This window comes from Fusarium tjaetaba, assembly GCF_013396195.1.
Source record: "Fusarium tjaetaba strain NRRL 66243 chromosome Unknown NRRL66243_c0000124, whole genome shotgun sequence".
Lineage (NCBI taxonomy): Eukaryota > Fungi > Ascomycota > Sordariomycetes > Hypocreales > Nectriaceae > Fusarium > Fusarium tjaetaba.
Window position 1 is genome coordinate 1 of NW_023501320.1, and position 103,187 is coordinate 103,187.

Below are 103,187 nucleotides of genomic sequence, written 5' to 3' on the forward strand. Positions count from 1 at the left end.
AAAAAAAAAAAAGAAAAAAAAAAAGACAAAGAAAGAAAAAGAAAAAGAAAAAGGGACATGTCAAATTTGGGAGACAAAACCCCCCCCCCCCCAGGCACTTTTTTCTCTCTCGTTCTATTTGCTTTTGTCTCACTCTCTGTCTCTACTAATCAACGCCAAGAGAAAAAGTCGCCCAACCCTGGATTTGAGGCTCATGCAGGTCTTTTCACCGGTGACGCATCCCTGCCTCCCTTGGCCAACATGTCCCCACTCATGAGGCCCTTCTCGGACGCCGGTTTGAAAATATAGGCTACGAGAGGGCAGCGCCTACAAGGGATTTGAAATCGGCCGGGGTCAGGACCAGGACCAGAACATGGTCTAGGGTGGTGTGACTCGCAAGGACGCGAGATTCTGATATCTGACAGACACAACAGTCTAACGTGAGAAAAATCAATACGACTCTTGGTTTACGAGTCAGTCATTTCTATCAGTTTAACGAAAAATGATGTGATGTGATTTTGGTTTAGACTTAGAAAAATCAGAACCAAGCAAGATATAAATGGAGAGTAAAAAATGTTGATATCAAAAGACATTGACCACTGATTAAATCTAGATGCCTCCCTTTTGCATATGCATTTCCATTCTGTCTCTTCCGTCTATATTCATGCATATTCAACACACACCGTAGACATCCAACCAGCTGCACTCTTTCTTCCCAAGGTACTCATAGTCTCATACCCTCCAGATAGCATCAGCCATCTTGGCCACCATGCCCATCTCCTGCGTGTCGTGTACCCTCACTATGTCCGCACCGCCCTGAACCGCCGCTGCCACCGTCGCCGCCGTGCCCCAAGTCCGTTGCTTCGGCTCCGTGACGCCCGTGATCTTGCCGACAAAAGTCTTCCGGCTCGATCCAACGAGCCACGGCAGGCCCTGAAGCCCCGGCCAGTATCGCAGCTCCTCCAGCCGTCGAAGAATCTCGAGGTTCTGCTCTCCCGTCTTGGCGAAGCCGATACCCGGGTCCAGAATCATGCGCCACCGCCGGATACCCGCTGCCTCGGCCGCTGCTACGCGCTCGAGAAGCTCTGATGCTATTTTGGGAATAAGTCCGTCTGGATACGAGGTCAACTTTGTCATGGTCTGCGGCGTCCCGCGCATATGCATCAGACATATCGTTTTCTCAAGACGGCCGACGGTAGAAAGCATATCTGGGTCCAGCAGACCAGCAGAAACATCGTTGATGATATCTGCTCCGCTAGCAATAGCTTCCTCGGCAACGGATGCACGATACGTGTCAATGCTGATAGCCACATCACGAGCTTCAGGAATCGATCGAATCAGCTGAACAGCAGGCACAACGCGGGATGCTTCCTCCTCGGCTGATACTTCTGTTCGGCCAGGGGCAGTTGACTGGCCGCCAACATCAATAATCGAAGTCCCGTTGTTGACCATATTCATAATAGTCTGAGCGAGGTTATCTCGATCGTGAAAGCCACCATCTGAAAACGAATCCGGCGTCAAGTTGAGAATGCCCATGACATGGGTCTTGCGCTTTGCAGCAAGAGGCGTCAAAGATCCTGCCGTCGAAGAAAGCGGTGTCATGGAAGACAGTGGCTCGCCAAGGGGCAGCTCATTTAGATTATCCTGGATGAGCTTCCATGGTTTCGTCGGATCCAATGATTTTGCGGGAATGAGTCTGCAACTTGCCGTTAGAATACCTCGATTGTTTTTTTCTGTGCAACGTACTCGGCCAGGGGTCTGAGAACAAACTCTCGCTCCAATATGCCGATATGGGGAACCTTGAGCCGCTCGTGGTCAACCTTTTCGTCGCCGTACAAAAGTATGTCCAAATCAATGTTACGCGGACCCTTGTCGATAACCTTCTTTCGCCCCATGTCATTCTCAATGGCTTGCAGTTGATCTAGAAGAGCTATGGGGTCAAGTTCTGTCTCGACCTAGTAGATTCGTCAGCGCGGGAACGAGAGAGGACGTTTTTGATATACATACCTCACAAGCGCCGTTGACGAAGCGATCCTGGTCGGTAACATACATGGGCTCTGTCTCCCAGAGGCTACTGGTCCTCTTGACTTTGATTCCTCGGCGGTCCATCTCGTTGCATGCCCGCTCAATCTCAGCAACTCTGTCTCCCATATTACTTCCAAGAGCGATATATGCCGTCTTCTTTTGCGGTCCGCTGCTCCCACAGCCACCTCCACTTGCACAAGCACATCCACAGGCATTGAGCTTAAGATTAGGCATGCTGCACCTTACAAGAGGACGGAGGCGCGCATGGTGGACATAAGATCGCTGGTGAGGCCTTGTTGACGTCAACGAACATCGCAATACCGGGGCGAAAGCCAGGACAGAGCTGGGAGAAGCATGGTGACAATTGCTTCTGAGGCTCTGAGCGAGCAACCGCGATGGGAGAAGAGGTTGTCTCATGGTGAGCGGTGCTGCTTCAGCTACATCACTGACGATTCAGAGCATGTTGTTGAGTGAGTTCGGAGGATTGAAGCCGAGAAAATTTGCGTTAACGAGACACTAGGGGTGGGGATAGTGCCTTTCAACGGTGCTAACAGCTCTTGAATTCTGAAAGGCTGACGCTGAGGCTGTAGCGGATGTTGCGATACTTTTGGCGGAGAAAATAAGCTGACGAGAGCGGCATAGGGCTACGCGGTAGAGCTCTTGCATTTCCGAGCTGACTGTACGGGGAATGCGATGCATGTGAGGTGGTCGTTACGATTCATGTCACGGGGTCTTTTGAGTCTGGTCTTTGCTGACTGTTTCCGCCGTTAGCACTGAGCACATGTCAGAGACGTTGAACATGGGGGATTACTAAGTCTGCCATTTTGGGTAGGTTCGATTCTTTGAGAACGAAAAGAACAGCACAATCATTTTAGCAGGTGCTTCGGGTATACCGAGTTCCGTCGCCAACAGTAACAGTCGAATCAGGCCATTCTCACTCCATTTTCGAAAATTGTTAACAGCTTCTCCTCTTTCGTCCCGAGGCATCTTCCCCGGATTCAAAGTGACACTATCCCCAAAGCGGGAACTGTTCCTACTCCACACTCTTCCTGCTCAGGCTGAGACGACACTCTAGACCTCGGCATGTGGTCTTCCTAGGTAGTTCCTGCCATCGCGAACCGTGCTTCTAACCTCTTTCCCTGCCTGCGAAACCCCCTCTCTATCTGCTGATTCTTTTTATACCCCGGATTTCTTCTCCATCTCTCGATTCCTCCGTTTCTTTATCAATCAATTTTGTTCCTGATCCCACCACCAGAAACAACAAGTTAGACGCGACACGATAGCATCATCTAGACAACCAGACAACATGGCCTCACCACGTACGTCATCAGCGCAATCGCCAGATCCCTCAGCGATCGCTAACATGCTCCCTCACAGAGAAGCTCCGAACCCCTATCACCGATCTTTTCAAGATCCAACACCCCGTCCTCCTCGCGGGCATGAACGTTGCCGCCGGCCCTAAGCTCGCTGCCGCTGTCTCCAACGCTGGCGGTCTCGGTGTCATTGGTGGTGTCGGATACACTCCTGACATGCTGCGCGAGCAGATCGCTGAGCTCAAGAGCTACCTCAACGACAAGAACGCCCCCTTTGGTGTTGATCTGCTCCTCCCCCAGGTCGGCGGCAGCGCTCGCAAGACCAAGTAAGTCCGGACGCCCCAAATTCGTGGCCCTCGGCCTTGAGATTTTGCGATCACATGCAGATCTCACTAGTGACGAACAAAGCGCTGACATATGACACTTCGCAGCTACGATTACACCAAGGGTAAGCTCAACGAGCTCGTCGACATTATCATCGAGGAGGGCGCCAAGCTCTTCGTCTCTGCCGTCGGTGTCCCTCCCAAGGCTGTCGTCGACAAGCTCCACGCCAATGGCATTGTTTACATGAACATGATCGGTCACGTCAAGCACGTCCAGAAGTGTCTTGACCTTGGCGTCGATATCATTTGCGCTCAGGGTGGTGAGGGTGGTGGCCACACTGGCGATATCCCCACAACCGTCCTCATCCCCGCTGTTGTCGACATCTGCAAGAAGCACAAGTCTCCTCTCACCGGCGGCCCCGTCCAGGTCATCGCTGCTGGTGGTATTCACAACGGTCAGCTCCTCGCTGCTGCGCTCATGATGGGCGCTGGCGCTGTCTGGGTCGGAACCCGATTCATCCTCACTGATGAGGCTGGTGCCCCCAAGGCTCACAAGGAGGCCGTCCGCACAGCTGGCCACGACGACAACATCCGCACCATCATCTGGACTGGCCGTCCCATGCGTGTCCGTAACAACGACTACATCAACGACTGGGAGGTCAACCGTCAGGCCGAGATTAAGGAGCTTGTCGCCAAGGGAGTTATCCCCTACGAGGCTGACCTCGACAAGCTCGCCGAGGCTGCTAGTGATAACGATAGCGACGACGATGAGGATCTGTTGGACAAGTACCGACCTTACCTCATGGGCAAGTGCGCTGCTGTTGTCAACGAGCAGAAGCCTGCCAAGGCTGTCGTGGATGAATTTGTAGACGACGCTGTTGCCTGGTTGCAAAGGGGCAACAAGATGATTGCCAAGCTGTAAAGAACCTATAAGATACCATGTCTTGTCATTTATCCTTGATCTTTTTTAGTATATTTGTAGACTACGAGCATAGTTTGCTTGGATTTACCATTAACAGCCTCAATTGAATTGGAGTAGCATTCCTCATCACGTCGCCTAGAATAGATATCTATCTGTCCTTGCGAAGGTCCTTCTACTCTCATCGGTGTATGAAATACCACAATGAACCAAAATGATACGTTTTTGATTTCGTAAACTAGGAAAACATCAAATCTATTTCATACTTCGAGTAACCAAGCAGTCAACTTTGACTTCACATGTACGCCAGCTCCAAAAAGCATCCCGACCCCAGATTCATGCCAAAGAGCATCTTCTCCGCGCGCCGATTCTCGCTCGATAGTGATAATCGAACAGGCGTACGCCTCTTTTGGTTGTTCCTTTCATCTGCTGCCTTTTCACCAACAGGACGCCCCTCAGCTTGAGAAACAGTCACGCACACCTAAACCTAAACCTCGAACCAATGGGGGGCAAAGTTCGTCTAGTTCCCGAGGTATGATCGAATGGCTCCCTGGAGTCGTGAAGACACTTCGCCGGCCATTTGTGTGAGGTTCTCGAGATCGTCACCAGCTGTGATACCAAACTTGCGCACAAAGTCCTTGGCGGCAGACTCGAGGTCGCCGTATTCCTCCTCGGGCTCATCCTCTGGTCGGCCGAAGTAGGCGTTTGATGAAATGGCGGTTGCGCCCTCGAAGCCTTGGAGTCGGGTCTTGGCCTCGGCCTGAGAGTTGGGGTCATAGGCACCCTTACCGAAGAATTCGTCAGATGAGATACCCTTCTGCGTACCGAACTTGTCGCGAGCATATCGCTCCGAGTCATCTACCATCGAATTAGTATCGTTTTACGTCCTTGTATTCTTTCTAAAACTTACCAACAGCAGCGGCCTTGACAGGTCCAACGGAACCAAAGCCTCCGGCGTTCTTCTTGGGGGCAGCAGCAGCCTTGGGACCACCAATCTGTCCGAATCCGAGTCGGCCCATGCCCATGCCCAATCGCTCAACTTCAGCGTCAGACTTCTGGCGAGTATGCGATGAACTTGTGCCGCGGCTGGGGCTCACGGGCGTGGGAGAGATGATGGCGGCACCAGATCCAGAGGCATTCTTGGTCGCGGGATCTTCTTCAGCATCAGGATCGTAACCGAGCTTCGCAATTCGGTCAGCCTCTTCCTTGGCTTTGCGCTCCGCCTCGTCAAAGTCAATCACGTCGCTAGTGACCTTCTTTGCGCCTAGCTTGGTAGTCTTCTTAGCACCGAGAACGTTGGCTTTTCGGGGACCGGTGGAAGTGGTCGTCTTGCGCAGAGCGGCGGAAGTGGTGATTCGGCTTGCAGGCTTGTTATCCCCAGTGGAAGATCGGGACAGAGGCGAAGCTGTGCGAGCAATATCCTTGCCGTTACCCGTGTTTAGGAAGGGAGAGGGAGTGCGGCCGACGACAGGGGGGGTTCCGGTGCGAGAGACAGGAGGAGTAGGTCGCTTGATAGCAGGCTTGTCCCAGGAAGAGAAGAAGTCGTCGTCGGGCTCGCCAGCAGGGGTAGCGGCGCCGTCGTCGGTAGCATCAGTAATAACAACCTCGTTGGGGTATCTAGACACATGTCAGCTGAAGACAGGGGTACTATTTGCGACGTAGAAACATACTCCTGGGCATCTCGCGCAGCGCGGCGCTTCAGCTCATCCTTGTACTTGGTGGCGGCGTTGGACTGGTATTTCGTCTTAGGATCCTTACTGTTGAGCGCCGCGGTACCTCCATTCTGCTGGAAGAACTTGGTGGCAGACTCGTTACCGCCAACCTTCATAACTCGGAGCTGGTCCCATTGCCACTCTGTTCCAACTCGTCAGCACTGTTTTTGTGAGAAAGTGAATATGCTAGAGTTTACGTACGATCGAGATTCGTTGATCGCACAAATGAGATATGGACACCGAGGTTTCGGTGGTTGGAGGAGCAGTCAAGGCAGAGGTAGATGCCAAAAGGGACGGATGTCCATGTCGGGTTCTTTTGGCCGCAGTCGAAGCAGATCTGATAGTAGGCGCATTGGTCAGCTAACGTTTCTCCTGAATGCGCAGAAATAACTAATAGGTACATGCCTTGTTCGCAGGCTTAGTCTTTAACTTCTCAAAGATCTTGAGCGACTGCTGCTTCGAAGCAAGGGCGCTCATCTTGACTATTAGGCCGTAATAAGGCGGGAGTATAGAGGTGACACAGAAAGGCAAGCAACAGAAGAGGTGTCGTCACCGCGAAAAAGGGGAGTTATATCCTAGCGTATTTGCGACGTGTCAAAGAGAGGACAGAATTGGATTGAGGGGGGTATTTCGTATTGCTAAGACCAGACAGGACAAGACAAGAGTCGAGAATTAAGGAGAAGTGTAGTCAAGGGCAGTTGTCGATAAGGTGGCATATCGACGGACGCTAGTCCTGTTTTGGCCACGACTGGCAACCCCACCTCGAATTCTGCCCGGCGGTGGAGCCGCAACAACGATGCCTGCAACTTGAGCTTCTAATTGAGCTTGTTAAACAGCTCGATCACCCAGTTTAGCTGACTCGCAATCGACCAATTAATCAAGGCAATTGCCTCTGTACAATGGCTATTGTCGAATCGCCAGGATGAAACCGACTACCACAAATCTCATCGCGACCGGATCAATAGCCTTCCGGGGCATCCCATCAACGCTTCGACCTTTCCATGTCTCGAGATACTATGCGACACAACAAGGCTTAGGAGCAGCGCCTCAAAGCTCCAAATCGAAGCGAAGAGCAGTTACGCCGTTCAATGATAATGGATATGTGCCTTGGACAGAGCTTTCGGTGGGAGAGAAGGCGGCGAGAGCGACGCAACAGAGCTTCAACTTTGGCATGATCCTCGTTGGCCTCGTCCTCACTGTAAGTGGCTTTTGCATCAGCACATTCAAGTGGCATTGACGAACACTGTACTTCTTTAGGGTGGTGTAGCGTATTTCCTCTGGACGGACGTCTTTTCCCCCGATAGCAAGATCTCCAACTTCAACCGCGCAGTCGACAAGATCAAACGTGACCCTCGTATAATCGAACTCATGGGCGACTCCAAGAAGATTACAGCACATGGAGACGAGACATTCAACAAATGGAGGAGGGCGCGTCCTGTTGCGTGAGCTTAATTGTCATTTGTAAACAGGTCAAATTGCTGACCGGGCTAGATCTACGGAAACGACAGATGCTCGTGGAGACCAACATATAATGATGCATTTCTATGTACGTCAAATACGGTTGTCTATGGACCAGAGACATTAACAGCTTTAGGTTGATGGACCCAAGAATAACGGTATTGCACGGCTCCATATGGTCAAATATCGCGGCCATAGTGACTTTGAGTACAAATATCTCTTTGTCGACATCAAAGGTCACGAGAGAATTTACCTCGAACAAGAGGATACGACATCTTCCAAGGGTGGCAAGAAACTTAGCTTCTTTGGAGTGAAGTGGTAATTGTTATATCTTGGATGTTCAACGACTTACGAAGTCTGAGCTCTTATTACCCTGCAACCATTCTGGACTGGGTTGGGGTGCAAAGGAACTCTGAGTTCTTGTATCATATCCTGGAAGCCGGCTTGGCTAGGCGACCTTTGTAATTATAGTCGGTTCTAAGCTTTGTGTGTTGCTATGTACATTCATCGCGGAGCCGTTGACGGGCAAGCCTGTATATGTTGATGCTCGTTTTATGATAACAGTTCTTTGTATACATTCAACAATGACCAACAATGGAAAGAAGGAATAGTCATTACGCCTTATTCTGCTCGTTTAAGCTTGCCATTTACTTCCACGAACTAAGTCCGCCATGCCATCTTCAAGACCCAAAGGCATCTGAGCTCACTCTCAGTCTTGTAGCCTACACTGGACTCACAATCGATACCTCAAACTGCCAGTTGCATCGACATCGTAACTCCAGGTGGATATTCTTATTATTTAAAAACTGGCCCTGATGAGCAAAAGAGTCTCTCCATTGAAACTACCTGTCCAGTCCTGGATATTAAGCACCAACGTCTTCACACTCGTGGGGTCTTTTTAAGGGATATCATTCCATCTTCATACATACTCTGCTCTGCTCTGTCTCGTATACTAACGGGTGAAGGACATCCGAGGTGTAAATAGGTCTGGCATGTATTTCTGTCTGTCTCAGTTGCCTTGGCCTCAGCCCAAACAATTGATATCTGGTGGCCGATCTCGCTGCAATCTTCGCAATTTAGGAGACTCTTGATATGGATAAATTGCACGCTAGACTCACTACAATTCATCTGTTCATAGATCGTGTGCTGTGGCGATACCACGAGAACACATGGGCTTCCCACAACCTCATCCCTTAGGCCCAAGGGGTTGAAGGATGCTATATATATATATGTATGTATGTATCCGCCCAGAGTGCGCATCCTGACCCAGAAAATAGATACCAAACTGCTTAGAACTGTTCCTCATATCACAGACTAACATTCTTGCCCTGTTACAGTCTTTGGGGGGGAGTTGACAACATAACCATAAGCGAGAGACCTACGATAACCTCTGAAGACTCGACTATGAATCACAAAAATGTTCCAAGTCGAGCCAGTCAGTCAGTGGTATAATCAAGATTATCCCTCCTGGCTATAAGACAAAACCTATGTAGTCTATCGCTGAAGGGATCATGCAACGGCGCTGATATGAAGGCTCCATTTCGCCGTGGCAAGACCGTGAGACACTCAAAAGGATTGAGCTGAAGCGCAACACTTTGGCCGCAATTCTTTTATTTTATGAATGCTTCACTTCAATTGATCACAGTTCAACACAAGCTACGACTCTGACCCTACAAACTAGACGGTTCCTGGCGACTTCATAAGGCCCAGTCTCACTTGAGACATGAGTTGACAAGAGTCTAGAATGGAAGGACTCGTACTCTAGAACCAGCATCGTAGTACTCAAATTCTTTTGTACGTTTTACGTACACTCTTGACGGCCCCCGACTTCTGGTCGTTGAATGTTTATGTTGAGGCAAGTTGCAGTGTCATGTCTGGCATCTAACTCTTCTCTACATTGCCATGGCTTCACACAACACGGTCTGTTGACAATCAAGATGAATCAGAAGTATTCTTCCGTCACTAAAGAGTGAATAGTGAGCCAGTGACCGCACAGGTCATACTCAACCATTCTAAACTATGCGTATCCATTCTTCTCGTGGGTGAGAAACTGGTTTGATGAGATATTCGCCAGTACTCGTCCATATGAATCGCGGTAGAGGCTACGAGCACACCAAAAAGCCAGCTGAGATTGTTTCAATTACTGTCATAAACAACTACACCCATCTGATACGCTAGGTCAATCTCACAATACCTAGCCAAGCTCTTATCATCCTGAGCATCACGGAACATGTGACTGACGACCAATGCATGTGAGAAACTATCAAAAGATCCAAAGGAGTAGCATTAGAACTTGTTGACGTATGAAATTCAAGTCTGAAAAGTTTATTCCTGACGTCCAGATTTCCTTGATTACCAAGTATGTAAGAATGACACATGAATTCCAGGTACAGTCATATGAACTGGGTTCTTGACTAGAGCAGATTTTCTTAGCTGATCGGAAACGACCTCAGTTTTCGGAACTTCCTCTTGGAGCAAAGTTCTTTTTTTCAGTGTGAGTGGTTCTCTGGTGAAGCCATCGTCATGGCTACCAAGGGTCCCTTTGCTTTGCTTTACATCCACACCGTCACGCATTGATCAGCCCTTTCTGGGGAACATCGACAGGGCGTGTGTCGAAATCCGGGGAAGCAAAATTATATCAGTCACCGAGATCGGGATCTGCGAGCCTGGCCTCTAGGAGCAAGAAAACACGAGACCTAGCTTTAGGGTGATGAAATAAACTCTACAAAAGGTATCCTAAACTCACCCTAAATTTATACTAAGTTACCTAAGTCTTTTTATCAGTTAGGTTTAAGGTCCCAAGTTTTATTTCCTCCCCTAGCCTGGTACCTTTCTCGCCTCACCTTTGGAATGCCGTCATATAGTACCTCGGCCTACACCCAGGGTTACTTCAGGAGCGCCCGTGCAAGGCGTCAAAGCAAAACAAGAGCAAACCCGCAAACCGCAAAGCTATGCCGGTAGTTGCTATCCTCGGTCCAGCGGCTTTGGCGCTCAATCTAATCTCCACGCCCCCCCCTAAGTTAGAACCTTGACTGACGGTTTTCTAGGCGCCATGAAAAGAAGCTGTTTCGTTATCATGTGGAGCTCACTAGGTTGCTCTAAAGGCTTGGTCTCAACACGATTTCTTCCGAGGGCTTTGCTCGGCATATCCGTGTTGCCCCGAACAAAGATTTTTCCCATCTAAACCCTGGAAATTGAGCTCTTTATGGGAATCCCTGTCGTAAACGTGCTTTTCCTTCACTGGTGAATCCTTTTAGTCTCCAGAGCTCTTGTTAGTCTTGGAGTTTGGACCCTGGGCTGAGAGTCAGCCTGCTCCTCATCACATCCGGCTTACTTTTTTTTAGTTGTTTTTCATAGTCCAGGAACTTATCCGAAACCAGAGAGTGCAAGGTACTGTGAGATCGGATTCACATGCTCTCTGAAGAAAATTAGTTGGCTACCCACCTATGCGAAGTCTGCTGGTGGTTGCATTCTCACCGTCGTATCAATAATATTGTACAGTATCAACTTAGAGGTTGGTCTAAGAATGAGGCTCTCAAGATTCGTCCGGGTTTAACAAGCTCCTGTCGACTGCAGCTGCGACGGCCGAACATTCCGGTCTCTGCGTGTGTGGCGTGGTATTCATGTTTGGTGGTGTGCAAGGCCTAGGCAAGCCTTCGGATAGGCAGAAAAGTGCCGGTGGTTTATTGAGATCAGTCAGCCACTCTTGATCCATTCAGGGCCTTCATCTCTGAAATACGTCGACAATTGAAAGTCTTGGTAGCACCTTGAAGCATCATCACATGCCAGAAGACGATAGTTTGACGACGGCCACTATCCTCACGTACCATCCAGCTTGATAAGTTCGAGGCAATCACCCGGTATTGTTCTCTCACATGCCCTTATCTGGACACTCGGCATCGTCACTTTGAGCTCACTGCCCTGCAATGAAAGGCCCGACTTGTCAGGCTCAGGTACAGTAACAGTAAAGGAATCGTCCTGAGCGGCCGTAGAAACGATCCCACGAGTCGTTTGGCTGTTCAACGGCACGCGTCATTTCCTTGCTATACGTGTCGAATGCCCTGAGCCTTGCTACCATAATCCCCACAATCATCAGGGATTCGAAAGCATGTTGACCTTGTCTAAGCCAACCATGCTACAACGCTGCTGATAAGCTTGGCCATGGCGGGTTCTTCAGCTCACGATAGTATTCGAGAAGTTGCTGATAGCTTCAAGCAAGCCAGCTCCTTCGGTCCATTGAATACGTAGGGGTGCGAATCGAAGCCATGCGTCTTATCACGTTCTATCCAACCCAACACGCATCGACTCTCACGTAGACTGGGATGCCTGTGGAATCAGTAATTGGGTCTTTAGAGCCAGAAGATAAATAGGGTTTCACTGTTGGGTTGGTTGATAACTAGCTTAGGTCTTGATAGGCGCGTCTCTAGTTATATGGAGGATTACTGCATCACCACTTGAACATGGCAAGGCCTATGAACGGATGAGACACAAGCTAGGCGTCTAGAATCCAGTCGCTCGAGCAGTGACAGGCAGTTGTTTAGCCTCACCTTTGGCTAACAATCGAGGTCAAGCTATTAAACATGATGTGTTCCGTCATAGCCTGCCCCATCTCCATGGTTGCCTTCCCACACTTGTAAGATCAGCATCAACGAGGTAGGGGATATGTTGCAATTGTTGGTTCGTCAGTCGGGTCGGGACGAAAACATTCTTGAATCACGGAACAAAGGACTAGGCGAGCCAAGCTAGTGGGTGCCCGTCGTTATTGGAATGATGAGCCGGCCGTATAATCTGGAGTTGACTTCCAGTCATTATTAGTATTGAGTATTTGAACGACTGTCTGGTCTGCTCTTCAAAGGAGCTTTGCATGATCACTGATAGTGCAATTCCACAAGCATTCGTAAAATCTGTAAGATTGCCCTACAAGCCCGTGTGATGCGAATAAACCTGGTAGTTAGCGCTCATCATGGGCTAAACCCCCATGTGATTGTTCACACCCCTCTGGCGGCGCGGCCCTGACAAGGGTTACTTTGTAAGGAGCTCTTCCCCATGCAGACCCATGCTTCTCTGACATATCGCGGGGCGTGAGCGTGGGGGAGAGCATCCACTGTGAGAGCTTGGTTGATGCTTGGCTGTGCTGCATCAGGAACAAGACAACTCAACACAAGAGCCAATGCTGGCCAAGAAAAAGTCCAGACTTTCAGTTGATCTTCTCACGAGGGTTCTTCCGTCATCTCAGGGTCCGCTTGTGACCTCTGCTCTTAGGGCCAAGGTGCCAGTTCAGCCAGGAGCTGTGACAGCCCTCGGTCTCGTCAGAGTAGCCTCAAAAGGCCTCATTTCCCTGGCCTCGTCTTGTCTCAGCCTTTGAAAAACATGCCGTATGTATCCGGTGCAGAGCGCCCGTCGCTGGAAGTGTCAGCGGAACTATACGCTGGATACATCGTATATCACTGGGGTGCTTCTTTGTCGAAGGCGTTTTTGCGTTCAACTGGCTGATCGACGTTGTTTGCCAGGCTAAATTTCAGGGACGATGCTCTCTAAGTTCCCCGGAGATTCCTTGTCGGGTTGCTTTTCTGGAAGCATCATGGGCTGGGGTTTGTTACTGACAGCAAGTTCCTGTCTGTACTCTGTATCAAAGGGTAATGGAACGTTGTCTGTGGTTGACATAAATAGACAGGTCCACTGACGTATGTGCAGACAGGCCAGGGGTTTCTCTTCTCCATATTAACTGCATCATCACCAACTGATATTCAAAGAATGCGAGTCAGGCTCAAAGTCGATCAAGAATTGCTCGAACAATGAAGATATTAAACTAGAAGATCGACAACATGATGCGGGTACTAGGAAGCCTATGTCGACGTCAGTTCTTGCCATTTCAATGAATGAAATCGTCCAAGTGGGCGTAGGTATCGGATAATAAACTACAATGCTGGGAAGGTGGACTGTCCTTGCAAACAGCCACTCCTTTCTGATGAACTTGTCACTTGCCTGGTAGGTGTCTGGAAGCTCCTTCCTTTCAGATAAGTGTTCCGGGGTTGGAAGGTATGACTGGGTATCCAGGTCTCCTCTGCTTGCGCGTCAATGAATACACTCTCCTTAAACATCATCTCGATCCAGACGCAAGGAGGTTACATAATAAATGAACTTGACACATGGAGTACATGGACATTCCACAACGTCCGAGTGAGCCAGGTAAACAATCCCATTGTGATTGATGGCTTAATAGTAAGCATTGCTCCCTAGGGGGGGAGGAAAGAAAACACAGAACCTCGATCCTTGATAGCAAAAAGACTTAGGTAATATAGTCTAAGCTTAGGATAGCTTTTAATAAGTTTATTTTGGCACCCCATATTAAGGTTCGCTGTTTTCTTAATCCCCGAGGGTTCCCTTTCGCGCGCAGCACAAGGGACGATCCTGATGCAATTCAGAATCTTCAGAATCAACTCCACCCACAAATCAGGCAATAGGTCTCTGATCAGCCAGCCATTTTACGAGCACAACGCAAAGAACCCTTCGGAAGAAATGGCCAAAATTCCTGGTTTGAGTTTAGGAGGGTTAGCTCAAATTCAGGAACTTCAGCGCCATACCCGCGATAGTCCATGCTAGCTTTGAAAGAAGCAATTATGCGTTACACGACCATCCCACGCAAACTCCGGCCCGGGACGAGCTCTACCGCTCCAATGACCTGGACATGACTGAACGATCCTGCGATTCAGAATTGAGATCACGTTGTTCAAATCACGACGCCATCCGTTCCAAGTTACAACTGACCACATGCATTGCCCAGCTGATATTAAGCCCCTAGCTGTGGACGGTGAACTGGCTGGGCACTGGCACCACTACTTTCATGTTGGAGCGTGGGACAAGTCCAACAGAAGCTCTGCTACCTGTCCTGTTCAAGTGGGCTTCTGCTACCTAGACTTGATGACCAGCAGATTCAATATGAGAATCAGAAACCCCTGAGTCAAGATTCTGACTGAGACTGATCTTCTGGTCTTGCCCTGATCTGGGCCCGTTTTCCCGGGGCCCCAGAAAGTTGTTGTTTCCCAAGATAAGACACCATCGTCGCTTGATAACGGCCCGCAATCGCGATCGCCGGCGCATGTGTGTGTGCCTTGCGCCTCCCAGCCACCTGGAGCGATAACAGGAGTCATGTTTAAGCAGAAGTGAAAAATGATCACCAGTTGCTTGACGTCGTCGACGTGAGGTTGGCATCGCCTATCGGCCAGCCAAAAGCGTCCATGCCAACCCCAGTTTTCACTGGACGTGGTCAGGCTGCCTGACCCCGCGAATACCACCCTCCAAGAAGCAAAAACGGTACACTGAAAACAAGCCCAGAGCTAAAGTTGGCACACACCTGCATCTCGAAAGTTTGGGGGAGAAGCGCACACACCACCTATCCCCGGATTTCAACTGGCAATTCGCCCTTGGACTCCAGCCCAGATTCGGAAAACTTGTCAAAATTGGTGTTTCTTCTTGGTTCGCACACTTTCTGCTACACACCATTTCACGCTTGCATCCGATTCCTGGCACAGCTCTCATTCGTTCTTGGTTTGTAGCGGTGAAGTTGCCTAACATTTCTGTGCCGGACTTGTGTTGCCGTGAGTCGACTGCTCTAATCAAACCGACTGTTTCCCTCAGCTTGGTGCTTATCGTGGCCAGGGGTTGTTGAACCACTCAGCCCACGAAAGACGGCCACATTTGAGAAAATCCCCCACTTGCCAGACACTTCACTGGTGTGCATCTGCCATTCAAGGCCATTGTAGGTGTGGTACATGGCGCGTATCGCCCCGGTGCAATACCCCTTCACCGACCATCCCGGCCCGAGACAGCTGGGCCAGCCAGCAAATGGCTGTTTTTGAACTTCACATGTTGAATTTTAATCTTCCCAACAATTACACGGGGATTACCGTGAACAAGGGGATGCTTTGTTCAGAGCATTATTAGGCTTGATTAGAGACAGTTTCGCCATAATTACTTTGTACACCGACAGTATGCGGGCAAGAAATCATCAGACATCCAATGATACTTTGTCACTTTGCTGTACCAAATCAAAATAGCTGCACCCCTGAGTTTGGCCGGGCTGAGCAAAGACAAAGTCTTGGTATCTGGAGGACGCGTATCCTAAGCCCGTTGTCCTACCTCTCAGAAACAGTCTCAGGACCACGTATGACTTATCAGTGTGAGCCAGTCACCAGTGTACCCGTATCTATCAGGGGAAACCCTAAGAGGTTGCCTGGAAGGCTTGAACTCTCATGGGCTGACGTGATGCGCTGGGTGAATTGATGCAAAGTTGAGGCGTGCCACCCGGAAGATTGACTGAATTGCAATTTCTTGCTGGCGCAATGATGGACGAGGTTGAAATGTTCTGTCCTCTCCCCTTTTTGCTTTTTGGTGTCACCACCTACACACGCACACCCCACGGGGGAGGTCAAGAAGCCCCCATTCACTCGTTGAGGACCTTATACATGGCCTTATCAACAAAGACTGGCCGAGGGCATTTGTGGCTTCAATCTTTCCGATAGATTCTCAGCCCAGCGGTCCTGCACCCGGAAACTGAAAGGTCTCCTCACCTGGCGCGGCCGCTGAGGGGCACTTGTTGCGCCCTGAAAAGTTGAATAGCCGGGAGGGAGGCTCATATCATAAGCCGAAAAGGTTTATTCTCTGGTGGATGTGCATGGGTAGATAACAAAAGCGAAAAGAGACAACAATAAGAGTGAGTGCGTCTACCAATACCGGTACAGCATTATATCACCTGGGAGTTTTGCTTGTTTCCCATGTAATGACCACCACCATCTGAGAATTTCACCATCGGGGCGCTGACACACAGGCGCTTGGTTGGGGTTGGATACCCAGGTTTGGATGGGGTGTGGTGTGATGGTGCATATCCATGGTGGGGGAATGCGGCAGATCAGATTGTGGCAGTTCTGCCCGTCAGCCATTTTGATCGAATGTGCATAGATCCAGAGGATGTGTCGGAAAGAAACAAAGAAAACGGGGAAGTAGTAGAACATCTACGATGCTGTATCTGAGCATTCCTCTTCCGAATCTCTGGACAGATAAACTCTTCCAGGTATGCCTACCCCGTCAGCAGCTGCTGTCGTCAAACTCCCCGTCATATGACGGCATTCTTAGATCTGTCTGATCTGGTTTATCTATCTAAAAAAAGGGGTACCAACGCCGAGCTGGGCTTGGCCCCCAAGACAAGCCAAATTCTAAAGCAAAGCTTGCCCTGCTTAGTAAATAGCTCCCCCCTCGGACAGAGAGAGGGATAGAGGTGGAAAATAGGTACTATTGACCCTTCCGATTCTGCGGTTGCGCTCTGGGAGACTTGTTTCTGTCTCTAACTAGATCACCCTCCTCGATCGTGGTCGAACCTTCTGCAACGGAGATAGCGTCATCCAAGGATGTCTCGACGTAAGGTATTCAGCATTGAACCTTTGAATTCCCTAATAGATAGCCACCCCTCCATGAATTGAAATGGCCATCAGTTACACACGATGATCCTGACATCAGCCATCCGGCCAGCAGGTTTATGACACGATGAGTTCATCGCCGGCATTCCAGACCAGCCAGGCAGGTTACTTCGTTTTTCAAGTGGTGGGTAATAAGCTCTGTGAGCATTGCAACCGTAGGCTTTTGTGGAATAACATCGCTGCATTTTCGGTCTAGGTATCTATCTATCGCCGTGAATCATACAAGTATTAGTTTCATAGTCTTCCAAGGAGCCACTGGCAACCCAGTCCCGTTAGCCTCCAGCGCAGGCTTGACAAAGCTGAGCTGAGGCTTACCCGAGTGTGACAGATCCTAGTCGACCCATTACCAAGTCCCATCAAGGCCCTCTTCACAGTTGAGTGATCCCGCACATCCAAAGGGAGGAAAAAATGAGGTGACATGAACATTAAACATTTGACATGATATTTTTGATTGAAATTGTAACAGGAGTGAAGTTTCTTTCATAACAAAAAGTAAAGAGAACAAGATCCGTGGATATCAAATAGAACTGCTTTTCCGACGGTGCAGTGATAGCCTCCGACGTCCCCCGAGGCAAGCCCGAGGGTAAAAAAAAATCCAAGTGCTCCGCATTTCGAGTTCTAGTTTCCGCCGCCTCCAAAACATGGGCAGTCCACCCGCCCTTTGAACAAGAAATGCTTTCTTTCATTTCACAAATGCCGCCCATATCGTCGCCGAGTGCTCAATCCTTGAGATGATGTAATTCGAATGCCATGTTGTAAACCATAAACGCCATTCCTTTCTATTCCTCTATAACCCATAGTCGTCATCAAGTCGTGCGAGTTGCGATGCCATGTCGTGTCCTACATCCGGTCCATGAGATCGCCGCCGGCCAAACTGCTGGTTCCTGAGCTCCGGCCGCTGTGGCTGAAGCCATTGTCAGAAAGTAGATCCTGGACAGCCACCTTGGGAACCTGAGGAACAGGGAGCTTTCGCTGAGATCCGTCGGGCCGGCTGATGATGTCCGTCAAAGACATCCCAGTAGGGCGAGGCTGGGTAGTGGGGGCAGATCCCTGCTGGAACTGATTCTGCTCGAGATGAGGCTCCATAGGGGCCAGAGCAGGCGTCGTATTGTGCTGGAGAGACAAATTTCGGAGACTTGGCAGCTCATAACCAGTAGTGAAAGGTCGCAGACGAGGAGAGTGAGCAGGAGTAGCGATAGGGGTGTGGTCGGGAGTGGGTGACAGAGAGTCGTGGGAAAATGTTGGTGAAGAGGGAGCTGTAGAGTTGGGGGAGTTGGGCCTTGATCGCTTAGCATGTCGCATAGCGCCAGAGTAGTGGTCATCGCTGGGGTCCTCGTTTGAGTGAGAGCGGCCCATGTGGTAGGAAGAAAGCGTAGGCAGATGGCCTCGAGAGCTATGCATTCCGTGACCAAAGTAAGGGTGATGACGGTGGCTATTGCTGTGGTGAGGAGGAGCAGTCAGAGTCTCACGCTCAACCTGAGTAGCAGCCTTGGCCAGCATGGAAATGTCACCGCCGCGGTTGTAGTGAACCGCAGAAACAGGCAGAGCAAAGGTAGAGTAGGAGTGAGGAGGAGACACATTAGGTGAAGCCAGTGCAGAGCCAGGGGCGGAGCGGATGGTCTTGGGCGCGGGAGGCGGCGCCATCATTCCATCGGGAATCATATGAGGCGGAAGGCCCTGCTGCTGATGCATTTGGTGCTGCTGCTGCTGGTGTGCTTGGGCCGCCTTGTTACCTCGCCTTGAGTTGGGGTTGTTGTGAATGCGAGAATGGCGTGTGAGCTCATCAGATCGAGAGAACTTCTTGCTGCAGCCAGGGAACTGGCAGGCGTGAGGCTTTTCTCCAGTGTGAGTGCGGATGTGTCGAGTCTGATGCTCGAGGCGGTGGAAGGCCTTATCGCAGAGAGGGCACTTGTAAGGTCGGGGCAACTCATTCGAGTTCTCCGAGTTCTGGACACCCGGAAGGGGGCCATTGGGTTTGATGACGGTAACTGCTGCCGTAGCCATCTCGACGTCGCCCTGATGGGGTTTCTCGGATTCCTTATCAGCCGGGACTGTGGGGTTAAGTAGATTGGAAAAATCCACGGCCGACTGTGCTCGTTGCATGTGATAGACGTCTGGAAGACCCAACTCTCAACAAAGTAACTGTTATTGAGGTTGGCTGAGGTGGTGGAATTGCTCCAGTGTCGTCGAGATAATAATGGTGTATCGTTGTGTGTGAACGAGTATATCGTTCAGGTTGTGATGGTTGCTGTGGATGTTGTTCGGACTGGTACTGAGTGAAAGTATCCTTCGATTAAGATCTCGGAAGTTGATACGAGTTGGTGGAGGAATCAAGTTCCGGGGAAGCTGGAAGATCGAATGCAGATATCTGGAAAGGACGAAAATCTTGAGGATGGAGGGGATGGGGGGATTGGAAGGTTATAAAAGATGCCGGGCTCGGCACTAGAAGCACGCACTGCACTGCGACGTCGACGAGCAGAGAGGGAGGCGCGAATGGAGCGAGGGTGGAGGGGAAAGAGAGGGAACGAGGGACGGGAAGGGCCAGCGAGGACACCCCCTTCCACATCACACACCCTGTTCACCCCACGTCCGAGGGCACCACGGTGGCTTGTATGTGCCTGCTGAGGATACCTGCTGAGAAAATCTGAGCCCGCAAGGCCAGGCAGCGGTAGAAACAGAAGGGGGAGCGCCTACAGAGGAAAGTCACTAGAGGGTCCGGTCTACCGCTACAGGGGACAAGTCCACTGATTTTAGTTGGAGGGCCCCGTGGGCGGCCCCATTGTGGACTCCGCAGTTTAGATTTTTTCTTTCTTTTTTTTTTCGTGCTCGCTTTTGGCGTGCTTGGCTTGGGCTTGGGGTGTCTATCCACTACTTCCAAGGGGGTGCATTCAATCTCAAGGATCAGAGGCAGTACGGGGCGTGGGGCGTAGGTATTGCGGGTTTGCGTTCTTGTGCCTGCCCCTCCACCTTTTTCTTCTCTTACCCCAGCGGGAGAAGCAGGAGGCTCCAATGGAAGGTGTAACTGGGGGGGCTCTGGAACATGAGCCCCGTTCTTCGGGCCTTATCCTTGGGGGGCATTAACGGGGCGAGCAAGATGAAGAGTCACAGTGAGAGAGTGAGAGAGAGAGAGAAAAAAAAGACAGCTCAGCTAAGCATAGCACAGCACAGCATACATGTTTCTGCATGAGGAAGGCCAACTGTCTCTGCCAATGCGACCTAGGTTGAGCGACTGTATTCCTCACAAAGTGGCCTATCTGTTCATCTCTCCATGTTCTTATTATACCTGGCTCTGTATCCGCAGTGCGACGATAAGAGTGATCTCCCGCTATCGTTATCCGACCCCAGAAGGGAAGAAAGGCAAAATAGAGCGAGTCATACCTTGTCGGCGCGACACGGGCCTGGGGGAGGCAGACGGGTAAACTGGGGAACTCTAACGTCACTCCTACAGTAATGTAGGTTTTTGGCCAAGATACTTTCGCACTCCACTCCCCTTGGCCGAGCATGCCCCGAATCTCTCCTCTGTTCTGTTTTTGATCACCTCGGCTTTTACGTCCCGACCGCCGATTGCTTTTTTTTCACCTTGACTCTTTTTCTGTTGTGATTGTGGGGACTCTCCTTCCCCGGTCTCATTGGCCCGCTTGAATAGTCCCAATCCTTTCTGGCTCTTTTGGCCGCCAATGCCCGAAGAAGCTCGACGGTGAGAGTTTTCAAACGCTCCACTTCACCGTGACTTTCTCCGTCGGCTCTCTCACATTCTCACGCTTTTGCCGGCCCGGAGCGTGGGGCATCAGGCCTTTCTCCCTATGTCGTGCTCAACTGATTGGCTTTCATTCCATCGAGCGGCTCCGACTGTGTCTTCTATTGTTATTGTTGTTGTTGTCTTATTATCTGATTTTTTTAGTGTATTCTACGACAAGACATGATATGTATTGACTCGTGGGTCGTCTACCAAGCATCGTCAACCTCGGGTTACTTATATCAGCATCCGTAGACACATCCACTATTTGGGATTATCGTGAGTGAGGCTCGACAAGAGACAAAATTGCATGTCGATCCCCATCAGTAGTATCCTTCTGTCATTTTGTCATGCTCTTTCGCTCAGTAATCAGTAACCAATGTCGTGATAGCCACCAATTGTACGTAATCGTCCGTTTGTAACGTCGGACCTGTACTTCCAGGGCCATGTCTTCATCATGCCATACCGCAGCATAACTTACCAATTGCAACACCTACCTATAACCCAGATAACGCTGCGGCATCCTCCCCAGTTTCTCCTTTACTCCGTTCTGTCAGGCTAGGAAATCATGCTACGATAGCTAGCCCTGAGCTATAGTGGAACCTTCCAGGGACGCAGTCGACAGTACACCCACCTATCTCTCATGGGTCCTGACCTGATATGGAGCTCACGATGCTTCACAGGTGCCACTCCACTGGCTGTTGACCCTCATGGGCATCCATTGGTTTCTCATTCAGTTGAGATTGAATTTTCATCTCGGCACTATCGTTTGCGCTCCACGAGGGTCACGCTTTCGTGTAAGTCTTGACTAGCATCAAATCTATTACCCCAGAAGTCCACTCACACTTTTCTCCCCAGATTTGAGGTAATGATCCTCGTGCTATCTATCAATGTCAAAGCCGCCATGGCCGCCAACACCTATCAGAGACTGTTCTGGGCCCAAAATGTAGGATCCGAGCAGTAAAATGCGCCAAAACACCCGCGGCTTGGTTTGCGATATCGCTCGGCTATTTGTCCGCATAGCCTTGGTGTTTGAAAGCCTAGTCTTTGTGGGGTTGGCCTTCTCCCGGCTAATCACTCTCCCAGCTGATCATGATAAGCACGCAACCGAAAGAATACTGGACCAGAATGATGAAAGCTCATCTTGGAAGTCTTGACGAGGAAACTCATCAGTTGAATCAATGACTGACCCCCATATCAGTTGCAGCAATGTTTGTTCCGTGATGACGAAACATTGCCAGCTGTTGGAATTACATAGGTACATACGCAACGTATCAGTCGGTAGCCGGTAAATGCAACGGCAGTCAGTTATCCATCATCCGAGCTTATCAGTCCCAAGAACCCCTTCCGCATATTACTGTACATAGATAGACCTGGACTCTGGGATCTTCTGGGCGCACACGAGACCAGTTCATTCACCAACGGCTGCGCTTCAAGTGGTGTTATCTTCATATTGCGCCCCAGTATAATCGTGCCATTCACCGCGACAAGCGCGCTCCCCAGAGTCAGTCTCCTCCGTCTCAAGCCGTCGTCTGGGGGTGCGTGATTGCTCCTTGGCACTTGTCCAGGTTCTTATCGTCAGTTGTTCATGGTCTTCGGCGGCATTGTACATACGGTGTTTCGGTACCCTTGGGGCTAGACCATTTGATGGGCAAAGATAAACCCATAAGCGGACACCTCACGAGTCGCGGCTCTAAGACATTCATAAGTTAATACTTGACCGTCCATGGCAAACATATTAGTTTACCCCAGTTGCTCATCTGGTTAATTCAAAATTCGCCTCCCCCATACGCCATTATCCCCATCCCCGGATAATCTCTTGTTTGCTGACGCTCCTGATTTGCCGGTCCAAGGTCTAGATAGAGCCGCCCCCATACAAATCTCCGCAATCAACCTCATCACGAGATAAAGTCGAGATCCATTCTAAACTCCAAACTTGACGTAAAATAGCAATATTCCCCTGTTTTCCTAGTTAGTCTATAGCTCCAGGCTCCAGATAGCGGCTGTCCAAATCTAGGCATTCTTTTTTTCTGGCTGCAGCTGCGGCTCGGCGGATCGATGGCAACATGTTCCCCAGATTCCACGTCTGATCAGAGTTTTGGCCTAGTCGCCGACACTGCTGATACTCAGGGGTGTCCAAACTCTCAGAGTTCCAATCACAGGCCGTGATAAGCAAAACTTGACTGATATGATCCCCTAACCCCAGCCCAGATTGTCGTTTTTGGCAAACCGTACGCATCCTGAGCCCCCAGGGGCTTCAATGCCCGCTTAGAAACTCTGAGCATGCCCTTTTGAAAACGCCGTGCCGCCTCTGCACATGTTTTGCTCTTTGCTTCCCGGCTTCCGCCCACTGCGACGGCATGTTGGTCTGTCAGTGACCCTGGTACGCCACCTCGTCGTTTGACCTCCCGAGCGACCACTCAATCCCGTTCGTGTGAGCAGATAAGGCAATCCGACCCCCAAACCGGCACCCCAGTTCCCAGGTAGGCACTGGGAGGCTCTGTGCCCCATCTTTCTCCAGCTTCCCCTTGTGCGATGGCGCCCCGGAATCGAATGCCTGATGCTGGGTGATAATCCCAGGCGGACTAGCCTAATTGCGGCAATTCCGGGGGATTGATCTAAGATCTTATCCTGGCCCTCGGTGATTCGGAACGGCGAACACCGCCTGCATGGAAGCATATGTATCCTCGACTTCGGCCCGGAGTTCAGATGCCTTCCAGATTCGCCATGGCCTGATGCATCTGCATACCGTTGTAGTCTTGAGCGGCTGAAGGTCTTCTTTGGCTCGCTGAGTATTGTTGCATTGGATGCCAGCAACTGGTGCGGTCAAGAACACATGGAGATACCCGTAACAAAGGCCATTGCAGCTCCTGAGGCACTAGAGTGTTTCCAAAAGGGCCAGTGGATTCATGAGCCAAAATGTCGTGATAACGAGGCGGAATTGCCCAGCTTGTCGCAGACCCTTACCGGGTCCGCAAACCCTACTCCTACGCCCTAGACTCGGCGGCATCACAAGATCTCCGATTTAATCAATGCTTGCGGCTATTTCCCCAACTCATATCGCAGCTTCAATCTTGCTCATTGGATGCGCATATTGATTTGGCCGATAACAGCTAACTACCTAATGCGTTTACATCCATGCGAGATGCGGCAACCCATGGCTTGCCGCTGAGGCCAATGCGCCCGCCCTGAATCCAAGTAACCGGTTAAGATTCACAGCCGCAGCGCCGAGAAGCTGATATGTTTGATGAGCACCAAACATCACCTCTTGAGTAACGCTTTGGTCACGACCTTGAAGCTTTCGAGGTGCAGCGGGCCAAGGCTAGGGCAGGCAAGAAAACGAAAAGCTTGCGGCATAGGTTACAAAGAGATTTGGTTAGGTTCAATATAGACTTATTGTAGATTTAGTGGATCTTGGACTCGGTGTTTCTGGCAGCTTGCCTCAACTCAGAAGTTTTCTTCCTTCCTCCCAGAGGCAAGGCTACTGTCTGATAGGTACTCACAGTGGATTGCATGTTCAGTGCTGCCAGTTCAGTCTGGGCTTTGCTTTGACTCGAGGCCCTGAGTTGAATAGCCGAGCCAGCGAAAGGCCCGAAAACAAGAAGGGGTAGTCATCTCGGTTCGGATCTGAGCAGGCCTGACTGAGTCGACAGCACTCAGTCAAGGTCTTGCCCCACGTGGTGCAGCAATTGGTGTGTTGTCCCTGCGTTAGTCAGTCAGTCAAGATGAAAGCCATCCAGGTACGGAGTACAGACTCAATCGTTGGTTCTTTGTTAGCAAGTTGCTGGTGGCTTGGCTTTTGAGAGGCGGCTCCTCTTCAAGCATTCAGGGGCCTAGATCTCTGGCCAACAACAGGCAGGCTCTCTGCGGGGCTCCAGCTTTTTGCATGCACAAAGACACTGGCGTCCCTTGCAGAAAGCCTGCGGCTCATTGAGAGCTGGACTAGACCCAAACAAGGAGGTTGACAGTCCCTTATCGCCGTACCTATCACCAATGGCATCCAGGCGGGTAATTGAGCAAGACGATGGAATTCTTGCACAACTCAGAGCCAAGGGCCTAATAAAATTGTGGTTAAGAAATCTTCATCCCAAACTGGACCCTCACTTGAACGTTGCATCGTGGGGGTATGACACAGCCTGACAGCACAGCTTGTTTGAGCCTGTCGTTTGCTCTTAATTACCGTTATTCCCGTTCATGAACCCGATATTGACCGAGCCGTACGTGCACTGTCCCATTTGGTGTATGAGATAGCTCTGCGCACAGTAGTGTACTCGGCCTTTTACTCAACACCATCCTACTTTAACATCGTCGGAGGGGCTTTCGGTGAGATGGTTGATACTTGATAGCGCCGAAATCACATGTTCCCCGCACCCGTTGTCAGAAAGATTGGCCTGTTCGAATTGTACATATGGCCCTCGCACTACCAAGGTAGTATGGCCCCTCAGCAAAGCTCGAGCGACCAGGCAGGCACTCTGGCCTTTCACATGCCTCTCTCCATAGGTAATCCCCAAGGGTCTACAAGAAACCCCCATGGATAGTGTTCCACGACTTCCAGGGCATGGTACCTTGCAGCTCTATTGGGACCCGCCGTATCTAGCCGTGTGAGACAATTTGGCCATGACACGACTCTTGATGTCCCCAGTGCACGACCACCCTTATAAGCCTCGTTGTGACGAAATTGACTAATGGTAAACCCACAGATAAACTCTTTCAAAAGCTCGGAAATGGCGGCGCTAAGTCGGAGGCCGTGTTGCAGCTTAATCAATGTGGAGCGGTAAGGGTTATAAACAAGTGAACTTGAAGTTCAGATAGCAGTGGCGATCCAAAGGTCAAGACTTGTCACTGTTTGCGCGTCAGGTTAACTCTGCCCCATCGCCGAAATGCTCGTACTCGTAGAAGATGCAAGTACCGGGGACAGGCATGGTGTCGATGCAATGCGAGCTCCGCCACCAATGAGCAAGACCTCCCAAGCATGGTATCGGAAGATTCAAGAATACCACGCGCATCATACTCCATTTCGTTTGCTTGCATTTCTTCAACGGCGATACGGCTCGGTTTCCTGATCTCGGGGCCTCAACGGCACTCTCCTATCGTGGCCTAAGACTGTAAACCTTGGGACTCGAAATTTTCGCTTCTCGTCTGGGGTCGTGAGGATGGGGTAGCGTCAATTTCCCCACAGGATCCTCCCGCGGACAGCCATGATCTAGGCGGGAGTGAGAGATTTGTGGCATGACCGTTTCTGGTATGTGAGGATCGGCTGCTCGAGTCAAGGTGATCTGCCAAGGCATGGTAGATCATGCCGCGCTATCTTGTGTCTGGCTCCTGCATCGGAGATGTTATGGTAACCCGCACCCGTACATTTAGCAGCATTGGCCTTCTGTGCACACTGCGGACGACGGGAAAGCATGCCGATGGCATGTAGTCAGTCCTCTTTTATCCCATGTCCAGTCATATACCTTCTTAGACGTCTACCAAATCTTATCACATATGTTCCTAACGACAAACTGATGAAGTAAGTTTGTGACAACTCACTTCTTACAATGACAGTCGCCGCTTTACAGCAACTAAAATGCTTGTAGCCGACGGCTAAATGCTTTAGGCGAGGTCCATACAATGATCAAGCATTTTGTCGCATTCCCAGAATGCAACTGTTGCAACATATAGCTGGTGTGATAGAGTAAGAGTATGAACATAGCGTGTTGATTCGTGGTGATCTGATGTTGTTCAGCTAAGTAACTCGCTTGCAACAACCACAGTATTTTATTCAGGAAACGTATTACCGACGGGAGAGCTTCGAAAACCAGGAGCAAATTTCACATAACATGGAAGGTTAAATTGTCAGTACAATGGAAGGCATCATTGATTTACAATCACCTACTATGTTGGAGGAAGGTGTAATAGTGGCTCATCATGTGACTCTTGGCCAATCATGCGCAAGACTTCAGAGTGAAAAGGAGGATCCACTTGAAGATGCCTAGCAAGGCAGATCTACCAAACATTATATCGCAATGAGCATGAGTACTCGCTGAAGATGGATTACCATTCAATTCACGGCTATGATAGAGCAAGCTTTAATGCACCCGGCACGCGTCCGTTTTGTCACTATTTCCTGCTATGTCAAGTCTAAGCTTACCTTGCAACAGACCGACTTCCAACAGTATCAGCTTCACAGGCTCTTGACGAGCTTGATAACGACGCGTCAACTCATGTTTCCACTGGGATTGAGGATTTGGATCGTTCTCTTATTTCCAATATAATCGCTGACTCTCAAGATACTACCAAAGGTGGTGTTCAGCGCGGCCAGGTCACGGAGATCTGGGGTCCCCCTGGTGCTGGCAAGACAGCATTGGGGTGAGTTGGCTGTTGCCCGGTACGGTCATAGAGCTGACTTGTGGGATAGGCTGCAGCTTACAGCAAATGCATTGTGTGATGGCGATGCTGTTGTCTGGGTAGGTCTGTTGATTCCGATCCAACATTCTCATCCCTTCCAAAGAGCCAAGCTTACCCTTGCCTCGTAGATTGTTTTCAAGTTTTGCAGCATGACAGACTTCGGGCAGTGACCAGTGCAACAAAAGCTCGTCGCAACAGTGAAACAAATCCAGCGCTTGATGCCTCAGAGTCTCAAGAAGGAGACTCGAGTCGATTCTATCATTACTCATGCTTCACTCTCCCCCATTTGGTTGCTCTCGTGTCACGGCCTACCGCCAAGCTGATTCCAAGCAACTGCTCTTTAATGGTCATCAGTTCGCTATCAGCATTGGTCAACTCCGCCTTGCCAAAGTCCCACGATGGCAAAGCTACATCTAAGAGCAACAAGGGTAAGTAAATACGTTCTCTCCGTTCCAGAGTCTAATTAACGTTTACACAGGTCCAAATCCATCTGCAAAGCGAACACAAGCATTAATTTCGATCGTGAATGCTCTTCACAAGCTTGCTGCAACTAGAAATTGTGCAGTTGTGGTTCTGTCTCAGTGTGCAACAAAAATGCATTCAGAAAGGGGTGCAACGCTGACAGCTGCGGTCAATGCCAGTGTATGGGAACAAGGGATTTCGACTCGACTTGTCATGTTTCGAGACTGGGCCTGGCAAGAGAACAATCTTACAAGCGTCTTCCTGGCAGGTCTGCAAAAACTAGACGGAAAGGCATGCCAGGAGGTCGTGGAGAATGTCGTCGCATTTAAAGTGGAGTTGGTACGTTCTGTCAGGCACCGAATCCTCGAGCCAGCAAATAGGGACTTACATGATGTTTACAGGACGGGGTCAGCCAGGTTCCCTACGAAGCATTACAAACCTTTGAGTTAGCCCGACATAAGCGAAAGCTTGGACAAACAGAACTCGAGGTTCCTGATAGTGAGGATGACGAGGATTATGGATGGGCAGATGAAGATGAAGCGGCCATGCCGGCGCCTCCGCCTCAGTGGCAAGGCAGTGAAGACCTCATTTTGGGCCAAGACATCGGTCAAAGCGAAGACGAAAACAGCGAACAAGAAGAGCCTGTCACTGATGATGAATCGATCATGAAATGAGGCTCTGGACGGAGTCTGTGTGGAGTCTGGGGATTGTTGGGGGATAGTCTCGGCGCCGGTGAAGCACCGAGCATTCCAGACTGTAAAGCAATCTCGCCAGGCATGGGCAGACTACGCAGAGCCTCACAGCGGGACGGAGAAGTCAAGATATCCCCACGGAGCGAAATGAAGGAAAACTCGAGCCCCTTTATCAAATAGCCATGGCGGCTCCGCCTTGAGCAAGAAAACAGCGCAAACTGGGATTGCTGGGAGCCACAATAAAGCCGCGCATCATGCTTGCTGGGCCATGATCGGGCTGCCAAGAAGCTTCGGACAACTCCGGCCGTAGTCTGATGAGGTAAAGCATCGTAATTCGTGGTGGGAGGTATTTCGTCATGCTTCGTGGCTAGCATGGTCCCCGGACGAAGACATGCTTCTCGAAGGTTAAGAATTTTCTACGAACACACAACCCCAGGACCTAGGTTCCCCAAACAAGCATAGCTTTACTTGGCGTTTCTCCATACAGGTCACCCAAGAATGAACAACGGTTGGGCGGCTGGCGGAGGTTTTACTCTCCTAACGTGGCGCTTGGAGGTGCGTGCTCCACCGGGCCGGTCACTCTCTGAAGGGGATCTTGAAGTACCTACGGGGAAAAGATACTTGTGTGCTTTGTTTCTGCCCCCGGGTTTTGTACACACACACCACCCTTCCGACCTGGTTGTTGAAGGCTCCTGATACGTTCATCCCAGGGATTTTCTTTACGACCCTTATTTCTGTGTCATTGATGGTGGCGATTTTGCTGAAGAAAACGTGGACACTCAACCTCTTGGACTGAAAAGCCAGGTGCTTGGAGAAAAGAAGCTCGGGAGAAGATGCATAGAAGCATAGCTGACTTGACGAATGACGCAGCAGTTTGGGCCCAGCATGGATGGCGCTATCAACGTCTGTCTTATGCACATGTACAGCGCCCATCTTCCGCAACTTTCATTAAGCATCAATGGCTCTTTACTTGAAATGGTTTGCCATGCATATCTCGACCAGCGATACCACACTACGGCGCATGCAATGCATGCAACAGTATATGCGCAATGCAAACCCGTGTTTCGCTTTCTTGTTATGGATACAATGCGCAGTCTTGAAACCCAGTGCCCTCTGTTGTGGGGATAAATCAATCCCCAGCCTCCAATAACGACGGTCTGCGTGGTGCTTTAGAATATACCAGATGAGTCCCATCCGGGCTAAGTGCGATATTTGTGGCCGAGAGGATTCAATGTTGCGTGTTCATCTACTCGACAAATCAATCACCAACATTTATGGCGGCTGTCTGGAGGTGAAGTCAAGGAAAAAATTTTGAACCCATGCCAGGCACCAGGGGTCTTGGAGATTTCACGGGTTTGCGGACGTTTGACCACACACCGCCGTCGTGGCTTTTTCTTGTTGAATCGCATCTGCATTCTCACCAATGACTTGGCTTTCTTCGCTGCACAGAATACGGGATGTGCACTAGCATGACTTCAGGCCCACGACAGATCTCACGATCTAGGATTCACGCAAGTTGGGCCGAGATTCCATTGGATTGGGTGCTGCTCTAGAAGCCCACTAGCCTCTGCCTCACAATGCTATGGGACTACGGTTTGCAGTCGTGCCGAGACATGCCCGCCATATGGGAATTTGTTGGCCTTTGCTCTAATATTTGTCGCACTCGAGATACTTCAGATACGACACAGATCAATTGGCGACCCATTCTCCCCCATACATGTTGAACAACTTCCATTTTGGAAGGTTGTGGATAGCTACAGGGTCAGCGGTGTAGAATTCAGCAGCCTCATGTAGGCTTCGACAGGCAATTGCTCACGGCAGCGAGCGGCTTAAGGTGCATTGAACTTTTTACTGCTGTGCTATACGGATACCACGACTCAACTTCTTGTCATTGATTTGATTTCCCACAGCAATGCCTGGGTCAAGTCATTTCCATGGGCAGGCATGCATCATTCAGTTGTGTGTGAAAAGAGTATCCATTCAAGACCAGGGTACGTCTATAAGGCACTCAGACGATTATCCATCAGCATGGGCCGATGGTAGCGAATAACTTCTCGGAGATCCCCAACCACTGCCACAGCGACCTTTCTGTGCCAGAGAACTTGGATCGTGTCGTCGCTTGTTGAGGGTTTCAAAGCTCAGTGGATTGACAGGTCAATTTGCTCATCCAATTGAGGACTATCGGTGAAATGCCTTGAAGCTGTCGCAAGGCGAACCCCGCGAGATGTGGAATGTTGAAGCATGCGCCTTGACCAGCTTCTGGCCTGATCTTTCGAGTGCCCCGGAAGTTCGAGCTCTTGATACTTCCAATCACAGTTGTTGGTTCCTTGCTTTCCGTACAAGTAGACCTCCAACTTGGATGCCTTATCGGCATATGCACGGCAGATGGCCGATGATCTTGCTACATTGACCCCACGGGAAATGCACCGCATTCTTCCACTTGCTTTTCTCCTTCCTTTGTTTTGCTTTTTCCCCGGTGTCTATCTGTGTGTAAATATGGATACCGGTGCTACATTGAGGTCTGGGGAACTTGACTACGGCAGGGCATCATGAAGACTGCGGACAATATCGCGTGATGTGGAACACGGGCTTTGGCGGCGAACTGTGCGATCGTATCATCCGGAACACCTTCCTCGGCACTCCCCAACGGATGGAATCAACTACGGCCCCATTACCGGGCACCCGGACTCTGGTGGTTTAAATAACGCGTGACGGATATTCTATATTAGTAGTCCGGTTCAACATTTGGTTTGCCACGTATGTATGCGCATCAATCAGTCAGCAGCTTTGTCCACAGACTCCCCGTGAATAGATAGCAGGCTTGCAGTATAATTCTGGGGATGAGAAACCATGGGGTCCCCACGGAAACAGACTCTCTAGTATACCCCCAGGAGCGAGCTTATGCATCCACCTGGATACGTGTACTGACAGTTATCCTTGTTTCCTCAGGCCGCCGAGATATGTGGTTAGGTGGTTCGGGCTGCATTGTGTTACAGCTCACAGATTGTCGTAAGCTCTTTTGCGGATCCTAATGGGTCGCATGTTTGGAGAGCGTTCCAGGTCTGTAGTTGACTGGCTCGATGATTATTCTGTTGCCACATGGATCTCTCTCTGTACTGGCGATCATGTTGAGATTGAGTACTGCATGAATATTGACCATGCCATTTCTCCATTCGGGTTGATACACCAACCCAACTGCATTGATGTTATCCATGAACTTGGATAGAAGCTTCGAGCTTTAGCCAGCCGCGAGGGGACTTGCATGAAACATACGGATGTGCCTGGCAAGTCTGCTGGCTGCCTTGTTTGAGCATCTTCCAGAACCATGTCCACTGCTACCTATACTCAATATGGCACATAATAAAAGAAACAAGTAACAACTCCCCGAAACTTCTGATATCAGCAAGCATTGCCATTATAAGATATTCTTCGCTGGCATGTGTTCGGTATCTATTTTGAACTTGCCGTGAAGCTCACAGTATTCCGAGACCTGCATCAGCATCGTACGACAGAACCCCGTTACTTACTTTGACCTTCATACACGGGTGTAGTGGAGAGTATCAGTAGGCTTGGAGTTTCCAGTAACTGTTTTACGTGAAAATGAGTGGCCTCGGTTAACCCGGAGTGGTTGTGCAAAGGTGATGTTAAGAGCGTAATCTGATATTGTTTGAGCATTGCGTGCTGTCAAGGAAGACAACAGTCAATGAACAAATTCATATTAGAACGCATGACGCAATTATCCTTTACTTGGTATCAGTGATAGTCAACATAAGTCTCAATAGCAGCATATTTCATAACATACACTCAAAGTTGACCGTTTTCTACTGAGTCTTGGTCAAGAATTGGATGTGAAAAGAATAAATAGATATAGGGTAACTACCTAACTATCCTTGACCGAGGTCAGCCGGGAACGGACAATCTGCAGGCCGATCCCTCTTTGTAGTCGTCCCGTGATCTTATTGGCCAACAATCTCATCGCGACTTCTCTCTTAGCTTCACATTCACTTGAACCAGGGCAGAAGTGAATATCAAGTTCAACTCATCATTTGCCGTCCTTCTTCATCAATCGACATCAAATTCTAGAGATATCTTATATCGAAAGACCTGCAGATGTGTTTCAATTGACACAAGGCTCCAAGAGACAGCGAAACGAGCGGTGGATGAGAACAAAGAAGACTTGAGTAAGATGGCCTCCCTATTTCACTGCATCAAACTCTTTCTCAAAATTGTGCGATTCTTGGCGAGGCTGAGACTCCAATTTCATATTCAATCGAAACAGGAGTTTATTTGGGGTTGTTCTGTACACAATTACTTCACCTTCCTGACACTGCCATCGTGCCACTGTTCGGTTGTCCGTGAATAAGGTTCTAGGCTTACCACTGATTCAGATTTGCTCAGTCACTCGACCCAACTCAAGACCTCGATAGTATACTCCCACACCCAAATCCTTTGTGGGATATCGTTTTCGCATATCACCTCGACATCATGCCCGAACCTCAAACCGGAGAGGTTCGTGCCTCAGTTCCCACGGAGACCAAGGTTGAAGATGTCAAGATCGAGAAGAAGCCATTCTCCTGGCTGTACGTTTATCAATACCGTCCTATGAACACATATTGACATCAAGTAGCGAACCACATCCCACGTTCGTCATCATCCTCGTTGGTCCTGATGAGACTCCTTTCGGCATACAGAAAGATCTCCTCTCCTCTCGATCCGAATTCTACGAAAAGCACTTTTCAGGAACCACACCTGATGACAAGATCGAGCACATAGTCAAGCTTCCTGAGACCACAAAGGAAATATTTGGACTGGCTCAACACTTCCTGTACATGGACAAGGTGATTGCGGACGAGGCGAATCCCCCATCGTACGAGGCTCTTGTTGGACTCTGGAAGCTTGGTCATAAACTCAATATCAAGGGACTCTGTGACAAAGCTCTTAACGCGATGATTGACTGTCGTCGAATCACGGAATCAATCCCAGCTACACCTCTTCTCATCCAGGTCTGGAAGGATACACCTGAAGGCTCATCGATTCGAAAGCTACTGCTGTCATGGACCGCCGAGTACATGCGCTTTTCGGACGCGCGAGCAGAATTTGCCAAGTCGCTACCGCAGGAAGTGCTCAGCGAGCTTGTCATTGCCATGAGTTCCTTCGACACGGTTCCCGCCCCCGAAGCATCAGCCACCAGTGCTGCTCCTTCTGCGACACCCCGAAAGAACGTTCATTATCTGGAGGACGAGCCTGAGAACGATGCCAAGAAGAGCCGACGAGCGAGCGGTGGACCAGTTAGTGCTCCAGCATCAGTAGATCGATCGATCAAAGCTCGCGGCTCTTTGCCTAAGCCCGCGCCTCGACGCAAGACTGGCGCTGGCTATGCCGAAGGTCGAGACTTCACCACATCACAAAAGTTGGATTTCTGCTCGGACCTGCTGACAAGAATGCTGTCCGGACCTGGCAAGTTCACCTCTGACGCTTCTGAAGCCGAATATAATCACTAATTTGAAGATAGGATTCTGGACCAGACTCGTCGGCCCTTTCAGAGACGCTGTTGAACCCGTCGAGGATGGCGTGCCTGACTACTTCGATAAGGTCAAGCGACCAATGGACCTTACCACGATCAAGGCCAAGATGGATCGCAAGGAGTACACCAGCGACGAGGAATTCGTTGCAGACGTACGTCAGATTTTCGACAACTGCTTCACGTACTGGAAGAAGGGAGACCCAATGTGGCTTGCGGGGGAGAAGCTCCAGAAGACATTTGAAGACAAGTTCTCTCACATGAACAAATGGATTGCTAAAATGGGTGGTGATGAAGCCGACTAGATGGGAGCTTCATCGCGAAGATCGACTACGGCTGAAGGAGAATCTCCATCCTCGGCGGCCGGAATCCATGGCGATGTTTGAAACGCCTGTATTATATATCTATATATGAGGTGCGCCCCAAGCTATCTTGTACTAGACAGCGGTTAGGAGACTATAGGATGGGGATACGTGCTTGTGCAAGTACGTAAGGTAATGTGTTTTGTTCGGGCGTCTCTGAGAGGTCTGGTAAAAGGAGAGTCGGATCTTTTTGTCCGCTCACAGTACAACAGTTAGAGTAATTGATTTATTAACCCTGATCAAGGTGGTCGATCGCTGCGTTAGCTGACGATCCTAAGAACTGGCCAAATTAAGTTGAACTAGATCGAGTCACCAAGTGCTCCGGACAACGCCATCTCGCGTCAATAGATATCGGGATGAAGACCAATCTACAGGACATTAACTAGAGCTAAGAAGCATTGACAAGCGCGGGTCTTTTGCTAGTGAACGCTATGGAAGAGGCTGCTTTCTTTGAAGCCGAGAGTGATGGGAAGATAGATGATGTGGTGTTATGAGTCACTGGTCTTTATGGGTAGTTGCATGTCGATTATGCCAGCTCATCCACTGGGAGCTGACCTACGTGATCCTTGGGCTTGTGCTGTCCAGGTGCGTTGTTGATGTAACCGTCGAAGCGTCTGCGGGAAGCCGACGATGAGTTGTCAGTGGATTTATACGAAGACAGCACAGCAGCCATGATATTCTCATCGTGACATCAGTATGAAAGTTTATTTCAGCCGCCGCCAAAAGATTGATGGCACCACGATATCGTACTCATGTACAGAGTACAACAGAGCCATAGAGTCTAGGTAAGGAGTACGGAGGCTAGCAAAGTGATCGAGTCGCGCAAAAAGGTCAATCAATAGACGCTCAGGCTGGCTTAGTTAGTCTGGGGAACAGACTCGCATTGAAATTAAGATTGCCACTGACGTTACTGGGTCCAGGCCTTGAACCCCTGCCAATTGGTTGCTCTGTGGGTTCAGTGGTTGAGTTAATGGCGCATGACCTTGTCGTTTAAATAACCTGAAACCAAGGCCAAGCCCACTGAGCGAAAAAGAGAGACGAGGGTTGGTTGTCAGTCTGTGTGAGAGAGAGCCAATAGAATTGTGTGGATGAGAAAGTGTATCATTACTTAGACAATCCGTTGTCTAAGAGAACAATGGATATTATCCGATACGTACCTTACTCAATCAAAAGACGCCAAGTCTTTGTTCCTGTTCCTGCGTCAGGCGGTCTCTTAGCGCAACGGGCCTCGGGTAGTACCTGCAGCCTCCCACTGGACCCCTGGAGTTACACGACTTACAGTGAGGTGCTCAGACCAGCCACTCACAGGCTACGATGAGTGACATGCCCCAGTATTCAGTCTCAGGTACCTGCCGTAAAAGGCAACACGACCATGCGCTGTCTCTTCCTTTCTCCCCTCACAGAGACAATAGCCGGGACCTGAGAGGTCAGCAAAGAGGCTGATCGCTATTGAAGGAATATCACCCTTTGACGTCAAAAGGGACTTGGCATTTTTCGGTAAACTATATGCAAGATTGACTCTTGAGTTCGGGCGAGAGACCAACACATCCATTCTCCAAGATTGCGCTCTATTGCACTATGGCCCAGTAGGGCTTGGCTTGGCCTGATGTTGTTGTAAGTGGGCGGCTAATTAACCTGGGCTCTCAAATCTATCAACTCAACTCGTTAGTTTGTCTCTACTAGCAGCTGTCATTTGCCCAAGCTGGCGATCATTTCAAAGGAGAGCAAAAGAAACAAGTCGCACCACAAAACCATGTGGTATCGTCTTGTTTTACCTTTTCGCTCCAAGGTTGCATCTACTATTTATCCTCGATAGCTGTTTCAACACAAAACCCTATATCCATGCCTTTCAAACATCTTGTTCCTGTCACAAAACGCTCAAACCATCAAGCAACCTCCGTATCAAGTCCCGTTGCCACCCCGGTCCATCCATATTGGGTATGGTGTTTTTCTTGTCGTCCGCGGATTGGTGGTGATTGAAGCAAACCACGATGGACATTTTAAATTAAAAAATATTAGAAGCATTAGGGGGGCCCCTGTCCTTGTTACCCCCAGGAACAGAACCACTGCAGGGCCAGACTGCTTCTGCATGATGCTCCGTTTGGACCAGCCTATCACGGCCATGAATCCCGTCCCCATTTGCCAGGGAAGGAAAGGAAGGGTCGAGTTTTTGAAGGTTCCATCCATTGCTGCTGCTTCCCGAGAGACGAGAGAGACAGAGCCCTTCCTTCCTTGGGCTTGGTGTGGCCCAGTCTCTCGCTGCCTCTACTAGTACTTACATGAATGTGCCCCCATCTCGACGACTTCATCGTTTGATCTTCCCTCACACACCTCTTCGTTCGTCCTTGTTGTCGTCCCTGCTATCCTAGAGAATCGTCTTTTTATCGATACTCGTTCCGTTCTTTAACAACAACAACAGTCGTTTATACTCTGATCCTAGTTTTATCTAGTATTCACTCACTCGCTTACCGCTCAACGCAAAACCGCCTTCTCCACCATCATCGGTATACCCTGTTTGTGGCTCTCCTCCCTGTCTGCCAGATCGGACTCGTATAAGCCAACCAAGCTCAACTTCAACTTCATTCGAATTTCAGCCTTTTTGCTCGTCTGACAAGATGCTTTTCCGAACCATCGCCTCCATCGCTTTCCTGGCTTGTGCCAGCAACGTTGCTGCCGAGCCCCAGCCTTACAAGCTGGTCAAGGCACCCGTTGAGGGTCTCAGCCTCGCTCGCCGTTCTACTCCCGGATACCAGCCTGATCAGTCAGTCTGTGGTGGCGGCGGTGACACTTGCGCTGAGGCTTGTGGTGCTGGTTACGAGTCTTGCCCTTCTGAGGATGACTCTACCCACTGTTTCAACCCTACCGTTAAGCAGTCTTGCTGCTTTGACGGCACTGGAAGTATGTACCCCCAGACTCATTCGTCTATGAGTCTTTTTCATAGAATAAACCGAATGCTAACTATCTCTTGAGACTCTTGCGATGCAGGTTACTACTGCTCTCATGACACCAAGGCTCAGACCTGGTGTTGCCCTGAATCTATGGATCTTGCTCAGTGTGCCAAGGCGTACGGCGTTAAGGACGGCCTCAAGACCGAGAAGCTCATGACCTCCACCGCTGCTCCCACCGTTGCTACCACCACTGCTGCTCCTACCACCACCTCCGCCCTAGAGACTACTTCGACAACCGTCTACATCACCAGCACCTCTCTTGCCAGCACTGAGCCTGCCACCACCACCAAGTCTGTTGTCGCTAAGACCACGACCAAGGCTGCTAAGACCACCATTGTTGCCCCTAGCTCTGGCTACAGCACGGCTTGGAGTGGTTCCAACAGCACCATCGCCACTGCCGCGCCTACTCAGCCATCTGAGTCTGCTCCCGGCTCTCCTGAGCCTTCCACCATTAGCAGTGGTGCTTCCCTCACCGGCGTGAGCGCCATGCTCCTCGCTGCTGCTGGCTTCTTCGCCCTTCTCTAAGTTACACACTTCCCGTGGAAACACTGGTTTTCGCGAGATACCACCCAAAATGACGCTCATGCGTCGTCGCGAATAATGACTCAATGATGAAGAAAGCAACGAAAGGCTTTATGCGTGGAACACGCCAAACAAGAGGTGGATTGAAAACAAAACACGTGGTGCAATGTCGAGCTGCATTAATCTTCTGATGAAATACCCCCTTTTTCCATATCCCCCGTTCTGTTTACGTCTTCAACCGGAGTTGATCGGCTTGGTGTTTTTGGTTGGCTAGGAAAAGAGCATGAGGAGGACGAGTTGAAACGAAATGAGAAACGCTCAGCGCTTGGAACATACATTCTTACGATCGGTATTCGGTTTTCGTATACCTTATTACACCTAAAACTTATTTACTATTCGTCACGTTGCGAGAGCTTAGTCTCCGCCTCGTATACTTGACATTAATAATTGCCCTGGTAGACAATTTTACTCGACATTGCACACAATTCAACCTAAACATTCTACACAATGATGAGGAACAGTGACGCCTATTTGCGAAATCGTCGTAACAAATGTGAGTCGTTGAGAACAGCAAATATACAAGTCTTATATATCCACTCTTCTTGATGCGCCATGCGCGAATGAGCTGCAGCGAACTTGATAGATCCTGGACTGTGGTGCTATTGTTTTGTGTTAGGGGCTGGATGATTTGTTGACGGTCTAGCATAGTTCAATAGTAGCTCATAACCATGTCCTAGGTTGTATTGATTTACGCACATCACATCTGTAGATCTATCTCGACAGACCATCAGTAAGATACTGCAAAACCTTGTGCAATGACATTTGAGGCGGAAGGCCAAGGTCGAATTGGGACTCTAGGTAACGAAGTTGTACATTCTCCTACAAGACTCTCAAGTCCTGCGACGCCGCAATGTCATGCATGGGTTGAGGAGTATTACGTGATAATGCACCACCAAGTTTGGGAATCACCGTCAGCTGTGAGTGATGTCACATGTGGCCGGGAGCGAAATCCCATGACATGTTGCCCACCAAGGAACACATAACACACAAGATCGTAGTCCTGGTACGATGCGAGTACTGCTGTGGAAATCTGGACGGCATCAATGGCGCAAAACGAAAGGGTATGATTTATCTCGACAGCTAAATACGATGCGTGTTATAGGCAGCGTAAAAGGAAACCGCGAAAGGGCTTCTTCCATCTGATCTGACTCCAATATTGTATGGTCTCATATGCGTTTAGATATTCCTGCTCTTGAGTTGTTCTGTCGTAGAGGCTTGTCTATTCGAAGTGGTGATTTGGACGCTTAGTTGCCAACGGCCTCGGGGACCTTGTTGGCATCGTAGCCGCATTTCTCCTTGAGCTCCTCAACCAGCTCAACGTACTTGGCCTGAGCGGCATCGGGGGTGAGCTTCTCCTCCTCGGCAGCCTTCTTCCAGGCGTTGTACTTGGCCTTGCCCTGAAAGCGGTGTTAGTTCGTCGTAGGCAAGGAATACAGGCTTCTCAACTTGCCTTGAGGTCGAACATGCCGGGGGCGGTAGCAGCGGAGAAGTCCTCACCGTTGGCGACCTTGTAGAGTCCTGAGAACGTTAGCTGAGAGGTCGAAGATAGGGATCACGGAGATTCTACCGTAGAGCCTGAGAAGATCGTCGGTGTTGGGCTTAGAGGTAAGCTTCTTGGAGTCCTCGGCGGCCTTCTGGAAAGATTCAGACATGATGGGCGTGGATATGAGAAAGTTGTTGAAGTTATTGGAGGAATCAAGTTTGGAGAAGAGAGTAAATAAGAAAGAGAAGAGCTGTTGGGGTGTTTGTTGAGGAACTTAACTTGGCTTCTCCCGTCGTGCGGGTTATAGCGGGGTCATGGGATTCGATGGAGGGGCTTAGGGGCCAAGGTGCGCTGAGTGACGTCGTGATCTGCGATTGGTTACTTCGGGGACCTTCTCTACCTTCCTTAAGTGAGATGAGAAGGGGATCTGCCGAGGGAAGGAAGGAGCTGGATACAGGTTAATTGGGACTGAATTGTAAAGAGAGGCACGTGGGTCTGTAATTCTTGGAGATAGGTATATCATTTATTACCTTATGGTAGAGGTATAACGAAAGATTACAGACAATGCTTTGTTAGTATTTCCTAAGGTACACATCAAAATCGGATGCAAAGCATGAGCACAAGCAAGCTTCGAGAGCTCCCCACCTCGGAGCCTGAGACTGAACAAGAGCCCAGCATGAGCTGAACAGAATAGATAGATAGCCCACACATATAACACCAGCTGAAGCTACGATAGCCTCAAATCAGATATTGCAGTATCCGGCGAGCCTGAAACATAGGCCGTTCCGGAACATCTTTTCGTTACACAGCCTTGAACTCGTCATAGACGAGCTTAGTATTGCTCCGAGACCAGCGGGAGCGGAACAATCATGCTCGCTCGGCTTTAAACTTTCACTGCTCACATGTCTCTCCGACGTTATCTACACGTTACATGGGCTACTCAATTTTGATAAAGAGTGCCACAAACCTCCAAGAAATAACCATCAAGCTCACTTCACATCAATTGAGCAATCATGACAAAGACCGTCGTCGTATTAGGCGGTAGCCTAGGCGGTATGGCCGTCACCCACCAACTACTCAAGTACACGCGACCTCGTGAGCAAGATCTCAAAGTTATACTGGTCTCGAAGGTACTCACTCAACAGATTCTGTGCTCTTTACGCCATCGATACTGACAAGCTTACAGAGTAGCCATTTTTACTGGAACCTAGCTTCTGTTCGCGCCATTGTCCCTGGCGTTATAAAAGACGATGAGATTTTTGCGCCCATCAAGCCAGGCCTGGACCAGTATCCTGCCGGCAGCGTTGAGTTCATTGTCGGCACTGCTTCTGGCGTTGATCATACGGCTCGTACCGTGACAGTCGATACGGATGCTGGTGCTGACCAGAAGACCGTGCTCAAATATGATCATCTTGTCATTGCTACCGGTGCCGAAACCGTTGATCCCTCACTCCCTTGGAAAGCATCCAGCTCGCACGAAGAGCTCGTGGAAAGCCTTCACAGCACCGCTGAAAAGGTTGAAAAGGCTACGCATATTGTTGTCGCCGGTGCCGGAGCTACAGGCGTTGAACTCGCGGGCGAGATTCAGTATGCTTATCCCTCGACTACCGTTCTACTCATCTCAGCTGAGGACAAAGTCGTCGCAGGCGACCAGATTGCTGGCAGTGTTGAGTCTGAGCTGAAGCGCCTTGGCGTTGAGATCCGTGCTGGTGTACGATCCGAGGACACGACGGAACTACCGGACGGCAAGACGTTGGTGAAGCTATCCAATGGAGAGGACTTGGTGACAGATTTATTCCTCGCGACGATGGGATTGAAGCCAAATTCTGGGCTCCTGCCCAAGGAGTGGCTCACCAAGCAGGGCTACGTCGACGTGGACGATGAGATGCGCGTCAAGAATGCAGAGGGCGTATGGGCAGTTGGAGACGTCGTATCCAAGCCTCGCGCTGCATTCTTGATCACGGAGGCTCAAGCTGCCGGCGTCTTCAAGAACATTGACCTCGTACTCAAAGGCAGGGAACCACAGCCTGTGAGCGGTCCACGAGTAGATGCTTTTCTATGCGCCACAGGTCGAAGTCGCGGAGCTGGACGCCTAGGCAAAATCCCGGTGCCATCGCTTGCTGTATGGGCCGTCAAGGGTCGTACATTAGGTCTCGAACGTACCAAGAAGTACGTCAACGGAAGTATGTGGTGATTGAGAATGTGTGTAGTGCAATGCCTTATATCCTATTCAAGAAAGCGCCATGATATTACAAAGAAAAAGCAACATACCCACACCCATAATCTAATTAGTTCGCCTATGCTCTCTTCTCATCTTCAATCTCCCGCCTGATCTGCTCAAGAACTTGCTCTCGTGTTCTCAAGTGGTTCTCTAGACCCTCAACCTGCTCCCGGACTGTCTGGAGATCTTCCTGTATGCTCTTGAGACTTCCTCCAGCCGCGCTCTTACCAGTTCCCTCTTCCAATTCCCGAAGTTCTCGTCGCTTGTATTCGAGCAATTGATCGAGTTCCTTCTTAACAAGTGCAGGCTTAGAATCGCGTTTGCCACCTTTCCGGCGTTCCGCGATCTCCTCCACCTTCTTTATCTTATCCTCGAGGTCCTGGAGCTTGCGCTTCAGTCGAACCTCTTCCCAGTCCTCCGTCTTTTCCGTCGAGAAATCCGTGCCCGAGCTCTTGAAGCCGCTTCGACCCAGGCGCGTTAGGTATTGATCGCCAAACTTAGCCTTGCGGCCGGTGCTCGTGGTATCGTCGGCCTTGGTGGCCCAACGCGAGTTAGCGCCTGTTCGCTGATTGTCGACTTGATAATCAATCTGGTTGCGCTCAAAGCTCGATCGAAGCGAGGCCGGAACGGTACGGGGAATTCGGAAACCCTCGTGTCGGTAGTTGAGGATATGTAGGAATGCGAGACAAGCATCTTTGTTGATAGTCGATTGCGCCGAGGGGTTGATCAGATTCCAGGCGGATCGGACATCAGTATCGGGAACGTCAAGGGACTCGTAAAGATCACTGAGCGCATGGACTATGATCGTTAGTTTTATTTTCCGAACATCGGGTTGCCATAGACATACAATCCACCTCGCCGCGCATATCTCGGTTTTCCTGGTAGATTTGCTCGTATTTGGCCTTGTCCGCAGGCTTCATGTACCACTCGAATCCGTCTTTGAGCCCCAGGTCTTCCGAGTCGTCCTCAACCTGCTCGAACTGTACTGACTTTCCGGTGATAGCTTGGCCAGCCTGCACGAGATGAGCCTTGGACTCAGGGACAAGCCAGTCGGGCAATGTTGTCGGCACATCCGCGTATTCCTAAAATTCGTAAGTTACAAAGCCAAAGAACCTTTAAGCTACCGTGCCATACTCCGTTGAGAATATCAAAGATAATGCGCATGGCAACGCAAAACTCCTCGAAATCAAGATTTCCATCATTATCCACGTCCGCAAGATCCCACACTCGTTCTAGCTGATCATCTCGGAGGCCACTGTTCTTCAGAACAGGAGCGGCTTGTTCACCTGTAAGGAACTTGCCGCCTCCTGTTCGCGTAGAGAAGATATTCCAGTACGTCTCAATTTCCTGCGCCTCGATCTTGGGAGCCATGATCACGTCTGGGGGGCTATGGGGAGCCGCGTGGAGTTATTGTTCGAAGTCGAGGAAAAAGCAAGCAAAAGGGCGCTCTGATTAAACCGAATTAGGGAAAGATAGAGGCAATCGTTTCGGCGGCGACCGCAGAGGATAATGAATTAGCGGAATGGCAAAGATGAAGGTTCTATGGTCAAGGTTAGAGTGAGCTGGAGGTTGAATGACGAAGCCAGCTCTCCAGCCACGCTTGGACAGGCCTGCATTTCCCCTGATGCATCTGCGGCCCCCGCTTAGCCAATATCCAAATTAGCGCATAATCTTACTGGTAAGAAAGAAAGCTTAGGTTGCTGATCAGTGAGAGAGGATAGAGCATGTAAGTCATTGGCATCACTTATTCAGTTTACTCTTGTTCCAGCAAGACTTGACGATATGCCACTCTTGACAGTGCAATGCTACAAGATGTATCTGAGCCACTCATGAGTTTATGGACAGGATCCATTAGCATCACCACTCTCCAAGCCCAGCCTGTCATAGAAGCTGTAGTTTGCTAAGGTCATGTACTGTCCAAGTTACTGCTGATCGTGAATATGGCAGTTCATCAGGAACTCGCGCCTTATAGCAAGAGGAGGATAATTTGCATGTTTAGTTAGTAGCTAATAGTTGAGTCCTTGAACCATCATCTCGTAGGCATACGCTAAAACAAGAAGAGGTTCACCGAGAGTCACTAGCCAACAGCCACAGTCCAGGCTTTGAGTGGTTGAGCCCCACTGCCAAATAAGGAAGGGACCTGGAGAGAACCCCCATAAACTCAGCTCTCAATGGCTGATTCACAAGGTTGTGGGCCTGCAGTAGCGGGTAGAGGGGTACGGGTGCCACCCCTGATAACTTTTTGGAGGGGCAAATGGCAAGGAAGGCGCGAAACCAATGACCCTTTAAATTAATCCTTTCTTCAGACCGCTTGACCCTGTTCCTTATATATGTATAGCCTCTGTCTGTTTGGAAAGCATCGCGAACTGCTTCTTCTCTATAACCCAGACTCTTCTGCCGTTTGAATCACCATGTCTACAACAACTACCACCACAACCCAGCCTATCACGGCCGAATCTATGCTCCGTCTCTTCCCGGACATCGACACCAGCTCAGAGCCTCTCTCCGGTCATGATGAGGAGCAAATCCGTCTTATGGATGAGGTCTGCATCGTCCTCGATGAGAATGACAAGCCAATCGGTACCGCCAGCAAGAAGATCTGTAAGGGAAACTGCACCCCTATCCAATACCCCCTACTAACTTGGACTACAAGGCCATCTCATGACCAACATCGATAAGGGCCTCCTCCACCGCGCCTTTTCCGTTTTCCTCTTCAACGACAAGAACGAGCTCCTCCTCCAGCAGCGTGCAACCGAAAAGATCACCTTCCCCGATATGTGGACAAACACTTGCTGCTCCCACCCTCTCCACATCCCTACCGAGACTGGCGCTACCCTTGAAGACTCTATCGCCGGTGTCAAGCGAGCTGCTCAGCGAAAGCTTGAGCACGAGTTGGGTATCAAGAAGGAGCAGGTTCCCTTTGAGGATTTCCATTTCCTCACCCGAATCCACTACAAGGCCCCCAGCGACGGCAAGTGGGGTGAGCACGAGAGTATGTACATCCAATATTATTAAATGTTACAGAATCTAATGGCCGGCGCAGTTGACTACATCCTCTTTATCAAGGCCAACGTCGACCTCGACATCAACAAGAACGAGGTCAGAGATACACAATACGTCACTCCTGAGAAGCTCAAGCAACAATTCGACGACCCCAGCCTGGTTTTCACACCTTGGTTCAAGCTCATTTGCAACTCCATGCTCTTTGAGTGGTGGCAGAACCTCGACTCTGGCTTGAATAAGTACATGAACGAGCAGGAGATTCGACGCATGTAACGACATATGGAGAACGAGTCAAGGAGAGAAAATGCCCAAAACGAAAGGAGAAGCAGTGTAAGTGCCAGACCCAGACTTGGCATACGGTGCATTGGGTTTTGCAGTCAGTCAATCAATCAGCTTAGATATCCGTTGTTAGATCTTGCTGCGTTAATGTTTACGAGCAACTGAAGCCACATTCAATTTGAGACCATTTCACTACCAAATTCACCCATCAAGATGGAGGATATCATGACCAACACGGCCAATCGGCGTTTCAAACTTACTCAGCGCGGCCGGGCCGTTGGACATGGTTATCTTCAACCGAACTCCCGTGTACTAGCCAATGACCCAGGATCATGATGCTTCGGTTCTCCGCATCATCCGGCATGACATACCGGTGGTGAGTCTTATCAAATGACACTGTACTGATAAAAGATTAGTGAGTCCTGGCGCCGTCGCAAGCCGTGGCCATCCACCAACACACAACATGCATGATGCTCTTTGGCATCGCCTACTGCGACCATTTCAGATTGGGGTCCTGCGACTGCATCCAACTGGAACATCGGGGCCAATGACGGGCTTCCCTGGTTTCTCAAATCAAGGGTTTTTAATCTCCTCCGCACTCAGCTGCCCGTGGCTTGACCCTTGACTTGGCTATGTCACTGCACCTGACATTATATCCTTGCACGGAACCCGCGACTTCTGTGCTTCAGTTCGACTGTATTCATAGAATTGAGTCCAATCTAGTCTCTAACTGCACAATTGATTGGAGTATCTCTGGACCCGGACTTCACAATCTGCTTTGCCCGTGCAACGACAGCGTCACCCCCACGGTGTCGCAGCTGATCATGTGGTCTATGATCGTCGTCCTGTAAGCAAACACTGTGCTATTATCTCGCCTCGATTCCAGACTCGCTACTCACTGTCTCAGAATGGATCCCGAAGCTAGTCAATACCCCACGATAGTAGCTGTCATGCATCATCTGGCCAATGGAGTCTTGGGTTCCCACCTAGAGGCGCTCCGTATCTATCTATGCTGCCCATCTCGAGGCCCACACTGCGTAACTAGGACTCGCCCTACTTAATACCCCGAACATTTCCTATCTCTCAGCTCCTCTTTGTTCCTCACCTGTCAACTCAGTCACCCATCTCTCTTCCACAGACACTTACTTTGCTGAAGCCCTCCATCTTGACCAGACAACAGCCGCTGGCCACTAACAGGACCCTCAGTCAGGATATCTTGCTAAGCCCTCTCCCAGAGGAGGCTGCTTTGAAGAATAGCCAACTCGGCGTCTTGCTATTGCTGCTACCACGTGCTGCTTGCTGCACTCAATTTCTTTGCACAGTTGACGGTCGTTGACTGTTGTGCTGAAACCTTTAAACACTCCCACTTGACAATACTTCTATCCATTCTCGTGAACTTTCGAAAGGCTTGGACGCTTCGTCGACGAACTTTGTTCGATACATCCCTCTTCTACTAAGCCGTGATCGCGAGCCTGGCCCGCTCAAGTACCACCTTGATGTCGGTTGAAGTTCGAACCAGCCTTAATTGTCTCCGTCATCCCTCGAGGTTTACGTCCGTTTGCAGAACTCAACTATCACGAGTTCATACGGGCGATAATTGTCAAAATATACAATGTGAGTCTGGATGCTTGGGCAACGAACTTATCATGCTTAATACGCGATGGCGCCCCTTTCATTACCAGGAAGGGGCCCTTAGGTACAGCGAATAAATCCAGTACCGGTTAGACTGCCATCATGGAGATCAGCAAGAATAGTAAAAGTGGTATCCATGGCTCTGGGACGTTGGCCAAGTGGCGGCGACGCTCCCTCATACCATCTACCTGGGAAACCTCTGTTCGTTTCGTTAATGTGAACGAGTCTGCGGCAGCTGGTAGTGCGCTGGCCCAGGCCTTTGCAACAGATGCCATGAGTCAGTATGTACTCGACGGTGACGACATGGCAGATTATTCGGATGAACAAAAGTGGAAGCTTCATGTCGACTATATGACCTATATGGTGGCAGCGCACTGCTACAAAGGAATGGTGACAACCATCGGGTCGGACTATGATGCTGTCGCTCTTTGGTACGTGAGCCACGACTATAACCGCAATCTGATTTAACAGTATTTCAGGCTTGCTCCGGGTCAGCAGATGGACGACTGGTGGACTAGCCTTCGCAGTGGTATGTGGAAGCTATACTATCAACTGTCAGCTGAAGGACGGAGACGGTACTACGATGAGATGATCCCTGTTCTGGACCAGACCAAGGAAGAGGTCATGGGCGAAAGGAACCAGGATTGCTATTATCTCGTCTACATCGGTACCAAGCCTAATGCCCAAGGCAGAGGTTATGCCGGAAAACTGATCCGCGATATGGTCGCCAAGGTACTGCAGTTGATGAGCACTTGTCCTGCCTTCCACCACTAGAAAAAGCTAACAGGAGCCAGGCCGATGCTGAACAACGTCCCATGTATCTCGAGTCCAGCACCGAACATAACAACGGCTACTACGCCAAGTTCGGTTTCGAGGTCAAACGTGACGTCGTCTTTGAGGGAGGCTCCGAGCCCATCACGATGTGGATCATGGTTCGCGAGCCTCAGAAGACTCGCCCCGCTTGTAGCTCTGTTATCGTTTCTGCCGTCAGCAGCGCAGTCAAGTTCTAGGGAGACGAGCCTCTGATCCTTCCAAATGTCGACACAGGGTCAGAGGCTGAAGTCGAAGAGGTTGAGGATATCCAGAACCTCATCCATGAGCAACAAGATTGGAATAAATGTGTTGTGATGTGAGCTCTGGGTGCGCGAGAATTTGCGTAAGTTGTACACCGAGTTCGTTGACTCTTTTCATTCTTTTGGGCATTGGTATCTTTTGATGATATGAAGAAGTTATGGTTCTGGCCATTTCGTGTTACCAATACATGTCGACAGTCTCTACCGCAATAGCTGTCTATCTCTTCTGTTTTTGCAGTGCGCCAACTAGCTCGAGTCATTCATTAGAGAGAAATAACACATATAAGATTGTCATTCCTTCATAAGCTGGTCCCTCCTGTAACCGTAAACACCGTGCACCTAGCTTTTGTAGTATTCCGTGTAAATTGCCCTTCTCGCAGCCCATCCCTCATAAACTCAATTCTGATGTTAGTATTCGAGGATTGCCCACGTCTCGTCATCAACTGTGGTGTAGATAAGACCCTGGCCAAGCAATTCGTCAGCAGCGGTGAGAGCGTCCCGCACTGACATGCCAGTAGAGTTGGTGATGACGTTGAGATGGACACCTTCATTGCCACCAGGTGTGTCGTTCATGAAGTTGAACATCTTCTTGGCAAGCCCAGTGCAGCCAGCGAGCTTAGTAGGCGCCTGGCCAGCGTTGCCGCCTCCGTTGTCATTGTAGCCACCACCATCCACGAACATGCTATCTCCGTCTCCATTGGCGCCACCTTGACCACCGAGAGGGCCCTTGGTAAAATAGAGATGAACATATGTGGCCTCGAGCATGTGATAGTTGACCTCGTTGAAATCCGCCACAGGCCTAATAACATGAGCTCCGACGTGTCGCTTGTTGTTGAAGGACTTGAGACGACCCCAGATACGAACGTGAGACTCCAGCTCGAAACCGGGATCAGCATCGTCCTGCTTGTCGACGTCGATCCACTTCTTGACCTCAATCATACCGGTTCCGTCGTCGATGTTGAGGGTGATATTTGTAGGTTGAGGCTGGATCTTGCGAATCTGTCCGACGAACGTGATCTGTGTCACGGGGGAACCGTCGATTTTGAAGTCTGCGCCAGCGTATGCCTCTTCGGCGTCGAGGATCTGCTTGATTGTGACAGGCCGCAAGGATTCATCTTGGTATGACTAGTAGATATGAGAAAGAGTGGTAAATATCGGTTGAAGAGAGTGTGATCTACCTTGCCGCCGGCGCCGCCTTGACTGCCCTGCTGTGAACCACCAGCGAAGAAGCCGCCAGAATCGTCACCCCCTTGGGCGCCATAGCTTGTTTTTGTGAATCCAGAGTAAGCAGCTTTGAAGAAGAGTCAGAATTGCAGAAAACGGGTGTCTTGTAGTGTACTTACACATGATTGTGGTTGTGTGATGTTTGAGTTGGGCTAGGCAGAGCTCACGGTTAGGACGTGAAGATCAAGAGACGCGTTAAAACGCGCCTGAGTTTAATGGGTTCCATGATGCCCCGCCTTGACTGTGTGGGGCATTGGCTTTGCCTTAGTCATCGATGATATAGGATAGCAGGCACGTGCTTGGGAATTATATACCTTAGTACTTACCTTATCCATCAACTGAACGGTAGCAGCATAAGGTACCTATGCTTTGTTCTATGATAGTAGCTTAATACAGAGTAACCCCTTGTTGATTCTCGGTTGCTGTCTCTGTCAGCCCGAGATATCCTTGGACCTCTCCCAATACGGTAGGCGATCATGCATCTGCCGACTCCCTACCAAAGAGCCATGTTCCATCTAGACACGCGGTAATGACTTGGATGGAAATCTATGGTATCGCTTAGAATATGCTACAGCTTTCCGAAGCTTCTCCGCCCGCTTTTCCTGTGTTGGCATCACATCATTTGATATATAAAAATGATCACCATGACTAGCAACGGGTATGGATAGGTTAGTACAAGTAGCTTGAACCTCGGCAGGTACTGTGGAGCTACTGCCAATTGATCCCCGGCTTCGGCGTTGGCCCCGTGTTTCTCCAGGTTTCCTTCCTTCCAAGGTACTTGCCGCAATCACACCCTACATCGTTCGGCCATCGGCCACTGTATCCGTCCGTAGTTGCTTCTGACATCAACAACTTCCTCCTCTTGTTGCTTCCATCACGGAACCAATCTTGATAATCACCTTTTTGCCCTCTTCTTTGGTTCATCGCCTTTTGCATAGCGTTTGCTTCGTGTCGTTCTAAACTTTGTATAATCAATCACCAGTGGCATCATGGCAAAGTCACAGACCGCGAATCTGCCCCTGATACCACTCGCGCGAGGCACCATCCTTCTTCCCGGCCTCGTCCAGCGAATCCCAGTATCTTCGAACCGTCCCGATATTCCTGCTCTGCTCGCCCACGTTTACGAGCAGGCTGCTACAAAGGGCCCTGATACGCGTATCGACAGTATTCCCATCGCCTGCGTCCCAATTTCGTCCCCTCTTATCAGTGGCAATGGCCAGCGACTCATTGGCGATGCTGAAGATATAGACCCCGCTGAGATCGAGAACGTCCTTCCCGGCTCCGCTAAGAAGACTGACCTGTTCACATTTGGTGTTGCCGCCAAGATCATTGGCATTGATGGGAGAGGAACAGGCGAGTTTGCGCTGCGCGTCGAAGGCACAACCCGTGTCCGAATTGACTCCTTCACCCGCGAACGCCCCTATTTTGAAGCCAAGGTGACATATTTCCACGAAGACTGTAGGCTATTCCATGTGACCGCTTGCCCATCACCTGTAGTTGACTGTTGTTCCAGGCAATGCTACCGACAAACAGACGCAAGACCTGTTTGCTCTCCTAAAAACCCGTTCTCGAGAACTCGTCACGATCCTCAGGATTTCCTCCTTGCTTCCTCGAACCCGCGATGGCCCGGTTCTTTCACCAGTCCTTACAAGGCGACTTGAAATGCTAATCATGAGGAAAGAGCTCAACGAGGCTGGTCTCCTCGCCGACTTTATGGCTAATTTGGTTGAGAGCACGCATGAAGAGAAACTCGAGGTCCTTGCTGCTCTGGATGTCAAGGTGCGCCTGACCAAGGTCATTGAGTTACTGGAGCGTCAGGTTGGCGGTATCAAAAACAATTTTAAGATCACGACCTTCACTACTATGCCCGTCCAGATCTTGGATCGATTGAACGAAACCAACCAAAACCGCAAGCCAGGTTCGCTACCACAAATCCCTGGTATGGCATTTGTTCCGCCCAATGGACAGATGCCAGGTGGGCATGACCAAAACGATGACCAGGAGGCCAATGAACTTGATGAATTAAAGCGCAAGCTGTCCAACGCTAAACTTCCCGCTGATGCTGCCAAGACAGTTGATAGGGAGATGAGACGTCTTCAGAAGATGCAACCCATGAACCAAGAATATCAAGTAACACGCAATTGGCTCGAAACGCTGGCCGAAATCCCCTGGACAGTTACCACGGATGACCGCCTCGGCCCTGATACTCTAAACCGGGCGAGGAAGCAACTTGACGATGATCATTACGGACTGGATAATGTCAAGAAGAGGCTCATCGAATATCTAGCTGTCCTCAGGCTTAAGCAATCGATTAATGATGAGGTGGAGGAGAAGATCAAGAAGGCACAAGAGGAATTGGGACAGGCCGCCACATCCAACGAGAAAGAGAAAGGAACAGCCGAGGAAGGCTCAGAGATTGAGGGAAGCGCAAAGCCTGAGATGGCTAAGCTTGACATCCTCAAGTCTCAGCGTATGGTGGACAAGTCTCCTATCATGCTCCTCGCTGGCCCCCCTGGTGTAGGAAAGACCAGCCTCGCACGATCGGTGGCTACAGCTCTTGGCCGCAAGTTTCACCGTATCTCGCTTGGGGGTGTGAGAGACGAGGCCGAGATTCGGGGACATCGAAGGACCTATGTCGCGGCAATGCCAGGTCTCATTGTGCAGGGTCTCAGGAAGGTCGGCGTTGCCAACCCTGTTTTCCTTCTTGATGAGATTGACAAGATCGGGCAAGCCAGCATTCATGGCGATCCCTCAGCTGCCATGTTGGAAGTCCTAGACCCGGAGCAAAACTACAACTTTCAGGATCACTATGTGGGCATGCCGATTGACCTCTCCAAGATTCTTTTCATTGCCACGGCCAACAGCCTGGACACTATCCCCGCCCCTCTGCTTGACCGAATGGAGACTATCTATATCCCTGGCTACACAACACTCGAGAAGCGACACATTGCTATGCAGCACCTGGTCCCCAAGCAGATCAGGGTGAACGGATTGGCCGAGTCTCAGGTTGCATTCAACCAGGAAGTTGTTTCCAAAATCATCGAGTGTTACACTCGAGAGTCTGGGGTTCGCAACCTGGAGCGTGAAATTGGCTCTGTTTGCCGTGCTAAAGCTGTCGAGTATGCCGAAGCCAAAGATGGGGGTCACATAGATGATTACCGTTCCGATCTCAGTGTGGAGGATATTGAGAACATCCTAGGCATTGAGAAGTTTGAAGAAGAGATTGCTGAGAAGACGAGCCGCCCCGGTATTGTGACGGGCTTGGTTGCTTATAGTTCCGGTGGTAACGGAAGCATCCTCTTCATTGAGGTTGCCGATATGCCCGGCAACGGGCGGGTTCAGCTCACAGGCAAACTCGGCGATGTGCTGAAGGAAAGTGTTGAGGTTGCCTTGACCTGGGTCAAAGCACATGCTTTCGAGCTAGGCCTCACTCCAGAGCCCACTACGGATATCATGAAAGAGCGTAGCATCCATGTGCACTGTCCGTCGGGCGCTATTCCCAAGGACGGTCCCAGCAGTGGAATTGGCCAGGCGATCGCACTCATCTCCTTGTTCTCGGGGAAGCCGGTACCACCAACCATGGCAATGACGGTATGTCATTAACTCGCTGTGGACTTGAGATGACTCAGTATGCTAATATCATTGTGTGAAACAGGGCGAGATTTCTCTCCGGGGCAGAGTTACAGCCGTCGGAGGTATCAAGGAGAAACTCATCGGCGCCCTCCGAGCTGGCGTCAAGACTGTGTTACTTCCGGCACAGAACCGCAAGGATGTCAAAGATCTTCCGCAGGAGGTCAAAGATGGACTCGAGATCCTTCACGTCAGGTAAGCTACCCCTTACTTAAAGCAATCTCTTTGTGGCACGCTCGACCCTGCTGCCTATATGCCCCGACGACAGGATTATGGTTTCACTGACACATGTCTTGGATAGCCATATCTGGGAGGCGATTCGTCTTGTCTGGCCAGACTCACATTGGGCAGAGGACACTAACTACCGAGGCATCGAGAGTCGACTCTAATGCTATGGACAAGTTGTGTCGGCTGTGTTATCGCCTGTGAACAATGTCTTGCAGGTATACATCAGCCTTCTCTGCATCTTTGAAACGATCTGTGGCGACTTATTCGACCGCATCGCAAGTCTCCCCCTCGCGGTGGGTGTGGCCTATCTATCCTTACCGAGATGACCCAAACCAGCCCTCTTTGCGACGCATCTACCCGGGTCACCAAACGGCTCGTCGTCTCACAACACCTCCCTCTCCCGTGATTCCACGTTCTCCTTGCTGGCGATTCTAGCCATCGCGGCCTTGCGCACACGCACACTTGCTTCTGTTCGAGACAGCTGGAAAGGCCTGACCGTGGCGCCCGCTGAATCTGCATGCCTTGCCCCATGGCGACGATGCATCATGCAATTTCTTCTCATATAAAGTCAAAGCCTGTACCAGACTGCAACGGTAAACGTAACGTCACAGGAAGCCAAGCGAGTCTGTGGATTTTACCGTGCTACACCAAACCGGACTCGGTCAGGGGGCGTTGAATATGGCACCCGATTTGAGATATGTCTTGTGGCTGATCTGTTGCTATCTTCCGAAAGTCGTTGTGGACGATACTTGCACATGAGACATCAGTGCGCCTTCGGCAGGCGATTCCCGAGCTAGAGTGTCGATTCCAATGAGCAGAACTTTGTCATTTATGATCGGCGAAAGGAGTCTTGAAATCGGCGTTCATTATTGACTCGGTTTACTTCCTCATCTAGCATCTCTCAACTCAGATTCCATACCTACACTTAGTACAGTATGTAGATCAAGATATCTTTAGCGTGTCAAAATCTTCTCAACTTATCCCTCGCTGTCTTGGTTTCACATGTCTTAACACAAGTTGTCTTGTCAAGAATCTCCAACGAATCCAAAGTTTTGTAACGGTACCCAAGATATATTTCGTGAAATAATAGAAATTTCATAATCCCAAGGTCAGTAGGATCTCAGTCCAATTGATGGCCACTAGTCTCAGAGAGACAAGCCGGCAAGTAGCGTGAGGTTCGGCTCCGAATGTGAAGCATTCGCCTAATTAAACTGCATGCAGCCATCGCTCTATAGCTGCCTCATCGCTCATCGTGGCAACTTTGGCACATGGCTGCTTTAGCTGCCCAAGCCCTCGGTGACTGAAGGGAGGGAGAGACATCTACAGAAGCAAGCCTTGACGCCACATTATCGAAATTCCAGCAAGCTGAAGGGACTCTGGTCGTCCAAATTAAGAGGCACAGGGTCAACAGCTTGACACTAGGGAAAAGTGAGCTGAAGCTGGCGCCTCGCCATTGTAAGCCTTGCTCCACTGTTGGCCAGGCAGCCGATCGTGAAAACGAATACCGGCTGAAGCTATCCCCAGATTGTAGTTCCGTGTTTGTTTGACCATGGCTTTCAAGGCCAAGCATCAAGGATTATTTTATTCTCCAGCTTACAGGATTAATCATCTCGACCACAGTGCTGTTCTCGATCTATGATGTACGATGTGTCATGGCCTCGGGGTCCGCGAACAGGAGTGGGCTGAATTGCTTTTTCCACGTCGTTAGAAGATTCGATAGCGGCACGACGCCCCTCCCTTGGGTGGCGACGTAGTTGTTCCAACGAGGCGGTACACGATAGCCAGTTCACCTAGGTTCTCATCAACGATCAGATCATAATCAACAAGCAATCTAAAATGCAGTACCCCCTTTTTTGGTTCCTAAATGTCTTTGATGGACAAGAGCTGAGAAAATATCCTATATCGGAGTAAGAAGCAATAATACGGTCTTCATTTTCATCTCGCAGCACATACCCTCAGATTGATTAAGATGCATGAGTTCCAGCTACAAATCAGGTACCGGCAATACTCTCTGAGACAATAAGCCACCTCAACACTTCAGCACGCGGTAGTGGGCCTGTACGAAAATCAATTCGCGTGGCCACCTTTGCGAGTTCTGAGATCAGCCGAAAGCTCAGTAGATGGAGCCGGTACCGCAAAGCGTTGTACCAGATGCTCCACGTCGAGAGTCTTACAATGGCCTGCTATCAGCCACCGCCTCATTGTTGTCTTGGTTATGTCTGTCACAGTGATAGTCATTGCCGATGTGAGCAGATGAGAAACCATGGAGGCAGTTACCCGCGTGTAATGGGTTGGGACAACCTACAAGCACACGGCCGCGTCCCAGGCCTTCGGGCTCGTGGTCATCAGGTCCCCCGTGTTGTACAATACAAGTCTCGGGAATCCTCCCTCTGTGGTACAGTATGCGTCGCCAGAGATCGATGGCAAGTGGCCCAGCATGTTACAAAACCGTTGGCTGGACGAGGTCAACAACCCCTAGTTTGGCACTATGTGCAGTTGCATTTCTTGAGTGTCGTAAGGCATGTATCCTTTGAAGGGACATGTCCCACGAAATTGCGAATCTGCATCAAGTCATATCGAATTTCCACTCAAAAGAAGGTACCGTTCTCGGAATGGACAGGAGGATTTACGCCTGGTTGCCCACATTAGGGGTGAGTATGAGACGCAGATAAGTTGAGGTCTCGTGAGATGCCCGAGACAGACTGGAGATCCTGTCGAACCTTGAGGAAACTAAGCACCTTGAATGCTGCCATGTCTTATTGCTAGTACGGAGGAGTATCTTGCCATTGCTCAGTGGATATTGGATACCACATCCATGCTGTGATATGCCTTCTCATGGGTCATCCTCTCCACCGCTCACAAGCTATCGATTCTACAGGGTGTCAAGCAACATGGGCTGGCATCTGGCTGGCGCAACATAGCGCTGTCTGTGGGATGTGACGTACGGTATTGGCGACCTGACGGGCTAGCAGAGATGAGATAGTGCCGGCCTAGTCTGAATCTGAAGCTTGATCCCCAGGCTTCATAATAACCCATGACATCGTGTTGTCATATCATGTTCTTCAAGGCCTCAAGCAACAGGCCAGTCGCAGAAACCTACGCAAAACTAGCGCTGCCCCTATCAGAGCACGACGGCACCAGCCGTCGTGGTCAAGGCTGACAACGGGCCGAAACACTCTGTTCAACGAGAGCCCCAGCTTGAGCAAGCCATGTTGAAACTGATAAACATCACATTTTGAGCGTAAGCAAGAACATCGGCGCCGATAAAGATCATTCTGACCCTGTCGGGTATGCTTTCTCCATGCTAATCGTCTCTCAGGAAGCCCGGATCCCTGGTCGCCAGGGTCTGGTGAGATGAATGGCACCCCTGGATGATCGTACAGTAGCTGGCAGCCAGCCTGTTCGAACTTCATCCTCACAATGGAGTCGGCTCGGCTCTGCCCAAAGTGTCAAAGGGCCGTGCCAGGGAGAGGGGCCCCTCAAGCTGCCGGGCACATAATCGAATCTTGGTTGAGTATTTCAAACATTAGTGAGATGAGGTAGACGGATCCAAGAAATGGAAGGCTCATGACACTGATGGTGTTTACAGTCCAGTCGTTAGCTACCATTTTCCGGGAATGGGGCACCAATAGAACGCAGGCGTGTGAGAAAAGCCACAACAACAGCTCTCATTGAGCTGCAGTGTCTTGGATCCATGGGCAAAACAGACTGTGGTCGCGACTCTTGGAGTCGTACGATGGACGACATCAAGTTGGTTATAGCCGCAATAGCGCTCTCACGAGCTGCATGAAAAGTTACTTTTTTTTTGGGTGCCGTATTGAAGGCGTTGGAGATAGACTTTGACGGTTGTCAAGCCCGTGGCTCAGGCCCATAAGTAGCAGGTCGATAGTTTGGCATGCTGCGGCCGGCCCAAGAGGGTAATTCGATGACAAGCGACATCACTTGGTCCTGCAATCGATACTGTAAAAGTCTGCGCTTGGAGTGTGGTCAATGTTGTAACTGCCTTGTCCCGTAACTACTGCACTGTGATTAGGGCCGCTGATGAGGTTGGTTTGCATGCCCATGTGGAGAAGCGGACGGGGTCCCACTGCCATGTGTCCGTCCCCTACCCGAAGTGTCCACGAGCTTCCTTCCCAAGAGGCGCGTAACATTGCAGGGACTGGCCTTGCTTCATCCTGGTAGATACCCTAAAGTCGGGAGAGCCAGCATGAGGACTGTGCCATCGCTGTCAAAAACCCCATGCACGCTGAACGCCACACCGAAGTAGTCCGGACAGGATGTGGTTGGCTGGTTGTGACCTCAAGGATGTCGGAAAATTCTCAGAGTCAAGTTGAAAATGTTGGGGATGAGCAGGCACGGCATTGGAGGCCTTTGGTAGCGCGGCATTGACAACCTGAAATAAGATGGTGGCTAGGTACTCCGTAAAGTCTGGTCTCGTGCTAAATCTCCGCTTTACGGCATTCTGAAATAAAAGACCCTAGTGGTAGCAGCCCGTACGAGCGATGATACTGTCCGATACATGATCTGCAGTGTCATCATCTCAAGCAAGGATCAGGCTGGCGGTACGGAGTAGCTGGTGCTTGTCCATTACTGGCGGTTGCTAATTTCCGCACGTTGCTGAACCTGACCGTTGGCTTGGAGGGTCAACTGATAGGGTGCGGATGTATCTCTATGAAGGGACCAACGAGAGGTCAGGCTCATGGCTCTTTGGTGATTTAGTTCTGGGTTAGGGTTCCTTGCTTCTGGCTGGGTGATGCAAGGCGTGTGCGTTTCCATATTTCCCCGCCTGATCAGGCAAGCGGACGGGTTGATTGATTGATTTATTCTCTGCAAGGTCGTAAGCCGTTTTTCTTTGGCACTGCCGATCCGATCAGACGCTGATCTTATGGTATCACTCAGTCTTAACGTCGGTGAAGGATGTATGTAGATGGCATGATCAATCTTGAGAGACATTCCGATGGTGCTAGAAGAGAGAGAAAAGCTCCGAGTTGGCAATTACAGCATGGAAGGCCTGGACCCCCACCTACCTACCTCGTATTTGATATCCATTGTATTGTATGTATTGGCTCCTCTCGTCCCGTCTGCTCCTTCCCGGACAACCTTGGTAGGTACTAGCTAAAGTGCTCCTGGCTCCTCAGGTGCTATCAGCCGGTACCTACCTTACCCAGGAAATAACCAAGAGAACACCTAGAGCACTTCCCGTGGAAGCAAGGAAACTTGTGATGTTAACCTGGATACTTACCTACGGTACCAAAATTAACTGATCTAAAAGGCACTACTTACTAAGGTAAACTTACGTGACTGAGTCTCTATATCACTTGGAAAAGAAGTCCTGCTCTTTCTGTCAATGTCTGTTGTCTCATGAAGTGTAGCGATAAGCCATAGCAGATCACATTGTGATGTTATCTGTCTTGAGTTTCAGCTCTATCTGATATTCAAACCCACCCCTGTCTATATTATCATATTCGCTATTGTCCACTAGGGATATACTTCGCAATGTACCTGATTCTACTCTTTATGTCGATCTGTATAGTTCACCACTAGATGGGGTTGTGTTCAATCGCAGATCGATATATGCCCCAGCGCCTCATGTCTTTTTCACAGTTCTTATTTGTCCCTTGAAGTTTGTCGCTCTGATGAGATCGTCAGATCTCATGCTGTGTACCCAGCATATTTAAACACACATCTCGCATCCGGCGCCTCTTTTGATGTGCAAGTTGTCGCACCGAGACTCGAGGAGAATTTGTCTCTAGTAAATGCAGTGTAGGGTAGCATTGCGGCCTGCACATGCAGAAAAACGAACACAATCCCTGTTAAGGGACATACAGTACCTACATAGCAAAGCCAGGCTATCTATTATCCAATGACGGGGTGCCCGTCTTGCCGTCCCTCTGCGGTGGAGCTGTCCTGTTTGATCGAAATGCCCTCATCCCTCGCAACTTTGCTGGTTCTTTGGTGGTGGACTTCCGACTCATTGGGCAATACCAAAGACATGGCTTGGCAGGTTAAGTGCCCATGCTCAATGGCAGCTGAACCGTATTATTTGGACGCTCTAGACCTTTTATTTCGCCACGATGGAGCATTTCCTTAGCAGATGTCTTACATCGGTGTGCCACACACGCCTACCATGTCCGACAACATCCGCGTCATGAAACTCCCAAAGTTGAAGGATAGAAGCAGAGCTTGCATTGCATTACCTTGCCTTGCCTTGCATCGCGTTGCGCCCCTTCTTCCGCCTCCGCCCCAATGGTCACACCCTGACTTGCTTTTCTTGTCTGAGATTTACGCGGGAAGCACCGCTAGTCAAATGTGATAACCTTTGCGTCGGTAGGGGGCGTCGCAACTCGAAGGGATGAACCGCCATGCTCTGTACCGAGAACGTGGATTTGAGGCGCTGGTCTCCCTTTTCAATGCGCTATAACCTTTCATATCCAATCAACGCTTTGAAACTAGAAGCAAACCGAGTCAGAAGAAATGGTGCTGCTGCATGCCAACGTCACAGCCAGCACAATTGCCCGATAGTTTGACCATCGCTTCGCTAGCTTATTAACAGCGTCCGTCGCCGCCGCCGATATCCACACCGAACCATCCTGCCGGTAGTGCCACATTCCTTTTATACGAATAACCTTCCCGGAGATTTCTTTCAGGAACAGAACCGAAGTATCGAGTCTGCCCGCCTTGGCAATTGGGCAATGGATTTCGCAGAGTGAATGAATTCAGCCAACAGCGAGATACAGTGACTCAGAAGAGGGACGAGTCTGGGTCGGAAAACCCAACGGGGGTGGGCACTGCTTCACATCGGCCAACTCTCACCCATTGCTAAGGCTGTTGTTGTGTGGGTGAGACGCTTAGGAAGAACCGCAGTGTTGACTATACTGCTTCAGCTCGTTGCAGTTCAGACCTACGGTGAGGACGTGACTCGTCCCATCAAGCCTGCTAGACATGGCCCAACTAGCAGCCTCCCATGTCTCAATAGTGAGGGCTAGACTCCAGCATTTTGACAGGCCCCTACCTACCTACTTGGCTAGGTACTCTGTCAAGGCTTGGCCGACATACCACACCACCATGATTGCCAGGCCCGACGTGGGGTTAACAGCTGAACAGGGGGTTGCCAGTAGCGTTGACCGTTATTCATTCTGTCGGCGCGACTGGAGAAATAGGGAATAAAAACGAGAAACAACCTAGACCTGAGCTTGAAAGCTCCTAAATATAGACATAGCGCCTATCATCATCCCTAGGTATGCCAATGGATGTTCCAGGGGAAAATTGATGGCGCTGGGCTCTGGAGGAAGTATTTGACGGCTTCATATGACGATTGTGGCTTGAACCTTGTCCACCAACCAACTTCGTCATTGCCTAACGGTCTGGATATTGTAAGAAATGACTTCTACTGGTAAACGCATAACCGTGAAGCCATATCCCAGCATTCGGTTCGTGGCTTATTATGCTGCCAGGGGTGCCTGAAGCAGTGTATCCCCTCGTGGTTTTACCACAACGGCACAATTGCTGGTGTCTAACAATCAACAACAAGCCATCCCCAACCTGTTCTGGACCACATGGTACTTCCCCGGTAAGTTGCATGAACGGACAGACAATCACCACAAACTGTGCCTTTTCTTTCCCATCTACCTCCGAAGTATGTATATGTGGCATCAGATGTGCTTGCCGCAAGAGTCAAGCCAGAATCCAGATACGATCAAAGTAGTGGTTTTCAGGCGATGTCGGGGTTCTGAAGGAGCTCCCTGTTGTATGTAGTTAAGAAGAAGAGAAGAGGGTTTTGGTCTAGGTATCCTTGCCTCGGGAGCGTTCCTAGGCCCTTGTATGATAGATCACACGAGTTTCGGGGTCTGAGCTGAACAACAACTGCTAGAGCGTTCGTTATTGTCCTCCTTTCCAATATTGCTGTAGATCGATGCAGTTTCAGCTTTGTTTTGATTCATCTCGTGTTGAATCAGAAGACATCCATTGTGTATCATGACTACGGCGGATAGAACCATGTCGGACTGCTCGCGTGCAAATGGATATAACGACAACCACTGCGGTTGTGGACTCCCAGCTAAGTAACGACCATTCGCCAGTTTCGATGTCTTGCCAGTCTTCTATCCATTCGTCTATTAGCCGGCATATTTGCCTACCTAGGCCATGGTTGTCATAACCAAGCCAAGACACTAGGGGGTAACCGATAGGGGCCAGACTTTTGGCTCGGGGCATTTTTAGCCAGTTGGGCCAGAGTTGGTCTGACATAACGGTCACAACTAGGCCTAATTCAGACTCGCTTACTGCGGTCAAGGCCAAGTGACCTGTCACCAAATATAAATTTCCCTAAGCTTGAATCTCCCCGAACATACGGATATTCAGTTGGTATCAGAATCAGTATACGGCCATCCAGCCAGGAGAACATACCTCGAGGCGACTAGAAGAACTTTGCCCCGAGTTTTAGCAAGTCATAGCATGTATAGACTGAGCCCCCGTTGCAACATAACTACGCGATCCTCTTCTGTTGTATGGCGGGGGATGATATCAGTACGCCAATTTGACGTATTAATCGAGCTTCCAGAAGCAGTCTGTTGTGCCACACCTTGAACTAAAATCGTGAGCAAAGGTATTGCAGCCAGTACACTCTCCTCCACATATAATGCAACTTTTCTCCTGTTTGTGTGTATTGAGACTGTGCAAACGATTCTCCGCCTTCATCGAGCTTGCATGGTCGTGATGTGACTTTCTGGGATGATAATGAGGAGCGGCCGCTCGGAGGAGTGCCGGTGTAGAGGTACGACAACGACGTCGAAAATTAGTGACGACGGCGGCGGCGTAAAACATCCTTGGAACCGGAGATTTAATCATGGCCGCAGACGTCGACAAGATGTGATAATATGCACTGGAGCCCATAAGCAACAAGGCTCATCCGGTATGCCATGCGCATGCCATGCTTGGCCCGCTTGAGCGACAAGGGTGTATATCTGTCTGGACCGCCATCACCACAAATCAACTCAGCGATCAAAGATCTAGCGCTCACCAAGACGGAAAATTTGTCTGCGTAAGTGTCCACAATGGTACTGTTGCATTCACTAGATAGTACGGATTGCTCCTTTTCCTGGGTCCGCAGTGCAAGGCCCAGATGTATTACTGCGCAATACCTACCTGATATAATTCGGAGTGGTCGGTGGGATCGCACTAGCCAGTAGTCAGCCGTTTATTAAAGGCTGCAGTAGTCGACGGCAGCCTGGCAACGTCATGAAAACTTGATTAGATGCCATACCATACAACTCGAGTCAGTTTCGAAGCGACTCCACGCAAAATCTGGAAAGGAGGACATGGCACAGAAGACCAGACGACCGAGGCAGCCAGGTTCGGATGTTTCTCTTCACGTTGTAGCTAATTGAAATGAAGGCCGCCCAGAACTTTCTAACCTGACACTATACGCCTTGCAGTGACAGCCGCATAGTGGGGGGACGGAATCTGCTACTGGAGGGAGCCTGAGGCGCTGCTTGCACTCCGAAGATGATGTGAAGCCGGAGTGAGCATATACAATCATTATAAAAAAAACCCGGCCTTGACTTTGTTGATAGGCAAGTGCATCTGGATCATTTGTGAAGGCCAATCTCTGTACCTATCATCGAAGCGCCTACTCCGTAACTGTGAGTAGAACAAATGCATAGCACCTTATAGTAGAGATCTGAGGGTTCCTCGTCACGGGCTGGGCTGCCAACCTAGCCACCTTATCGACTCGGGATGTTCCTAATAGCACTTGCTCGGAGTCTTGGAACCTGCGATGCGTCATCAACGATCCCCTGGATCATGTGCTCGGTTGCAGAAGAAAAGGATGCCCCCACAAGATAGTGGGAGCCGATGCGGCGTATCGTCTTGTGTTGCTCAACATGTTGTGATCCGGCGAGCGAGTCTCGAGTCGAAAACGTAGTGTTGAAGAACCAGAGGACAGGGATAATACGTGATACAATTGACTGGGGCTAAACCTTGCACCCTGACACCAGATCTCACGGCATTGCGCCTGTATTTCTCGGCATGCTGTAACGTCAGTATTTCGATGCACTATTTATTGGGATGCAAAATAAGGTAATAATAATGTTTGTAGCTACACATGAAGAGATCGCGATGTCAAACAAAGCTTAGGAAAAGTTAATCGGCGCTGGCCATGGTTGGAGTTGACCTGGCTTAGTAGGAAGGTTCCCTCCAATCTAAGTTGGAGGTAAGCACGACCTCGAAAAGTGACTGGGTTAGCTGTTAGCAAACCCCAGGGCAACTGCCATGGGTGCAATTACCTGTTGTAGAGAACAATGACAAGGCCCCGTGTCAACCAGAAGGCGCTTTCCTCGAATGGGTACTGTCGCTTGATTCCTGTCTACAAGCTTTACCAAGGGAAAGAGGCGAACAAGGTATGAGTGAGGCCTCTAACCGCACATCTCATGACGATATCACAAAACTTACGAGCTACAGTCTATCAGCCATGAGAAGTGACGTATGTACTAGCGAAGAGATGTCTACACCAAATCTTCTCTATTTCAGGGATCAAGCTTCCACCCACCACAGTACGTACAACCAGAGCACCTAGGTAGCTAGTGCCTAGCGCCCAGCACCTGGCACCTGGCACCTTGGCCATGCCATGTTCCTGTGAGAACCCAGCCACCTTTTCCTCGTCTTCCGCGCCGCCCGTCGCTGTCGCTATGTCTGGCTAGATTCGCGATACTAGCCTAGGGGCTAGGTGTCCCATGCCCCAGGGTCCGATATCCCAGGCCTCGAGCGGCAAGAAAACAGCGAACCTTAATATGACGTGTCAAAATAAACTCAGCAAAAGCTCTCCTAAGCTCAGACTATATTACCTGAGTCCTTTTGTCATCTAGGATGAAGGGCCTGTGTTTTCTTTCCTCCCATAGCCAGGCCACTGGGGCTCGTTTAAGGGCTGATGGACGTTGAACGTTGCCGGCCGGAACAATAAAGCTAAACTTGTCTGAGCCAATATCGCTTGGATCGCCATCACCCCAAACCCCAAACGGCGCTCTACCCTTCTCCTATCACGGCGATACAGTACCTAGTGGGTTAATAGAGCGTTAACTATGCTCAAGACAAGCCTCACGAGATACTAATAAGCGAGGCATGGGGCGGAAAACTCCCGACCTCCATTTTGTACAGGCTCAACCCGCATCTCATCTTGCTTGGCCGCTGTTTCTTGCATCACCATCGACTATTACTTGGCCCCCGTTTTCAGGAAACCCTAGCTGCAACCTCGGCCCTGCGCCCCTGAGTTTTGTCCGTACCCCAGTATCAGGACAGCAGGCCTCTACTAGAGCTGTATTTGTACCTCAGTTAGTTCCTATTGCAGTCGCAGGCATCATGAATGGCCTCGTTAATTCGGAGCACCGGCCGAACAATGGCTGCCGATTTTCACAACGTGGCTTTGCCTTCAGTTTAAACGCCGCCTATACTGGAGACCCTAAGTCCACCAAGAGCAGTCATGAACGCCAACAACATGACCTAAAGCCACCGCTAACAAACACACCCTGAAGGGATAGTGTAATTAACACCCCCATACTGCGGCCAACCCGCGAAGCTTGCGAGTCTTGGAGCTTTCGGTACCTGAATTCGTCCCTATCAATCATGTTTATTATGGACAGAGTACAAGTTTGTGAGCCAGTCGCATACGAGCTCCACCTTGGTCTTCCTGTGCACATCCGCGTGCAATGCACCTAATGAATCGGCTTCCAGCAATGGGCCAGCTGATACTACATTGTACTGCACAACTGATACACGACGTACAGCGTCGACGTTGAATGTCTATTAAACGGCGGACAGATCAGATCTACTAGTAATGAGGTTGACACTTGACTTCTCTTGGTGTCTGAAGCTCCCAGCCACGAGCGACGTGAAGGGCACGATCAATTAACTACAACTCAGCCCACTTGCTGTGGCCCATGGGCCATCAATTGGCCAATGCCTTTTTGTCCTCACTCGACGAAAGTCGAGTGGCCACTCACCCTGTCCAAACGGTTCCTGAGTCTATCATTCTCTGAGCTTCCACAATGACTTCACAGTGGCTTATCTTGGTCGTGAGCTGTGGTGTTTCCGTCTTTCCTGGACAAAGTATGTCATGGGTTTCGACAAAAAAAGCTTTCAAGCTCTGTAATCACTTGCATGCTGCTCAATTACCAATAATCAAACAATATCCATACCCTGTTTGAACTCCGAAGTTTGGCTGACTACCATAATCTTGGCCACGAACTCACATATGTAAATCATGTGTCCTTCTTGACTTACACCTCTGTAGGGTTACCAAGCAAGTTGGCACTAAGGTGCTGGCTGGGTCAGGTTTGCTGGGTTCTCAGGGTTTTCCTTGTCGCACCCCTCCCCCTCGGCCGGGCGTTGAGCACTTCGACAACCTTCATAACGGGCCACCAAGACTATCTCCACAAGCCCTGAAGTATACATTCAGGGCCCTAGTCTAGCTTGCTTGGGCTGGGCTGGACTGGGCTGGGCTTCCCATTGCGCGGGCCCTTACTCGAAGAATGACAAGACTTCAGTATCGTACCAGGTCGAGTTTGTTAACACCTGCATTTACATTTACATCTCTGTCTTTCGTCTGAGTCTTAGTTTTGGTCTCAGGCGTAGGCTTTGGTTTTGGACTCAACATTCTGGACCTCGTCCTCGTCTCTGCTTTCTCCTTGCTCAGGTACCTACAGATACAGATACTTGTTGCTGCTTCAATAGACATGCTCGTTGCTTGTCTTTGTTGCCCTTCTCTCTCAATTCCGTCTTCTCGGGACGGCCGATATCTAACCCAGCCAGTCGGCGCGAGTCCGACTTGACTACGGCGGCTCTCTCACTCCATTCAGCGTCTTCTTCGACCGCCCTTGTTCATCTTGATCTTGCCTTACACCCCCGCTATCAATACTGAAGAGCACCTCCACCGATTAACAAGAACCTCTCACTAGGTGCTCAGCGAGAAGCAAAGGCTGAAAGGTCGTAGCTAATATTGCTTCTGCTTGTTCACACTATTACGTCGCCTATACCACTACTTCCAGCTGATATAACGCCCCAATCACCATCACGTATCCTGTCTTATTGCTTCCGCGCCAAATCTCTCACTCTGGTGATCTTCTGGCGCATATTGCAAAGACCAAGGGAGGCGGAGAATTCTCGTTATGGAAATCTACCGGAACCCTTGATTGACTTAGCAGCCACTCTAAAATCCGAACCAGGGTCCTACTGCCCTGTTACCAACCCTGATCCATCCAAGCTGCATCTCAGTCGCGCTGCCACTCAGAGGGAAGGTTTTATTGCATACATAGTCTCACAAAAACCAGTCGTAGGCCACCGAACAGTCTCCGTCCACAGCCCGATCACCTGTGTTCACGGCCTCCCGGCCAGCAAGGGGCCCGAATATACCTACCTACCCGCCCTACCTCACCTGGTTCCGCCTCTTAGGTTCCGGCCCTGAGTATCTGCGGTTGGCCGCTTCCGTCTCGACCTCCCAACTGCACGGCTTGACGCTGTATCACCAGGACCTCTCCAAGATCGCATCTCTGTAGTATCACGGTGCAGCATCTCGTCTCACGCCTCCTCGCTTTGGCACTCGCTTGTCGCTTCTTTGATCCCTGACTCGCTGCCGTTGAAGTGTTCCTTCACAACCGTCAGCCTATCATCCCGAATGCTCTTGGTAACTTCTGCTCCTCTGCTACCTCAGCTCCGCAGATCTTAGAAGCGGGGCAAAACTCCATCAAGATCAGCTTCAGCGACCTTACAGCTCGCAACTCGAAAGAAGGGGTTGTCGGACTGGTAAGAAGCAGCTGAATTTGCACCTGGAGCTTAACAAGAGATACCTCTTTGTCCAGGTCAGCTGGATCCTGAGCGGTGGCCACTGACGACAACTGGTGGTTAGCCCAGATCAAATCCGATTGTATCGCGAAGACAGATCAAGACGACAAACCCAGAGTGTATCTTTGTTGTTTCTAGCTCAGGGTTGGGGTTACTGTCTGTCCAGCCACTAATCCTGCAGCAATTTTGCCCTCATGGTCATTAAGGGATCCGTCTCCGATTCTGCATCCGTCCCGCTCGGCCAACGCCGCGGCATCTCAGACCTGGCGCAAATTGCCTTAGACCTGGCCTGGGTATCCGAGAGCGCAGAGCAAGACTCTTTTGCTCGCTATCGAGCATATCCCTCTCCACCCATGTCAGGATCTCCGCCCCTCCCCTCGAAGCAGCCCCAAGACGCTGGGGATCGAGGGCAAGCACCAGTGGGATATTCAGCTTCCAGTCAGCCCGATACTTACTGGAGCAACTCAAATCAACAATTGCCGACTGATCATCGATGGCCTGCCAACATGCAGACCACGCTTCCCAGATTATTCCAACCAGGGCCCCCAGACGCGCCGCCGTTTTCATATCGAAGGACAGAAGAGACCGTACTTCGACCTGTTTCGTACATCCAACCAGGTGGACCATCTATGCCCCAGTCATCTGGTTATATTCCTCCTGGAATTCCTGGGGCATCTTCGTCTTACACATCATCTGTCCGCCCGTCAGTGGTTGAGAATCAGCCTATGACTTCCCCAAAATCGCAGAGGAAAACAAAAGGTCATGTGGCCTCCGCATGTGTCCCATGTAAACGAGCACATCTTCGGTAAGTGGTCCTCTATGTGTCCATATGAACTAGCCGTACTAACTCGTGACTAGCTGTGATGGTATGTTTTCAAGAACCTGTTCCTTTACGTTATGCTGTGAAATCCCTTTCCTTACTCGAGAATCCTCCGAGATTGAGAGATGATGCCAACGTGGCCAGTCCACGGCTGGATCTCTACACACTGGAATTCATGTCATACAAGAAAGACGGCCTGGTTCAGTGCATGTTGTGTCTCTTGTCGATGCCCTGAATATGGCCAGGCAGAATGCACATAGCGATATACGCTTCTGATACAACTTCGCAAGGGCAAGGAGTGCTAATATATTAATAGCACAACGTCCATGTTCGAGATGTATCACGAATGGGAAGGAGGAATCATGCGTCGATGTTCAACACAAGAAACGAGGACGACCGCGACTAAGAGACGATCGTGAAACTCGCTATGATCCATCAAGATTTCCTCACCCGCAAGATACTACGGCGAGGCGACCATTGAGCATATATCCTTCGGGCGTCCCAATAGGACCTGGGTAAGGCGGATGAAGTGGCGTCCTGGCATTTTGTCGAAGTGCTAACGCTTTGATAATAGGGAACATATGAACCCGCGATATACTGAGCGAGGACCCAACATGGACGCTCCCACTTTCCCACCCCCTCTATCGGCCGGGCCTCGAGGAGCAGACCCTGTTGCTTTCTTGAACATGAAGATGGATTTTGCGAAGGCTTCGCCAACTTTTATGGAAGCTGTAGGCCATGTGGAACTCCAGGGACAGAACTTGGGGGATGTCGTTGTCCCTGCGGAGAGGGAGAAAGTTGCGTCGATTAGAAGTCAACTGATCGAGGAGCAAACACGAAAGGAGCCGAACTATTTACCACCAATCCTTTCTCGACTCGACCATATCATCCAGGGACTTGGCTTTGGCGCAGAGGATATCGGGCGCTTCCAACTCGACCGAAATGAATACCTAACTTTCAGAGCAGCTGATGGACAACCGAGACATTATCCCGTTCGACTAGGGCTCGAGAAGGAGGGCTCGATCTACGTCGTCGTCATGGTCCTGAGTTTACCACCCCGGCATGCGTATCCTTTACCTTCTTCGCCGGCCACCAGAGAGGCTTCGCATGCGTATGGTTCTCAGCCGCCAACTCCACAATCTCTTTACAGGACACCGGTGCCGCCAGGGCCACCCTTTGATATGCCCAGAGGTCGATTCAGCGAAGTCCCACTGGTATCTCGACCTGCTGCTGTTCCTCCAACACAGTTGTCTGCCGCCATGAATCCCGGAGTTCCTGCTGGGGCGGGCTCAACTTCGTATGCTGCATCACCAAGTCATACAGAGTATGGAGGACCCCCATCATATAATGTTCCCCGGAGCGAACTGCCCCCTGCAAGCGTGTATCGACCTCAAGCAGCTTTTCAGCTTCCGCCAATTCGAGCCCAGCCAGGACCAGGACCAGAGCAGCCTCGGCCACGGACACGGGAGGAAAGGTCAAACCGAGTTGATATTGGTGGTCTGATCGACAAGCCCGATGACCCTGAGCGGCGGCGATAAGCGTTGTTGATATTTGCACGGATGGAAGTTGAATCATGTGGAGCGTCCAGATACATGGCTTGTTTGATTTTTGTTGTTTTGATTTTAGTGCGACGAGTATTTGGGTCTACCAGGACGCCACATGTACTGTAATCCTCTTGTCATGATTGTGTCTTGTGTATCGTTACGTGTATGAGAGCGAGAAAGGAGGGTGAATACGGCCTGGTGGTGCCGCTGAAGCATCTGTGCATTTACAGCCGGCGGCGTTAGGTTGGGGAGAGCGACAACAGTTTTGCAGTGTCAAATATATCCATATATACAGTTGGGCTCAGCTAGGCTGATCTTTGTTGTTAGACAGCTTTGTATGAGCAGAGAATTGGGGGTTAGTTGGCTTTGAATGCGTTGTGGTATGTGAAAGAACGGGCGGACGAGGCCAACAGTGATGGGTTGTGGCGGGACTGGAGATAGAATAAGGCTGGCGGCATGTCTTGCATGGGCTTGATCTTGAGGAATAAGACTCGACAGAACAGAGGAGAGTGAGTGACTGAGTCAGATTATGCAGGAGGAAAAGAAGAGGACGTGAATACCTTGACGCGATACAATGAGTAATAGCACGTGTTTGGTAACACAGACAGAAGCGTGCCAGAATGTGTTACAGTGCGGCGCTGATGTGATGTGACAATGACAAGGACAGGGCAGGCCAGAGAAGGGTCTTTAAAGCCAATGAGAGGTGAGTGCAACGGATATGTGCATTGCAATTCGGATATACATACACAGAACCATGGATCCAATAGAAAGGATGTGATGTGCAAGTCAATACCCGAATCTGGCTCTGTCGATGTGCGATTCGCAGGGGGTTTCCGGGGGGCGTGTGCGTTTAAAGAGATCCAATTGATGTCTCGATGTATCCAATGTTAAAGGATAAGTACCTTGTCTAAGTTTTTTAAAATTAAATATTCTCCGAGTGTCCATTAGTTTAGTTCATCTGCATCTGCATCTGCATCTGCCTGCCGCATCGTCCGGCCCCCCCGTTATCCGTCCGCGTATGGAACGTTACGGCAGTTGGGGAGACGGCAGACGGGAGAAGGGGTGAGCACTCCCAGCTTAGGCAGATTCAGATTCGGAGGAGGACCCGACGCCCCGAAGACTACAGTATTGAAATGAATGAGCCGAGTTGAGCTGTGGCGGTGCTTGACATGATGTCACAGGGAGAGAGAGAGAGGATCTTGCTTATAGGTATGGATGTGTGTGTAGAGGTTATGTTAGAGTGGAGTGTTTTAAAGGTCTTGAACACGCTTTGAATTCTTCTATATTCCAATTTGACCAGATTTATCAACTCGACGTGCGTACCATATTTCAATAAGAATCGATACTTGAAAGAGGAGATGGGCAATATTAGATGAAACTCTGGAAAGAAATAAACAAGAAATACAATGTTGTTATACACTTTGTCTCGCGACTATTGGTCTTGTATTCGACTCGCTGCCTCACGACCCCAACATGCCCTCTTTTTTTTATTTTTTTTTATTTTTTATTTTTTTTAACTGATTGTACGGAGTAACGTGATGGGTACTCCGTACTCAGTTCAATTTCGACAAGTTGGGCAGACCATGGGCCAATTGAGGGCCAAGTCTGTGGCCATCTTCCCATTGAGCACCAATTTCGGCTGCCAGGGGGTCATTTCCATTGACGACACCCGTAGCTGGGCTCGAGAGATGAAAGTGTTTGAGATCGTTCTTGTCACGGTCTCCGGATGCGGGGCGTCCCGGAAGTGGAGATCCGGACCGGAAGCTACAGCTCGAGCAGCGGTTTGATGCGGAGGAGCTGGATCGTGATGATCCTCCATGACTAGAACCTGAGCAGAGACAGCTAGAAAAGATGTATTGTTAGTAGGGGGGGTAAATATGAAGGATCGTTATGAAACAAACCTCTTGGATGACAGTGTCTTTGAGTTTGAGCTTGGGAGTGAGTCGGCTGCCATCTTGAATGGTTGAGACGTGTGCCGAAGGATCTGAGTTTGGGTTCTTATTGCAGGGAACAGGGTGGAAGGGATCGGGCCAACAGAGATTGAATCGAGGATGCGAAGGATGGAAAATATGGAAATTATTGACAGAGATTTTATAGAGGTTACTTTGGAGTAGTAAAAGGATAGATCTTACGAAATAATTCTTGGGAGTGGTGGATGCAATAGCCCATCTCTTTTTATGGGTTTGGCTCTTGATATATGCAAACCATGGGCGGACCATCTGCCTCTTACCTGGCCTCCACTGGCACAAGGAGGTAATGCTGAATGAATGAATGACCCATTTCAAGCTGTTTAGTCTAAGAAAATGGAAAAATTCTAGCATTGGGCTGACTACCTTAGTACCTAGTGGTACCTTGCATTTCGTACTGCGCAATTTCTAGGTACAGTGGAGTGCACAAACAGAGAGTGTGCCAGCCCACCTCAGGTCAGGCTGTGTACATCACATCCAATTGTCTTGGTTGTGCCTTGACTTATTCAGCAACACCATCCACTGCAAGACCCTGTTCCAAGGCTTACAATGAGGCAATGCAACGGCTGAGAGGTGCCACAGAAGGGCATTTCTCTTGTTTTTCGTGGGTTATAGAGGAGCAACGGACTTACAATGTAGGCAGATGCATTGCGTGCGTGCCTAGATTTGCAACGCTGAATCTTAGACATAAGCATTATGTGAATTGCACTGCGACTTGGCGCAAAACACCAGTGGCAAACAATTATGCATCAGGTGAGAGAAGAGACAAACAAACACAACCTTGCGATGAGTTCTCTTCTCTCTTGTCCCTTTCCACGGGCGTTGGTCCGCATCATCATCATCCATCATCCATGCCTACGCCTTCAGGCAGCCGTTCGGATCTTCACGCTCAAGAGTCCTGAAATAAGTCCTAACACCCATGTCCCAATTCGGACGAGAGATGCAGCCAAATCGACAAATGGATACGCATGTTTCAGTCAAGAAAATCGTTAGCAGCAGCCACCAAACCCTTCCCTGAGGTGGCTACGTTTGCAGTGCATTTCAAGAGAGTGCCCGGCTGCTTGGTGATTGGAGCTTGAAAGTGAAAGAAGACTCATGGAACACAGCCAGTTCGTCCCAAGACAAGGCGTCCAAGACAGGGGCCGGCCATGAAAAGCAAAGCCGACGTCAAATATCATAAAAACAACCTTGTTTAGATTTGTCATGAAAAAGAAAAGAAAAGAAGAACCGACGACTGTTTGACAGTATCAACAACCTTCGTCATGAGAGAGAGGCTGTGCTACCAAGAGCGCATATGCGCAATGCGCCTTTGGACCACAAGGAGAATTTCAATGAATCACGAGCCCAATCTTGCTTACACAAATCGCTATCTACAACAGTCAACCCGACCTTGTAAGGCTGGTGGCACAATCGAGAGATGATGCAAGAGAACGGTCCAGGCACATGAACCCCTTGCTCTAGTTTACTCACTCAATTTATGGTTGGCCTCCCCAAGAACCAACCAAGATTGCTTCAGCTGTATCTAAATATGTGTAACCTTGCTGCATTGCTGACTGCATTTGTATCGCTTGCGATCCGCCTTACGCGCGGCGGCGAGAGCTGACGCAGCGTTGAGATAGCGAAAATTCACGCTCATTTATCATTTATCATCTTTTTATTCTTCTTGTTGCCTTTTTTTTATATTTAGTTCCTGGGCGCTGAAAAAGTTGAGTCACTGACCGAGGCGCCCCCAATACGTCTTTCATCCCAAGTTGGTTCGATGCAGCTGAAGCCGTAATCAAGGCGAGTTTGGATCCTTGTTGGCGTGTTCATCATTTGTAATTTTTTAATGTGGTGAGGACCAACAAGAAATAATTGGAAGTTACACGCGCCAAACACGGCAAGTCCTTTTCGAAGTGCATCCTGCCTGCCTTGAAGTCCCGTCGAGATGATGAATTTCCAATCTGAGAAGATACGGGGAAGGTGCACCTTAGAGTCGTAATGCAGTCACGTGGCCAAGCTCATCCGCGCATTGCCTATCAATGAGGCCTGCTAACAACCTGTCATTGACGGCCTGTCCTTGTCTCGCATGAACCGCTCCCTTTTCTCCTTTAATCAACGTATCGGATTCAAAGCAGGGTTTCCCCGGGGATAGGCTAACATCTTGTGTGGTTAATCCTAAGCGCCACGGGAAACGTAGATATGAGACGACACGCCCGGGAAACGAACTGAGAGAAGAGGAAATATCAAACAACCTGCGCATGACCTCCAGCATCTGTCGCCCGACCTATTCGCATTTGATTACCTCTAGAAGAATTCTTGGTACCACCTCACGGGCTGGTTCTTGTGCCCCGGCGCAACAACTCGGCTGCCATAGCTAGAAATGGCAACAGACGCGGATGTTGATATGGGAGGTGCCCAAACAGCCCCCGATGACATTCTAAATGTTCCCCCAAGTGGGACGAAAAGAAACGCCGATGGGCAGCCTATTGGAAATTTGCCCGCAAAAAGTGATGCACCTCGCAGAATCAGGGTAAGCAAACTTGAGGCTGCTTTTTCAACGCCTTAACTATGCATAGCCTGGCTCGCCCGCTAACATGACTGCAGGCACTTGACCCAAACGTGGTGAACAAAATTGCTGCTGGTGAAATTATTGTGGCTCCCGTTCACGCTCTCAAGGAGCTCATCGAGAATGCGGTCGATGCTGGTGCGACCTCTCTGGATGTCCTTGCCAAGGATGGAGGGCTCAAGCTGTTACAGATAACGGACAATGGTTGTGGTATCCAGGTAATAAAACAATCACCCATATGTATATCTTAAAAGCTTACCATTGTAACAGAAAGAAGACCTGGCTATTCTTTGTGAGCGTCACACCACATCTAAAATCACCAGCTTTGAAGATCTGGCAGCCATTGCGACATATGGCTTCAGGGGCGAGGCTCTTGCCAGTATCAGCCATATCGCCCATCTCTCCGTGACCACCAAGACGAAAGATTCAGATTTGGCATGGAGAGCCCACTACCTTGATGGAAAGCTTGCGCCGGCAAAGCCTGGCCAGTCGGCCGAGCCCAAAGGCGTTGCAGGTCGTCCTGGCACACAAATCACAGTGGAAGACCTTTTCTATAATATACCGACTCGAAGAAGAGCCTTTCGTTCGCCGGCTGATGAGTTCAACAAGATTATCGATATGGTTGGTCGGTACGCTGTGCACTGCAAAGGCGTTGGATTCACTTGCAAGAAGGCGGGCGAAGCCTCGACAAATCTATCGATACAAGCTCAGGCTACTGTCATTGATCGCATTCGTCAAATCCACGGTAGTGCCGTGGCTAACGAGCTTTTGGAATTCTCAGTCGCCGAAGACCGGTGGGGTTTCAAAGCTGAAGGCTTCACAACCAACGCAAATTACTCCGTCAAAAAGACAACACTTCTGCTCTTCATCAACCATCGATGTGTAGAATCAACCCACATAAAGAAGGCAATCGAGCAAACCTATGCTAATTTCTTGCCCAAGAACGGCCATCCATTCATCTACCTTAGTCTTGAAATCGAACCTGCTCGGGTGGATGTCAACGTTCATCCAACAAAGAGAGAGGTCCACTTTCTCAACGAAGACGAGATCATTCAATCTATATGTGAGCATATCGAGTCTAAACTTGCTGCAGTGGATACGAGCCGGACATTCATGACACAGACACTTCTTCCTGGTGCAAAAGTGATCGATTCCACCCCACAAACAGAGAGCGACGGCACGCCGAGTCGAAGAACTCCAGCATCAAAGAAGCGAAGATACTCGAATGACCTAGTGAGGACGGACACAACTGAGCGGAAGATTACATCGATGTTTGCCCGAGCTGGCCCAAGCGAGTCGACCGGCTCTATGGACCGCACAGCGGAAACAACTACTGCCCCTGAAGCTCAGGAATACGAGATAGTTGACCGCGAACTGGTGCAATGCCGACTGAACAGCATAAAAAAGTTGAGAGACGAAGTTAGAGAAGATACGCACCACGATCTAACCGAGGTTTTTTCTAACCATACTTTCGTGGGTATCGTGGATGAGCGAAGACGGTTGGCAGCAATCCAAGGCGACGTCAGACTGTACCTGATCGATTACGGGCGAACTTGCTACGAGTATTTTTACCAACTGGCCCTTACAGATTTTGGTAATTTTGGTGCCATCAAATTCAACCCCTCGTTGGACCTTCGCGAGTTGCTTCGAAAGGCAGCAGAGATGGAGAAGAGCTCTATAACCTCACCTGAGGATGATTTCGAAGTCGAAACCTTGGTAGACCGGGTAGCGGATCAGCTCATTGAGCGCCGCGAGATGCTTCTTGAGTACTTCTCTCTCGAAATATCACCTGCTGGCGAACTCGTGTCATTACCACTACTGTTGAAGGGGTACACGCCACCTCTCGTTAAACTCCCTCGCTTCCTCCTCCGTCTTGGCCCTAGTGTTGACTGGACTGAGGAAAAGGCCTGCTTTGACTCTTTCGTACGCGAACTAGCCACCTTTTACGTTCCAGAACAATTGCCAAGTTTGCCCGGTGACGCAGACAGTATTCGTGAGGAGGATATCCCAGAAGAGTTGCGGGCAAGGCGGCAACATATCAGACACGCTATTGAGCATGTCTTTTTTCCAGCATTTAAAGCGAGGTTGGTAGCGACCAAGTCGCTGATGGAAGATGGAGTTCTGGAGGTTGCAAATTTGAAAGGTCTTTATCGGGTTTTTGAACGGTGTTAAGAGAGGCAGGATTGCTCTAGACGATGGGATATAATGGCATGTTATTTCGGGACTACTAAGATTTTGAGATCAACAGTTTCAGGGGCCATGGTGCAAAGTACTGGGACCAATTTAAAGGCACCAAAGATAAATTCAGTACAATAATAGTTCAAAGATTCACATGGGACGCAAAGTAGGCACCAAGAGCAAAAGAAATGGGAGGTGAATCAGAAATGGATCAAATTTCTATAGATGTCCAGAAAAATCAAGTGCTTTTATTTAACCAATTATGCCTGGGGCTTGTTCTTTCGTTTGTAAGTCAGGAACCGATTCAAGTTCAACACGGCCTCGTCGGCGCGAAGGCGAAGCTCGCTGTTGGCACGCTTGTCAATGCTCTTGATCATAGTCCGCACCTTGGGAACTGTCTCATCAAGGTGCTTCAGGAAGTTGTTGTTCCAGAAGACCTCCTTGTCGTATGAAAAACCTTCATCGGCATAGATGTCAAAGACCTGGTTGAGGGCCTCCACGGCGTCGGCAGTTGGTGTCTCGGGAAGGCCAGCAAGGAGAGTAATCAGGAAAGTACCGATATCGCGGTTTCGGTCAATAGGTGCGGGATCGAGAGCCAGTTGGCCGAGGACACCGATACACTTGACGCTGAGGGACTGGAAGGGATCCTCTAAGTTCTGGGCAACAGGTGAACCCTTTGTGGCCTGGTAGAGAGCGATGAAGCGGCGGTGTTCATCAGCGAAAGGTGTGTTGGGTCTGCCTCGTAGAGAGCGGGCAACTCCCCAGGCAAGACTGGTGACATGAGTCGCTAGGTCGATGTCGGCAGTATCAGTTGCGAGAATAGGAGCGATGACCTGGGTCCAGAGAGCGCGCCCGACAGGGTCCCAAGCATTTTGAATAGGTGCGTTGTGAAGGTCAGAGAAGTCGATGAGGGAGACAGACCAGGCAATATTGTTGAGAGCGGAGAGGGCGTGGCCTTGCAGGCGAAGGGAAGCGTCATCGGTGGGGGAAAGGGATGCTATGCGGATGAGCTCAGGAAGGGCGTTATCAATGAGAGTCTTGAGGATGGGAAGATCATCGATGTTGCTGTCTTCCTCGTTTCTGTCCGCGCCGGTAACCATCTCCATGTCGGCTTCGAGCTCATCGTCGTCCATCTCGTCGTCATCTTCGTCGCCTCCCTCCTCCTCACCGTCAGAGATCTCTTCGTCTGCATCGCCCATCTCTTCATCATCCTTGACCTCAGGCTTCTCCTCCTTCCGGGGTTCGGCTTCGGCCGATGTGTTCAATGTTGTTCCAATAGAAGCTAAAATCTCGAGGGCGAGCTGCTGGTACTCAACGGGGTTGGCCCAGCCCACAGCATCTGTCATTTGGCCTGGCTCAAATGTCTTGAGAGCCTGTGAAAGGGTGGGGATGAGAAGTGAGTTGTCGGCTCCAAGAGCAATGTCCTGGCCGTCGAGAGAGGAAAAGAGGTTGTGGAGGACACCACATGCAAGGACGCCATCGCTGTTAGCGGTCTTACGCAGGGACAGCAAAGTACCATAAGTGCGGTACTCCTTGGAGTTGACGACCTTGTCAGATAGCTCTTCGTTATCTTCACAGAGGATCATGAGACAAGCCAGAGCATCACTTCTTAGTGAAACAATATCGGGGTTGCTGGCGAGCTCATCTGAAGTGAGTAGCAAGAGGAAGCGAGTGATGGTGGTGTTGCGGGAGATGGCCTCGAGGATATCGTCTTGAGCTTCTGCGAGAGCAGTAAGGAGAGAAATTAGTGATGAAGCAATGCTGAGAATTGTAGCCTGTTCGGGCTTTGACCGTTTTTGAAATTCGAGGTTCTTGGAGAGGAGCATCTCAGTGATCTATAGGTGTTAGTATGATATGAACCGTGTTGGGAGAGTAAATATACTCACCGATTTAGCGGCAAACTCGATAGCAGTGAGAATATCAACTCGATAAAGATGAACACAGAAGTCAGGCTCCTCCTCCTGCGCAAGGATTCTGAGAATACCCCAACCAGCAGCACGGCTCTCAAGAGCAGCATCGGTGAGAGTCTGGGTAGTGATCGTATGAACAATCTGCTCACGCAGAAGCAGCTTTCGGCACTTCTCATCCTGGATAATGTTTGAAATGGCTGAAGCAGCAGCAGAGCGAGACTTGGGATCGGCGCTCTTGAGATCGTTGATGACTGGGAGAATCTTTGACTCGCGAAGAGCAGCAAGTTCAGGATCTGAGGGAGGCTTGACGGTCTTTGCGATAGGGTCTTTACGGGCCGCGTGGCCACGGGCTCTTCGAGATTTTCCCATTGTAATATTATCAGTTGTCAGAGAATAAAAGATAGGTACCTAGTTATTGTGTAAGTTTCACTGCGAGTTGAGAGGCGGCTAAAAATTTACATGAATATTTTGCGACGGCGGAATTGGATCGTGCCCCACCATGAAAAACGTCCCGAGTTAAGCCTGACAAGGGTTGTTTTAGACTCAAGAGGCCACATGTAAATAATTAACTACTTAAAGTATATCGATCTGATAGTTATTATTCATTGCAATATTGTAAGTAGATATATATCGTGCTGGCCTTGTGAATATTATATAGGTACGCTTGATCTTTAATACCTGCTCTTCTATCCCTGTCTCTCCTCGTTTGCTTCGTTTCTGGACATGATGGTTTTGATATGAAGCAGTCTCATGAGGATCATAATGATGTTATTAATAAGCATCGATATTAGGTACTATCATGAAACCTTCTGGTTGCCTAGAGACAGGGAACCTAAAACTGTTTGCAGTAACTGGACTTATAGCTGTGGTACTGGATCTAGTTAGCCCAATAGGACCTGAAGCTCGCTGAAAGCTACAAATGGAGCACCAACCAAACCGCAACAGTGACGAGACAAGCACGAGCCACGCTGTTCTAAGGTCTTGTCCTGGGGAAACAAGGGTCAGCAGCTACCGACCTTAACTAAGGTAGGTGCTCTCTGTCATCCTCCATCATCTTCAATCCTTTAATAATCCTCATTCACACATAATCATTCAGAACGAGCGTCGTTTCTTTTGTTACACTCACTCGACATATCGCAACTGAGATTGACCCCTCTGCATGTTTATACCCGCCGTATAAATACCTGTCTCTAGCCAGGTAACTTTCGATAAAGCTAGCCCTCATGAGCTCTATCTACCCGCCGTCCTCTATCGACTCTTGAGCTCCAAACGTTTCCGATCGACGACAACTATACCACAACAATATGACGCCTGCGCGCGGCAGAACAAAAGCACGCTTCTGGGCAGGGGATGAGGAGATGGCCAATAAGAAAGACGACGACCTTCACCTCCCAGGGCATCGCTATCATAACTCGGGATCTGGTCCTCAATGGCAGGCTACGCCGCGTGCTCCCCGCCGTAGCTCCGTCGGTCGCCTTATTTCATACCTAGTCTTGATATCGATCGTCTTCTTCATAATATACAATTTCATATCGTCCCCCGATAGCTCGACCGATGCGGCATCAGAGAGGTCTGCGCCGGGGCGCAAACAAGGACAGGACAAGGTCCACCATAGGGGACCCCTCAAATTCCCAGAGCTCGCAGAGACGTTGCGCAACATTCAAGGGACCGGCGGCGCTTACGAGAGGAACAAGAACATTCTATTCGCTGCCTCCAGCATCAACAGCGCCTCTACTCTTCTGCCAATGGCTTGCCAGATGTCGGCGCAAGAAAAGAACCACGTTCATTTTGCGCTTATGAGTAGGGAAGAGATCCCCATCAAGGAGCTCCTCGAGATAAACGGCATCGACAAGAGCGACAAAAGCTGCAAGATATATGTACACGGTATGGGCTTCTGTCCAATGCTGTCGGTCCTGTTTTCTAATTGTGTGTGTAGATGCCCGCACTGACTATGCTTCCACGTCTTCCGAGTTGAGGCTGAAACTCGCTGCTATCCGTGCATTCTGTAAGCTCCAATTCGTACCAGCCTGTTACACATTTGTCTAACAAAATGGTGTCAAGTCTATATTGAAAACTTCATGCATCCTCAAGCAATTATTGTTGATTCTACTCAGAAGGAAGAAGATTACTTCCTCCAAGCCATACGGGATCAGATCACTGGGACGAGGTCTGCTCTTATAGAGCTACCAGAAAAGCCAGAAACTCGTCTTGCGTGGATTTCCAAGCTTGATGCCTCAGCATTGGCTGGTGAGTAGCTCTCCCTTCTTCTCATTACCTTGTATACTCACTGACTGTTATCAGCCTGGAACAAGGTGCATTTCGACATATTAGTCCAGGCACCTCCCGTTGGTACAGCCAATCTACAAAGACTCCTCACCTCGCTGCGCAAGGCCGATAAGAGTGCCCTCTCGGTTCCCCAGCTTACAGTCGAGATGCCTCCGGTTGTGGAAAAGCCATTGGAGAACTTCTTGTCTGGTTTCCATTGGCCTTCCAAGGCTTCTGGTCAGCTCCCTCAATCGCAGATGCTCTCTCTTCGTCATCGAATATCATCACGGAAAATGGATGAGGAGGAGAGCTCAGTCCGATTTCTAGAATCGTTCTGGCCAAGCAAGCCCTCGCACAACCATGTGCTTGTCTTGGCAGCTCACACTGAGGTCTCACCTCAATTTTTCAATTGTACGTGATCTTCTATGCTTGGACCAGGCAACACTGACATAGCCAGATGTGAAATACACCCTTCTTCACAGCCTATACTCACACTCTTCCATTCTTCAGGACTGGAATGAGAACATCATGGGCATCAGTTTTCACTCTCCCAGCACTCTTCTTGATGATACAACACCTCTATCAGTCCCGCCAGCTGAGGACGCGGACGAAAAGAGCGGTTCAAGTCCCTTCTTTTGGCAGGCCCCAACTAGCGATGCTGTTCTATTCATGGGAGACAAGTGGGTTGAGCTGCATGGCTATGTGTCACGCATTTTAGAAAAGCAACAAACAGGAACAGAGACGCCAGCCTTCTTAGCCAAGAAGAGCACAAGCAAGAAACATCCGGCCTGGTTAGAGTATGTACTTCAGCTATCACAGCTTCGGGGGTATGTGACTCTGTACCCGAGGCCGGAAACGGCGAGCACTATCTTGGGGGCACACAGTGACCTTCCCAACACTCCAGAGGAGTACTTGGGCGAAGGCGATGAAAACGATAAGACCGGAGAGGCAGACAGTGCAACGTCAAAGTTTGACCCAGCATCCCCAGTCGATATGCTAACAACATTACCTCGTGAAGGTGACCTACTGGCATTAGGTGACTTGCCACTCATTTCATGGAATGGCAAATCAACATCACTCGCAGAGCTTGAAACGACCTCAATAGAGCTTACAAAACAATTCCGTCAAGAGGTTGGCGGGTGTCCACCGAGAGCCATAAACGATGAGGACGAGTTTGGGCAGCCGAGGCGCAACAAAGACGCCAGTGATCTCTTTTGTAAAAACAAGGGCATTTCCAGTGCAGATACAGCGACTGAAGCCAAAGACGTCAAGGAAACAGCATAAGGAATTGCTAGTCACAGCCGAAGCCAAGATATGGACGGCTTTTCATTTTCACTATCTATTGTATGGGGTTTTGCATGGTTGGTACTGGAAGCTCAGGCGCTATTGAGTAACGAACATGTATTGATGCAATTTCAAGGGCTTTTTTGGGTACATATGTCAAGAATTAGACGATGATTGTTGTCGAACCTTGGCAATGACGAGCAGGATGAGACAGGTTCCTATGATTGAGACTGCTGTGAGACTGAAAACCTGTGTGATGTCAGTACATAATCACCACGTTTGTCACACATTGACCAACTCACCGCATGAGTCTTCCAGCCAATCTGTACAATAGCCGCCCGTTTGCTGTACTTGTTGACGGTTGCTACACAGAGCGTTAGTTTGGCGCATGTGCTACGGCTGTAGTAACACTCACTTATATAGTTACCCATTCCAGCAAGCAGAGTCAAGACCGAAAGTCCCCAGAATATCGTCCCGAGAGGCTTTGCCATTCTCAACTCCAACGGTGTGGCTTCGTTCTTTAAGTGGAACGAAAGTGTAATGGCTACCGAGACGATGGCCATATATATCGATAACCGAAGGTATGAGAGGAACGCTATGTACAAGTATAAGACTATGATATGAAAGAGACAGCGGAAGAGGATATGTACTTCTCTCATTGGCGCAGTGATCTCGCGCATCGCTGCTCTCGTTCTCTACTATCAATGGTCCAAAGATTGGCCAGTGAAAGAAAGGCCTATTCTCCTCCTCGCTAAAGACACAGCCTGTAAGCTACTCCATTCATAAATTTCTCTTGTACAACTTTCACATACTCAAGCTCACTGAACTCAATGGGTCGAGCTAGGTTGGTAATAGGCGCGCAGCAGGCATGGATAGTGAGGTCTTCATCATCGATATTCGCATCATGAGAAGCCATTTCAACGATATGATGAGCAAAGTAACAATTCGATAATAGAATCAGTCAGACTGACGCTGATTGATGTATCTAAAGCCCACGAGACGAATGTGAGCATGTGAGGTTGGGTGTTAGTAGACGAAGGTTGATGTGGTTGGTGGTTTCGGGGCTCGGCCGGGTACTCAATTTCGTACCGATTACCGGGCTTCACTTTCATGGCCCAACTTACCCTATAGCGGAATCCAAAATTCTATCATATTAGCACTAATGGCGTGACGTTTGAAGTTCTTCACTTGTTTGGAATGCCATCGATATTTGATTTCATCTAGATTCTATGATAGATAGATTCTGTTGAAGTATCCTTGCTATCACTGGTTTATCTATTTTTAGCTATATCGGAAAATCCAACTTGCCTCATGTCTAACTTAGAACATGCGTTATAACGCATGAATGTAGCATATATCACGTAAATCATAGTCTTCCTTTAGAAACCCCATACCTCATGCCATCTCTTCTCGTCAGTTCTCAACGGCCCATCAAGTCTTCCAAATCTTGCTGCCCGTCCCGTATTGGCCTCAGGAAGACACAGCCACTCTCTTACACAGTCTGGCACCTCCTCCTTCACATGGGCTATGCAGATTAGTGCTTGCTGGTCAGAAAGACCTGGGATCTTGACCTGACCAGACTTCGAGGCGTCACTCTCGATGATCTCTTCGCCTCGGTATGTTTTGGCCTCACCCTGTTCAAGGAACAGCGTGCACTTGTCTCGTACTGCATCATCCATGCCACTAAAAGCTTCATCAAGAACTACAATATCTGGGCTCTTGATCATGGATCTAACGAAGAGCGCGACACGCTGTGCGCTGAAAGACAGACCACCAAACATGTAATCATCCGCCCATGAGAGATTCTCGTGCGACACTGAAGAATAGCTTGGATGGAGTTCAGGGGCAAACCAGCGAAGAGCCGCCTCGACCTTCTCTTTGGTTTCGCTGTCTAGCTTCGGTCTCGCTCGAAATGTTTCTGACCAAGCATTCTCAATCACCTGGCGCACCGTCAAGTTCCGAGGCATGTGTTGATGAACTTCAGGACTCGAGTGTCCAATTCTGGACTGGATGTCCCAGAATGTAAGTGGCCGCTGGCCTTTACCAGGTTCAGGAAGACGAGATCGCCCGAATAGCTTGACGGGAAGGGAGTAAGACTGAGGATGATCCGAGCAGAGCAAAGACACTATGGTTGTTTTCCCTGAACCGTTGGGACCAAAAACTCCCCAACGCTCACCACGGCGAACTGTCCATATCAAACCGTCTTTAGAACCGTTAGTGGTTTGTTGGCTCCAGTTACCAAGTGCAATTTTCCCACGATACTGAACTTTGCAGCCATCCATCTCAACAAGGGGCTCTGCTTTGGGATTTATCGGCTCAAGCTCCTTGGATGATGCTTCCCCTAGGTTACCGGAGGCTTCCGTAGAAGCATTTGATGGCAGTACACGACCGATATCAACAAGTGAATGTAGCGGTAGCTTCTCATCTTCTGCAATTCCACCCTTTCGGACTCCACGGACGTACTTCTTAAGGCCGTCAAGAACTTCCTCCTTAGGCCCCATGGATCCCACTTGGCAGTCTGTTCTTAGATACACTAGGTGAGTGATCCAGTCAGGGACAGGATCCTGTGGTCGTGCACTAAGAACAAGACGCGGGCTTGCTTTCTCAGCCAGCGAGTGTAGTAATGGGCTTAAACCCGAGACTGTAGGCGGGTCTAACCCCATGAAAGGCTCATCAAGTAAGAGAACTTCAGGCTTGGTGAGAAGCGCACGAGCGATACGTGCCCTTCGACCTTGTCCGTTACTAAGAAACGAGACAGGAAGATCTAGCAGGGGCTCAAGCTTCAGGTCCTTGACGACTCGAGAAAGAAGATCCGGCGAGATAGTAGCCTCATCCTGGCTGGCTTCCGTCTGCAGGGGATTAAGCTCTGTGTTGCCCATGAGGAAATCCCTTAGTGAGAAATCCGTAATCTCCCGCCGCGACTCATATCGCGCGGAGAGATATGCACTCGTTGCAACACCACCACCGAGCCCTCCTCCAGTCTGCTCAGCATCGAAACCCACGTACTCAATTGCCTTTTGCGGTGTTCGTAACCGCTTGGGTACTTCCTCAGTGGAAAGGTAGGGATATGATCTCGCAATAGGCGGTTCGCAGAGAAATCTACCCCTCAAAGCCTGAAGAAACGTTGTCTTGCCAGACAGAGATGGGCCTACAATGCACCAATTTCGAGGTGAGTTTGATGTAGAAGCCAACTCGAAGCTCAAGTCATTAAAGAGAGGTGGGTTTGGACGTGATGATGCTGAATTTGGATGATGGCGATAGAATGTGCCATTGGCAATCCGAATGATCGGAGGACGAGTCGGAATTGGCCTCATGGTTATATGAGAGTGTCTCTGAATAGATAAAAATTCATTATCAATGTAAAAGAGAGAATCTTGTCTCAAAGCGAAGTCGGAATCTTTAAGTAAGTGACGATGTTTGCGTGGGTCTCTCTTATTGGGAAGAAGCTGGGGTCAGAGATACGTACCTTCTGCCGGACCTGCAGCTTGCTCCCCGGAGCCGGGAAAGGTACGTACCCTCAAAGTGCGGCAACGCCAGCGCAAGGCTGCCTTAACTTACGCTGGAGCTTTCATCATCAACCGCACGTTGAGCCTCCATCTATCAATCAAATCTACAACCCATCAACGTCGCATCATCTCCCCTGCGAAATCGGCCTTAAACTCACCAAAGTTCTGAATCTAACGACTTACATTTCTTGCAAGCAACAACCACATCCCTCAAAATGGTAAGCTTCAGCACCCATCCATCCTCTATATCCCAAGAGCTAACCCTTCTCTCCAAAGTCTCAAGCAATGCGTATCGTCCCCGGCAACTCCAACGCCCAGACCTACACTCACATCTCGCACACATCCTCCGCCCCCTCCGCCCCAGGCATCCACGATACTCTCCGCCACGGTGTCGGCGCATCCCCCTTCGACTCCAAGTCCACCCCCGCCTCTGCTCATCCCCTCGAAGCCCGCCTGAAGAACTGGGAGGCTACTCAGGAGGCTCTCAAGATGGAGACGCTTCGACGCACCTATGGCATGGCTGAGCCTATTCGACGTGGCATGGAGCTCAAGATTGTCCAGAACGGCGAGTGGCGGCCCATGGCCCTCGGCAATGGCCTCCCCAGCGTCCACGAGGATATTCTTAGGGGCCGTGATGCTACGATCACCTGGGAGGACGTCTTCACTGGCGACGAGACAAGAGCCGTTGCTGGATTCCACGATGAGATGGAAAAGAAGCTCAAGATCCAGTAAACAAGCCGGCTGGCTGTCTCAAAGGAAACGATGGCATAGCCATCTCCTTGTATACCATAATTACAATAACACTTTAGACAGGCTCAAGAAACTTAACGACCAAGATAACCAACGTCTGTTCTTCTGCTGAGAAGATGGATGAGACCATGCAATCGCAACATAAATGCTTTCTATACTGCTATGAATGCGCTGTGATTGATAACGCGTCGACAAATATGCCGAAGATGAAGAGGATTACACAACCAAAACACAACCAAACCCATAACTCAGAATACGCAATGATACGCCAATGTAGACTCCAGTGTCCCCGTCTCCCACACAGCAGAATCGTCATACGCTTCTGCTGATAAATACAATAAACCAAGGAAAAGCTTTAAGGAATGAATGAGTGTCACCCGAATGCTCATCAACTAACGTGAAGACTACGGTGGCTGAAAAGACCCCGCCGACTCAAAACGTTGAGTGAGTACATGAGAGTCTTTGGACCTCGCCCTTTTCGTGAGAGCAGGCGTTGAGCACAGGCAATCTGGAAGTTGCCTGTAGTAAAAAAAAGCGGCCTTCACTTATAAAATGATACAGCAATTGCTGTCCCGTGAACGTTGGCCATCACCACCGCTCGATGAAAGGTTCTTATTTCCCGCCTTGGGTTCTTCCTCATCAAGATCTTGTGGCCGAATACTCATATGTACAACATTGGGGCTCTCGGTTGAAAGTTGGTATTCTATGGGGTGGTTAGCAAATGATGCTCCTTGTCTCAGGTTGACGGCGAGCCTTACTTTTCAATGGCTCCTTATCATCGAGGAGCTTTCCGAAATGAATGAGTCTTATGCTGCTGGGACTTGCTGGTTTTGCCTCCCAATCACTTCGCCATTCGCGCAATATCAATTCTTTGAGGGTATAAACGCTGATACTGAAGGGATCCGGAAGGCCACTCTCCGTCTGGTCTGGGATATCCACGCTCCTCCGACTCAAGTACTTGGCATCAATCTTGTACGGATGTCGGCTTCCTGAAGTAAGGAGAAGGGTAATGTTGCAAACGGGTCCGTCGGAAGAGCCCCCTGAAATTTCTCTGATGTCGTCTACAGCAGGTCCGATTCCCAGATTCGAGTCTTGCTTAGTAGGCGGTGGAGGAGGAGCAGCTGTATCCTTCTCTTTTCCCTTCGATGAGGCTGTAGTAGTGGCTGCTGAGTTATCGGCGTTCTCGGATGTAGCTGGCGCAGCAGTAGACGGTGCTGGTTCAGTTAAAACGGTCTTATCGGCGGGTTCGGAGGCGTGATCGGCGGGCGCCTGCTCGGAGGATTGGGCAATGTTTTCCATGGCTACCGCATCGTTAGGCTGTTCGAGCCGTGAAGTTTCAACAGGCGCAGCCTTACCACCACTCATGGTGGAGTCCGCTGGAGCCGACATACTGGGTGAAGGGTGATGGCGGCGCGGTAAGGATGTGATCTGAGGTCACACCACGCAAGAAATGGAAGAACGCGAGAGGAAGAGCGGCGTAAACGAGTGGTTTGTTCGCTAGCAGTGCGATTTGATACGATCTGATGCGATTTGTGCGACTATTTGAAGATGTCGGATCAAAGATGGGTATGAAAATGAGGAATGCGAAAGTGGATGGAAATGGAAATGGAGATGTGGATGAATGTAGTCGGTATCCGTAGCGTGGCCAGGTCTCGGGAGCAAAAGTGAAAGACGTCAAGTTCGCTGGGAAGATGGCTAAGGATGGATCGCCCAGGCCGGGGGCCGCAAGACCGGGGGTGGGGCAGTGAATGGCCCGGAGTCTCGTCCACTCAGATAAAACGCTCAGACATAAAGCAGATGCAAATGCAACGCGACAACCAGGCAGGGCAGAGTTGAGGAACGCGGTTCTGCAGTACGTAGTATCAGTGAATCGCTTTGTGGTGTAGCGCTGTATGTACTCCGAGGCAAGCTGATGGGGAGACAGTGAATCAACAAGCGAAGCAAAACAAAGCAGCCAAGGAGCCCTGGCGGCCAGCGGCTGGAGCGTGGAGCCTGTGTGGAGTGAGGGACGGTGCAACAGAGTGGACTTCTCTTGTCCTTGGTGGTGTCGCTGTCGCTGGACGCTTTGCCTGACAGGGTACGGGGAACGAGGGGGGGCGCTTGGCTTGAGCTAGGTAGGTAGACGACTCCCTTGCAATTGTCGCAAACGATAAAGTGACAATGACGAGAAACAGGCAGAGCTGCAGACCGAGACAGGCAGGGAGACTCGGCAGTGAAAGGAGCCGCGCTGCTTTGTTTACAGCTGTTGTCGATCAGTTCGACCAAGCCGGATTCGAGGCACACAATTGATGGCAGAGATAACGAGGCCGTTGAGAATGCCGGCAAAGTCGGTTACGGGATAGACGATAAATCCTGAATGCGAGAAAGTAGCCTACTATACAGTACTCTGTAAGAGAGCCAAGATAGCCAAACAAGGTAAGTTCCAGCCCAGACCGAGGTGACGACACCAAATACAGTGCTGTATCCGTGATCCGTAAACTTAGTACTTGGCAGGCAGATGTTGGCGCTCACTGAGAAAAGTTCAGCGAATGAATTCGTGTCAGTCGGAGGTATTAGTTATTCAGTTATAAGAATGAATCGGATGGAAGGAAATCATTATGTGTTTGATCTCGTTTTGTTTGTGAACAAGACAATGAATGGCAAGACTCGTGATAAACAAAGTCAACGGAAGTGACTCGCCAAACAAATCTACCAGACGCAACCTACGGACGACTAACTTAGTGAGGTACCTACCTTAGGTAGGGAGGTGAGGTGAGGCAGTTGCCTTCAGTTCCGTTCGGTTAGGTTTACTGGTAAAATGTAAGGGAAGGTACCTGCCTGCTCTGGTGCTACCACCTTACAACCTGAGTCGGGCAGGTACATAAGCAGTAACAAAGTCAGTAAAACGCTAGGTACCTCAGCAAATGAATTCACTCAGAACATGACGCTTCTAGGTAAGAAAACCTGATAGTCTAATTTATCTCCCTTATAGAGATGAAGAGCCTATTCATTAAAGAATTTCATGTTTTTTCTCTTCTTTTTACATACAGTTGACAATCTGAACAAGATGTCGTGCTGTACGGAGTACACGGAGTTTATTCTCAGCGGGTGATAAGGTAAAAGCCACTGGAAGGTCAGGTAGAAAAGGTGGCGGCTACGGAAGCCGGCTGTGCCGCTTCCAGGCGACTTAGCCTATGGAGACCAAACAGAAAAGATGACCCAGCGGCGCAAGCCCTCTGTTTGGTACACTTACTGTATCTCGACTAATAAGAGAAAGCTATTGAATATGGGAAACTTCCAGTACTCATGACTACCTAGTAGGACAAACATGACGAACAACTTTCGTCCAATCTCTACCGGATGAATTATTTACGATAGTATTTCAGCGGCTCTTAGATGGATCACTCGTTTGGCTCTTCTGCTTACACTATTAGGCTGTTTTCATGAATCAGCGAGCCACTTACACGAAACGTATCGTATTCTACCTACCAACCAATCCAACATAAGCTGTAGCCAATAGTTGCATGTTCAGCACATCTAAGGGTCCTCAACTGGCATGCACCCCTCAAGATCTCATCACTGGTACAGTACGCCTCGGAGCTTGTTCCTGAATCCCCAAAGTTCCACCGAGAAAAAGGCACGAGAAAAAGGCACAAGGAACACCCTCTCCAACGGTCTAGTACGGCCGCTCACACACCGATACATCGGATATGTCCCGCACAAGACCATGCAATCGCCCACTTGCATACATTCAGAAGGTCCTTACAACTCATCAACGACATGTCGCTCCCCACTGTCTTTATAGACCAGACCAGGCCAGACCAGCAAGCCAAGTCTCAATCTAGCGTACTCCAGACTTCGCCTCAAAACCCCCTGGTCAGATGTGACCTCTCGGGGGAGGTTATGGGATACAATGGTAGGCTCTGCTAATGTGCTTTGCCCCAATTGGCATTTGGAATAAGGTTATCGGGCCAAGCCGAATCGAGTCTACGCCGTTCCCCGGAGCAGTCACCCGCAGATTCCTCCCTTCAAATCGAGAATGTGAGAAAGATGGGGTAACGAAGAAATTTGTAGATAGCCTCAGTGCTAAGAGCTAAGATTCTTCGAATGAATGTGACAAAGTATGCCTAGAGTATCATAAGTAGAGAAAAATTCAACTTTTATCATCAGTTGTAAATATGAAAATATGTAATAACTTCATACGAGTATGAAGCAACCCTTGGGCGTATCATGGAGCTGGACGCACCGCCAGACTGTACTCCCACAAAGTTCCATCACAAATTCCTGCCTAATACGGACATGCTTAAACGGCTTGGCTTCTGACTATGCCTCCCATCGCTAGTATACAAAGGTATCACTCACTTATAGCACTAACAAATCACCATTGCTGCCAGCACCCTGAGCTGGTTGAAGAACTGCTTGAGGTGCATGTGCGCTCACCACGTATCCCGTCGAGTGGCCATTACCTCCTCCAAAGACATCATCCCCTTGATCATGCATCGGTTGCATCTGCTGCTGCGTTCCGATACTTGAAAAGTAGGCATCTGCGTCGTTGACGGCTTGCGCGAGGTCCCCTTGACCATTGCCTGATGTCGGGTTTCGGCTTCTTGGATCAATATCTGTTGCCGCTCCGGCGTTGCCAAACATGCTTATGCTCTTTTGGCTGTCTGCAGCAACAAGAAGGTTTTGCTTCTGCAATGCGGGGGAGTCCTGGAGTTTACGAGGTCGAGCAGATCTAAACACAGTCTGCACCGGCTTCAAATAAACTGTTGCTAGAGTTCCCACGTTCAGACACATCTCCTCTAGCGTCGTCGCATCCAGTCTTTCTGACTCAGCAGTAATCGCTGGTTTCTCTCCCATCACGATCTGCTTCGCCGCATTCATATCTGTAGACAACAAGCGCCAGTACATATACGCTCGGTCTCGAAGATCAGGATTATCCGTCTCTTCAGTTGCCCACTTCAAAACCTTGGGGACCAATTCTTGACCCTTGGTAGGTCGCTGGATGAACAGTTTTACTGTAGCTGTGAGTAAGGCCAGCTGCACTTCGACAGGCTCCTCTGCGAACGAGTACAGGAAGTCCTCTAGCAAGGCGTCGCTGTTCTCAATCCGATCTGCGTATTGGCCAATGACCCAAACCATGGCTGCCTTGGCCTCCGGTTCATCCAGAGAATCCAGATGCTCGCAAAGAGTGCTGATGATGGATTCATATTGGTTGGGGTACTTTCGGAAGATGTTTCGGATAACCACCGTGGCTTCTTGCACAATATATGTGATCTTGGTTGCTACAAGCTCGAGGAGCAAGTTGATGCATCGTCGTGCAGCTGGCTCAATCTTAATTGCCAACTTACCGATAGCACGTACTGCCTTACGGACGAAGTGGACATCAATTTCAGTGGCGTATTCTCGCAATTCCGTCAAAACCTCATCGATGTTGTCCTCGTTGGCAAGCATGAAGATAAGTTCCAGCTTTGTAACCTTGACATAAATGGGATCGTTGTACTTGCAGAAAAAGACACGGATATCATTTCGGAGCACTTCCGGCCGTCGCTGGAGAATCAACAAAGCATTTCGCAGAGCGAGGTACTGAACCTCAGGACCCTTGGCGAGAAGTGTGACCAGGGGTGGTGAGAGCTTCCTGCAGAGAGCCGAGATTTGCTTCTGATCGGCGATGTAATTCATCAGATACAGAATCACCCGAATGCAGGTCAACACGACCGACGAATTAGAATGCGACAGTCGTGGTGATATTCGTTCCGCTAGGAGTATCGCTTCTCCGGATTCTTGTGGCACATAGGACATGAGAGCCTCTAGGATATATGTCTGACCCCATCTGTTGACACAAGATTAGCGACAATTACACAAATGTACTGTGATTGGTCTTACTCGGAGCAATCAGGGAGAATGGCCACCATCTTGGAGGCATTGCTATAGTCAATGGTAAGTTTGATGGCGTCACTGCGTTCCCAGATATCCATGAGTCCAGCCAGAGCGCTTGCAACAACTGTGGGGTTGTCATCCCGTAGCAATGAGTTCAAACGATCAATGAGGTCCGAGTTCTCTACCATATGTCGGTCATGGTCGTAAAGTTTGGCGACGCAGAAAGCAGCCGTCTTTCGCACATATGGGTCATTGTCCTTCAGCATATGCTTGACTATTGGGACAGTAGCCTCAACAAACTCTCTGACATGAATGTAGGACATTGTTCGGAGAGCCAGGGCCCGTACCAAAGGATTGTGGTCTTCCATATCCTATACTTTGTCAGTACTGCTCCTAGAGTGGTTTTCGGCAAACTGACATGTTCCAGTACAGGGATTGCCTTGACGGCAATCTCAGGTCTTATCCTTGCATAATTGACCAGAAACAAGAAACACCTATTTGACATAAGCTTCTGATCGAGTTCCGGATATCGAAATGCTCACATCTTCTTAATTTCCAAACTCTGGATACCCATACATCCAATGATGTCGGGGAATAGGGCAACCATGTCATTATTACTCATTGTCATATTTGCGACAATCTTCTTGAGAGCAATCTTCTTGCCTGTATAGGCCTTGTCTTTTTTCCCTCCACTGTTAAGCTCGAGGCGTAGCTCGGCAACTTTGCCCTGCATATTATTTAGTCTCGGGCCATCATAAAATGATTTTGGGGGCATATATGCGAGAAACATGGCGGCCATCACATGGTTCGCAGCGCTGCGACACCATGTATCGATAGTGACATTGAACAGGAAATATGATCTGATGCAACGAAGGCCTTCGCGCAACAAGGTCTGCGCAAAAGCAGGAGGGGATAAAGGAGACACAAAGTCGAGTTTCAGTGAAGTGGAGGCTCAAGGACTTATAAGACCTCAGGTCCTACGAGGCTGAGACATGATAGAAGGACGGGAAGGCTTACTCGAGCAAACAATTTGGAGTCCCCTCCACCGGCGGAGCTCGACATGGTGTTGTACTTGTATCCCAAATAAAGACTATATGGCGACAAGGACTGGGTTTCGGTAACGTTGAATGTGGAATAGTCGCCCTATGCCTGACAGCCCCTCACTTTGAGTTCTTCCAAGTATTTTCAGCCGTCTTTTCGATATTCACAACCTAATTGGGCGGGGATGCGTTGCCCAGCGCAAAGAAAGTCGTAGAGGGTGGATGGTGGATGGCAGATGGGAGGGGATGGTCACATGTGCGCCAGATGCCAAACGGTTGTAAGGCGATGTGATGTCGCTTCTCGATCGTGGATTATCGTTACGAGGCTTCTTCGGACTCGAGGAAGAAGATGAATCGCTGGTTTCCTCGGATTTCGTTTGCGACTTGTATGTGATCGTATTTTGAACATTCACGTCTCGAATCGGCGGCGTCGGAGTTGGGAAAGGGGATCACTAGACTCGAGTAATGTAAGCCAAATAGGTGCTGATAAGATAGTGGGTGAGTGGGTTGCAATTAAGCCGAAATTGCAGCTGCCACAGCTACGCCACATGTAGAATATGCCACCCGCTATGGGGGTGGGCTACAGTCATCAACTTAACCCAATCAATCCACGTCAACGTTGCCGCCACGAGCTTCCAACATCAACTATTAAACATCCTTGCCTGCCAACTTCAATCCGATACCTTCAATCTCTATCAACGACTTTCGATAGCACGAGCGATATACCATGGCTGGCCCATCTGCCTCCCCTATCTGGGTCTCTCAACTCGAGAGCCCTCCTACTGCCAAGTCCAAGCAATCTGGTGTTCAGGATCCTCCTGGCTTCAGCTCCGGAGCAACCGTCACCAACTCCAAGGCACGCAAATTCTCTATCGCGCGATCGAATAACAATCAAAGACTAACACAGCAAGCAGAAGAGCAAGGATGCTGTCAAGGTTCAGCCCCGCAAGCCCCCGACTACCGCCGAGATGGAAACCTTGAAGCTCAAGAAGGCCTGGGAAGTCGCGTTGGCTCCTGTTAAAGGTCTTCCCATGACCGCCATCATGATGTACATGTCGGGCAACTCTCTCCAGATCTTCAGTATCATGATGGTCTTTATGGCATTCAAGAACCCCTTGATGGGCTTGATGAACACGAACCAGGCCTTCGAACGCTTCCAGTCAGAGTCTCTTTCTTCCCAGTTGTTGCAGGTCAAGTTTGTGTATGTGGTATGCCAGCTGGTTGCGCTTGGTGTCGGAATCTGGAAGATCAATGCCATGGGTCTATTACCGTAAGGATTTATCTCCGTATGCATCATTCTTACACTACTGACACTGTCTAGAACAACACGATCCGACTGGCTGATGTGGGAGGCGCAAAGAGAGCCTCTTGAGTTCGCTGTGGCAGCTTTATAACCTGTCTATTGATACGATAAATGACTAGATAATTGATCGGAGTTGCATAACTATGCTGCATTCATTGCTTCTCGCTTTGCCTTAGCTGCCCTCCATTGCATGCCTTTCTTGTCAACAAGTCTCAAAGCCGGGATCATGGCCAAGTTTAGCAAAGCAAGAAACGTGAAACACCACCCTCTACCCATTCCTGCGATCATGTGGTCAATGGCGGCCGTCGCTGCAGCTCCAAACATACATCGCACAAGGTTGTTAGCCGCAGTTGCAGTAGCTGGAGCATGTGGGTTAAGATCAACAATGAGGGTATTGAGAACACTGAATGAGGTTGGAACAAACATGCCGATAAGGAAGACAAGGAACAATGGGACAGCAACTGAAGTTTCAACTTGCAAAGCCCATCCATACCCTATGAGTGTCGCGATACCAGCGAGGAGCGTCGGATAGACCGGCTGGATTCGCGCAGTCTCGATTGGGAACTTGCCCAAATCATCTCCCCGTTTAAGATTGATGGTGAAGCCAATCTTTTTTGCAATTCGTCGATAGTTCCAGTCCAAGACGTATCCTTGACCGACAACGGCCAACGCGCAGCCAAATCCATAAGGCAAATAGCAAAGACCAACCTGAAGATCGTTATAGCCGTACGTCTCTTTGAAGAGTGTTGATAGGGTAGCCGCCACTAAGATGAACGCAAGATAAATGACTGCATTAATACACAGAATAATGGCCATTTCTTTCTCAAAGACGATGTAAAGCGTCTTCAATGGGTTGGGAAACTTCAACTTCTGCTTCGGAGTATTCTGGCTTGTAACATCTCCTCGGCTGCTGTAGAGATCAAGTAGTGACCTGTTCCATTTCGGTGGTGCTATTGAGCCATTGCCAACGACTTTACGGCACGTCTCGGGAGCAGAGAGGATAAAGGGGACCATCCAGACACCAGAAAAGATGGCACAAAACCAGAAGATGGCTGGCCATCCAAGGTACTGGCTCAGAATACCACCCAGGACTGGTCCGAGAGCAGGTCCAACATTGATTCCGGCTCCAACAATGCCCATGTATTTTCCTCTTTCAGCTGTTGAGGAAATATCAGCTACCACAGCAAAACCAAGAGCGAGAGTTCCGCTACTGCCGGCACTCTGAACACAACGAAGGATCAGTAGCGCAACAAAGTTACGTTGCAGGGCCAAACCAATGTTTGCACATATATAAATCAGGAAGGCCAGTATATAGGCAGGTCGACGCCCGGCCATGTCACCGAAGTCGCCAAATATCGTTGGGGAAAGTCCCTGAAATATCATATACGACGTCAAGGTGAGGTTGACAAGTGACACAGATATGTTCAAATCTTGGGCTATAGGGGGAATAGCGGGGAAATATATGTTGGCCGTCATAGGTGAGACGAAGCTGGCTGCAGTGACCAAAGCTAGAATCCATCTTTTTGTGTTCTTTGAGAAAACGCTGTATGCTGGACCGCTTGACACTCTGGTCATGCTCTCGGGGTCACCCATTATCGTCTCGTCAGCTTGAGTTGCTGATACATTATGTGGCGGTCTGCCAAGTTTCTCGGTATTGTGGTTATCGAGGCCCTCAGGGGTCTCCGACTCGGTGCTCTGTATGCTGATATCGTCGTGGTCATGTCTCGGAGGGGTTTCGGTATTGGAAGAGGACTGATTTTGGCTTCTCTCTTTCATCTTCGCTGACCAGAAGGATAGAATATACAACAAACATGATGAGACAGTCGCCGAGAACTGGAAGACAAGTCTTTTAATACTACCTAACAATTTGCCCGCGATCGGAGAACATTCTCCATCGGTGATAGAATTTTATTTCCGGTACTCTTGGCTTCTATTCCCGTAAAAAACCGGTCAAAGTTGGGTTCACCGTCACGGGCGGCCCGGCGTGTCCCCACTTTATGCCGAGCTCCTCTCCGGTCCACCTCCCGAAGAGAGTCTCATACTCAATTTCGTTGGCCTCGCCGTTAAATCAAGAAAGCTTTGATCGTAAAGGGTACCCAAGGCCTTCATACACGGACTGATATCTTCATAGTTATGGAGTATCATCCAGTCTTTCGGAGGTTGAATCGAGTCAAGCTGATCTGCCCATCGCGCACCTTGAATGTGTGGAAGTTGAGAGATGATCATTGATAAGAGGATCACGAAGAGTGGAGGATTAGAGGGTCACTGTAAGTTTTGACTGATTGCAAATCATTGTACTCCGTAAAATAGCCTAGAATGGTAAAGAGGTTGCATCACAGCTGAAGCATGGTTTCTTCGGCATTCGAGCTTGAGCTCGATGACTAAGCCACGTGGAGCTTTCTTCGAAGTGCGTCAGAGCTTCATACCAATGCAGCCATGGTGTCTACAACAACCCTGGACCGTTATTGATGAGAGAGCTTGACTTGAATGCTCAGACAAAGCTGGAATCACTCGGCCATAAAGCACATAAGTGGATAAACTCGGGTTCACCAACGGCTCATCCTTTCAGCGAAAACCTTCGTCCTGGACCAATTCGCAGTACACGCCATGGATGTCACGGTCACTTTCAATGAGCTCCTGCGGGAACGAAATGCGCCGGAAACAAGAAAACGTGTCACATTGGATGCTATCGATGGTTTCTTAAAGGAGGCATATAGGATTGTAAGCCATACGCTTCGGTTCGTCCTCACTCCCAAAGCTGACTAGTATCTCTAGAATTCGCATATTACCAGCCTACATCGAGAGCTTCAAGATGTTCGACAAGCTTATTTATCGACTGCGCAGCCACGAAAAACACATAACCGAGCCGCAAAAGAACAAGCTCGTGTGCTTACGGATCGAGACCGAGAAGAAGTTGACGCCAATGCGAAACAGATGATTCGGGAGTTGAATGCTGGCATTCGTGCTCTCGACGAGGCTGAACAGTTAAGGCGTGAAACTGAATCAGCTATAATCCGAAAGAAATTTGGAGGCCTAGGAGCTTTTGGAGCATGGGCTTCAGGCGGTATAATCAGCAGCAAAACAGAAGAGCATGCAGAAGCTGAAGCCAAGGCGCGAGATTTGGGAATTCATCGAGACAGTATTCTCTGGTTTTTACGGCAACGACTCGAGCTATGCTGTCGAACGCAACAAGAAATGATGGAAACACGTCTAAAGCGCGAGCTGGAGAAGAACCGCAGCATGCTTTCAAGATCAGGCGCCACCATTGCTGGAGATTTCGCGGAATTTCCTCCATCTGCCCGACGAAACTCCCAAACAGCTCCTGCTGCACCGATCCCTATGTCCGAAGACGGTCAGTTCCCGAGCCAGGGGTTGACAGAGGAACAGATCCAGATGTTTGAGCAAGGGAACCAAGACATGATGAAGCATTTCGAGAATAGTTTGGACAAAGTCAGGTACGTGTCATATGTCCTCTCGATCTCCATCGGCACACCTTTGCCTGGTTGTATCTACACTAGAGTTCCAAGCGCAAGCGCCACCCCATGGGGAAGGGAAGTTTATTCATGCATATGAGCTAACACTCGTACGACAGAACTGCAGAGAAATCGTTACTAGAAATAGCTGAGCTGCAGTCACTTCTCGTTAACAACCTTGCCACACAGTCAGCGCATATAGATCAACTGGTAGCAGACTCATTTGCAACCACGGAAAACGTGGGCGGTGGTAATAAGGAATTAAAAAAGGCGACACAGCGGGCAAGTCCAGCAAAGTATACATTCTTTGCGGCAAGTGGGCTCTGCGCTTTCCTTGTGCTTTGGGATCTGGTATTTTGAGTTGGCAAAGGAATAAAAGGGTGTGCAGACATACTGTCACCTAGGCATTACTAGCTGGGAGGGTGCGGGAGCCGCCACCAACTATATTATATCTCTGTGCTATATACTAAGCAAATAGTCGAAGACGGAGCACATATACGTGCCTTGTTATGTTCGTCTTCGTAGTGCCCAATGAGCTCATGTGAAATGCTTGGCCGGAAGACAAACACCACTTTGAATCGGAGCATATCCTCACTTCAGACTGAGCTGATTTTGGCTGTGAAGAGTGAGACCACGGGCTTGTCACTGTATAGACCAGTAAAACAGGCGACCGAAGCAATGAAGGAGTTTTGCAATGATAACGTAAACTTTGATGTATTCCTTATTGATAACCCCATATGAGCAAGGACCCAAAGATAAATATATGTATGGCTGGTCAGATGCAAAGGCCATGTATGAGTCTCAAGATAATGAACGGAATTTCCTTGTGGTATCGATTTCAAACTACAATATGTTGGCCGTCGTACTTGAGTGGTACTCTGCATAATATGGACGTGGCAATCCTGGCGACATCAGGAGATTTCATCTCACACCGGCAATCTTTCATAGTATCTAAGATTCAAATTAGACCTATTTCCTCATTGAATCATTTGGCCTCGCCTTTCAGCTCTGGCAAGATCAAACATTCGATAATGCAAAGACATACGATGCAGAATGTTCTGTCACCCAATAACGCTGGCGGGTAAACCGGGCCCAACGCCGGGACCCTCAAAGCCTAACTACTAAAGATTCAGGGGCAATTCAAGATTTACAGTAGATGTAGATTTCAGTGGGAGATGAACCTCGCATAGACATCGCAAAGACCATTCCAATTTACAGAGTCAGTCATACGACTAATCAAATCCATCATGTTACGTTTTAGCCGGGCGAAGTCGGAGGCACGCATGTAATAGGGCGCTGACGCTGGACCAGCTATTACCCAACGGTGCATTCTAAAGCCTCGTGATGTTTTGTCTAAGATTTTTTACTTCCCCGTGACAGGACGGTAACGGGGCGTCCGGGGCCGCGAGAGCCACCCGGTACTGTACCGGCAATGCATGCGTGCTGTAACTTGTCTAAAATGGTAGGGAAGTGAATCGAAGGGGTCTGGAAGAATGAACCGGGTTCCTTTTTTCTGGGGAATGGATCCATTTGGAGTCTTGGGCTTGGTTAGTACGTAGGGGAGGGGTTCGGGGAAGAAACTGAAGAGACTTTGATGCAAAATGTCGATTGGTCATGAAACTTGGATTTACATGTTACGGTATGGTAAGTTATGGAACGGTGAGCCTGTGAGGACTAATTAGAGTTATCATCCGTAATGTGAGATGAGATATTTGAGATCAGATTCAAACATGTGAGCTCAAGGGACCACAGGTCAGACCACAAGTGAACCATATGGGAGAAACTTGATATCAGTTTCAAAGGTTTACAGATTCTCTCCGCAAAAATCAAACATGGGATCAGTTACTCGAACGGATAAAGACAGCACTACGTCAGCCTAGCCCCGTAATCTAAATCCACCGTCACCCATGCCAAGTCAAGCAACAAAATGTACGAAAGAGTACATACCTCGGTGAGGTTACGGTTGCTGGTCGGTCAGCTCCATTACGCGCGTGACGTTAGATTGTAAGAAGCCGAGGTGACGCTCACAGGCCTAGGTATCGGTAGGTGATTACAACGGGGAGCTCTGATATTGACGTGATGGAGGATGGAGCTTCACAAGCTTTTTCACAAGCTCGGGAAGTGATTTCGGTATACCTGTTTGAGGACAAAGCATAAAAGATTAGATTGTCGCAATCCAAGGAGGAGATAACCGTAGTTATTGAAATTCTGCAGCGAGCATAATTTAAAGGCCCGATCACTACTTTCTACAACTGACGATTTCATTGTCAACTGTTTCACGATCTCTGCGCAAGTTCGACAGCTGTACTGCCGCAAATTCAATCCAATCGCAGATTCGTGCTGCGTCTCAATTTGAACCGCGCAAGCTTTCGAGTCCGACCGTCACAGACCATTATTCTTCGACTGTTATCCTCGTCTGCTAAGGCATCGAATACCAAGCCTGTTTATATACGAAACAGCTTCAAACAGACCAGCTACACGTTGGGATCGTCTGAGAAAAGACGACAGAACTCCAGGAACCACAAAGGTACAACAGCTTCAAGGGTGAGTTGTCAATTTCTTCACAAACGCAAGAGGAAGTTTCCTACGTTTGCCTGCCCTTGGTCCGTTAGGCCTGTCCCTGTTGGGGTCGCGCGAGTTGAGCTCGAGTCTCAGTCAATCACAGGCGCACCCCTGGGGAGAAACACAAGCACAAGTACAGTCACAAGCGGTTTGCGGTTCTGTTCTGTACCTGTATGGTACTGAACCTACCAAACCTTCCCTTCTACCCATGCAACGATAGCATCAACAAGCAGCAAAAGAGCCCACCGCGAAAGTTGTCCGGTGAGCTCAGCCCACCTTCTACCTCTGTTTGGCATCGGGCGGCATGCCCCTTCCCCCGAGAGCTCCAGTGGTCCGGAATAACGGCGCCCTATTTGCCCGCCTGCAGCGAAGTAGCTGGGGGTACATGACCAATTGCATCAGGCCAGAATCTGGTTTACGCAACAGTCATAGCCATGGGGCCGTGTGGATATTCAGTGCTTTTGCCCAGACAGAGACCACTGAGTTCTTGAGATAAGAATCGTTGGGCTCTCTAAGGGACAAGCAAGTACCTCGCAGCAATGACAGTCTCGAGTCCCGAGTCTCTTACACGGGAAGAGTGTTGAGAGACGTTTCGGAGGCGAATTGAAACATTTCCTCGTCAATTTATTGCCCAAAACAGTTCTGTTATTAATAACTGGCGTTCCGTAACTTACTGACAAAAGTTGCTGTTAGGTACCTTTTTTTGTTTTCCCCAAAGACGCACACTCCTACAGGGGCCTCTCACCTCAGTTCACCTGGGCTCAGGCTCTGTCACATTCACCCACAAGTCCAGTCCACCGACCTCAACTTTAAGAGACACACCCCCCTGGTTCCACCCAGACCACCGGACACGGCGCCGCAGGACCCCAAAGGCCCCCTCTTCCTTACTTCCTTACCCCCCTAAATCGCAAATCCTCAGGGCCGCAGCCCACTATGACACCGTCACTGAGTACACCCCGTCAGACTCAGTCTGGCAGCAGCACCTCAAGCTCAAGCTCGACTGATAATAAAACGGCACCGACCTCTTCTTCATCTTCCTCCATCTCTCGTCTCAACTCCATCGTTCGTCACATCTCGCCCAAAATGGTTTCTACTACAAATTTCCCTGCCGAAGTCGTGCCCCAGGCTCCTGAAGACCCTCTCTTTGGTCTTGCACGAGCTTACAAGGCCGACAACAGCCCCAACAAGATCGATCTTGTAAGTAGAAGCCTTCCAACACAACCTTTTTATCCGAAGGTTCTCCAAACTACGATTGCTCTTGCTAACCTGTACTTTCTCGTTGCTTAGGGTATCGGTGCTTACAGAGACGAGAACGCAAAGCCCTGGGTGTTGCCGGTCGTTAAGAAGGTATGATGCTCTTGTACACCTCGCTGCGCTTCCCCCTTCACGGCATTGCCGGCCATCTTCCCCTCAGTCGCATAACCTTTCAAACCTCAAGACCCCAGATCGCATTCACTTGCATTGCGCTCCACGAACGCATTGCTCTTCAGGCGTTCCCCTGCCCGGATGACGCTTCCGAAGCGGATCCGTTCAAGCTCCAGTCTGCCTCATAACCCTCCCATCATTGCGATTTTCGGGTCATGGGGTCAGCAGCTTTCTACCATGCGCTGCCTGGATCCTTCTCATGCAAATATGCGTCACAACATGCCCCAACTGCCCCGCCGCCACGACCTGCGTGCAAAACTTGAGTCTTGGAATTTGAGCTAACCCCACGTGCGTCACAGGCTGATGAGATCCTCCGAAACGACCCTGAGCTCAACCACGAGTATGCCCCGATCGCGGGTATTGCCAGTTTCACATCCAAGGCCGCCGAGCTGGTCTTTGGCGCTGACTCCGCCGCCATCTCAGAGAAGCGCTCGACGACATTGCAGACAATCTCTGGTACCGGTGCCGTGCACTTGGGCGCTCTCTTCCTAGCCAGGTTCTACAAGGGCAACCACACTGTCTACCTGTCAAATCCCACCTGGGCGAACCACCACCAGATCTTCAAGAACGTCGGCCACTCAATTGATACCTACCCTTACTTCCACAAGGAGACCAAGGGTCTTGATTTCGAGGGCTTCAAGCAGACTCTCAAGTCTGCTCCTGAGGGATCTGTCTTCGTTCTTCATGCTTGCGCACACAACCCCACTGGCGTTGACCCTACCCAAGAGCAATGGACTGAGATTGCTGCTCTCATGAAGGAGCGAAACCACTTCCCCTTCTTCGATACTGCTTACCAAGGTTTTGCCTCTGGTGATCTCGTCCGCGATGCCTGGGCTATCCGATACTTTGTCGAGCAGGGCTTCGAGCTTGTTGTTGCCCAGAGTTTCGCCAAGAACTTTGGTCTCTACGGCGAGCGTGCCGGCTGCTTCCACGCCGTTACCGCCCCCGCCGGTGATGCCTCAAACACTATCACCCGTATCGGCTCCCAATTAGCTATTCTCCAGCGCTCCGAGATTTCCAACCCTCCTTTGTACGGTGCTCGCATCGTTAGCACTGTTCTCAACGATCGCGACCTCTTCGCCGAGTGGGAAGAGAACTTGCGCACAATGTCAGGCCGCATCATCAGCATGCGCGATACTCTACGAGCCAAGCTTGAGGAGCTCCAGACCCCTGGTGCCTGGAACCACATCACGGATCAGATCGGCATGTTCAGTTTCACTGGTCTTAGCGAGTCACAAGTGATGAAGCTCCGAGAAGAATTCCACATTTACATGACCAAGAATGGTCGTATCAGCATGGCTGGCCTTAATGACAACAATGTCGACTACTTTGCCAAGGCTGTTGACAAGGTAGTAAGAGAGTCTGCTTAGATCTGTATAGATTGCGGTAGAAGTTGAGTGTTTGAGATGTTGTATGAAACTCATGGTATGTGGTCGAATACAAGACCCTGGAAGAAACTCGGCGTTGGGATTACAGCTTTACCATTATTATCGCACCTATCATGAAGGGGACTCTGCAAAAAGCACTGGACTATCCTTGTTTATGCATGCTGTTGACAGCTTTTAATATACCTTGACTGCAAGCCAATGCATTTGCATACTCAACTACTTGGTTCTATCTATGTTTCTATAAGTGATGTCGTGTGATGAAGATGCAGTAGGACAGAGCTCAAGATAGCGTACTTTCTATGGTTATCATGGATCGAGGGTGCTATCTTGGCGTACGCCAGACCTTGACCCGCAGATAGCATGAACCTCTTGATGCCGCTTAAGGAAGAGCGATATGCGATAACCAATACGAGTCTGTGATTGGCCCGCCTCTCACCTTGGAAAGACAGAAACTTCCTGCTTCATTAGGTAAAATTACTATTCTTGCTGTAGCAGTAACCATAAACGGACGCAAGCACGAGGGTCCTACAGAACAACTCGACGAGAAGAGGCTGGGCGACCTCCATTAGATAGAACTCGGGGAAACCTCGCGGTCTCGGGGTAGAAGGCCGCTGTATTTCTCTGTGTGTCCTCCGGGCTTCAGTGGTATCTATCGGCGGCGCGCGGTATCGAGACGCCGATTCACCGTGAAGGGAGGGTATAGGAAGGGGAAGGGTATTGCCGCGCACTCCCTTTGTCCCCTGCCACTATCTCCCGTCCGGGGAAGAAAAAAAGAAGCTGTCTGGTATTTTTCATGGAGAGTCCACCCCCGCATGTCGCGATGCAATTTTTATCCTTTCCCCGCATGGGAGCCGCTCGCTTGTCCGGGGA

At 49.7% G+C, this 103,187-nt stretch overlaps 29 protein-coding genes across 29 annotated transcripts; 16 read left to right on the forward strand and 13 right to left on the reverse strand.

The window, feature by feature from the left end:
• Positions 1-711: 711 nt before the first annotated feature.
• On the reverse strand, positions 712-2,421 carry FTJAE_6387 (dihydropteroate synthase; the record flags this gene model as incomplete). The annotated part of the gene is made up of 3 exons (XM_037352993.1): positions 712-1,675; positions 1,726-1,934; positions 1,987-2,421. 3 exons carry the CDS (start codon positions 2,419-2,421, stop codon positions 712-714), a joined length of 1,608 nt encoding a protein of 535 aa, XP_037206498.1.
• Positions 2,422-3,310: 889 nt separating this feature from the next.
• FTJAE_6388 (oxidoreductase) lies at positions 3,311-4,562 on the forward strand (the record flags this gene model as incomplete). Its single annotated transcript, XM_037352994.1, has 3 exons — positions 3,311-3,323; positions 3,382-3,643; positions 3,749-4,562. 3 exons carry the CDS (start codon positions 3,311-3,313, stop codon positions 4,560-4,562), a joined length of 1,089 nt encoding a protein of 362 aa, XP_037206499.1.
• Positions 4,563-5,079: 517 nt separating this feature from the next.
• On the reverse strand, positions 5,080-6,748 carry FTJAE_6389 (zinc finger GLO3; the record flags this gene model as incomplete). Its single annotated transcript, XM_037352995.1, has 5 exons — positions 5,080-5,417; positions 5,470-6,176; positions 6,230-6,413; positions 6,473-6,631; positions 6,673-6,748. 5 exons carry the CDS (start codon positions 6,746-6,748, stop codon positions 5,080-5,082), a joined length of 1,464 nt encoding a protein of 487 aa, XP_037206500.1.
• Positions 6,749-7,193: 445 nt separating this feature from the next.
• On the forward strand, positions 7,194-8,051 carry FTJAE_6390 (mitochondrial import inner membrane translocase subunit TIM21; the record flags this gene model as incomplete). Its single annotated transcript, XM_037352997.1, has 4 exons — positions 7,194-7,469; positions 7,529-7,713; positions 7,763-7,817; positions 7,866-8,051. The coding sequence occupies 4 exons, from the start codon at positions 7,194-7,196 to the stop codon at positions 8,049-8,051; spliced, it is 702 nt and encodes a 233-aa protein (XP_037206501.1).
• A 9,991-nt stretch (positions 8,052-18,042) lies between these two features.
• Positions 18,043-19,206, reverse strand: FTJAE_6391 (DNA-binding creA; the record flags this gene model as incomplete). Its single annotated transcript, XM_037352998.1, has 1 exon — positions 18,043-19,206. One exon carries the CDS (start codon positions 19,204-19,206, stop codon positions 18,043-18,045), a length of 1,164 nt encoding a protein of 387 aa, XP_037206502.1.
• Positions 19,207-26,969: 7,763 nt separating this feature from the next.
• On the forward strand, positions 26,970-28,464 carry FTJAE_6392 (DNA repair rhp55; the record flags this gene model as incomplete). Its single annotated transcript, XM_037352999.1, has 6 exons — positions 26,970-27,027; positions 27,082-27,289; positions 27,339-27,391; positions 27,496-27,756; positions 27,807-28,129; positions 28,192-28,464. 6 exons carry the CDS (start codon positions 26,970-26,972, stop codon positions 28,462-28,464), a joined length of 1,176 nt encoding a protein of 391 aa, XP_037206503.1.
• Positions 28,465-32,967: 4,503 nt separating this feature from the next.
• On the forward strand, positions 32,968-34,308 carry FTJAE_6393 (RING3 kinase; the record flags this gene model as incomplete). The annotated part of the gene is made up of 3 exons (XM_037353000.1): positions 32,968-33,062; positions 33,110-33,867; positions 33,995-34,308. 3 exons carry the CDS (start codon positions 32,968-32,970, stop codon positions 34,306-34,308), a joined length of 1,167 nt encoding a protein of 388 aa, XP_037206504.1.
• A 2,672-nt stretch (positions 34,309-36,980) lies between these two features.
• FTJAE_6394 (uncharacterized protein) lies at positions 36,981-37,838 on the forward strand (the record flags this gene model as incomplete). The annotated part of the gene is made up of 2 exons (XM_037353001.1): positions 36,981-37,263; positions 37,336-37,838. The coding sequence occupies 2 exons, from the start codon at positions 36,981-36,983 to the stop codon at positions 37,836-37,838; spliced, it is 786 nt and encodes a 261-aa protein (XP_037206505.1).
• A 1,301-nt stretch (positions 37,839-39,139) lies between these two features.
• FTJAE_6395 (acyl-coenzyme A-binding (diazepam binding inhibitor)) lies at positions 39,140-39,547 on the reverse strand (the record flags this gene model as incomplete). The annotated part of the gene is made up of 2 exons (XM_037353002.1): positions 39,140-39,292; positions 39,422-39,547. 2 exons carry the CDS (start codon positions 39,545-39,547, stop codon positions 39,140-39,142), a joined length of 279 nt encoding a protein of 92 aa, XP_037206506.1.
• An 844-nt stretch (positions 39,548-40,391) lies between these two features.
• Positions 40,392-41,572, forward strand: FTJAE_6396 (apoptosis-inducing factor 2; the record flags this gene model as incomplete). Its single annotated transcript, XM_037353003.1, has 2 exons — positions 40,392-40,508; positions 40,565-41,572. 2 exons carry the CDS (start codon positions 40,392-40,394, stop codon positions 41,570-41,572), a joined length of 1,125 nt encoding a protein of 374 aa, XP_037206507.1.
• Positions 41,573-41,675: 103 nt separating this feature from the next.
• FTJAE_6397 (actin cytoskeleton-regulatory complex END3) lies at positions 41,676-42,970 on the reverse strand (the record flags this gene model as incomplete). The annotated part of the gene is made up of 3 exons (XM_037353004.1): positions 41,676-42,397; positions 42,447-42,681; positions 42,734-42,970. 3 exons carry the CDS (start codon positions 42,968-42,970, stop codon positions 41,676-41,678), a joined length of 1,194 nt encoding a protein of 397 aa, XP_037206508.1.
• Positions 42,971-44,010: 1,040 nt separating this feature from the next.
• On the forward strand, positions 44,011-44,875 carry FTJAE_6398 (isopentenyl-diphosphate delta-isomerase; the record flags this gene model as incomplete). Its single annotated transcript, XM_037353005.1, has 3 exons — positions 44,011-44,200; positions 44,253-44,591; positions 44,643-44,875. 3 exons carry the CDS (start codon positions 44,011-44,013, stop codon positions 44,873-44,875), a joined length of 762 nt encoding a protein of 253 aa, XP_037206509.1.
• Positions 44,876-46,615: 1,740 nt separating this feature from the next.
• On the forward strand, positions 46,616-47,523 carry FTJAE_6399 (gcn5-related n-acetyltransferase; the record flags this gene model as incomplete). The annotated part of the gene is made up of 3 exons (XM_037353006.1): positions 46,616-46,944; positions 46,993-47,245; positions 47,308-47,523. 3 exons carry the CDS (start codon positions 46,616-46,618, stop codon positions 47,521-47,523), a joined length of 798 nt encoding a protein of 265 aa, XP_037206510.1.
• Positions 47,524-47,994: 471 nt separating this feature from the next.
• On the reverse strand, positions 47,995-48,933 carry FTJAE_6400 (replication factor A2; the record flags this gene model as incomplete). The annotated part of the gene is made up of 3 exons (XM_037353009.1): positions 47,995-48,711; positions 48,765-48,877; positions 48,930-48,933. The coding sequence occupies 3 exons, from the start codon at positions 48,931-48,933 to the stop codon at positions 47,995-47,997; spliced, it is 834 nt and encodes a 277-aa protein (XP_037206511.1).
• Positions 48,934-49,799: 866 nt separating this feature from the next.
• FTJAE_6401 (lon protease like 2 peroxisomal) lies at positions 49,800-52,829 on the forward strand (the record flags this gene model as incomplete). Its single annotated transcript, XM_037353010.1, has 4 exons — positions 49,800-50,268; positions 50,324-52,401; positions 52,466-52,635; positions 52,742-52,829. The coding sequence occupies 4 exons, from the start codon at positions 49,800-49,802 to the stop codon at positions 52,827-52,829; spliced, it is 2,805 nt and encodes a 934-aa protein (XP_037206512.1).
• Positions 52,830-66,689: 13,860 nt separating this feature from the next.
• FTJAE_6402 (transcription activator of gluconeogenesis ERT1) lies at positions 66,690-68,853 on the forward strand (the record flags this gene model as incomplete). The annotated part of the gene is made up of 4 exons (XM_037353011.1): positions 66,690-67,300; positions 67,354-67,361; positions 67,632-67,830; positions 67,890-68,853. The coding sequence occupies 4 exons, from the start codon at positions 66,690-66,692 to the stop codon at positions 68,851-68,853; spliced, it is 1,782 nt and encodes a 593-aa protein (XP_037206513.1).
• Positions 68,854-70,412: 1,559 nt separating this feature from the next.
• FTJAE_6403 (uncharacterized protein) lies at positions 70,413-70,813 on the reverse strand (the record flags this gene model as incomplete). The annotated part of the gene is made up of 2 exons (XM_037353012.1): positions 70,413-70,680; positions 70,761-70,813. The coding sequence occupies 2 exons, from the start codon at positions 70,811-70,813 to the stop codon at positions 70,413-70,415; spliced, it is 321 nt and encodes a 106-aa protein (XP_037206514.1).
• Positions 70,814-73,188: 2,375 nt separating this feature from the next.
• FTJAE_6404 (DNA mismatch repair MLH1) lies at positions 73,189-75,546 on the forward strand (the record flags this gene model as incomplete). Its single annotated transcript, XM_037353013.1, has 3 exons — positions 73,189-73,338; positions 73,413-73,592; positions 73,645-75,546. 3 exons carry the CDS (start codon positions 73,189-73,191, stop codon positions 75,544-75,546), a joined length of 2,232 nt encoding a protein of 743 aa, XP_037206515.1.
• A 266-nt stretch (positions 75,547-75,812) lies between these two features.
• On the reverse strand, positions 75,813-77,831 carry FTJAE_6405 (uncharacterized protein; the record flags this gene model as incomplete). The annotated part of the gene is made up of 2 exons (XM_037353014.1): positions 75,813-77,387; positions 77,439-77,831. The coding sequence occupies 2 exons, from the start codon at positions 77,829-77,831 to the stop codon at positions 75,813-75,815; spliced, it is 1,968 nt and encodes a 655-aa protein (XP_037206516.1).
• A 935-nt stretch (positions 77,832-78,766) lies between these two features.
• Positions 78,767-81,011, forward strand: FTJAE_6406 (uncharacterized protein; the record flags this gene model as incomplete). Its single annotated transcript, XM_037353015.1, has 6 exons — positions 78,767-79,346; positions 79,399-79,467; positions 79,524-79,709; positions 79,764-80,138; positions 80,185-80,554; positions 80,612-81,011. 6 exons carry the CDS (start codon positions 78,767-78,769, stop codon positions 81,009-81,011), a joined length of 1,980 nt encoding a protein of 659 aa, XP_037206517.1.
• A 156-nt stretch (positions 81,012-81,167) lies between these two features.
• On the reverse strand, positions 81,168-81,927 carry FTJAE_6407 (uncharacterized protein; the record flags this gene model as incomplete). Its single annotated transcript, XM_037353016.1, has 5 exons — positions 81,168-81,260; positions 81,314-81,375; positions 81,427-81,606; positions 81,662-81,775; positions 81,834-81,927. 5 exons carry the CDS (start codon positions 81,925-81,927, stop codon positions 81,168-81,170), a joined length of 543 nt encoding a protein of 180 aa, XP_037206518.1.
• A 463-nt stretch (positions 81,928-82,390) lies between these two features.
• On the reverse strand, positions 82,391-84,325 carry FTJAE_6408 (mitochondrial repair protein; the record flags this gene model as incomplete). The annotated part of the gene is made up of 1 exon (XM_037353017.1): positions 82,391-84,325. The coding sequence occupies one exon, from the start codon at positions 84,323-84,325 to the stop codon at positions 82,391-82,393; it is 1,935 nt and encodes a 644-aa protein (XP_037206519.1).
• A 477-nt stretch (positions 84,326-84,802) lies between these two features.
• FTJAE_6409 (proteasome maturation factor) lies at positions 84,803-85,249 on the forward strand (the record flags this gene model as incomplete). Its single annotated transcript, XM_037353018.1, has 1 exon — positions 84,803-85,249. One exon carries the CDS (start codon positions 84,803-84,805, stop codon positions 85,247-85,249), a length of 447 nt encoding a protein of 148 aa, XP_037206520.1.
• A 563-nt stretch (positions 85,250-85,812) lies between these two features.
• Positions 85,813-86,656, reverse strand: FTJAE_6410 (uncharacterized protein; the record flags this gene model as incomplete). The annotated part of the gene is made up of 2 exons (XM_037353020.1): positions 85,813-85,970; positions 86,026-86,656. The coding sequence occupies 2 exons, from the start codon at positions 86,654-86,656 to the stop codon at positions 85,813-85,815; spliced, it is 789 nt and encodes a 262-aa protein (XP_037206521.1).
• A 2,952-nt stretch (positions 86,657-89,608) lies between these two features.
• Positions 89,609-92,188, reverse strand: FTJAE_6411 (ap-2 complex subunit beta; the record flags this gene model as incomplete). The annotated part of the gene is made up of 5 exons (XM_037353021.1): positions 89,609-91,079; positions 91,133-91,497; positions 91,545-91,620; positions 91,669-91,853; positions 92,144-92,188. The coding sequence occupies 5 exons, from the start codon at positions 92,186-92,188 to the stop codon at positions 89,609-89,611; spliced, it is 2,142 nt and encodes a 713-aa protein (XP_037206522.1).
• A 705-nt stretch (positions 92,189-92,893) lies between these two features.
• On the forward strand, positions 92,894-93,560 carry FTJAE_6412 (uncharacterized protein; the record flags this gene model as incomplete). The annotated part of the gene is made up of 3 exons (XM_037353022.1): positions 92,894-93,007; positions 93,081-93,436; positions 93,488-93,560. The coding sequence occupies 3 exons, from the start codon at positions 92,894-92,896 to the stop codon at positions 93,558-93,560; spliced, it is 543 nt and encodes a 180-aa protein (XP_037206523.1).
• Positions 93,561-93,610: 50 nt separating this feature from the next.
• FTJAE_6413 (quinidine resistance 1) lies at positions 93,611-95,245 on the reverse strand (the record flags this gene model as incomplete). The annotated part of the gene is made up of 1 exon (XM_037353023.1): positions 93,611-95,245. The coding sequence occupies one exon, from the start codon at positions 95,243-95,245 to the stop codon at positions 93,611-93,613; it is 1,635 nt and encodes a 544-aa protein (XP_037206524.1).
• An 831-nt stretch (positions 95,246-96,076) lies between these two features.
• Positions 96,077-97,302, forward strand: FTJAE_6414 (syntaxin 18; the record flags this gene model as incomplete). Its single annotated transcript, XM_037353024.1, has 3 exons — positions 96,077-96,190; positions 96,245-96,924; positions 97,062-97,302. The coding sequence occupies 3 exons, from the start codon at positions 96,077-96,079 to the stop codon at positions 97,300-97,302; spliced, it is 1,035 nt and encodes a 344-aa protein (XP_037206525.1).
• Positions 97,303-100,587: 3,285 nt separating this feature from the next.
• FTJAE_6415 (aspartate aminotransferase) lies at positions 100,588-102,299 on the forward strand (the record flags this gene model as incomplete). Its single annotated transcript, XM_037353025.1, has 3 exons — positions 100,588-100,701; positions 100,792-100,851; positions 101,229-102,299. The coding sequence occupies 3 exons, from the start codon at positions 100,588-100,590 to the stop codon at positions 102,297-102,299; spliced, it is 1,245 nt and encodes a 414-aa protein (XP_037206526.1).
• Between the last annotated feature and the right edge of the window lie 888 nt (positions 102,300-103,187).